At 49.8% G+C, this 137075-nt stretch overlaps 8 protein-coding genes across 21 annotated transcripts in view; 7 read left to right on the top strand and 1 right to left on the bottom strand.

The window, feature by feature from the left end:
• St3gal3 (ST3 beta-galactoside alpha-2,3-sialyltransferase 3) overlaps positions 1 to 37862 on the top strand; it is a 194013-nt gene extending 156151 nt beyond the window's left edge. For all 4 annotated transcript variants that reach the window (XM_076860600.1, XM_076860599.1, XM_076860598.1 and 1 more), the window contains 7 exons: positions 10239 to 10333; positions 13374 to 13437; positions 14433 to 14528; positions 14798 to 14984; positions 31864 to 32010; positions 32227 to 32373; positions 36855 to 37862. In XM_076860600.1, the coding sequence (XP_076716715.1) occupies positions 10239 to 10333; positions 13374 to 13437; positions 14433 to 14528; positions 14798 to 14984; positions 31864 to 32010; positions 32227 to 32373; positions 36855 to 36944 (826 nt within the window). In that variant the 3' untranslated portion in view covers positions 36945 to 37862. The remainder of the gene's footprint in view (positions 1 to 10238; positions 10334 to 13373; positions 13438 to 14432; positions 14529 to 14797; positions 14985 to 31863; positions 32011 to 32226; positions 32374 to 36854) is intronic.
• Positions 37863 to 42198: 4336 nt separating this feature from the next.
• Positions 42199 to 43315, top strand: Artn (artemin). Of its 2 annotated transcripts, none has more exons than XM_076862906.2 (3): positions 42199 to 42258; positions 42623 to 42761; positions 42834 to 43315. In XM_076862906.2, exons 1-3 carry the CDS (start codon positions 42199 to 42201, stop codon positions 43313 to 43315), a joined length of 681 nt encoding a protein of 226 aa, XP_076719021.1. The 2 variants fall into 2 exon arrangements, with proteins under 2 accessions (XP_076719021.1, XP_076719020.1); XM_076862905.2 differs by having other exon boundaries at positions 42199 to 42262; positions 42600 to 42761.
• A 10068-nt stretch (positions 43316 to 53383) lies between these two features.
• Positions 53384 to 75002, top strand: Ipo13 (importin 13). 3 transcript variants are annotated; one of them, XM_076860595.1, is made up of 20 exons: positions 53386 to 54221; positions 56003 to 56739; positions 63005 to 63145; positions 63256 to 63397; positions 63506 to 63672; positions 63880 to 64000; positions 64087 to 64234; positions 64728 to 64834; positions 64921 to 64947; positions 65145 to 65279; positions 65450 to 65593; positions 67298 to 67378; positions 67931 to 68068; positions 68232 to 68328; positions 71324 to 71376; positions 73843 to 73909; positions 73998 to 74056; positions 74192 to 74281; positions 74576 to 74757; positions 74834 to 75002. In XM_076860595.1, the coding sequence occupies exons 1-20, from the start codon at positions 54138 to 54140 to the stop codon at positions 74928 to 74930; spliced, it is 2817 nt and encodes a 938-aa protein (XP_076716710.1). In that variant the 5' UTR covers positions 53386 to 54137; the 3' UTR covers positions 74931 to 75002. The 3 variants fall into 3 exon arrangements, with proteins under 3 accessions (XP_076716711.1, XP_076716710.1, XP_076716709.1); XM_076860594.1 differs by having other exon boundaries at positions 53387 to 54221; positions 64653 to 64834; XM_076860596.1 differs by lacking the exon at positions 74834 to 75002 and having other exon boundaries at positions 53384 to 54221; positions 64653 to 64834; positions 74656 to 74751.
• Positions 75003 to 78600: 3598 nt separating this feature from the next.
• Positions 78601 to 82131, top strand: Dph2 (diphthamide biosynthesis 2). The gene is made up of 6 exons (XM_076862850.1): positions 78601 to 78917; positions 79168 to 79280; positions 79526 to 79749; positions 80183 to 80866; positions 80953 to 81129; positions 81209 to 82131. The coding sequence occupies exons 1-6, from the start codon at positions 78771 to 78773 to the stop codon at positions 81331 to 81333; spliced, it is 1470 nt and encodes a 489-aa protein (XP_076718965.1). The 5' UTR covers positions 78601 to 78770; the 3' UTR covers positions 81334 to 82131.
• A 1774-nt stretch (positions 82132 to 83905) lies between these two features.
• Atp6v0b (ATPase H+ transporting V0 subunit b) lies at positions 83906 to 87963 on the top strand. Of its 3 annotated transcripts, none has more exons than XM_076862847.1 (8): positions 83906 to 84092; positions 84788 to 84836; positions 85065 to 85148; positions 85276 to 85353; positions 85535 to 85604; positions 85720 to 85771; positions 85972 to 86162; positions 87655 to 87963. In XM_076862847.1, exons 1-8 carry the CDS (start codon positions 84026 to 84028, stop codon positions 87679 to 87681), a joined length of 618 nt encoding a protein of 205 aa, XP_076718962.1. In that variant the 5' UTR covers positions 83906 to 84025; the 3' UTR covers positions 87682 to 87963. The 3 variants fall into 3 exon arrangements, with proteins under 3 accessions (XP_076718962.1, XP_076718964.1, XP_076718963.1); XM_076862848.1 differs by lacking the exon at positions 83906 to 84092 and adding an exon at positions 84141 to 84696; XM_076862849.1 differs by lacking the exon at positions 84788 to 84836 and having other exon boundaries at positions 83907 to 84092.
• An 873-nt stretch (positions 87964 to 88836) lies between these two features.
• Positions 88837 to 98730, top strand: B4galt2 (beta-1,4-galactosyltransferase 2). 2 transcript variants are annotated; one of them, XM_076862844.1, is made up of 8 exons: positions 88837 to 89049; positions 89678 to 90113; positions 90697 to 91052; positions 91260 to 91495; positions 94582 to 94772; positions 94999 to 95121; positions 95238 to 95342; positions 97868 to 98730. In XM_076862844.1, exons 2-8 carry the CDS (start codon positions 89986 to 89988, stop codon positions 98016 to 98018), a joined length of 1290 nt encoding a protein of 429 aa, XP_076718959.1. In that variant the 5' UTR covers positions 88837 to 89049; positions 89678 to 89985; the 3' UTR covers positions 98019 to 98730. The 2 variants fall into 2 exon arrangements, with proteins under 2 accessions (XP_076718959.1, XP_076718960.1); XM_076862845.1 differs by lacking the exon at positions 89678 to 90113.
• A 425-nt stretch (positions 98731 to 99155) lies between these two features.
• Ccdc24 (coiled-coil domain containing 24) lies at positions 99156 to 102958 on the top strand. Of its 3 annotated transcripts, none has more exons than XM_076860591.1 (8): positions 99156 to 99544; positions 99743 to 99918; positions 100049 to 100165; positions 100888 to 100962; positions 101496 to 101550; positions 102017 to 102086; positions 102192 to 102270; positions 102356 to 102958. In XM_076860591.1, exons 1-8 carry the CDS (start codon positions 99419 to 99421, stop codon positions 102711 to 102713), a joined length of 1056 nt encoding a protein of 351 aa, XP_076716706.1. In that variant the 5' UTR covers positions 99156 to 99418; the 3' UTR covers positions 102714 to 102958. The 3 variants fall into 3 exon arrangements, with proteins under 3 accessions (XP_076716706.1, XP_076716707.1, XP_076716708.1); XM_076860592.1 differs by having other exon boundaries at positions 102352 to 102677; XM_076860593.1 differs by having other exon boundaries at positions 99743 to 99943; positions 100026 to 100165; positions 102352 to 102677.
• Slc6a9 (solute carrier family 6 member 9) lies at positions 102912 to 135622 on the bottom strand. 3 transcript variants are annotated; one of them, XM_076860590.1, is made up of 14 exons: positions 135480 to 135622; positions 129448 to 129560; positions 117156 to 117312; positions 116419 to 116550; positions 115749 to 116019; positions 108825 to 108957; positions 108487 to 108621; positions 108298 to 108401; positions 107672 to 107909; positions 107451 to 107585; positions 107256 to 107355; positions 107067 to 107167; positions 104284 to 104454; positions 102912 to 104170 (listed from the first exon to the last, which is right to left on the bottom strand). In XM_076860590.1, exons 2-14 carry the CDS (start codon positions 129475 to 129477, stop codon positions 103976 to 103978), a joined length of 1902 nt encoding a protein of 633 aa, XP_076716705.1. In that variant the 5' UTR covers positions 129478 to 129560; positions 135480 to 135622; the 3' UTR covers positions 102912 to 103975. The 3 variants fall into 3 exon arrangements, with proteins under 3 accessions (XP_076716705.1, XP_076716703.1, XP_076716704.1); XM_076860588.1 differs by having other exon boundaries at positions 107256 to 107373; positions 108912 to 108957; XM_076860589.1 differs by having other exon boundaries at positions 108912 to 108957.
• Positions 135623 to 137075: the final 1453 nt, after the last annotated feature.

Here is a 137075-nt window from a genome sequence, read left to right as displayed (position 1 = left end):
TCCCCACCACTGTGTTCTGCCTTCCCTTTGCCTGCTGGGCTGCTAGCATTCCTCAAACATACTGGGAGAAGTGGCTAGAAGGCTGGCCACCCTGCCAGACACACATGTAGAGCTGAAGCTGTATGCAGCCCTAATCCAGCACACCTACCCCTGGAGGCACATTTTTTATTTCGGGAGGGTAAGAATGAGGAACAAGGCCCTATACTGGATCTTCTGGTGCCCAAATATAACCATTCTCCACTCCTAAAAACTCAGCCAGCTTTGCCTGCAGGCTTGATATTCTGAGCCTTAGAAAACGGTTTAAGTTGGGGCTGGAGTGGTGGCTCAGTGGTAGAGCACTTGCCCAGCATGTGTGAGGCCCTGGGTTCGATTCTCAGCACCACATATAAATAAATGAATAAAATAAACATCCATCAATATCTAATAAATAAATAAATAAATAAATTTTAAAAAAGAAAATGGTTTAAGTTGATGAGCCAGGGTTGGGGACATTCTCCTTCTTCACTGCACCTCAGCCGCGCTGAGTGACTGGTCCATGCAGTGAGCTGAAGGAACCCTTAGGAGGGTCCCAGGTTCCCTTTCCTGGATGGTCACACTGCCCCCTATGCCTACTCATAATCCTGTCTTAGTCTCCAGGACTCGGGGCAGAGCAGCCTTGTAGATCCTGGAGTCACAGACTTGTTATGAGAGGTACAGGAATCCGATCATCCCCCAGCGTGTGCTCTCTTAAGGCCCCAAGACTTCAAACTATTAGGCTTGAAGATCTCAAGAGAAAAGACTAGCAGGTTCCTGTGTGACTTCCGCCTTCTCCTTCCCCTGTGCCTTCTCACGCACCCCCACACCCTGCTGAAACCCGATCCTGAGGCCACCTTGCGTGCAGCAACTCTGGCAGGGCTGGCGGGCTGGGGCCTGTCTGCTGGAGCCTGCCGCACCCTGCCCACCCTGCCCTGCTATCCCCTTGGCCAGGGCAAGCAGGTCAGGTGTCCTTCATACCCCACTAGCCTGACCCATCATTCTATACCTTAAAGACCACTGCCTTGACCAGGCCCCCGCAACTGACATATTGGTCAAGAGAGAAGCTCCTGGATTCTGTTCTAGATATAGTGTGAGGCTTAGCCCGAGCCACCTGCAGAAAACACACACACACACACACACACACACACACACACACACACATACACACTACCTTTACTATCACCCGCCCCCACATTTCCTGTTGTTTATGGCCCTGGGCAGGCACTGAGCCACCTCCCAGGATCTGAACAAAGTGCAGCGGGAACATTAGCAGAAGAGTACAAATCTACCTGGGAAGCCAGGGAAGGCTTTCCAGAGGAAGTAGCATTAGAACTTAAAGAATGAGAGTTGAGTTTTCCAGGCAAATAGAGAGGAAAGGAGGTTGAGGAGTAGAGCAGAGGCAGATGTGCCAGGCAGAGACCTGGTAAATGCATGAAGAGACCATGTTCAGGGATCTATAAATGGTGCATTCCCAAGAGAGTAGTAATCTCATGAGGAAAATCCAGATTGCTTAGATTGAGAAATGAGTAGGAAATGAGGAAAGGAGACAGACTATCCACTGTTCTTTCTAGAAGTTTGGCCATGAAGGAATAGAAAGAGAGATTTAGAGCTCAGGGGAGTACATGGTCATCAAAGTTTGCTGAGTTTGCTTTCATGTGGGAGAGAGTTTGTATGCTTAGGAAAAACAAGTAGGGATGAGGTCCAAGGCATGATGAAATGATGAGCTTTGGTGGTACAGATATAAGGAAGCCAAGTTTAAGGACAGAGAAAGGAGCTAACAGATTTGCATATAAGGAAGCAAGAAGCTGAAAGAGTTCCCCTTGGATGGTTGGTTTTCTCTGTGAAGTGGGTGGGAGAAGAGATGTCTGCTTAGAGAGGTTTGGAAGACGACAGAGAGTATAAGGAGTGAACAGTGTTTGGAATAGCTGCTGAGCAAATGTGAGGGCCCAGGTGGTATCTCCATGTATGTGTATGCACACATGTTCATTCATGTGTGTTTTCAAAAGCACCTCAACTATAAAAAGTACAAAAGTGTAGGATTAGAGAAAGCTCATTAACGTCTAGTTGGGTTTGCCTAACGAGTGGTCCAAAAAGTCAAGGAACCAGGGGATACTTGGTCCTGTGGGAGGAAGACAGAAGAGATGGATGGGCTCTAGGCAGGAGAGATAATAGACTAGAGGTATGGGTGGGAGCCAAGGGGCTTAGGAATGGCAAAAGCAAAGAAGAGAAAGAAAATGGAATGTTTGGAATTCTTATTCAGAGAGTAATTGGAAAAAAATATTTTTAAAGTGATGAAAAGTTCCAGAATGTGATGGTAGAACTGAGTAGCTGACATGGAGTAGAGATGAGAGTGATTGAAGTCAAGTAGGTTATCTGTGAGCCAGAACCTTATGATGTTGAAATTTCTGAGTGCGCAAGAAATGGGTTTGTATGGAAGATAAGACAGGTGCTGAAATCTTCAGTGAACATGGCAGAGTTGGCAGATGGCTTCTTAAAAACCTGATGAAGATAGATAAAAAGGTGATGGTGGGTGGTGATATGGAGGAAGGATGTGCTGGGGAGGCCATGGTACTGGACGAGACTGGTACACCTTTCAGGGTTCTCTACTGTTCGTGTTGGGAGTTGTAGGATAGCAAAGAATATAGCGTATTCCAGGTGCTTGCTCCCATCCTAAACCTGATCCCCATAGCCATGAAAACTTGTCTGTGGCCAGAGAAGGAGAAGGAAGAGGAGGACAGAGCTCAGCACAAGGTGAAACAAGGACACAGCAGAGAACTTCCTGAATCCTTCAGCTATAGTCAAGGGTACAAAGAAGGAAAACCTGGAAAAACATGAAAATTGCCTAAAAATGTGAAGAGCCACACACAGAATAGTCCTAAAACAGAGTCCTTCGCTAGTCATATGGAAATAGATGAAATTGGATCTAATCTTTATACAACCAAAATGGCTCACAGATTTAAATGTAATAAAATGAAGACATCCTGGAAAAAAAGTATGGATGAATTTCCCTGTGAGATGGGGATGAGGAAACCTTGCCTAAGACCCCAAATCCATAAGTAATAAGGGATATGATTGATTTATTTGACTACATTTTTTTTAAAAATCTATTGCTAAAGAGAAAAAAGAAAATACCACAAGTCAAGTAAATAAAACAAACAGGAAGAACTATAAATTATATCCCAAAGGGCTTATATATTTAATATATTAAAAGCTTCAAAAAAAGATAAGAAAAACAACTAATATTCTATAGAGAGTCGGCAAGAGATCTGAACAAAGTTCACTGAAAACTGCAAATGGCCCTTGCATATATGAAACAATTATTAATTTAATTTGTAGTAAAAAAAAGTGCCAGCCAGGTACAGTGGTGCATGCTTATACTCCCACCTACTCGGGAGGCTGAGGCAGGAAGATTGGTTCAGCCCATGAGTTTACAACCAGTCTGAGTAGCATAGCAAGACCCCTCTCAAAATCAACAACAGCTGGGCACAGTGGGACACACCTATAATCCCAGCAACTCAGGAAGGTGAGGCAGGAAGATGGCAAGTTCAAAGCCAGCCTCAGCAATTTAGTGAGGCCCTGTCTCAAAATTTTTTAAAAATTGGATTAGGGATGTGACTCAGTGGTTAAGCACCTCTGGGTTCAGTCCTCAATACCAACAAATAAATAAAACAATAGCTGGCACAGTAGTTCACACCTATAACCCCAATAGTTTGGGAGGATGAAGCAAAAAAATTGCAAGTTTGAAGCCACCCTCAGCAATTTAGCAAGACCCTCAGCAACTTAGCAAGGTCCTGTTTCGAAATAATAAAAGGACTGAGGATGTAGCTCAGTGGTAAAGCATTCTGGGTTCAGTCCCGAGTACCAAAAATAGCAACAATAACCAAAAATGCAAATTAACACTATGGTGAGGTGCTCCTTTTTTTTTTTTTTTTTTTTTTTTTTGGTACCCAGGATTGAATTTAGGGGCACTTCTACCACTGAGCCACATCCCCAGCCCTGTTTTGTATTTTATTCAGAAACAGGGTCTCACTATGTTGCTTAGTGCCTCACTAAATTGCTGAGGCTGGCTTTGAACTCGAAATCCTCCTGCCTCCGCTTCCTGAGCCACTGGGATTACAGTTGTGTGCCACCACACCTGGCTGAGATGCTATTTTTTTCCCATCAGATTAGTAGAATAGGAGTGTTAGACAGTGTGCTCTGACAATGAGACTGTTGAGGGAGCAGCACTTTTACACATGGCTGGTGGGTATTTGAAAATGGTACAATCTCTGTGGAGGGGACTTTGGCAATACAGAGAAAATTCCATATATGAATTTTCCTTTTGATCCAGCAAATACTTCTAGGAATCTCTTTTACAAATACATTGACAAGGGCTATGGTTGTGGCTCAGTGACAGAGCGTTCGCCTAGCACATGTGAAGCACTGGGTTTGATCCTCAACACCACATAAAAATAAATAAATAAAATAAAGGTATTGTGTCCAACTACAACTAAAAAATTAAAAATTTAAAAAAAAATGAAAAGGGATAGGGATGTAGCTCAATGGTAAAGCACCCCTGGGTTCAATCCCTAGTACCAAAAAGAAAAAAAAAGAAATAAGAATATCTACATATACACATATCTAGGTATTATTTATTTGCTTTTATCAAAAATCAAAAGAAGAATAAAATGAAAGCTAATAAAAATAAATACCATTAAGGGATAGCATTTTAACAAGAAGAGATAGACACAGAGATGAAAGCTAGATTTCTCTGAATATGTTTTGTTGTGTGAATTTAATTTAGGAACTATGTAAATCTTAAATGAGGAGAAAGCAGCCCTAAAAACCAAAGCAAAAGAAACAGATGAACCCAACTATATATTAATGATGAATTAAACTCAGCAAAATTATTTCAGATGGCAAAAGCAAAGTAATTTATCTATGCATATAGTGGGATACAGAGGACCGAAGGCAAAAACAACTACAAAGAAACCTTAATTGTTTTTTTTTTTAATTTTTTGTTTAAAGAGAGAGGGAGGGAGGGAGAGAGAGAGAATTTTTAATATTTATTTTTCAGTTTTCGGCAGACACAACATCTTTGTTTGTATGTGGTGCTGAGGATTGAACCCAGGCCGCACACTTGCCAGGCGAGCGAGCTACAGCTTGAGCCACATCCCCAGCCCCACCTTAATTGTTTTTAGTAAAGAAGTGTGAGTAATGATACTGGTATTCTGAAACTATCATATATTTTCTACAGGTATATGTTAGGATAAAGCAATTAAGTAATTATCATAATGTCACTAGAAACAGGGATATCAGCTTAAGAAAAAGATACAAATATAAAATCAAAAATGTTAAGTAAGCCAGGTGCAGTGGCACACACCTGTAATCCCTGGAGTGGCTCAGAGATTAAGGCAGGAGGATCTTGAGTTCAAAGCCAGCCTCAGCAAAAGCAAGGCACTGGGCAACTCAGTGAGACCCTGTCTCTTGAGTAAAATTCAAAATAGGGCTAGGATGTGGCTCAGTGGTCAAGTACCCCTGAGTTTAATCCTGGTACCAAAAAAAAAAAAAAAAGTTTAACTAAACTTGAATTTTATGCTGTGAATTATATCTTAATAAAGCTATTTAAAAGTACAAATCTTATTAACTTAAATTTGAATTGAGAATACCAATATAAGTGGTTTTGGTTTTTTCCCAGTTTGGTCCATCTAGAAAACAATGACTAACCCATAGCAATATGAGAATTCCTTAGCCACACAGGTGGTGGTCTCTCAATACCATTCCTAGCTCTTTGGGAAAATGACTGATTCCAGGTTGGGGCAAGAAATGTACCAGGTAAGCTTATAGCATCTTTTCAAGTATTAGAGCATGACCAAAGGATCAAGGAGACAAGGTGAAAAGGCTTCACTGGCCAAAGACCAAATACTCTGAACATCAAGAAGAATAACAAGACTAGAGTAGAGCTCAGTGGTAGAGTACTTGCACAAGGCTATGGATTTGATCCTCAGCACTATAAAAAATTAAATAAATAGTAATAATAATGATAATGATCACAATAGATTGGCATATACCAAATATGTTAAAATGTATACTTTTTTTTTTTTTTTTTTGTATTAGGGCTTGAACTCAGGGACACTCAACCCCTGAGCCACATCCCCAGCCCTTTTATGTATTTAATTTAGAAATAGGGTCTTACTGAGTTAGCACCTCACTTTTGCTGAGGCTGGCTTTGAATTTGTGATCCTCCTGTCTCAACCTCCTGAGCTGCTGGGATTATAGGCATGTGCCACCACCACGCCCAACCAAAATGTTCAATGATTAAAAGGGAAGAGACCATCATCATCTTTGGAGGATGCTAAGGAATCAGTTCATTGTCCTGAAAATTGGTAAATAAAAGGAAAAAATCAAGCATTTATCTCAAAATCTTTTTTGGATGACAGTTCTTTAGGATAACCAAGCAGCTGAGAGAAAGGTCATAGAAATTTATGAAAGTTTACACAAATATCCTAGCATCTCCTAAAGCAGGGTGCATGTAGGCAGCTTCAGTGGCTGCTAAAGGCTTTCCGTGCAAAGGGGCTGGAATTTTATGAGCTCCAGCCTGGAATGCTGCAATCCAGTGACAGTCTTAACACCACAGGGAAGCAACCATGTGTTTCACAAAAATTGTCTGTTATACGCCTTGCCAAAAGATTCCACCCGACTCTTACCAAACCTCCAGCTCTAACCACCAGTATGCAGAGTGCAGGAATGTGTTCAACATCTGAATGCAATTGGGAAAGTGTGGGTTAGAGTGGGGAACCCTATAGAACAACCTGTTTTCTTCACCAACAAGTTATAAGGAGAAAGAAGAGAGGAGGAAACCTATGGATTTAAGAGATGTAGAAATCAGCTAAATACTGTGTGTGGACTCTGCTTCCATTCTGATCTAATCAAACCAACTGTTAGAAAAGCAACAGCAATACCAACAAACACTAATGGTGCACTAGAAGAAATCTGAAAACTGGATATTTGTTGATATTAACAAATTATAGTTAATTTTTTTAGATGTGATAATCCTTTTAAGAGTAATTATGGGCTGGGGATGTGGCTCAAGCGGTAGCGCGCTCGCCTGGCATGCGTGTGGCCCGGGTTCGATCCTCAGCACCACATACAAAGAAAGATGTTGTGTCCGCCGATAACTGAAAAATAAATATTAAAAAAAAAAATTTAAAAAAAAAAAAAAGAGTAATTATTAGGTGTGATTGGTCTTTAAGGTATCTATCTTTTAAAAATTAATGCTAGAATATTTTATGAATGATATCACATAATAAACCACCAGTATACATAGTGCAGTGGGATTTTTAAACTAATACATAGAAAGTGGGTGGGATATAAGAGAAACAAAATAGACCATCATTAATAGTTGCTGAATCAGGGCAGTAGGTCCATGGGGAGTTCACTGTACTGTTTTTTTCTATTTTTTTTTTTAATATTTATTTTTCAGTTTTTGGCGGACACAACATCTTTGTTTGTATGTGGTGCTGAGGATCGAACCCGGGCAGCAAGCATGTCAGGCAAGCGCGCTACCGCTTGAGCCACATCCCCAGCCCCTGTTTTTTTCTATTTTTGATATGTGAAATTTTTCCTAATAGAAAGTTTTAAAAATAGGCCTGAGGGGCTGCGGTTGTAGATCAGTGGTAGAGCGCTCTCCTAGCATGTGTGAGGCACTGGGTTCAATCCTCAGCACCACACAAATAAATCAATAAAGGTATTATGTCCATCCACAACTAAAAAATATTTTTAAAAAAATGGTAGAGCACTTGCCCTTAACACTGAAGTTGGGGTTTAGGGAGAGATTTAAAATATATATACACAGGTAGGAAAAAGAGTGCCCTTTGCAGAGAAGTATACCCAAATAGCAGGAGGAAATGGCAGAGAAGGGCTGACCCAGTCTTTCAAGGGATATAAAAAGAGGCTACAAAATAAGCGCTTAAAACATGAAGGCCTGACAAAAGAATGAGGTGAAGTGGCCAGTGTCTCAAAACAGGTCATAAAAGGAATAGTTTACACACTAAGGGCAGAGGTTCTTGAGGCGTTATTAGGCCTATTTAATGCTTTTTCCATGATCAGTCCCTGAGCTTGTTTTGGCTATTACTAATGTGGCAATTCCTGCTCTGGGGCAACATTTTCATTTATCCATCCTTTACATGTCAATTTTTAGGGTTGATACATATCACATTTCCAGCAGCTTATAGTTTTTGTTGTTTGATACAGTCTGGAACAGAAAATCTGTGTGAATGTATACCAAGGTTGTTTTTGTGTTATAGGGTTATGGATGTCTGTGTGTGTGTGTGCATGTGTGTTTACCTGTGTTTTTAAAAAAATAACACACATTATAGGTTACCAAAAAAATAAGATTTTTTAATAAAATTTTTTTAGTTGTTGATGAACCTTTATTTTATTTATTTATATGTAGAGCCAGTGCCTCATACATTCTATTCTTACCACTGAGCTACAAGATTTTTTTTGCATAATATACTTGCCAATAGTCTTTGAAAAAAGGGGAGTGGATAAGAAAGGGGAAAAAATATGCTAAGATCATTTGGTTAGATCTTAGGAGATTCTGTTAGCATATGACATCCAGTACACATTGGGAAGCAGATAAAATCCTATCCAAGCTTGACTCAGAAACTTTACTACACAAAAGGAGCAATTCTTGATGCAGGGGTATCAAGGGACTTTGTTCCCTTTGATGTCACTCACAACCTGGCCAGGATCCTCAGTGCCTCTGGTGAAACCTCAAGCATATTAATTTACTTAGATCTTGTGTACTAGGCACAGGAAATAGGCATTGTCCTCATACACAAGGGAATTGCACTCACTCAGTTGCTGGCACCCAGGAGTCTAAAGGAAAGCCATTCTCAGCTTGAAGAGATATGGAGTGTTGACATCTTCTTAGCAATAAGCAGTGGGGGAGGGAGCAGGACTGAACATTTTCCTCCTCTTTCAAGTTCATGTCAAAGTTTCTAACAAATAAGACCTGAGTAATCACTGATCCTGTTCCTTCTGGGACATGGGATCATGGTGGTAGTGATGATAGGGATAAGAAATAGACGCTTATGTTAGGAGGGGCAGATTCTAGTTTTGAGGCTTCCTGTTATTCAGCGGGCTGATTCAGGTTGAGTTAGAGTAAGGGCAGAACCACTAAGACCTAAGCTACATTGATCATTCTTAGCCAGAAAGGCCCTAAGTAGCCCCTACAGCAAGACTGTCAGCACACAATAAGTCACTGGAATTGGCCATCATCTGGGCTGGAGGTGCCCTGAAAAGGATTTCAAGTTACAGTGCAGTTCTCCAAGCATCTTGAAAGAGGTTGACTTCTCCTGTGCCTTTACCTCTGTGCCTCATTTCCCTTTGCATCCCTGCAGACCTCATCCCATCTTCCCAAGATTGCAGCCTGCCCTGCCCAAGAACAGTGACATTTGATTTCTCTCTCCTCTCTTGCCCTACCCCTCCTATTTCTCCTCTAGGCCAAAATGAACCTCTCCCCTTAAACTTGGAGCTCTTTCCTTCTCTCCACCAAAAAATGTACTCCAGGGGTTGGGGGTTTAGCTCAGTGGCAGAGTACTTGCTTAGCATGAGCAAGGTCTTGGGTTTAATCCTTGACCCTTAAAAAAAAAAAAATGCATTTCTGTCCCTTCTAATCTGAAAATTCACCTATCAGCCCTGCATCCTAATCACAGGACTTTGCCTTTCCTGTTTCCTACTAAACTTCTATCTCTTATAACTTTTACCCTGCTTTGCCTTCTTCTCCACCCTGGGTGGTCTACCTCCCAGAATCTTCTCTAAAATTCTTGTCTCCTTGCGCTGGCTGTACTTTTGGATATTTTTCTGCTGACTGGACAGCATCTTATCCCCATGTTCCCAGTCTGCAGGAACAGAGTGGGCAGCAGTGACTGTAGATGGATGCGTGGATAACCTTCCAGGGAGCTTCCAGCTCTGAGACATTAAGCTCACTCAGCAAATCTGGTCCCTCCACTCCTACAGCTGGCCAAATAAAGACTGATCAGGCCTGCTCCCTCAGACTCAGGCTCCACTCAACAAGATCAGCAGCTACCTAGTGAATAGGCTGGGGTGGGGCAGATATGCTGGAATGTGGACAGTGGCTTCCCACAGGCCCATCGCCAAGACTGATGCACGGAAGAGCCAACCAGTGCTCCAACTTGTTGCATTTTTATGATCCTCAAAGCCCTGTTGTATTCCAGGTTCTCCAAGCCAGCACCCATGTTCCTGGATGACTCCTTTCGCAAGTGGGCTAGGATTCGGGAATTTGTGCCGCCTTTTGGGATCAAAGGTCAAGGTATGTTGGGAACCCTGATCTACACTAACATCTCATTCCCTAATTGTCTGCCTATACTTCAGGACAGCACTATAGCCTCAGAAATCCCACTCTCAGCGGCACCTTGCTTCCTCCTTCCTTTTCTCATACTTCTTTAATGGAATATTTACAGAACCTGCCGCTTTGCCAGGGGCTGGGTCTATAGCAGTGACATAGATGGATACCATTCCTCTCCTCAAATAATTCTAGTTTAATGGAGATACAGGTACTCAGAATGCAGGACAGAAGGGCTCTGCCAAGGGGAAACTCAAGATACGGTGAGATCACAGAAGAGAGATGCCAGACATTATGTAGAATACTAAATGTGATGGGCAAACCAGAGGCCACCCCCCAGAAACATCCATGCCTGATGTCCTCCACCCTGACCTAGATTCCCTTCCAACTGTTCTTGTTCTGTATGTGGCTAACCTTTCCCTTCATGCTCTCAGAAACTACCCCCTCCATCAACTTAGGGCCTCCCCACACCTTTTCCCTCCTAATGTAAGACTTCCCACCCTAATAGTTTAGCACTTCTGCTTCTGAGTTGAGTTCCTGTGCTGTTTTGTGTTCTGGTGGAAAAGTGCTGATCTCACATCAGATCTCCATACTACCTCTTTACAAGCTGTGACCTTGGACCACTACTTAGCCAGTCTATGCTTTAGTTTCTTCATCAGCTAAATGGAAAGTATCGTACTATTATATAGGTTGTGGTCAGAATTAAAACAGCTGTTAAAGGGGTGGTATCATTTGGCCAGGAAACTCAAGAATGTCTAAGTCCTCTATTCAGCCATCCCACCACTCCCCAAAAAGAAGACAGTGACCAGCAAAAATGCTGACAAACTGACACTTTGATTGTAAGCTTCCAAGGGCACATTTAGTGGGTCGTGTGGAGCCATATGAGGAACTCCTTCCTTCTGGATGCACATAGCCAAGCAGCCTGCTCTTTTCTCCTAAATCCACACTTCTAGACTGATCATACAGCTGTAAAGACCAGGGAAGACCAATACAGAACCACTGCCAGCAGCAAGAGAGCAGCTGTGCTTATGAGTACCCTTTCTATAAAGAATCCCTCCTAGAGGGGCTGAGATTGAGGCTCAGTGGTAGAGCACTCACCTAGCATGTGTGAAGCCCTAGGTTCAATCACTTAGCACCACATAAAAATGAATAAATAAAATAAGAAAGGTATTGTGTCCAACCATAATCTACATCTTAACCTTTCTTGGCCAGTTGGTGGTGTGCCATCACACTCAGATTGCAACATATTAGAAGACCATTCAAAATATGTTGATTTTGGTCAGATGTGGTTGCACACACCTATAAAATCAGAAGTTCAGGGGCACCCATAGCAATTTAGCAAGATGCTACCTCAAAATAAAGAACTAGAGATGTAGCTCAGTGGGTAACATACCCTGGGTTCAATCCCCAATACCAAAAGAAAAAATATACATGTGTATATATAGATAGCTAGATATTGCATGTTTTAAGCTTTACACATGCATATCATTATATATACATTTGTGTGTGTGTGTGTGTGTGTGTGTGTGTGTGTATTCTTCAAACCAGTTTCTTTGCTAATTTTTTTATACCTTTATTTTACTTATTTATTTTTATGTGGTGCTGAGGATTGAACCCAGGGCCTTGTACGTGCTAGGCGAGTGCTCTACTGCTGAGCCACAACCCCAGTCCCTCTTTGCTAATTTTTTTTTTTAATATTTATTTTTTAGTTTTCGGCAGACACAACATCTTTGTTTGTATGTGGTGCTGAGGATCGAACCCGGGCCACACGCATTCCAGGCGAGCACACTACCACTTGAGCCACATCCCCAGCCCATAATTTTTGTATCTTTATTTCCATGGATACCTGTTGCTCTAAGTCATTGATTTGTTTATTTATTTATTTATTCATTTATTTTGACTACTCTGTAATGTTTCGTGTACCACATGTGATATTTTCCTTTGGACATTAGATTGCTACCAATGTTTTGCTATTACAGTTTTGCAGTAAACATGCTTGCATAAATATATATTTTTCAGTTTTGTGCCACTTAGAGTAGAGTTGCAAGAACCTAGTCTATGCATACCTATATCCTTATTTGGTATTTTTAAGGTGATTTCCTTTGTGGCCAACACCCAATTTATCTTTAGATTTTTATGTACATTAGTTTCTATCTTTCTGACAACTCTATATGGTAGGAATTACCATCTTCATTTTAGAGATGAAGAAACAAAAGCTTAAAGAATTTTAAAAAAAAAGAGTCAATTATATCAGGTCACAGAGCTCTTATGTAGCAGAGTTCAGAAGGAGAGCAGAAACCATTGTCTGAAACAAAGAGGCCAAGAAGATGAGATCTGAGTAGTTGTCACAGGATCTAAGAGCACAGAGGTCCCGGGTGTCCTTGTGGAGAGCAGCCTGAGCAGAGTGCAGGTGGGCAGGTGCCAGACTGTAGAGAGTAAAGAGGTTAAGAAGGGAAGGCCACCTGACAAAGAGCAGGGTTGGAGATTGGCAGTGTGAGAGGGAGGAAGCGAGGAAAAGGCAGTACAGAAACAAGCACGTGCCTTCCTGGTTCCTCATCACTGCTTTTCTCATTTGTTCCTGGAGTCTACTTGGTGGGGCACACAGGTAAGCACATCATGGTCTCTGACTCTGGTAGGGGCTTCCAATTCTGGAGGAGACTGAGATGCTTCAGCTTCCAGGCAAGGCCCTGGCCTAGAAACACACGTCCTGGGCCTGACTACAGAGTCTCAAAGTCCAATGAGTCTCCAAGGAGGATGAAGAAGTCCTGGGAAGAACTTGCATACTAGGGTTAGAGGACTGGCTCCCGGTGGAGATATTTCTGCCTGTCTCTCTGCCTCTGTCTCCTTTTTCAGGGAGAAAGTTGCAGTGACCCGGCCCAACATAGCTTTCTTTCCCCACCCCTGCCTTCACTGTGACCCCAGGAACCTGTGCTTTCCAATAGGGTCATCAGCAAGCATTTTATGGGAACGTAAATGACCCTCTAATAACTCCTACCTTTGTCCACAGACAATCTGATCAAAGCCATCTTGTCAGTCACCAAAGAGTATCGCCTGACTCCTGCCTTGGACAGGTGAGCCCCTTGCTGTCCAGCCTGCTGGCTCCAACTGCCTGGAAAATGCCAGGTGTTGAAGTCCAGCCCACCTTCCTGGACATGGGCAGATTCTCCAGCATATCTGTACATATGACCTACAGTAATAAACATACTGGTGTGGGTGGAGCAGGTAAGTGGATGCACTGCACTGGACTTGAATCCCTGGGGACCATCAGCATCTCAGACAAGACATCTGAGTCCACAAGCATCAGGTTTGAGGTTTAGACCTGAACACACTGGGGTCATAATCAGCCTGGTCCGTGAGATTGAGGGGTAGTGGGATTGAAGGTTGGTAGGGGCAAGGCTCATGTCCAGGAGACAGTGACGGCTATGAAGCTAACAGACCCTGGAGCAGGGAAGCTCCAGGATCAGGGGTGGCAGAAACAGAATGAGTAGACTCCCTGGTGGCTACTGGGAGCCTGAGTGCTTCTGAGTTAAAAATAACCCAAGCCCTGAGTCCTGGGGCCCCGAATCCTAGACCCCTGTCCTTGTTTTTCATTACCCTGGACCCTTGGGATTCCTAAAACACCCCCAGCCCTTGGAAACCTTTACCCCAGAATGCTATCTTACTACCCACTCTTCATCTCTGTGTCAGGTCCCCACGCCGTCTATACCTGTTTCCCTCAGGATATTGGAGAGTCCCAGAGGCCAGCTTCCCACAGTATGATTTTTCAGAAATACTGCCAGGAGGCTAAGGCTGTAGCTCAGTGGTCGAGCACTTGCCTAGCACATGTGAGGCAATGGGTTCAATTCTCAGCACCACATAAAAGTAAATAAATAAAGGTACTATATTCATCTGTAACTAAAAAAATAAAATAATTTTTTAAAAAAAGAAAGAAATACTGCCAAGACCCCTTTTGTCTTCCTCTATCCCAACCTGGTTCTGGCAGATGGTGTAGGTCAAGGGCCAAAGGGACAGAAGGAAAGAGGTCTGGGAGACAGCTCTCCACAGGCCTCCACCTCTTTCTCCTCAGCCTCCGCTGCCGTCGCTGCATCATCGTGGGCAATGGAGGTGTCCTTGCCAACAAGTCTCTGGGATCACGAATTGATGACTATGACATTGTAGTCAGGTGAGCTCCCCACACCAGTGTCATGGGCACCTGAGTGACCTGACCCAAACCCCAGTCCCTGAGCCCACTGAGAGCTCTCTGTCCATCTGACCACTTGGGCTTGAGGTCAACAGAAGCCTCAAGAATGCTTGGTTGGAGAGTTTTGAAATAGACAACTAGGCGACACCAGATGTGAACTCCCTATTCTCTGCATCTGGGTTATAAGGGGGTCATAGCGCTTCCCCAAACATAGGCCCAAGGCAGGCTCTGATTGAGCCTATTCTCTGTAGACTGAACTCGGCACCAGTGAAGGGCTTCGAAAAGGACGTGGGCAGCAAAACAACATTGCGCATCACCTACCCCGAGGGCGCCATGCAGCGGCCTGAACAGTATGAGCGTGACTCTCTCTTTGTCCTCGCTGGCTTCAAGTGGCAGGACTTCAAGTGGTTGAAGTACATCGTCTACAAGGAGAGAGTGGTGAGCTCCCCAGCACCAGTTCCTTCCCCCTTACCCTAGGCCTGGCCCTGGATCCCTCAGTTTCCAAGTCAGTCCCTCCCCTGAACCCCATGAAAGATAAGCAGGAGTCTTCAAAATAAGCATCAATGACCCAAGGCTGAAAGATAATAAATGCAACCAAAGGGCAGAGGCCAGGAGGTGACAGGGTCCCAGACCAGGCTCCTGGCACTGAAATGCCTGTTGCTTGCTCCTTGCCTCCAGATTCCTAGGGCAAACCATTTCCCAGCCTTCTCTGGCAAGACCCCAACAGCCTCCAGGGGCCTTCCCTTGGCCTTAGATCCCCAATGAAGGAAAGCTGTCACCTCTAAGGCCACAGGCCCTGTATTAATCCCATCTTTACATTCTCCTGCCCTGACCCTGCAGCTGCCTCCCTTTTCTCCACTTTTCTCATGAGTTCTCTCTGACTCTGGTCTTCTGGGTCTTGCCCTCTTTCTCAAGGAAGGGAGGAAGGCCTGATGTGGGCCCTGGTACCATTCTTCAGGAACAGCAGGCCTCTCAACTTGAGGGTTCCATCTCCCAGAACCATTAGTCCAGGTCTGCTTCCCCTGACCTATAACTGGGTCCCCATCCTGCCATTGAGTCTGGTTCTAGTCTTTGGGTATGAACAGATTCTGTACTCACTATCCTAGGCAGGCAAGGTCTGCACCCATTTCTTTAAAGAGCTCATGTGGCAGAGTAGGGTCAGAGTAGACCACCCGCTGAGTTCTCTCCTGAGACCTCTGTTTCCCAGCTCTGGGCCTACAGGAACACCTGCCAATTTGTTCTGGGTCCATCCCCACTCTTCTCCCCTCCAGCTGTCACCAGCAACCCAAGGGGAGGGGTGCTACAGACCACAGGCCATTAATCTTCTGATACTTAAACCTCTTACCAGAGATTGATGACAAATGGTCCTCTGCCTACACTAAGACGCTAGTTGTTCTTTCTGGGGGTTAAGAGGAGAGTTGGGGGTGGGAATAGCTTAACCTGCCTGTGGGGGGTCTCAGTGCAATTTGGTTTAACTCCACAGCCCTTTCCCAAGCAAGGCCAAATGCAGGCAGTGTCAAGTAGGTAGCAAGCAAGAGAGAAGACAGAAGTCAGGTCCAGAAATTCAGGTAGGTGGGCCAGTGGGGAAGGGAGCCCATCTCAAAACCAGGCTGAATAAAGCTGCTGGGCTCTACTATGTCCAATCCAACTTCCCAAAGGGAAGGAAAGAGCCAGGCAACAGTGACCATTAGCCTTCAGCCATCCTGGCTTCAAGCAGGCCCATATCTGCACAGACCAAGCAGAGAATGGCGGCTGAGGGAGTAACCCCTTTGTTCTCAGAATCCTAAAGCCCACATTAGTGTCCCTAGAGCTTATAGGTAGATACTTTCAAGGGAAATATGGGTGAAAACTGGGTCTGCCTTGGTGAACCCTAGGAGTTCTAGGGGCTGCTTTCTCAGACCTCTTGCCCATCTCCCTTTCCCCTCCTACCATGTCCATTTTCTCCCCACAAACACATGTCAAAGCCCCAGGCCTCCCTCAAGGCTGGAGCTCCCAAACGACAGAGCCCCGACCCCACTGGTTTTTATCCCTCAGTGCCCAGGCACCATAAATTATATGGGCTCAATCTAGAATTGGCTTGAACACCAGTCCTGCTTCCTGGTGGGCATACTGGGAAAAGCCTGGCAGTCAAACAAGTCAGGGCCAGCCAGGTAGGTGTTGCTACTTGTTCCTTCCAAGAGCATCACGGCCAGTCGAGTCAAGGATCTTATAGTTCATCCAAGGAAGAAAGGAAAGAAGAAAACAAGGAAGCAGCTAGATTCGGAGGAAGCAGGTAGCGGGGCCTCACTGCTCCCTGAAGACTGAGGAGCTTTCCACCTGACTTGGCTTTGGCAGCAGGAGGTCAAGGTCCTAGAGAAGTGGGGTAAGCAGTAGAGTGCTGAGGCTCCTGCTCAGCCTGTCCTGGCCATGCATCAGGAGTCCTGGGCCAGCCTCATGTGGGTGAGAACTCCTTCCCAGAGTGGGTGGGCATAAGTGGGAAGGAGACAGAGGTGACATTAAGGAGTCCTCTGAAGTACCAGAGTCATAGGTGGTTTGGGCCTAGAGTGAGCCACCAGAGGAATGCCCATGGTCTCACCTCTCCCAGCACCTGGAATTGGCCTACCTGGGCCCAGTATTACTCAGAGGCCCAAGGGTCTTCTATGACCTCTCCATGCCCTACTCCCATTTCTCTGGCCTCTGAGACCCAGGTAATGTGAGCCAGGCTGCTTCTCCAGGCCACTCATGTCTGGTGCCTTGCCATAGGGCCCAGCCATAGGCTTGTTCTGCTATTGCAGCAATGGGTCCTGGCCATGCAGCTTCTAGCTACTGGTGAATTCTACAACTGTCAAGAGCCTTACCTGCAGAGTTCTGGCAAGAGGCAGCTCCACAATAGTGGGAGCCAGAGCCTGGCTGGGCAGGGCTGGAACAGGTATTAGACCTCAGTTACAGCTGTTGCCCACTGCTTGCTATATAAGCAGTCACTTAACAGCGGGTACCTTTCAAGTACTCAGGAGTCCTGATGTGGAATGGGAAGGGAGAAGATGTGGGAAAGGAAGGCCATACCGGGCTACCTTTGCACAAGATTGGCCAAACTTTCTTATCACATGGGAGCTTTCTTCTTCACCATATGTGGCCATTTGGTTCCCTGATTCACTGGGCAGTAGCACAAATAACTCCAACAAGTTACCAAAAGATCTCCTCAATCCTAGGAACCTTAGCCAAGCCAGCAAGCAGGTATAGAAGTTCCTAGTAAGCCTTGTGTACTCAGGACAGCTCAGGAAAGTACCGGTTGATGGTTGAGTAGGGAAGCTGAGGCTAAAAGGCGGGGGATGAGGAGGTGCTGCCCTATATGAACCCTAATGGGAAAGGGCAGCTTTTTGAGGAACACTTAGATATCTGCAGCCGTCCCCCTTGCACTCATGCATTTGCCAGGCATTAGTGAGGTGTGCTGGCATTGCACTAGCCCCAGGGGGATCCAGAGAGAATAAATTCAACACTGTTTTCAACTCAGAGTTGCTTACAATCTAGAGGAAGAGACAGTTTTAAAACTAGAGTCACCATGCAATGTGGTAGGTACTGTGAGGGGGACATTCCTAAAGCAACCCTTGGGGCAGGCAGGGAGAGACAGAAAGTCTCCTTGAGGAGGTACTACTGAGCTGGACCCTAAAGAAAAAGTTAGGAACAATTAAGTGAAAGGTGTTACAAGCAAGAGGAACAGCATGTGCGGAGGCCCACAGAGACGGCACTCCATTCAGGGCACAGCCCGGCCGTGTGTCAGAGTGCTGCTGAATGTCTCAGTTGCTGTGGCCTGTGCATTAGGAGGAGGCTCCTAGTGCTGGACAAAGGCTGGAGACACCCCATCTGCTGTCCAGATGAAAGGCCCCTGGGGCCTGGAGAAGACCAGACATGTAAGAATCAGGGCTTCCCATCCAGCACTGGGCCAGGTCAGTGTGCATGTGGTTCTAGCCCTGCAGGGAGAAGGGAGAGGACAAGGGCTGGGGATTGGCACCTGAACATACTGGACTAGGCTGGACCTTCTAGCCATAGTTTACTCCCTGGGATGGGAGGGAGGAAAGGAAAGATCTCAGAGGCCAGCTGTGGCCCCACATTCATGTCCTTTATTACCTGGATTACCTTATATTTCCTGCCCCCTTAGATTTAGTCTCAACTATACAACAGTAATGGTACTGCCCATCTTTTACAGTTGTTTTAAAAATTAAATAAGATGAACTTGAGAAGCACCTAGTACAGAGACTGTAGTAAGTTCTCAGACTAAGGCACATATTGATGTTATTTGCTATTTTTTGTTATTGGTAGTGGTGTTACTATTAGAAAAGCTTTGTTGCATGGGGACACAAAGCCTTTTTCTGTCCACACTGTAGGGCCTAAGCTGGGTGGTGACCTGAAAGCAGGGATCAGAGGCCAGACCTAGAGGAGGAGGAGACAGGAGCCTCCTTGGAGAATGGCAGCAGGTATGGGCTAGCAGTCTGAGAAATTCACAGGGCAAACAAAGTCACCAGATCCCTGAATGTGAGGTCTTACTGGACCAGGCCCAAGTTGGGGATTAGATGCCCAACTGCACCTGAGCCTTTCCTTTGTTCAGACCTAAATGAACTCTGCCCAGAAGGATCCCAGCCTGGGCACCACCTAACCTGAGGAGGATTGGGGCAGGGCCTACACTGTGGCCCCAAAGGCAGAGCCAGAAACCATAGGCTCCACTCCCTGCCTCCTGGTGTACCATTTCCTTTGCAGCCATCTCCAGTGGCTGTAGCCATTTCTTCCCTGCGAGGGCCCGGAGGACTTCATGCTTCCTCCTCATACTGCCTCCTGGCCATTGCTCCTCCACCTCAGGAATGGGGCTCGTGTCAACACCACCCACCATCTGCTCCTTTCATCACTGCCATCTGTGACCGTCTGGTTACTGTGTCGCATAATAATTATTATTGTCATTCTCTTCTTTTACTCCCTCACTTCCTTCTCCTGTCCCCTTTTTTGCTTTTTTTCCTCTCTTCCTCTGTCATTCTGTCATCAACATCAGAGCTGTCATTTATTAAGCTCTTCCATTTCCCAGCTTTCCTTACAGTAATAGGCATAATTATCCCCATCAGAGAGATGGAAGCACAGAGAGGTTGAGTTGCTTGCTTAAGGTCACACATCTAATTAAGTAGCAGAGCCAAATTTAAACTCAAATCTGACTGCTCCAGGGATCTTCCTAAGAAATAAATCTGACCTGACTACATACCTTGCTGCTTAGAGTCCTTCATGGCTCAGCTCCTATCTGCCATGGCCTGAGAGAACGCTGAGAGCTACTGTTTACTGTGCCTCCCTACTTGCCAGGCCCTGGGCTGTGTGTGTGTGTGTGTGTGTGTGTGTGTGTGTTATCTCAGCCCGCCATCTAACAACCCTGGGAGACAGGTACTGAGTCCTAGTAAGTGGCAGAGCCACATTTTGGACCACTTTCACCAACTGCACTGTAATCCTTTAGTCAGTGATTCTTTCTTTCAAATCCAAATCTAATACCAAAGTCATGTGAAATCCCATGTCCCACTCGACAGTTTCCTCACCCCCACCACCCACTCTCTGCATCCAGTCAGTCCAGTCACCAGGAGAGAGAAATAACTTAGAGCTGAGGTTGTAACCCATGATGGTACCTTGCTGGTACCTTGGGGCCACTTCTGCCCTGTGTCTTATGTCTGGTTGTTGGTCTTCTCACAGCTCTGCCTTCATCATCTTCAGCTCAGCCATGCCTCCTCTCTTCCTTCTGTCCAGCCCTACCCCAGGCAAACCTCACATCCAGCTGCAAAGGGAAAGTAAAGGTGCCATTAGTCAAAACCTGCGACTTCCCATCTCCTTTCTACACATCCTTGCATCTGGCCCTCCTTTCCCCTTCCACTGACCATCCAGGGTCCATTTTCTCCTAAGCCTTCACCTCTCCTCTCCCCACATCAGGAGCTATCTTTCTTCACTTGTTTCTTTCTCACCTCTTTATTGAGCCTCCTCTCACATCTATAAATTTGTTCAAGTCTCTCTCTCCTTGAAAATAAAAGCCCTCGAGCTTATGTTCACCTCTCTCCCTCTCTTCTTTCACCTCCTGACCTAGTATCCCCATGTTTTGGGGGGTTTTTTGTTTTGTTTTGTTTTTCCTCCTTCTGTTTCTCAGCCCCTCCAGCCTAGTTTCCAAACCCATCCCTGTACCAGCAGTGACTTTCTGATCCTAAATCCAGCGGATACAACCTCTGCCCTCTCATTAAGGAACCACTTTCTTGGCAGATATCCAAGGCATATTTACTATGTACCAGGCATAGTGCTAGGTTCTGGGGACAGTTCTTTGTTCTTACAAGCCTGTGGCCCCAACCCTGGATGCCTCCTTGATTCCCCCATCTTCTTTGCCCTCCGCAATCAGTCAGTCTCCAGATCCATGCCTCTTCTACACCCACTTGCTTAGACTAGTTCAGCAGCTTCCTATTTCCCTGACCCTTATCAGGTTTCCCTCCAATACATTCTCCACTTCTTTTTTCACTAGTCCTGCAAAGTAAACATTTGACTGGTTTATTCTCTCTCTTCATGATTGCCCCTTGTCTAGGTGTAGTGGTTCCCAGTGTTCCTTCTAATGCCAGCAGCATTAATATCACCTGGAAACTTTTTAGGGGAGGAGCCCACCCTAGAATTTCTGAATAAGAAACTGGGAATGAGCCCAGCAGTCTGTTTTAACAAACCCTCCCAGTGACTTGGATATAAGCTCAAGGGGAAGAACCATTGGCCTGCAGGATAAAAATTAAAAATCCATAGCACAGCACTCCAAGAGCTAGCTTCTTCCAGTGCCCCCTTGTCCTTGCCACTCTTTTTTTTTTTTTTTTTTTTTGGTACCAGGGATTGAACTCTGGGGCACTCGACCACTGAGCACATCCCCAGCCCTATTTTGAATTTTATTTAGAGACAGGGTCTCACTGAGTTGCTTAGCGCCATGCTTTTGCTGAGGCTAGTTTTGAACTCGCGATCCTCTTGTGTCAGCCTCCCGAGTCGCTGGGATTACAGATGAGTGCCCCTGAGCCCAGCTGTCCTCACCACTTTGCACCCAGCAATGCCCTCCACTCTGGCAGTACCACAGTGTGAATCCTATTTCAAGGCCTGACCCCTTCCCAGGGCTGCGTTAGATGCTTCTCTGGGGGGCCAAGAACAGTCTTGTTTTATCTCCTTAAGCCCAGCACCTCCAACAAAGTATTTCAAAGTGAATAAATAAACTTGGAAACTGAGGCCCAGAGCAGGGGAGAGTCAGAATTCTGACCCCAGACCTGCCGCTCCCAGTCAGGGAGGGCTCTTACCCCACAACTAGGCTCCCCTGCTCTCATTACCACTGGAGATGATTCTTTTGGATTCGGAAACTTGCATCCTCTAGCTCTCTTCTTGCCTCTTCTGGAAATATCTTTCCCCTTCACCATGTTTGATCTTCTCTCTGCAGTTCCAAGATCATTCTTCTTGATAAAGAAATGAAAACTAAACAGTCCCTGGCACTCTGCCTCTTTGTCTAACAGCATCACAAAGTCTGCCGAGGCTGATGCCTCTTTTTGTTCTTTGCTTTTTCCAAATATAGCTTTCAAAAGGTTTTTTGACCCTTTCCTCATAGCATACAACAAAATCCAATGGATTAAAATGTAAAATCGAAAAATACAACTAAAGATAATTTTGAGGAAAATAAAATAGAAATCAAATCTCAGGAGGGAAAGAAATCTTTTTAAAGCACAGAGTGCTAAAAAAAAATCCAGTTTGATAACATGCTGATTTAAACTAACAAACAAAAGGAAGGACTAATACATAACTTTGAAAAGTAGATTTAGAAAATATGACAAAGAGTTATTATTATGAGGTGGACAAGAAAACACTGGAACCCCAGCAGTTTACGGACAGGAGATGCATATTTCAAATAATGTGTTTAATTACACTACAGGATACTAGCAAGAGTACTCTCAAAGGCGCTATCAAAGGCTACTGGTCATAGTATCAACAGGGACAAGGTTTTTGGAAGGGAAACTATACTTGGGACCAAGAGCCATCTCCTAAAGGAAGGGGAAATGTGCAAACAGATTTTTATTATAGTATTATTTATATTAGCTATGTTGGCTTTTCATCATTGTGGCAAAGACCTGAGAAAATCAACTTAAAGACTTATTTTGGCTCATAGTTTCAGAGGTTTCAGTCTATGGTGGGCTGCCTCCATTGCTTTGGGCCTGAGGCAAGGCAGACCATCGTGGTAAAAGAGAATAGCAGAGGAAAACTGCTCACCTTATGGTGGCTGGAAGCAAAGAGAAGAAACAACCAGAGGAAAGATATACTCCCCAAGGACATGCCCCAAGGACCCACCCCCTTCAACCAGGTTCTACCACCTTCCAGGAGTTCATTCAGTTATTGGAATAATCTGCTGATGTGGTCAGAGCGGTCATGATACAATCACTTCCCGAAAACCCTACCTCTGGGGCTGGGGATGTGGCTCAAGCGGTAGGGCGCTCGCCTGACATGCGTGCGGCCCGGGTTCGATCTTCAGCACCACATACAAACAAAGATGTTGTGCCCACCGATAACTAAAAAATAAATATTAAAATTCTCTCTCTCTAAAAAAAACAACAACAAAAAAAACCCTACCTCTGAATGGTGCAGCATTAGAGTCCAAGCCCTCAACCTGTGAGCCTTTGGGTGATAATCCAGATCCAGACCATAACAGTAGCCAAAAACGAACATGATCTAAGGAGTTTGTTATATAAATAATGGTTCCACCACTGGATGGGTGAAGCAGAAGCAGAAGCACAGGGACCTGCAGAGGGTGTGGGCACCTGGACCAGCCATCATGGCTGCTCTCCCCTTTCTCTGTGGGAAAAGCAGTGGACACAACACCAGATTCAGCATTTGGTACTGAAATGAGGCTCTAACTCTGCCACAGCCACCTGTTATACTACTGTCAGAATTGGGTGGGACAGGCTAACATCTGACTCTCCATTCTTATCTGCAGTGCCAGTCATCTTCTAAGAAGTGAGATTGAACGCAATGAACATTGCCAGCCCACTGGGCAGAATGCCCAGTCACAGGGCCGGGAGTAACTGTCAGGGAGAGGTACAGGGCCTAAACAAGGGTACAGATGCCACCCTGGTCAAGAGGGTCTGGTCACCTCATTTCTTGACCTCTAGGATACTTATGTAAGCTCCAGGCCTTAAGGAGTCTACTTGCTTCAACCCCTTGTAGAAGTTGGCCATATGAATGTGAGTATTTCAGGCACAGAGAACACCATTGGCAAAGCATGTGATGTATTTAGTGAATTAAAAATAACAAGCTGGGCAAGGTGGCACATGCCTATAATCCCAGTGGCTCAGGAAGCAGAGGCAGGAGGATCACGAGTTCAAAGACAGCTTCAGCAACTTAGTGAGACCCTAATTAACTCAGACCCTGTCTCTAAATAAAATGCAAAAAAGTGTTGGAAATGTGTCTCAGTGTTTAAGTGCCCCTGGATTCACTCCCCAGTACCAAAAAATTAAAAATTTTGTTTATTATTTTGTTTATTTATTTTATTGTGGTGCTGGGAAGCAAGGGGGAGGAGATGATTTTAAAAGTCATTATTCTAATAATTCAGTATAATAGATGTGGCATGGGTAGTACTACCATTAGACCTGGGCGGGAGGCATCTGCCCCAACCGCACTCTGACCCTCCTCCATCACAGCCTTTGCTATAGAGAGAAGAGGCACATTCGAGGCCAAGAAGAAAATCCCCACCCCAGGCCCATGCACTGGTATAAGACCATTACCAGGTCCTAGAGACTCCCATATTCCTTTTTCTAATAGTATCAAGTCCAGTTCCATCTTCCTGAGGACAGAATCCAAATCCATGCTCACCCCTAAGTCCCAGGAGGGCTTTAACAGCTTTACAACTTTATTTATCACTTCCAAATTTTAGACATGTGACATGTCTAAGTTCATTTGTAATTTTGTCCCTGACCCCACAAATGTTAGGGGTGGACCTGCATAGACAGGGTGGCAGAGACTGAAATCAGACTGGAGGGTCTGGTAAACCACAGTCACATCAGGAAACTTGTACTTTATCTTGATGACAAATAATAGCAGAAGCTGAGAAGATCTGACTTCGAGCCAAACATGTATGCATGACTTTTTGTGTCATGACACAAAAACACTATAAGCAGGAACTCGGGGCTGGGATTGTAGCTCAGTGGTAGAGCGCATATGTGTGAGGCCCTGGGTTCGATCCTCAGCACCACAATAAAATAAATAAACAAAATAAAGCATTGTGTCCATCTACAACTAAAAAATATTCTTTTTAAAAAAAAAGCAGGAACTCATTATTATCTTTATTCTCTAGATGAGGATAATGAGACCTAAAAAGCTTAGAGAACCTATCCCTTGGCAGAGTGAGTAGTTTGGGTATCAGGGTTCAAACCCAAGACCTTCACTTTTAGCTGTCAACACAAGCTGTTTCAGAGGACAGCAGGAGCCGCTGAAGATTTTAAACCTGAAAGTATCAAGATCAGACTCAGGAAGGGAATGGATTGAAAATAGGCAAGGTGTAGCTGTTAGAGTGACTCTATGAGAGTTGGTGTCCTGTCCCCAGGCAGTAGCAGCAGGGAGCAAGAGGAGACACATCTGCCCTACTCTTGGCTGCAGAAAGGCAGCCCATGGAAATCTTAACCCCCAGACCTCTGCCTTCAGCGGGCAGGGAAACTGCATTCTCCTTCCTGGCAGGAAGGTGCTTTCTTCCCAGATCTCTTCCCCCTTGCTTCTGGCTGTTCTGACAAGAGCAGAACAGGTTGCATCAGCAGGAGCTCCACAGACAGGAGCTGGGCCCAGACTTGACTGTGGCAGGCACATTCCTGGAGGAGGAGGGATTCAGCAAGGAATGTAGCCCACAGCTGGCCTCAAGGAGAGGTACGGCATTGACTGGCCTGAGATGCCTTTCTGAATTGCGTCCCGTGAAGCAGAGAAATGTACTGTGAGAGGCCACAGCCAAATTTGAACCTTGCAGGTACAGGCTTAATGGCATAGGACTGTGTGCTGGTGGCAGACCTGGCAATGTCACCAGCAACAAGCAGGCCTCCAGCACCCAACATCTACCTGCAGAAGCCAGAGGAGAAATCTGGTTTCCCACTCAAGAACCAGGATGTGCACAGGTGTGGAGGAGTGCTGGCCTTTTTTGTGGTAGCTGACATTGCCAGCCACACCCTGCCCTTGAATCTCTTGGCTTCTGCAATACTCAGTCATAATAAGTAAGATTTATTAAGCTTTCACTGTATACCAGTCACTGTGCCAGATGCTGTAAAACACAGCATCTCATTTAATCCTCTCAGCTCTTTGGGAAGTAGGTTCTTGTCATCCCTGTTTTATGCAAGAGGAACTTGAGGCTTAAGGAGATGACATGATGTGCCCCAGGTCACAGAGATGTGGAATCGGGTGTGAGCCCCAGTTTTACACACTGAAGAGCCTGTGCAGTTGCCTGCAGAAAGCCATGTATCAGTGCTGGGGTACTTTTTGTTTGTTTGTTTGTTTGTTTGTTTGTTGTTTTGAGAAGATGAGTCATAGATTTTTTTGTTTTTAGGAGAGATGTATGAGGTTTGGTTGGTACCCAATATTTTTATGGCCAAGAGGAACAAATAAATGTACAAATCACATCTTGGTCTTACTATTCCTCCTTTCCCTGAGATTCCTGAGGAAGCTCTTCTACCTCAGGACCGTGACTGATGGGAAGGAAGAGAAGAAGCACTTAAGTGTGTCAGGTCCCTGTTCTCTAATGGGGGTCCCTGGGGCTCCAGCCCTAAGCACATGGCTCCTTCCTCCAGGATCCCAACACCATCCTCAGCCAGTGCTGACTTCCAGCCCCAGGGTGCTATGAACTACAAAGCATGGGCATGTAGCCGACAGGGGCAGAGAGAGGTCAGGCTTCCTGGAGACAAGCCTGGCCTCAGTTTACCCACTGTTGCAGAGAAGCAGTGAGTCAGAGGAGCTGTGTGTGTGTGTAAGAGACTTCTCACTTACTACCAGGAAATACAACACACTTGATATCCTCAAATCTAAGCAGTCAAATTAGTCATTTCTCCTCCTGGAAATATTAAAGGTGGGAAGAGAGGCTGTAGCTTGCCCTTCCCCACTGAAGCTTTTTTCAGATTCTTAAAGGGATTTGAGATAATAAGGTAATTTCTTACAGTTTTGCATAGTGATTAAATATGGGGCTTTAGCCCATGGGAAAGTCCAAGAGGACTGTGTCAGGGAGGGTGCCACGTCATGAAAAGAACTGGGTTCTAGAGTTGAATTCAGCTCAGATTCTTATCAGCTATGAATGTGTGTCCTGGCAAATCCCCTCCAGAAAATAGGTCACCAAGAAGCCCCTGACTCACTGTAGAGCTCTCATAAGGCAAAAGGAAGGTCTCATTTATCTTCAGTTTCAAACCCCAGACTTCCTGAAGTGGGAACAGTGGTGTGGCAGAAAGAACAGCCATTCTGGAGCCAGAACTCTCAGATTTGAATCTGGGCTCAGCTACTTGCAGGCTGTGTGACCTTGAACATGTTGCTTCATTTGTACCTGTGAAGCGGATGAAAGGTGAAGAGATTTCTGCTAAACCAGCCTCTAGTCTCACACCCCCAGTGTGCCCACTCCTAGGTCTCATGCCCTTCTGAATGACCCCTATGCTTTCTCCTTCCTCCTCTTTGGTGTGTGTTGTGGGTAGGGGATGGGGCAAGCACAGACAGGAGCTCCAGGTGGGAACTGTTGGGGCCTCCAGGGACAGGGATATGCTACACTTGACTCCGGCTGACACCTGTTGTTCCTGCCAGTACGGAGCTGTCCCACCCCTGGGGCGCCCAGAGTTCTACCTACAATCTTGTCATTTCTCCACCTCCCTATTCCTGCTGGGTCCTGCTATCCCTCGTTTTACCTCCCTTACACACCCTCTCCCAGAGACAGAAGGGACGTGGGAGCTACATGAACTGGCATCTGTTCATTCAGTCTGATGGACCGAGGCTGAGAAGTTTGCCCCACAGCCTCTCCTCTGAGCTGATCTGACTCATGGAGGACAGAGGAAACAAATGTGCCACAGAAGTGGGAGACAGGAGGAGGGAATGGCTGGAGCAGCTGTCCACTGAAGGGGCAGCCACAGAAGAGGCCAGCAGGGGCCGATGGCTGCTGTGACTACCCTATCTCATTTCACCACTCTCTGCTGCCCAGGTAGGCTGGATCCTGGGCTACAGAAATTAATCAGACTGGGAGCCCTGCCCTGTGGCGCAGGGTCGCGCACACCACTGATGTGTGCTCACCCTGAACTATATCACTTAATTCCCACAGCAGCTCACAAGGTAAACACTGATAGTGCCCCTGCTTACCCACAAGGAAACCATGTGTCACTTGCCTGGGATCCACACAGCAAGTGCCCAGAGCTGCAGCTGATCACCAGGACTGCAGGTCTATATTTTGTCACCTCTTGAAGGTTAGAGGTCAGTTCTACCATGTGATGCAGGGGGTCAGGAAAGAGTTGAGGGAGAGGATGGAAGAGGGTAGGGTGGGTCGTGTGGGAGAGGTGGGAAGGTGTAAGATGTAGGGAGCAGCAGAAGCCTTGGGGCAAGAATTAGCTAGGGATGGTTCAGAGAGGCTTAGACTGAAACCAGGGACTGACAGGGCTTCCTGTGGGCAGAAGTTATCTGATCCCATTTGTAATTAGAAAGATCACTTGGGCAGAGTGGAAGGAGTTCAGGAAGTAGTCCACTTGGGGACTCATTAGGTATGTGTTGAAAAGAGAATGGAATTCAACAGTTACTTATTGCGTGCCATTTATGTTCCCATCACTCTACTGGGGTATTTTTCTAGTCGGAAGACTGAGCAGTGATTACAACAGTGCAGATGGGAGAAAGATGAGACCTGAACCTGAGGTGGGAGCAGTGGCTTTGGGAACAGGGCAGGGAACAGTGAGATTCTAAGATGACAGAACTAGAGACCAGTAGACAGATGTGCCAGAGAGTTGGGGAGAATCTGAAGTTGGTTCCCAGGTTTCTGGTCTGGGAGGCAGATGGACAGTGGAGGAAAGGGGGATACAGGAGGAGGAATAGATTTGGGGACATGAGACAATTGAGATGTCCAACAACAGAAGACTGGTTATGTAAGTTGTGTACATCTGTGTAACAAAATAATTTTAATGTCTGTGACATTCCATGATATAGGTGTATCAACAAAACCTCTTAACTTTTGTTAAGAGTTTTTTCTTGATTTTTCACTTTTATAAATGACACTATAATAAACTGAGTTTTACAAAGGTCTTCACCATTCCCATCTTAGAAGGGCAATTTGGGGGTTATAAGGTATTGAACATCTTCAAAACCTTTGAAGCCTTTGATATGATACATGTTGCAGATTGCTTTTTATGGAAAGGCTGTGCCAAACTTTAGTCCTGTGGCAGCATAGGAGAGTTGGGCCTCAGTGTCCGACCACTCATGCTGTGAAAACTGTATAGATGCACATATATATGCATGCATAGACATTTAGTGGGTCAAAAATTATCCAGTTATTTTAATGTGCATTTCCTCATCACTACTGAGTTAATTTTTTTCATGTTTATTATCTTTTTTGTATCTTTTAATCCATTTTTGTGGGATCTTATTGAATTTTCATGAGTTTTTAAAATATAAATTTTTTATTATTTGTGACAAATCTTTTCCCACTTTTTGTCTTCCTCTTAATTTTTAACTTTGCTTGCTTATTTGTATGTTTGTTTTTGCAGTGCTGGGGATGGAACCCAGGGCTCAATCATGCTAGGCAAATGTTCTACCATTAAGCCACATCCCCAGACTGCTTATTATATTTTTGATGTACCAAAGCACATGAAATATATAAAGTTCAAATCTTTTCTTCTTTATTGCATTAATGTTTGGAAAGTTCAGTGCTAAAAAGTATACATCTGGTTTTCTTTGTTTTTTTCTAATTTTTATTTTGTTTATTTTTTTAACAGCCTTTTTTTTTAAAAAAAAACCTTTATTTTCTTTATTTATTTTAATGTGGTGCTGAGGATAGAACCCAGTGCCTCACATGTGGTAGGCAAGTGCTCTACCACTGAGCTAAAACCCCAGTCCACAACAGCCTTTTTTTGTTGTTGTAAATAGACACAATATCTTTATTTATTTTTATGTGGTCCTAAGGATCAAACCCAGTGCCTCATGCATGCAAGTTAAGCACTCTACCACTGAGCTACAACCCCCCTCTTTTGCTTTTTTTTTTTTAATATTTACTTCTTAGGTGGACACAATATCTTTATATTTATATGATATTGAGGATTGAACCCAGTACCTCATGTATACCAGGCGAGCACTCTACCAATGAGCCGCAACCCCAGCCCTTTTCTTTGCTTTTTTAACATTTAGTTATTTTGTGTATGATGTGAGAAAAGAGAAGGTAAATTAACCTTTTTCCCAAATGCAAATCTTTGCATATCACTTGTTCCACAGATGGTGGCACTTCCTTTATCAAAACCTATACATGGGCTGGGGTTGTGGCTCAGTGGTAACGCGCTTACCTAGCAGGCGTGAGGCCTGGGTTCGATTCTCAGTACTACATACAAATAAATAAAATAAAAAGGTTCATCAACAACTAAAAAATATTAAAAAGAAAACCTGTACATGTGTTGATGCTGTTCAGTAATCTGTGTTTTGATTCTTATACGTATGTTAGTGTTGTAACATGCACAAATCCTTAATATACCCTAATACCTCATTTATAAATGGTGAGAAGCATTATTTTTCCCTTCTAATTCTCTTGGATAGGTTTTTAGAATCCTTTGGGTAAATTTCCAAAACCCTTTTGAGATTGTTCTTAGAATTGTGTTCAGCCTGTGTCTGGGAGAAACTGGCCTCCATTGGTGGTGTTCAGCCTTCCCTCCAGGAATGCAGTTTGTCTCCCCTTCTTTCAAGTCAACCATTTATGTCTCAATAAAGGATGATAGTTTTCTTCCTATAATTCTCCCAGATTTCTGAGATTTAGCACTCAGTTTTTGATTTTTTTGTTATGATTGCAAATGAGGTCTCTTTTTGTTTTATACCTGGGGATTGTTTCCTCTTGGTGCATTAAATTATTCATTCTAAGTCTTGTTGATTTTTTTTTTTTTTTAAGGCAAGTAAACTGGCTGGTAATAAGTTACATTGGAGCCCACAGTATGCCCCTGGCTCTGGGGCTGGTTGTGTCTTCCTCCAGCAGTACTCACACACCCAGTTGTAAGGGTAGAAAAGGGAAGTTAGAGTGATGCCAAAGTCAGTGTTTCCCAATATGGGCAATAGAAGGACAAGGGACAGAGTACTGAGGGACCTCACAAAATGGGTTGAAGTGATTTACTTTGGGGTCTAGACCAAGAAAGGCTGTGGGAATCAGAGGTCTCCCTGTGTTTGGGTGAAAGGGAAAGGGTTAAAGAGAAGAGGTTGGGGGCTGGGGATATAGATCAGTTGGTAGAGTGCTTGCCTTGCATGAGCAAGGCCCTGGGTTCAATCCCTAGCACCACAAAAAAAAGGGGTGGGGGAGAGGTTGGGTTGGGGATGTGGTTCAGTGGTCGAGCACTTGCCTAGTATGTGTGAGCTCCTGGGTTCCATCCCAGCACTGCCAAAAAAAAAAAAAAAAAAACAGGTGGGAGGTTGTGGCCTTGAAATGGACACAGGTGTCAGGCTCAGAGGTGATGCCTTGCTGTTACGGGACCGTGGTCCATGAGGGAGGAATGAACTCTTGTTAATGAGGCTGAAGTCACCCAACTCTAGTCAGTGGCAGAACTGGGGTTTACGCACTGTTCTGCTGTTCTATGCCAGCTCACGCTCTGTCTTTATTTTTCAGGTTCACTTTAGCACAGGTGACTGAGGGAGCCAGGAGAGAGCAGAAGGGAAGGAGGCAAGCTCAGCAGAGCAGATAGGAGAGAGAGGGCAGGCTCCGGAGGGCCCCTCAGGTGCTCCCTCAGGCAGGCGGGACAGCTGGACCACAGCTCTTCCTATTGGCCCAAGGACCCCCTCAGGCCAGAGCATTGTCCTCTGAGAGTGTCCTGTACCCCATGCCCTGCCCCACAGCTCACTTCCTGTCCTTCATTACACACCCAGGCCCCACCACATGCTCACCCTTCCCCCTCACTTACCCATGTTTCTGTCACACATCTCATGTCCCTGCCACATGCCAAGGCCTTCCTAAATCAGCTGGTTTATACCGCAGGCCCCAAGTTGCCCTTCTACACCTCACTCCCATCTCATTTCTCATTTATCTACACACTTGGGTCCCTGCCACTCACCCAGACCCATCATTACCTGTACACCTAGCTCATGACCCCTTGCACTATGTCCACAGAGTGCATCGGATGGCTTCTGGAAATCGGTGGCCACTCGAGTGCCCAAGGAGCCGCCTGAGATCCGCATCCTCAACCCGTATTTCATCCAAGAGGCTGCCTTCACCCTCATCGGACTGCCCTTCAACAACGGCCTGATGGGCAGGGGGGTGAGGCTCCTGGGCCCCTGAGAGAAGGAGGGAGAACTGGGCCAGAGGGTCCTTGGGAAGAAAGGAGTGGATGATAGGGTGGGTGGCAGTGGCCCTGGGAGGTAGTCTTCAGGGAAGAGGGCTCTTTTGGCAGTGGAGCGCAGTTAGCTCCATAGAGCCTGTCTGTGGTCTTAGCCCCAAGGTTGAGCTCCATATGCCTCCTCTCCCATTCTCCAGAACATCCCAACCCTTGGCAGTGTGGCAGTGACCATGGCGCTACATGGCTGTGATGAGGTGGCAGTTGCAGGCTTTGGCTACGACATGAGCACACCCAACGCACCCCTGCACTACTATGAGACCGTGCGCATGGCAGCCATCAAAGAGGTTCGGGGCTGGGTGCGGGATAGAGCCGAGGGAGGGGGGCTTTCAGCACAGAGGACAGACTCTGATGCATGTAAATGAGTGGTAAAGTGACAAGCCAGCTGCCCAGAGCTCCCCAGGAAAGCCTGCCTTCCCTCAGTTAAGCAGAAGCACCAAGGTCCACTTCATGTAGGCCTCTGACCACCAACATCCTACTTGCTCCTCTCCCCTGAACCCAACCCCTTCCTCAGGCTTTTCCTTGAACTCTTTCCCTCCATGGGGCCCTCCCTCCCCTTGTCTTCTACCTTGCCGTTCCTTGCTGCACCCCCACCCATAGTACATTAGTTGGCACCAGGTCACATGGGCCTCCTCTGTGATCTCTGTCTTTTCCCAGAGGGCTCACTTGCCCCTTGTACAACCCACAAATAAACATTGCCCCTCAGTCTCAGGAAGAGCACCTGTACCTCTTCTACCTTTCCCTGTGACCAAGCATGGACACCCTTTAACACCCAGAATTTCCCCCAAGAAATCCACATGTACAGGTAGGTTCCAGCTCTCCTAGACTCTTGGCCTCTCCTGGCATCACAGTGAGGATCCCATGTGGAAAATCTGAACCCTTTCTCCACCTTAGCTTCTACAACCTGCCTTCCACTGACCCCAGCCTGAACCTGGAAATCTCAGGCCAGTGCCCTGAGCAGCTTCTCTGCCCTTACATTTAGTTGATGGAGGGTGGTTGGAAGAAATCTCTTATCTGTGCAGATTCATATCTCCATGACTCTGCCAACTCTCTTTCCTGCCCATCAGTGTCTTTACCTGCCCCTCTCCAACCCCCCAACACTGTGCTGGCACTCCACTCCACAGGTTCCTACAACCCTCCCTCCGGGGAGAAAGCCAGAGCTCCCACTGGAGCATCCCCGTTGCACTCCTCACTCCCATTCAGCCCTTTGCCCCCACCTAACACACATCTCCTGAAGGTGACCTATGTCAAGACTGCCAAATCATGATCTCTCAGGAACACTTTCCCCCATCCCAGCAGTACTAAATATTGAACCCAGGGGCACTCTGCCACTGAGCTACACCCCAGCACTTATTTTATTTTGAGAAAGGGTCTCACTAAGTTGCATTGACTGGCCTGAACTTGACAATCCTCCTGCCTCAGCCTTCCACATAGCTGGGATTACAGGCATGTACCACCACAAACAGCACAAAAACACTTATGATGATGATGATGTGTTGACCACTCCTTCCTGCTTAGGCTTCTGAGTCAGTAATTTTTAGTGTTCTTCCTATTTCATAACCCTTCTCTTATTCTCTTTCTCGCATCATAGGTTTGGTCTACCCAGCAAGAATCAACTTTAGCTAAGGCTCCATCTCAGACAATCTTCTCACTGTACATGTTGTCCAGATTTACATCCCCATCCATGGCTTCAGTTACCATCTGTTTTGTATTAGGTTTCTGGTTCTGTCTTGTCTATTCAGGCTGCTATTTCAGAATACCTTAGTCTATGTACCTTTTAGAAAGCAGAAATTTATTTCTTATAGTCCTGGAGGCTGGAGGTTCAAGATCGGGGTGCTGGCAGATTCGGTGTCTGGTGAGGACCCACTTCCCGACACAGATGACTGTCATCTCATTGTGCTCATGCATGGTGGAAAGTGTAGGAGTCCCCCTGAGTCTCTTATAAGGATACCATTCCTGTGGGAAGTGGCCTCTGGAAGTACCAATTAGGAGAGGATACTAGCTGCAGTGAGAACAGCACCAAAGGTAGTGAGGTAGTGAATGGCGGGTAGAGACTGCAGGAGTTGCACGTGGTAAGTGCTGTCAGGATGTAGAAGAGACAGGGTGGGAAGAGACTGAGCAGTAGCTGCAGGGTGAAGCAGTTCCTGTTGGAATCCTCAGCAAAGAATCTAGGCTGAAAAAAGACTGTGAGCAGTAAGAACAACTGCTTGCTTAGATATAAGGAGGGCAGAGCAGTGATTGCCCAGAGAGAGGGACAGCAAGGAAGCAGCACAGGTAGTTAGAATAGCCACCTAGACACCAGTGGCTCGGTAAGAGGAGCCAAAGACAAAGGTAGAGGGCTGGAGCCGTAGACTCAGTGATAGAGTGCTTGCCTGATACACACGAGGCCCTGGATCTCCAGCACCACAAAAAATAAAATGTTCCTCAGAATTTTTTTTTTAAAGGTAGGAAAAGCAGCTAGCTGCAGGAGACCCTACTGAGAAGGTGGGTTGTGCAGTAGTTGAGCATCTGTGTCCAGAATCCTTCCACGGCAGTGCAGAACTCCAGGGGCTTCCTAACTTCTCTACAAAGAAGAGGGAGTTAGCAAAAGAGCACCAGAGAGAAGGGCATCACCTGGTCTGAGAGCTACACCCAGGGCAGACTTTTGTGTTCACTTTTTCATTATGAAAAGAAATCGTCTAGAGAATGAAGTTAATCAAATCATGTGCATGTACAAATATGACATAATGAATCCCACCATTATGTATAGTTATAATCCATGGATAAAAATAAAATATTGGAAATGACTACTATATAAAAAAAAGAAAATTGTCAAACATAAACATAGAGAATAATATACTTAGCTCCCATGTACCAGTTACCCACGCATGGCCATTGTTTCATCTGTCCTTCCTTTCGTGCTCCCAACCCCAATGATGACTTGGACAGATCTCAGCAGATCTTTCTGGCCATAAATACTTCATTGGGTTACCCTGAAAGAGTAATTATTTTTAATTGTTATTATGTCTAAAATAGTTGACAATAATTTCTTAGTGTCATCAAATATTCAGTCCTCTGGTGACCTGTTACCCCTCAGTGACTCCTTGTGGGTGCTCTTGGTTATTTATCCCCAGGAGATGGAGGTGGAATAAGTAGTTTTGTAAGTTTCTACATGTGCTTGAATCCTGACCCTGCCATTCTTCTGAACCTGTTTTCTTGCCTATAAAATTTAAATTCCATTCAACCAATGTGTTTATTGAGCACTTATTCTGTGCCTAGCACTCCCTGCCCTCAAGTAGAAAGAAGTTCAGAGCCAAGGAATATAGGGAATTCTGCTGATAACTGCCCAAGTTTCAGATTTAGAAGATTTAGAAGGTTGGAGATGGTTGACTGGACCAGAATAAGGGCTGACAGAGCCCTAAATTCTTAGCATCAGTAAATACTATCTGTGAGTATAGGTGTGGTGAAGCTCAGTGTTGACAAAAGCTACAGTTGGGTAAAAGCCAGGATTGACATTCATTCCTTCATTTATTCAACCAGTTTTTTCATTCTTAGAGGGACTTGGTCATTCAAGCTTCCTGGTAAGAGTCCTGAGGATGGGGAAGAGCCCTATCCAGGAAACCCTGAAAGGCTGCATCTTCCTTGTCATTTCCACATTAATAACAACAACAAAAAAAAAATAGCCTCTTCTAGTGAGACACCATGATGCACACAGAGCGACTTGGAAAGCTGAGGCAGGAGGATCACAAGTTCAAGACCAACCTCAGCACCTTAGCAAGGCCCTAAGCTACTTGGTGAGACCCTGTCTCAAAGTAAAAAATAAAAGTGGCTCAATGGTCAAGCACCTGTAGGTTCAATCTCCAGTACTAAAAACAATGTCTGGGGGATGTGGCTCAGAGTTGATGTTCCTAGGTTCAGTCCCTCATACTGCAAAAATATAATTAGATAGATATAGAGCTACATATTAAAAAAATTTATTAATACTAGTCAATTGTTCTTATCATAAAGTATGAGGGGCTAGAGTTGTGGCTCAGTGGTAGAGTGCTTGCCTAGCATTTGTAAGGCACTGGGTTCAATCCTCAGCACCACATAAGAATAAATAAATAAATAAAGGTATTGTGTCTGCCTACAACTAAAAACTATTTTTTAAAGTATGAGGTGATAGGTGTATTAATTAGCTTGATTTAATCATTGTACAGTGTATATGTATAGCAGAACATCACATTTTACCCCATAAATAAATATATATGTAATTATTATTTATCAATTAAATTTTTTGTTTTTTAAAGTTAGGCTCTGCTCCTCAGGCTCCCTGGCTCCTGTGATCAGGGAGGCAGGATTTCATCAGCATCCCCAGGCCTGGAGAGTGAATTCCATCAGGCCAGAGTGACTCCACCCCCTTGTTCTTGGACTTCAGTGACTCACCTGCCTGCCCTCAGGGTGTCTAGAACCTAGGTGCTTCCAGACTAGCTGGGTGGGATGGAGTCTGAGGAAACAGGTCCTTCCTTCAGAACTGAGGAGGAGATGGGAAGCTAACACCACCCAGACTTGGGAGAAGTCAAGGGCGGGTTCTGAAGGAATGAAGAAGGTGGGATGCGAAGGTTGTTCTGAGTCTTGGGAAGAGGGACGAGTTAAGGCACACTGCAGCAGAGTCGTCATGGTCTTGTAGGCACCGTGGACGATAAGTCTCGCCTTAGATTTCTAGTCACAGAGCTTCAGAGGGTAGGGACCGTAGAGAGCAGCCCCTTGAGCAGCCTATTTCATCACTTCTCCATCTCTTTTCTTCTAGTCTTGGACACACAACATCCAGAGGGAGAAGGAGTTCCTGAAGAAATTGGTGAAAGCGCATGTCATCACTGACCTAAGCAGTGGCATCTGAGTAGGCCCAGCACTCGGCCACGTAGGCCTAGGTGCTATCAGAGCAAGTAGCAGCCACCTGTGCAGGAGTCCTCAGACCCAGAGAAGGACAGTGCCAAGAGGCCCCAGGGGCAGTGAGGCCTTGGTGAAGTAGCCAGAGCTGTGCCTGTTCGGAAGCCAGCCTCAGAGACCAGCACTCAGCCTCTCTCAGCCTGGGTCCGTGAAGCCAGAGGGCCAGGAGGCCACTGGCTGTGCCCAGCAGGCCCAGCATGCAGGAGGTGGGACATTAGGCAGCATGGCTGCTGCCAGAATTGTTTCTCCAATCAGTGTTTGGTGTATTATCATTTTGTGAATTTGGGCAGGGGGGAGGGGGGGATAATTTATTTTTAAATAAGGTTGGAGATTAAGTTTGGTCCACTTGCTGTGCAGGAAGAGGCCCACTAGAGGGCCCATCAAGCAGTGGTACCAGTTAGCTCCCTGGAGGGTGGGAATGCGGTGACCAGTCTGTGCTGCACTCCAGGACCATAGGGAGGTGGGCAGCATCTCATGCCAGTCCCCTCCAGCTCACCACACTGTTTGGCCTTTCTTGGGGAGAAGATGGGGTATTCCCACTCACCAGCCCCCAGCTGTCCTGCAGGGAAACCCTGGAGCCATCCCTTCGGAGCCAACAGGACAGCCCTGGGCTAAAGCCGAGAGAACTCGAAAGCTCAGGAGGCCCAGCCCAGCTTAATGGGAATGGCTGTCCTCCCCAGCCACACCTGATCCACAGGACACCACTCTGGCCTGCACTGACCCACTTGGCAGGTGTTCTGGGTTTCCACAATGAGACTGCTAAGTCCTTGGGTTCTGCCTTTAGCCTGGACCAGAGGGAAGTGAGGCCCAAGGACTTTACCTAGGCCGCGACAGCCATCCTAGGCAGCCCTCATGGAAGCAATAAAGATCTTCCCTGAACCTGGCCTCCTTTTTTGCTTTTTCCAACTTTCCTGAAAGAAACAGGAACCCAAGGCTCCAGCCACTCTGCTAAATCCAAGGGTCTTCTCTCCAGCCCACAGAGCATCAGATCTCTTCACTTCTCATGTCCTGTGCAGGACCTAGGTGGCTATCTAGGAACCTCTGGGGTCTTACCATATGAGAGAAAGATCAGTGGTAGCCCCTGGCCTGGAGAGGCCTACAGAATATCGCTTGACACCCTGGCTTGGCTCTTTCTTGGCTCTGGAAAGAATATGTCTTGACCCCAAAGTTAGCACTCAGGCATGATCTCCATCCAGCCCCCTTCTCACACAGAACAGGGGACACACAGCCCAGTTCTAAACATCCCTTGGGGAACTTCAGAAAGAATACCCTCCACCTCGAATATAGAGCCCTCAAATCAGATCCATCTCTCCCCAGCAGGCCTGGGAAGGACAAACATACCCACCCTAGAGGCCATGTGGAAGGAGCTTCCTTCACCTCTCCTGCCTACTCCAAGAGTCCAGGGAGCCCCAGGCCCTCCCACTGTGACCCCCTGAGGACAGAGTCTTGGCCACCCCAAGAAATATGACTTCCCACATGCCCTCCTTACTGCAGAAGTCTGTTCCCAGACATATCCCTCCTCAACTGAGGGGAAGCGAGGCCCTGACTGAGGGACAGTCAAACCCAGAAATGCCCTTCGTACTCTGCTGAAAACAGGGCTTCTGTGATGCCCAACTCCAATGCACAGTTCTAGCTTGGATGGCACCCACTCAAAACTGAGTTGTACAGGGACTAAGCTGCTTGCCCCAAAGTAGTGGTCCTGGCTGAAAAAGCCCCAGAAAAGCTGCCCCTGGCCAACAAGTTATGGGAGGCAACAGATCAAACTGCTCACCACTTGGCCTCCTTTCTACAGCTTCATGGGAATGGCTGTCCTCCCCAGCCACTTCCAACAGTGCCCAGCAGCAGACTTTCTCGGCAGTCTGTTGTCCCCAGCACCACACAAGACTCCCTCACAAAAGCTGTGGTTCTGAGCCCTGGATATGCATCGAATCACCTGTGCAGATCTGGAAAACTGCACCTGCCCACCCTGAGACCTGGTGACTGTCAGATCAGGGTGGGGCCCGGATGTGGTAGTTCTTAAAGATCCCCACTGATTCTGATGCATAACTGGATGCAGCTGGTTCATACACGTTCCCTGAGCACTCATCCGCACCCACAGCTTCCAGCTGTATATCAGTTGGTCAACAATTTTCATATTGTCCTTGCCAACCAAGCTCTCCTCACTTTGCTCTAGGCAACAAATTCTGCTGCTTTCTGAACATTTTACACTAGGAAACATCCACAGGCCTTTCCAACTCAACATGTACAACACTGAACTCATGAGCTCCTGCCCCTAACCAGCCCATTTCCCAGGGAGCCTCATTTCCCACAGTGTATGCTCTCCACTAAGTCACCCAGACCAAAGCTAAAGGCACACCTCTGTCCTTCCTAACTGTTCACCCCATCCAATCAAGTACCAACTGAATTTTCATGGAGGTGTGTGGAGGACTGTGACCAGGCAGCCCTAGACTCCCCGCTCAGGCCTCATCCTCTGCCCAGCAGTCTCCTGACTATCTCACCTCTCCTCCATTTTCCCTGTCTCCAGACTATCCACTACAACTCTAGAGACATGCATCAAAATGCATCTCTGACCACACCATTCTGCTCAGAACCCTTTGATGGTCTCCAGCATCTTGGGGCTAAAAGGCCAGATTCCTTAGTATTACCTTTCCAGCCATGTTACTTAATGGAATCCCCAGCCCACCTACCAAACTGCCATAATTAGGCATCTGAAATGCCACCCTCCAGCTCCTACTTCAAGCTCCAGCCCACATGCTCCTCTTCTGTGACCTTCCCCTTAAGCCCTCCTTCCCACTTCCACTGTCTCTGACAAGTGACTTCGATGTTACACGAGCTGCTCCCCTAAGCCCCAGGTAACTGAGGAGGTGAGCCGTGGGTGTAGTCGACTCAGACCTTGGAAGTTCAGCGCGGAGCCTTGTCATCTGAGGCTGTCGACCCTCAGAGACAAGAGAGAAACTATCTGAGGGTCCCAGGCGCGGCAGGACAACCTGCCGGGACCCCCACGTCTACACACTCAAAGGCCGCGGCAGGGACCAGCCTGTCGCTCCCTCCCCGCCCTAGCTCGCTCTCTCCCGCCCTCGGCCAGTCCTCCCAGCTCCCTACTTCTCGAGTCTACAAACTCTGAACTCGCAGTTTCCGCGCCTCCCCGGTGCCCGCGTTCTCTATTCTGCATCCGAGGGTCCTCTCCCAGCGTCTACCCCCCATCTCGGGGGACCCAGGGGAGCCAGTGGGGACCGGATCCGGCGGGTGGAGCGGCCAGGTGAGCCCTGAAAGGTGGGGCGGGGCGGGGGCGCTCTGGGCCCCACCCCGGGATCCGGTGACGCTGGGGCTGGAATTTGACACCGGACGGCGGCGGGCAGGAGGCTGCTGAGGGATGGAGTTGGGCTCGGCCCCCAGACACGGCCCGCGGGCTCCGCCAGCAGCAAGTCCCTCGGGTCCCAGCCCTGGCTGTGACTGGGGTTGGGAACCCGGCACCCGAGGTAAGCCAAACCGCTTGCCCGTACCCTGGTCCCAGTCCTGGATGGACGCTCCAGGGGCTGGGGGCAGAGGCAAGGCAGCCTTCACTTTTCTGGCATCCTCCCTCTCCTGGGCCCTCAGAGCAGCCCTCTGCTTCTCCCAGCCCCTCCAGTCCCTCTTGTCCCTTGTTAGACTGCGCTAGTCCTGCTGTAATGTGAGGCTCCCGCTGCCGCTACAGGGCACAGACTGGCTGCCAAGGCCGCACTTTTGGCTAAAAGAAGTGCTGCCAGGTGCACAGCTCTGGGTATGAGCCATTTGAGCTGCGGGGGCAAGTCCAGCACTGGACCCAAGAAAGGTGCCTAGAAGAAAACGGTGCAGGACGCCCACCCATGGTGAGTAGTGGGATGATGGAAGCGGGTGGCAAGGGCTCAGGATCAAGTGACCCAGGAGAGAGAGAGGGGACTTGAGCTGCCATCAAGCAAGGGTCCTGCTCCTGGGCTCCCCCTAGTGCAGAGGCCCCTAAGCTTTTTGCTCCATGGTGATAACAGTCAGTGGCCTGGTCTTGAGGACTCTGAATTCAGTTAGCCAATAAGCCAACGCCTGGCCCTGTAGGAAGGCCTGAGGAGACCTGTTCCACAGATGTGTAGGCATTCTGAGTCCTAGGGGGAGGTGACAGCCCGATCCAAGAGGAGGCTGGCTAATGAGGGCCCATGAAAGTTCTGGGTTCCCAGAGAGGCATTTGAGAGTGCTAGTCAGTGGGGGCTTAGGAAGGCTAGCTGGGACCAGGAAGGATGGCTCATGGGGGAAACTTCTAGGAGCAAGGCCAGGCTACCAGATCCACAAGAGGGGACAGACATGGGCAAGCTCTCAGGGTGGCTCAGGTCTGAGATCAGGCTGCTATGAAGGCCAGCCTAGCCTGGTCCTCCTGGGAGTGATTCAGACCTAAGTGCAGAAAGAATATATAAAAGCCCACCTCCCCTTCAAGTCTGCAGACTTGGCAGACTCTGCCCCCTGGTGGCCATAGGAAGCCATGGCCCAAGCCCTGTGTTTTCAGAGGGCCCATCCAGCCTCCACCTTCTGCTGGTAAGGGACGGACATCTGTGGACAGAAAAGAAAACGCATGTCTCTGGGTCCAGAACACATATTACAGAGGAACAAGGTGCAGTGGTGCTGGTCCTGGTGGGCAGCACAGGCCTCACTGGGCCTCACTGTCATCATATAACTCTTGAGTGAGTGACCAGCAGTCACTCTAATTCTTCTCCAGGTCTCAGATTCCTCCCCTGTGGCATGGGTGAAAGCTGTCTGTGGGACCAGGGATGGCCAGCTACTGCTATCTTCTCCAGTCAGTCTTGGCAGCTCCAGCCCCACAACACAGAACAGGAAAGTTGGGAAAACAGGACCCCTCTCCCCACGGTTGTCTGGGTCTACCCTTATGACCTTAGGTAATCTCTGAGTTTCTGTGAGCCTTGTTTGCTCATCTGGAAAAAGGGAATTAAATCATTTATTTACCTCATGGAGTTGTGAAAGAGGAAATAGTTGCAAAGCACCTAACACATAGTAAGGTTCTCAATGCAGCTACTTTTCCTGGATTGAGTCCAGCTACCCAAGTCCCCTGTAGCTTGGAGAAACTCAGGTGGAAGGATGACCTCCTTCAAAGATAACTCATCTCTCATTATGCAAGCTGCCTCACAAAAAGGGTGGGGGAACAGGTCATCAAAGGCTGATGGGAGCTCCTGGTGTTGATAGAGATGGAACTTGGACTTGGAGGCCCTACTGCACTGCCCCACTACTCCTGGCCTAAGTGGCAGGTGAGTGTCCCACAGGCACTCTCAGCTGGTTTTGAGGAAGGGTGGCTTGACTGGGGAGGAAGAGCAGGGTTTGGCGAGGGCTGAGACCAGATTTAGGAGGGAAAATGGTCAGGCAGGGAGGAACCAGGCATGTGAGTTAAGGAACAGGACTTCTCTGGATGCTCAATGCACTCAGGCGATTCCTCCCAAAAGCTTGGAACCCATTAGGTCTTGAGCCTAAGCCCTTCCAGACTTCCCGCCAACAACTAGGAACCCAGCCCCCTCTCCGATCTCAGCCTAAGGCAGCCCCTCCTTGGGCTTGCCCCACCGCAGCCCACCAGGGCGCCCTCTTCCTTCCTGAGGCTCCATTTCCACCTCTGCGCAGCCCGCCCTCTGGCCGACCTTGACCGCTCTGGTCTTGCTGAGTAGCGTCACGGAGGCCTCCCTGGACCCCAAGCCCCACAGTTCGACCACCCGCGAAGACCCCGCGCCAGTCCTGGCGCCGCCCACCCGCCACCTCCCGGGTAGGTGAGAGCGTAAAGGGGCGGGGCAGGGGCGAGGCTGGCCCGGGAGTGTGTGACTTTATCTCCTTCCAGGGCAACTCACGGCCCGTTTGTGCGGCGGAAGAGCCCGGCGGACACAGCCACAGCCTCCCCAACCGGTACCCCCGCCGCCCGCGCCCCCACCCGCGCCCGTGTCCCCGCCTGCTGCGCCCCGCGGTGTCCGCGCGGCGCGTGCTGGGATCCGGGGCAGCCGCACGGGGACCACGGGCACGCGGAGCTGCCGCCTGCGTTCGCAGCTGGTGCCGGTTCATGCTCTCGGTCTGGGCCACAGATCTGATGAACTGGTGCGTTTCCGTTTCTGCAGCGGCTCCTGTCGCCGCGCTCGCACCCCCCATGACCTTAGCCTGGCCAGCCTGCTGGACACTGGGGCCCTGAAGCCGCCCCCCGGCTCCCGGCCAGTTAGCCAGCCCTGCTGCCGGCCTACTCGCTATGAGGCAGTCTCGTTCATGGACGTCAACAGCACCTGGAGGACCGTGGACCACCTCTCAGCCACTGCCTGTGGCTGCCTAGGCTGAGGAATCTCTCCAAGGCTTTGCACATCCTTACTCGCGCATCTTGATGCCTCAGACCTCCCCGCTGGGCCCCAGTAGCCAGGGCCTCAGCCAGAGATGGAGACCTCAGAGCTGAGTTGCCAAGCCCCATCAGAGATAACAAACATTGGCTCTGGAGAGATGGAGGGAATATTCACCAGCAGCCTCAAGGGGTTTATATGATTACCAGAGACTTCAGCCATGGAGACATTAGGAACCACTTCTCACACACTGGCACTGGCCAGGCAGAAGTCCTGGGACCTCTTCCTCTAGAGACTCCAGAAATGGTCCAGGTGGGGCAGAATTTGGAGGAGTCACATTGCAGTTGCATGACTGAATGCACCTGTGTTGGAGTTGGCCTTGAACTCACTCCTGGGCACTGAACCCCTATTTATTATTTCTAACTTATTTATTTACTCTGGTAATTTGTCAGATCCTTTCCTGGGAAATGGGGGGATTAGTAGAAGAGGTAAGATGGAGGTGTATCCTGACCTTCCCACTCACACACTTCACTCAGCAATCACAGGCTTGGCCAGCAGCTTGCCCCCACCCAACAGCTCTGAGGTAGAAGACATGGACCCCTGGGCAGAGTGGGTGGCCAAGGTGCATTCACAGGCCAGCTCATACCCACTCCACAGTCTCTAGCATTTGGAGCCTGGGTTACCTGTAGGAAAAGAAACTACAGAGCCTTTTAAGGAGAAAGCCCCGTCCCATACTGATGGTACTCTTGAGGTCCTAGCTTAGTGGGTAAAAACAGAAAACCATACATTGCCCTGGCCCACTGTCACTAATCAGTATCTACCATCCAGGAAACGATCTTGAAGTTACCCTGACAGGTAATATAATCTACCTCTCCTTGCAGAAGGTCCAGTTTGGGGAGCTCACTGCCTTCATTCCATGAAACAGTCCAAGGCAAGAAAATATATGAAAAAAAAATGTCGAAGGTGGGAAGAGGGTGCACTGGGGTGCTGCTTTGGGAGATTGAAGCACAGAACTTCACAAACATGAATGTAGGAAAGACCTGAGGAGCCTCAGAGGGACCTGCATTTTATTTGTTGAATGAGGGGTATTCATTTATTCAGCCAACAAATATTTACTAAGCACCAATTATATGTCAGCTTCTGAGTAGACGCTAAGGATAGACAGACAATAAATACTCAATAACGTACATATTTATTTAAATTCAATTTGGCAACTGATATAAAAAAGATAAGGAAACTAAGAGGTATACACTTTTATCTGGAAGGAATATTAGTGCTGTCCCTGGCCTCTCACATTGTCCTCAAATCATCTCCAAAAGGTCAGTGTAATTCCTTTCTTGCATGTCCTTTAAAACTGATTCCTAGGTCCTAGGTATTTATTTGGGGGTGACCTATATGATTTGCCTTCTTTGGAAATAAGACAGGGATATGGAGTTGGAAAGGATGATACATCTAAGGGACTATGGGACAGCCAGAGGAGTTGTCAGGAAGCAGGGGGGATATGCTTGTTGATCTAGAGCTGAGGATGGAGGTCTGAATTGGTAGGTTTGAGAACCATCAGTGCAGATGTGGTGAGCAGGGGTCCATGAGAGCACCTTATGAGTGAGACAGGGTTGGGGTGGGATCCCAGGCATTTAACACTTGACAAATTTCTTCCCATGTGCCTGCCTCCTTTGGCAAGAAGCTACTTCACCCAGGCTAGTGAGGAGCCACAAGAGCTCTGAAAGCAGGGCCTATTCTGGGTCAAGGAGGTAAACTGTGCCTGTCTCTCCTTCTGCCCCAGTTCTATGCACCAAAACTTTGGTACTTTTTTGCTCTCAAATACCCATTTGGTCCCTATCTCTGCCTCTAAACTGATTCAGGATCCTCAGTTTCCACAAACACACCCCACAGAAAATGTATACGTATCGTACAGTATGTAGAAGGCTGGGTGGGAATGTTGAGAATATCCTGTCAATTCCATGGCTCTGGTATCTCCATTTTTTATTTTGATCTCTGTTTCACATTTGCAAAAACACATTGCCCAATGATTGTTTTTCCCAAAATTAGGGCATGGTCTCCAAAAAAGGAATATCAAGTTATCACCTCTTGCAAGACAACAAATAATAGGCAGCTTTGAAATGACAGTTTTTTTCAGCTCAGAGAATACCTAAAACTCCTGTCTATGTTCATTTCATCCAGAATACATAGTTCCAGGTTCTACTTACTCCCGCTGCCTGCAGTTGCCTGGTCTGGAAGATGCCCTTGCCAATGACTTTCCTCCTTTCCTATCCAGGGATTGCCATCTTATTCCTGGCTAAAGATCCCTGTGATGCAGTGTGTGTGGACTAGCTGACTGAAGTCTCATCTTGATAAGGAGAGGTTAGATTGAAAGTTGAGTGATCAGAAAAGATTTAAGAGAACCTGTGTGGGTCTCAACCTATTTTTGGAGTTGTGAAGTCCTTTGAAAATCTGATGAAACTTATGACCTTCTCCCCACCAAAATGCTAGAAATGTCACTGATATGTAAAACTGGTAAACAATTTTAGGGGAGTTGCACAGACTTTGTGTGTGTGTGTGTGTGTGTGTGTGTGTGTATACTGGGGAATGAACCCAGGGTTGCTTTACCACTGAGCTGCATCCCCAGTCCTTTTTATTTCCTATTTTGATATGTGGTCTCATTAAATTGCTTAGGGCTTTGCTAAGTTGCTGAGGCTGGCCTCAAACTTGTGAACCCCATGCCTCAGCTTCCCAAGTCTCTGGGATTAAAGGTATGCTCCACCTTGCCTGAAGTCCACATACTTTCCAAATCTCATTTAGCTGTCCATTTGGAGTGCATAGTCCCCATGTTGTGGCAGCATGCCCTGTTTTACATACTATGTTGGATATCCTCTTGTAGCTGGATTCCTCCAAGTGTATTCAGCTCCAATATCAGGGCTCTCTGACTCAACTATTTACAATGCCCCCCAAGCTTCAACCATTTTCTATCTCATCTCTCCTTTCCTTCTGTTTATACTGGCTCAAATATACTTCATTATTTTAAAGATGATGCTGTGACATCTACATAGGTAGATAGACATATCTGCTGCCACCTCTCCTTTACTAAAGAGCTTTTGCTGAAGTACCAGGGACCCTGTCCTTCTAAACCCAGTAGCCACTTCTCAGCCTTTAGAACTTTGAACACTCAGGAGCACTCAATTTTGTCAACCCTCCTTGAAAAACTGCTTTCCCCTGTGTCTGCATCTGTCTTTCTCTCTGTCTCTTTTTCCTGTGTACTGGGGGATTGAACTCAGGGGCACTCTACCACTGAGCTATATATCCATATATGCAGCCCTTTTATTTTTTATTTTCAGAAATGGTCTTCCTAAATCTCTCAGGTTGGCCTTATAGATTTTGATCCTTCTGCCTTCGCCTTCTGAGTCGCTGGGATTACAGGCATGTGCCACCACATCTAACTCCTTGACTCTCTTGATCTTATACTCATCTGGTTTCCTTCTATTCTTTCAGTTGCTCATTCTGACTACTTTTGGGTTCTTCCTCTCTCTGTCTCTTAGGTGTTTCTCAGGGCTCTGAAATCCACTCTCTCCTCTTCCCACTCTTCTCTCTCTTTCTCTCTGGGCAACATTATCTGCTTCCATGGTTTCAGTTACCACCTATCCATGCTAACCATGCTCACATTTTATCTCCATCCTAGACCTTTCTCCTGAGCCCCAAGTCTGTAATTTCAATGTCTACCTGCATAGCTTTGGAAACCTCAAGCTTCATACATCTGTCTTGATATCTTCTGTTTTCTCCTTTACATCTACCCTCCACTCTTCTCTACCCTGTTCTGCACCTCACATCAATGAGCTTCCCTGCTTTCCAGCTTCCACACCACCTCTAGTATTCTCCCCTTGGCGAATATACCAAACTCCATCCAATGACACAAGACAGAAACTTAAGCAACATGTTAGACTTCTAGAGCTCTGTAGCATCCCTCAACCACTGATCACCCTAGATCTTGCAGGTGTTTTCCCTTTTCTCTACCCCCAATAGCATTCTATTGAAGCTTTCATAATTTTTCAGATGGTTTATTGCTTAACTCTCTCCAATTAATATCAATCCTGCAGCCAGAAAAGTCTCTAATCTCTTAACTTTAATTGAGCACTGTCACATATTAGGCTATCTGTGAGGATTCAGAGATCAGTAGAAACATGTTCTGCCATCAAGGAAGCCATAGTTGGAAATAGATGTCAGGGTAATGTTGCCAGATTTAGCAAACAAAAATACAGGACATCTGGTTAAATTTGAATTATACATAAATGATAAATACTTTTCTTTTAGAATGTCTCATGTAATGACTGGGATATATTTATACAAAAATTTGTTGTGTATCTGAAATTTGAATTTAACTGAGGGTCCTGAATTTTTTCTGGCAATGCTGAGGGGAGGTAGATAAATAAGTAGAAAAGAAATCAACCATTGAAAGTTCCTCCAGTAGAAGTATGACTGGAGTTCAAGTATGCATGCCAATGAGCGGGGAAAGTCTACATTCAACAAAGGAAGAGAAATTGGTTCTACCTGGACAGAAAGGGAAAAGGGACTAGGAAAGTCTTCATGGAGGAAGTAATATTTGAACTGAATCTTAAAAATGAATATTTGATCCTTCAAAGGTGAACGAGGCACTGGGCCTGTACAGGTTATTGGTTGTTGCTTTTATTGCCTCTTAGCTCTAGATTCATCATGTCCTGTTCGTTCGGCATAGTATGGATCTTGGCCTTAGACAGGAGTGGAGGAATGAGGGCCTCTTCCTTGGGTTCTATCTCAGCCCCCCCAAGCTGAGAAGTGGCTACTGGGTTTAGAGTTCTCTTACTTCTTTTGCTAATCAACACCTTATTATTTCAATCTCCTATTATGATTCAAAGTCATTATATTAAGCTTTTCCTATGTGCTTACTGCATGGTTTCCCTCTCCTGATTGGACCCAGACTGACAGACATTCATTCATTCAGTGGTACTGAGGATTGAACCCAGGACTTCATGCATTACAGAGCTTTCTTGACTGAGGCAATAGTATAAACAAAAGCAAGGAAATGTGAAACAGGCTGGCATATTCTCAGGACTGTCAGAAAGTGCAAGTAGAATTGGGGGAAGGTGCTCATCAAGACAAAGGGCTGGAGAGATAATAAAGGACCTTGAATGTTATGCCAAGGAGCTTGGATGTGGTCCTCAGGGAGCTATCAAACAGTTTTATATGGGGTCAGTTGAAGTGTGTTTCAGCAGATCACGACTCCTGTAAAGCATGGATAGGGAGGAACAAAGCAGGGTCCACCTAAAGCTGTGGCAGTGGAGTTAGGGCAGAAGCAGTAAGAACAGAAGAGAAATGAGGCACAATAAGCAGGACTTGGTTATAAACTGGTTGTGAGGGCTGATGAAAGAGATACCAGGTATCTGTTTTGGATGACTGGTTAGGAACACAGGGGATATTCCTTTTAGCATGTGAGGTATGGGAGGGATCTTGAGTTTAGTTCTGTACAGGTTTAACTTAGAGTGTCTGTGACCTTCAGGAGACAAAGAGGTTGGAGGCAGCTAGATGTGTGGTTCTATAATTTAGGACAATTGGGCCAGAGAGATCTGGGAGTTACAGCTTAAAGCCAAGGGAGTAGGAAATAATGAAGGATAAGAGAAGGAGAGCTGGGCAGGGTGGGGATGCCTGTAATCCCAGTGGCTGAGGCAGGAGGATCACGGGTACAAAGCCAGCCTCAGCAACTTAGCAAGGCCATTATCAATTTAGTGAGACCCTGTCTGTAAATAAAATAAAAAAAGAGGCTGGGGATGTGGCTCAGTGGTAAAATGCCCCTGGATTCAATCCCTGGTACCAATTTAAAAAATACAAAACTAAAGCCCTGGAACAGGTTAAGGAACAGGGACAAGTTGGTGAAGGAGACCAGAAAGGATTGATCAGAGAGGCAGGGGAAAACAAAACAAAACAAAAAACAACAACAGGAGAATGGGAGCAAGTGCTCAACAAGGCCAAATGCAGCAGAAAAATCCAGTCACATAAGGACTGAAAATTTCCCATTGAGTTTTCTTGAAACATAGTGGCCTAGGGATTGGGTTACACTTTTTACTGAGAACAACTAAAAAATACAAGTCAAAATACATTTTAAAAAATTAAATGCATCCATAAGCTGGCAAAAGCATACATGTTGAGGCCAAAAAATAAACAAAAACAGGAAGCTACAAAGGTAAGCAAAAATCTGTAATTGCCTTTCACTCTGAGGGCATTTGCTGTAGCGATGTGTAGTGAACTTGCACAGGAGTTTTCAAGGGTTCCCTAAACTTATGAGAAAGAATACAAAATCCAAGTCCCATTCACCATGGGAAGTCTATTTGGAACCTTCTCAATAAATTGAGGACCCCAAAGAGTTATGTCCAGATTGTGAGGGGAATTAGAGAATTAGAAATGAATCTACCTCCAGGCTGGGGATGTGCCTCAGTGGAGAGCACTTTGGACTCAATCCCAAGTATAAGATAGGAGGGAATAAACCTGCTTCTTCTACCTAACCAGGGGGCTACAAAGAAAATTGCCTGTATCCAACCTTCGTGATAAGTGGAAGTTAGAGGTGATCTTCCCTGAGAATTCTTAGTTACAAGCAGAAAGACTCTCCTCTTGTTTTTTTAGTTGTTGACAGACATTTATTTTATTTTATTTTATTTTAAAGAGAGAGTGAGAGAGGAGAGAGAGAGAGAGAGAGAGAGAGAGAGAGAGAGAGAGAGAGAATTTTTCAATATTTATCTTTTTTTTAGCTATCGGCGGACACAACATCTTTGTTTGTAAGTGGTGCTGAGAATGAACCCGGGCCGCACGCACGCCAGGCGAGCGCGCTACCACTTGAGCCACATCCCCAGCCCCAGACATATTTTATTCACTTATTTATATGTGGTGCCGAGAATCAAACCCAGTTTCTCACACATGCAAGGCAAATGCTCTACCACTGAGCCACAACCCCAGGCCCTCTCCTCTTGTTTTGCAGACCCAATTCACACTATGTTGCTAGAATGAAAAGCTTCCAAGATAGATAGATAGATATGAAATGTTTCTGAGATAAGTAAATACATAGGTGATAAGTAGGTATCGGCCTATTTTTTTTTTTTTTTGGTGGTGGTACTGGAAATTGAACTCAGAAACACTCTACCACTAAGCCATATTCCCTGCCCTTTTTATTTTTTGAGACAGGAGTCTCCTGAGTTGCTGAGGCTGGCCTTAAACTTGCAATCCTCTTGCCTCAGCTTTTGGGATTACAGACATGTGCCAATGTACCTGGCTTACATGGATAATTTGCCATGAACCTGTATTGGTAGTGATTCCAGGTGGCCCCAAGAAGTTTCCTATCCCTTTTTCTTTGATTTTGGAAATCTTTCCAGACCCCTACCAAAGTTGTCACAGGTTCTGACCCTGTGTGTCCTAGTCTTGTTTCTAAGGTAAGAACCCTTCTGTAACTGGCTCCCACAGATTCATCCCCATTTGGCTCTAAGCTACCCTGCACTACCATCCACATCTCCTGGAGATACTCTTGGTCTGGCTCCCAGAAATGTCCCGAATTCTCCTCAGCGCCAACTTCAGTCCATCTGTCCTCTCAAGGGTTTGTGAAGCATATTCAGGAACTATTGTTGGTGAGTGGCTTCTTCCTCTGTCAGGGAAACCCCTGGGGTGAAGACAGGAGCTCTGGATTGGAAACAGGAAGAAAACTCACACCAATTAAGTTCCAGCCGCCAAGCCAAGTCCTACTCAAGTATTTTTTCAGTTTGTCCCTCACTGGAAAAAATCTACATCAAAAGAAGCCAAGTCTCATGACTAGAAAGAGACATAAACACTTTTGAACCCAGGTCTTACTCCAGAATTTGTGCTCCTAACTCCCTCTCATCCATCTTCCACTAGAGAAACTTCCAGCCCACTGTAACTGGCTCCCACAGATTCATCCCTACTTGACTCTAAACTACCCTGCACTAGAGTATTTCACACCCTAGGTCCAGGCCTAGAATCAGTCACTTTATTTTGGCTTCCAGTTTCCTCCCTCCAAATGTTTCCTCCCTCTACCCTTTTTTCCTTCAGTGCTACAGATTTTTTTTTATGTATTCTTTTTTTTTTGAGAGAGAGAGAGAGAGAATTTTTTAATATTTATTTTTTAGTTTTTGGCCTACACAGTATCTTTGTATGTGGTAAGGTGCTGAGGATAGAACCTGGGCCTATCGCTCCCAAGGGCGCTACCGCTTGAGCCACACCCCCAGCCCTACTGATTTTTTTCTAAAATGCAAATGCAACCATCATTGCCCACTTGAAACCTCATTATGGCTTTACATGGCATTTAGGATAATATACACACTCCTACAAGAGTATACAGTGTTCCCAACTTGTTTTTTCAAATCTCATCTGTTCCCTCCCTCTTTCTTATCCCATGTAGATCCCCTTAAACTGATCACAAATAACTAATGTTCTTCAAGCACTTTCTTGATAAAAATTTGCTGAGTGAGGAGAGTCCCACTTAAGCCAGATTTAAAATTAGGCAGTCAGTGTAGTTAGGTAAATCGGGTCTAACATCTAGTGAAATCTAAAATGGAGGCCATGTTAAGAATGAACTTCCGGAAAAGTTGAGCAACTCTCCGAATGTTAATTAAGTCCAGGAAACAGCCCCCAATAGATTTGAATATAGCCCATCCCAAAGAAATGTTAATGAACAGCAGACTTGAAGATGCAGACTTGGAAGTGCCCAGATTACTTCTTTGGCCCACCTGTGTCCCCACCCCTCTGGCCTTCCCACCTACATTCCATCACCGAAAACTATAAAATGGAGAGACACCCACGCTTCCACGGATTCCATCTCTGGGTCCCCTTCTTCCTCCTGGAGAAGTCTTTTCTGCTGTCCTTTAATAAACTTCTAATTTTCCACTCTGATCTTGCCTCGGTGTGCTTCTCTGGTGTTATTCTTCAACATTGGGGAAGCAAGGACTCGTCACCGGTCACCTGCGGTAACACCACTAGACTTTGCTTGCTAGCTAAGTGAGCCCCCTCTACCCCAGGCTCTCATTATTCATAAAGTTCAGATCAAATTTCTCCTCCTCAAAGAAGTGTTCATCCACTTTCTCAGGCCTCAACAGTTATTCCAATGCCAGCTTCCTCCATTTGAACATCCATATAGAAGTCCTTCGGTTTTTCTTTTTTTATACCTTTATTTTATTTATTTATTTTTATGTGGTGCTGAGGATTGAAACTGGGCCTCACATGCGCTAGGTGAGCGCTCTACCGCTGAGCCACAACCCCAGCCTAGTTTTTAATTAGTATTATTTCCTTCCCGGTTGGGATAGCTGGCAGGAGTTAATAAAAGGACAACTTAAGGGATGAAAGGCAGAGACTTCTGAGATCTATCTCTGAGTTGTTGAAAAAAACTGAACCAAAGATATGCAAAATACTGCCCCAGAACTCAAATGTGCGCTGCTCTTATTTGTCGTATACATAAAGGAAACTTATGAAATTCCTCCGAGCACTGTCCATGGTATGTGATTCCTGGTTGCTTATTGAGTGGTGCCGAAAACCACCCATCTTGTTATTCCTGAGGCTTACCAAGCCCCGCTCTTAACTTCTCAGGATGGTGTGGTTGGCCTCCTCAAAAACAACTCCTTCCCTGGTTCTGACGTTGTGCCAGCAGGAAAGCAGCCCCTTTCCCTCCCTTCTCCAGCCCCGCTCGCATCTTCACCCAAAGGCCCCCGAGTCGCGTCCTCCCAGGGAGTTGCCCCGCAGCGCCTACCATCGGTGTGCCTGGGAGTGCCTGTCAGCCGCGGTAGGCCAGGGACAGGCTGAATTCCGCCGGTCCCAAATCCACGTGTTCCCGCCCGCCACTCCGCCAGACGCCGCCTTCCGGCTAAGCTCAGGGCGGACTTCACTTCCCAGGGTGCGCAGCGGCGGGGCCTTGCTCCGACGGGGACCTCGGGTGGCGCACCGCTCCGTCGCCTGCTCGGGGGCGCGCGAGCTGGCGCGAGGACAGGGCCTAGGACCCGGAATGAGTTTCCTCGTAGTTCCGCTGGGCTGTGCCGGGCTGTGCCGGGCCGTGCCGGGCCAGGACAGGCGGGGGTGGGGGCCTGAGTTAGTGGAGTCAGTGACAGGCGCTCGGGGCAGCCCGCGCCTTACTGAGGTCCCCGCCCCGTCCCGGCCGGGCCGGCTCGTCTGTCAGTCACTGGGGCGGAGGCAGCGGCGGTAGCGGGGCCGGAGCCTGGCTGTGAGCAGAGCGCGGGCCAGGCCGAACGGAGAGAACCTGCCACAGCCCCTCAACTCCACGGACTCTTCGCCCCAGACTCACGAAGCTGCACCCCCCGCGCTTCTTTGGACGCCTCCGTAATCCGCGAAGGGCTTTCTCCCCCGTGACCCTTCAGCCCCGTGACCTCCTCATAGCACCCAAGCGCTCACCCAGACGAGGGTGTTGTTGGTACAGGCCGTCGACCCTGTGACTCCTCACGGGCCAGGGACTCGGTTCCCCGCATAGGCCTCCCTCCCCAATGACTTCCTCCTCATAGATTCTAGGGACAGAACCGTGACCTATCATTAGGACCAGCGTCTGGGAACACCTCATTGACGCGTCCCTCCTCAGAGTTCCCCTTAGTGGGTCTCCTCCTAAGAGCACCCCTTTTGGTCTCTGGCAAGCTCCCCACCCCCAAACGAGGTGGGGAGGCCTTGGCAGCCATGCCCTCCCTGGGCACCCCCTTACCCCACCAGTCCCTGGGCGCCCAAGCCGGGGTCTAGCAGGGGGCCAGCAGCCAAGGGGCTGGGGCAGGAGACAGATCAGGGTCCACCTCCCTGCCAGGGAGGGAGCAAAGATGGAGCGGCGGGAGGAGCAGCCGGGGGCTGCAGGGGCTGGAGCAGCACCAGCCTTGGACTTCACTGTGGAGAACGTGGAGAAGGTATGAGGGCTCTGGGGTGGGAACCCCAGTGACAGAGCAGAAGTTCTGGGGACTGACACTAATGCCAGAGCTCAGGCCTGGGCTGGGTGCCCGCTGGGATAGTGCCCCCAGAGCACCTGGCATTTGCTGTCTCTGGGCAGGCAGTACAGCAGTGTTGCAGTATCTAATGGGCTATTTTTGGCTTTCCTTAGACACAGATCCCCTGTGGACAGATACTCTTGGGTCTTGGGCTGTTGCCTTCAGGGTACTGATGACTTGGACTTCCAGCCAGACTGGCTGTTGTCCAGCTGAATGGGAAATGCATGAGGGTGCCATAGGAAATCAGCAACCCAGGAGACCTGCAGTTCAGTAACCCCTCCACCCCCCAGAAACCATACTAATGCCAAATCATCCTGGACCTGACTTTGTTCAGCCAATGGCTTAGAAAATATCTGGCACTAAAACAATCTGGGTAAGGTTTTCGCTTTTTTTTTTTTTTTTTTTTTTTTGAGAAGGGTCCTTCCTTGATTGGATGGAAGCCAACCAGTCCTGGGAAGGCAGGAATGGGGCTGGCTATCTTCTTTTGTGCTGTGTCCAAAGGGTCTGGCCCTGCTGGCAACCTTACAGGACCTTTCCTTGCTCACCTGCCCATATAGCTTCCTGCCATATCCCTCCCAGGCTATCCCATTGCTCAGCACATCTTTTCTGAACTGCTTCTTTGGTTCTATTCTGTGTTCTGCTCCCAGCAGCCTGGAATGGAGGAATTCATGCCCCTTGGGATGAATGGGGACACGGGGCTACCTTGCTGGAAAGCAGGGAATAAGTTGCAGGTGTTCACTTGTTATTCTTTAGCTCTGTGTGCCATAACAAATGCTGAAGGTGCATCCCTTCTGCTTCTGTTTTATGCCTATTGGCATCCCTGGGGGGGCCAAACAAGGGACAGTGGCCGTAACTGGCTGTCAAAAGTATAGATAGGGATAAGCCTAGTTGGATGAAGCCTGTTTAAGAGTCATGGTCCTGGCCTCACTCTCCCACCTCTTGGGGCTGGGCAGTGTTGGCATGGTGGTGCCCTGTTTCATGCACTACCCGGGAGACAAGCCAGTATTTTCTTATTGTGTGAAATCCCACTGCAATTGGGGCCTTGGGGATTCTGCTAGTTGACAGCTCCAGGCTAGGGCTGCAGTGATGCCCAAGGTTTCTCTGGATCCAGCTTGTTGAACCCTCACTTGAGCTCTCTGAGGGTGTTTTCACTCTCCCTTCCAGTATGTATCTGCCTTAGGGCTGCTTGGCATGAGTGTTAGTCCTGCTTAGATTTCAAGTTGGCTTTGGTGCCAGCATCTGGAGTAATCTAGGGATGATCCTAGGGGAGTGAATGGAGCTATCAGAGTTGATGGGAGCAGCTGTGCCTGGGAGGGTCAGGGCCCCTCAGGCTATTCCATGTTCATCTCAGACTTAGCTTTATCCCTATGGAGCCGTTCTTCTACCTGGTCCTTGCCCTTGAGTGCCTTCCCTTGGGGAGCCCAGCCTCCTCTTTCTGCTTTCCTGTGAAGATTCCCTCTCTGAACCCATAACATTTTGCTATAAGAAGAGGATATGGTAGAACATGGGCAAGATTCAGGCTCTCAAAATATTTGCAGGACCCCAGGTCCAGGAAACATTGCAAGGCCCTGAGCCACCCTTTCTGCTCAACACCCCAGTCAGGGAGAGGGAGCAGTCTTGCAGGAACAAGTCACACCCTCTGTTCTGGGCTCTGGCAGGATCCAGAGTGGCCAGCATCTGCTCAGTCCTGTGCTGTCCTGCAGGCGCTGCACCAGCTCTACTACGACCCCAACATTGAGAACAAGAACCTGGCTCAGAAGTGGCTGATGCAGGCCCAGGTCTCCCCACAGGCCTGGCACTTCAGCTGGCAGCTACTACAGCCCGACAAGGTGCCTGAGATCCAGTACTTTGGGGCCAGTGCCCTACACATCAAGATCTCTCGCTATTGGAGTGATATCCCCACTGATCAGTATGAAAGCCTAAAGGCACAGCTCTTCACCCAGATCACCCGCTTCGCCAGTGGCTCGAAGATTGTGCTGACTCGGTTGTGTGTGGCGCTGGCCTCACTGGCTCTCAGCATGATGCCTGATGCTTGGCCATGTGCTGTGGCAGATATGGTAAGACTCTTCCAGGCTGAGGACTCACCAGTGGATGGCCAGGGCCGCTGCCTGGCCCTTCTAGAGCTGCTGACAGTACTGCCTGAGGAGTTCCAGACCAGCCGCCTGCCCCAGTACCGCAAAGGCCTGGTGCGGGCCAGCCTGGCAGTGGAGTGTGGGGCTGTCTTCCCATTGCTGGAGCAGCTGCTACAGCAGCCCAGCTCACCCAGCTGTGTACGTCAGAAGGTGCTCAAGTGCTTCTCCAGCTGGGTACAGCTGGAAGTGCCACTGCAGGACTGTGAGGCACTTATTCAGGCTGCCTTTGCTGCTCTGCAGGACACGGAGCTCTTTGACAGCAGTGTGGAGGCAATCGTCAATGCCATCTCGCAGCCTGATGCCCAGAGGTGAGCTGGTCCCCGCCTGCCCAGAGAGGGAGTGCCTGTTTGGCCAGCCACATATTCATCCATCTGTTCAATAAACATCAGTGAAGTGCCTATTGCATGCTTGGTCCTATGCTAGAGGTACAACAAGGAACCAAATAAGACATGCCCCCTGTCTTCATGATTTAGAGAGCCAAGCAGACATTCACACAGTTAATCATCCAGGAAATTATTCAGTTAAAATATTTGTCCATTCTCTTTCAACCAGTCACTAAGTCCTGGCTGTTCTGCTCCTGACCATATTGCAAATCTATTCTTTTCAATTTCCGTTGCTACCACCCTAGTCCAAGCTGTCATCATCTCTCCCCAGATTTCAGTAGTTTTCTCACCAGTCCCCTGGTTTTTACTCTTGTACCCTTTATTGTACCAGCAGCCAGAGTTGTTCTTTTGAAAATGAGGCTCTAATCTTTTCTTTCTGATCTGAACACTTCTGTCACCTCTCTCTGCTCTTAGGATAAAATTCAGAATCTTAGTGAGGCTCACAGTCCTTGATATGTTGCACAGTGTGGCAGGACCAGCCTTATCTCATGCTATTTCTCCTTGCTTTCTACTATCCTCTTACCTGGTCTTTTCAGTTTTCTGAACGTCCTATGTTTCTTCTAGTCTCTGAACATGTACTTGACGTATCACCTCTGCCTCAGATTTCACTTCCAAAGGGAAGTCGCCCATGATTTTTAAGACTAAGCTTGGTCTTCTCTGTTGTATTATTTATGAACTCTTAGTATTTTTTCTTCTTATCCTATAACCTGATTTCATTATAAATCAATATATCTCCCCGATAGTCACTCAGCTCTGTGAAAACAAGGACTGTCATTTTGTCTTATTGTGCTTGGCACATGATAACATTCAAGTTTTGAATGGATGAAAAGAAGGAGTTATCTAATGGGGAGGGGTAGAGGAGAGGGAGATTGGGTGAGGAGAAGGAATGTTCCCAGCTTCAGGAACCACAGCAGGTGCCAAGACCTGTGGTGGACAGCACAGTAGTGCATTCAAGGACTTGGAAGAAGGTGAATGTAGTGAAGTGTTTGGCAAATGTGTGCTGAGTTGGGTCCTGCATCTGGGAGCACATAGGTGGAATGCTTGAACTTTTACATGTCAGGAGCTCACAATCTGGTAGGCACACAAATGAGCATGTGCCATTGGTATGATGAAAACTGAAGGATAAAGTAGGGGGGTCTAGGAGCCCAGAGGCAGCATTTAATGTAGTCTGAGGGTTGCGAAAGACTTCCAAGCTGTGTTTGGAAGGCTTGTAAGAGTTAGCCAGATAGAAGTAATGGATATGGGAAAGATAGTCCAGACAGATACAAGAGCCAACAGGATGAGAAAGGTGTGAGAGTACATTGAGTGGTAATTTGTAAATCATTGGTATGATTAGATAGCAAGGTTTAGGGGCCATTATTTGTAGGAGATCTAGGCCCAAATCATGCAGGACCTTGTCAGTGTGATCTTCATTCTGAGGATGATGTAAAGTTATTAAAGGATTTTTAAAAAATATTTATTTTTTAGTTGTAGTTAGGCACAATACCTTTATTTCATTTATTTGTTTTTATGTGGTGCTGAGGATTGAACCCAGGATCTCGCATGTGAGAGGCAAGCACTTTACCGCTAAGCCACAACCCCAGCCCCCTTATTAAAAGGATTTTAAGCAGAGAAAATGGTCTGTTAGAGTTTTGGAATAAAGTGGGTTGGAAAGTCTTCAAGACTGGAGACCTGATACTTGACATTTCAAAGATAGGGTTTTGGGAATCCTTAGCAAAGTTGGAGGGGGAAAACTATTGAAAGAAACTGCATGCAAGAATAGCCCAGGTTTCCATATCAGTAAAAAAATGGAGGTGATCATATCAAACTGACAGAGTTGTAAAGATTTAAATAGGGTAAGGTGCACAGGGTTGGCCCCTGATCAAGACTATTTTAACTCCCTGAGTAATGGGATTTCTTTCATGGCCCCTCTGTAAAGGGATAAAGGGGCATAGGGTTGGCCCCTGATCAAGACTATTTTAACTCCCTGAGAAATGGGAGTCCTTTCATGGCCCCTCTGTAAGGGGGTGGGGGAGTTAGTAGCCCCTATTTGTACATATAGGTCATTGGTATGTCACATATTTTAGACTGGGGACAGAATGAGTGGTTGTGTATATTTATGTTTGGTTCTTGTACCATATGTGATAAATTTAATGGGAACCTTATTATTTTTTTTTTTTTTAAGAGAGAAATCACATAGTGTTAAACACACATACTATTAAATTGATTGAAGTTGTTTATGGTACTGGGGATTCAACCCAGGGTTGCTGAACTGCCGAGTCACATCCACAGCCTTTTAAAATTTTTTTTATTTTGAGACAAGAGTTTACCAACAAGCTTAGGGTCTCGATAAGTTGCTGAGCCTGGCTTTGAACTTGCGATCTTTCTGCCTCAGGCTCCTGAGTCACTGGGATTACAGTGCACCATCACACCCAACTAAGCTGTTTACTTTTAGAATTGGGCATAAAAAGTAAAAACTGAATCTTGCAATAGATAATGGGCCTAGTTGATCAGTGGCTAAAGCACATGCACATAGATAATGCCTTTAACCACTGATTTTTAAGACTAAATTAAACAAAACATTGAGTTAGTGTTTTTGTTTTTTTGTACCCAGGATTGAACCCAGGGGAACTTAACCACTGAACCACATCCCCAGCTTTTTAATTTTTTATATGAGGCAGGGTCTCACTAAGTTGCATAGGACCTTATTAAAATACTAAGGCAGGATTTGAATCTGCAATTCTCCTGCATCAGCTTCCCAAGCTGCTAAGATTACAGGTATGTGCCACTGCACCTAGTTTGGGGTTGGTTTTAAGAAAAAAAGAAAACTGCTTTGGGCTGAGCATAGTGGTACATATTTGTAATCCCAACAATTTGAGAGACTAAGGCAAGAGGATTGCAAGTTTGAAACAAGCCTGGACAATTTAGCAAGATCTGTCTCAAAAAATGAAAAGGGTTGAGGATGTAGCTTAGCGGTAGAGTGCCCCTGGGTTCAATCCCTTGTACTGGGAATGGGGGGTAACTTTTGGTATGAAGATTAAATAAGGACATGCCTGCAGAATTTTAGCATGATTCCTCCTTATTCCATAAAAGACAGTTTTTTTGTTTGTTTGTTTGGTTTTTTTGCTAGTTATTGGTATTGTTGTTGCATTGATAGTCAGTATACTTATCTCCTGGCTTCTCAGTTTTCCCTCATAAGGTGGATACCAAGTCCCAGGTCAAGGCCTCTCTTGGCAGCCTAAAGCTCAAGTGCTTGGTGGCTAAAAGAAATTGATTAGGACAAGTACCTGGGTGATGTAGGGTGTCCTTGAATACACCCAAGTTTACCTACCCAGCCTGTCTCAAGGGCTTTGGCAGGTAATTGATGCCCCTTCTCTTTTGAACGAATGAGCGAGCAAGGAGCCAGTGAGGGAACCCACAGCCTCCTGAGCGCCCATTGGCTGCAGCCCCTTGGTTGCTTAGCAACTCTTCCCATTTTCTCAGCTCTTCTCCCAGAGCTCTAATTGCAGGTCTGGGCTGAGCTCAGTGTGAGCAGCAGCCAAGGAGTCCCCAGCAGCCTGGCCTCAGATGCTGGAGCTGACCAACAGCAGCCAGGTCCTTTGAATCCAGTCTTAGCTGTAGTTCTAAAGTCATCCTCCCAGTCATCCTTCAGCAAATCTAGAAACTTCTGGGGCTTTAGGCTTATTCTCTCCACTCACAGGTCTCTGGCATTTGTTCTCAGGTGGTAGGAAATCTTTGTAGGAGTTTTCCCCGAGTGGGCTGTACCCAGCCCAGAGTCAGCTTGGGGCTTGCTCTATACAGTCTAGTTTCCTATTTTTGGCTTAAGAAAGTCACCTTCAGTGACTTTGATTCCTGGGTCATCCAAGTGCTGCCTTCCCCAGGTGCTCTGACATCAACCTTTCCCCTGGCTGAGCTTGCACACAGTAGCCATTTTCCTGCTCCTCCAACAGCTGTTGCTGCTTCCTGGTCTTCTTTGAAATGTAATTTTTTCCTAAAATATATTTTTAATCCTGGAACTGCTTTTCATTGGGGCCTGGGAGAAGAGGAAAGGTGAATTAGACAGAATGTTGGGGGCTCCCCTCAGAACTGGAGATAAGGATTGAGATCTGCATGAATCCTTTGGGAAATTTTTGTTTGGACTCTGAAAGGGAAGCAGAACTAGAGCAGTTTCAGGGGTTGTCTCAACCTGCAATCTGTTTGACCTTGAATGATACTCTGAGCCCTTCTTGGCTACATTTCCTTGATTTAGCCTACTGTGAGGCTCAGGTGAGACAAATTAATAATCCTCACTGAGTACCTACTGTCTGTATGAACTTTGGCAGGTGGAGAGAGTCTTGGAATACAGTGGAGATGCTATGGGGTTAGGTACTTCCTCTTGTCCCCAGCTCAGCTTCTGGGGAGCCTGTGGGCCATAGCCCCGCCCCTGTTCTTTGTACCAGAGTCTGGCCTGAAGATGCCCATTGTCTGGTGGTGCAGCCTGTGTCAGGGGCATGAGACAAGCTATCCCAGCTGTCTCCAGGCGGCACCCTCTGGGGCTGTCTCTGAATCAGGGGTGTCCTGGTATGGATAGCCTTTCCTGCCAAATTGGGGATGTGGAGAAGGAAGCTAACATCCCTGGGCTGGTTGCCTCTTTTTGTTCTTCTCATCTTCCCATAAAGTTATGAGGCTACTGCCTAGCAATCTACCTGGAGCAAGTCCAGACAGAAATCCTTTGGGAACCTCTTTCCCTCCATAGATTGCTGTGGTGATACTGTGATTGACAGCAGAGAGTTCCAAGCATGTGATTTCCTCTAGGAGGATGGCTTATTCTGCTTAATCTGGTTCCCACATATTGGGACCAAGCTAGTCTTCTCTCAGTCTCCTTTGTATACTGAGCTTCCTCTGCTCCTCCTTCAGGGATCATTTTGCTTCAGGCCTCTGATCTGGATGGACCTTTTTCTCATTCAAAGCTTTCTCCCTGGGCAGTTCTTATCTACTCCCATACCTTCAATTACCAGCTGTTAGCTGATGACTCTGAAATCTCTCTCTTGCCCTAATGTCTCTGCTGGGCCTCAGGGTTTTATATCCTGTTCTTTCTAAATGTCTCTGCTTGTATATCATGCCTGATTCTGAACTTTGCACTTTTTTACCTCTCATTAATGGTGTAACTGTACCTCTCTACCCTCCCTTCCAGGTCTTAGTAAGTAGCTTCACCCTTTACTTATTTGGAGAGTTATCCTTGACTTCCCAATCTTTGTATCCAGTCTCTCCTCACTTCCTGTCCATTTTGCCTCTTAGCGCTCTCTCTGAATTTACCATCTGTACCTCTCTGTCCCTATGCCACCAGAGTACATAGGAATTAGGGTTTGCTAGGAGAGGGTGGGATTGATAATCTCATGAGTTTTGTTGCTTTCTGAAGTCTTCCTTAACAGGGGTCTTGACCCTCCCACCTTGTCCTTCTTTCCTAACAGTGACTGTATTAGTTTCATAGCGCTGCGATAACAAAGTACTTCAAACTGAGAAGCTTTAAACAACAGAAATTTATTATTTCATAATTGTGGAAACTAGAAGTCTGAAATCAAGGTGTCAGCAGGGCAATGCTTGCTCTGAAAAGTGCAGGGGACTCCTTCCCTACCTCTTCCTGACTCCTGGTAGCTTGACTTGTAGCTGCGTAACCCCAGGCTTACCTTCATCCTCACTAGGCATTCTCCCTGCATGTCTCTGTCTTCACCTGTCTTCTTATAAGGACATCAGTTGCATTAGATTTAGAGCCCACCCTGCTCCAGGATGACCTTGTTTGTAATGAGGCTTTTTCTAAATAAGGACACATTTTGAGATATTGGGAATTAGGATTTCAACATATAATTTTGGGGAACACACATTTACTGCTGATCCCCCCAAATTTATGTCACTCTGACATACAAGATATATTCACCTCATCTAACCTCAGAACTAATAAAAGTTTTAACCCATTCCAGCATCAACGTTTAGTCACTTGGAGGACATAATTCAACCTATAACACTGACCTTTTCATACTTCCTTCCCAGAGTTCTCCTTGGACCTAAAGTTTGCCCCAAGATGGACAGCATCAAAGCTACCATGACCTCTTTTTTGCTTAGGATTTGATAGGAAGGGGCTCTGATGGAAGATAGGGAGATTGTGTCTTTTTCTCAAAGCTTGGTGGGGGTTGAGCAGACAGCTCTGATGAGTCTCCTCATCTCATTACTCTAGGTACGTGAACACACTTCTGAAACTCATCCCACTGGTGCTGGGACTGCAGGAACAACTGCGACAGGCAGTGCAGAATGGGGACATGGAAACTTCCCATGGCATCTGTCGCATCGCTGTGGCCCTGGGCGAGAACCACTCCCGGTAGGGAGTCGGGGGCAGCTGGTGGTGGGATAGCAGAGCTCTCTAAGAAGTCGGATTGTGGAACCCCCTTGGGGAGGTGGAATGACCTTACTCTATCTCCTCCTCTGCAGGGCCTTGCTGGATCAAGTAGAGCACTGGCAGAGCTTCCTGGCACTTGTCAACATGATCATGTTCTGCACAGGCATCCCTGGCCATTATCCTGTCAATGAGACTACCAGCTCCCTAACTCTAACTTTCTGGTACACACTGCAGGTATGTCTATGTCAACACCAGTAGGTCTGGGACATCATGGAAGAAAGTGGATCCTTGGGCTTTCTATGGCTTCTGAAGTGGCTCATTGTTTTCCCCTGACCCTCTCAGGATGACATTCTATCCTTTGAGGCAGAGAAGCAGGCTGTATACCAGCAGGTATACCGACCAGTCTACTTCCAGCTGGTGGATGTGCTTCTGCACAAGGCCCAGTTCCCTTCTGATGAGGAATATGGATTCTGGTCCTCAGACGAGAAGGAGCAGTTCCGAATTTACAGGTGATGCTAGCAGGCTAACCCTAGCTAACTGGAATCCTGAAATAATGAAGGCAACCAGGGAAGGGGCCCAAGGCCAGACTTCCTGAATTCTAGGATTCCTTTCTCTATTCTTTAGGCATTTTTGCATAGGGTTTGGGGGTCCTGGGGTAGGCTCTTAGTCCTGGGTCAGGATCCAGGCAGTGTAAAAGACCTTCATCTGCTTCTCAGGGTGGACATCTCAGACACGCTCATGTATGTCTATGAGATGCTGGGGGCCGAGCTGCTCAGCAACCTCTATGACAAGCTGGGCCGTTTGCTCACCAGCTCAGAGGAGCCCTACTCCTGGCAGGTACCTCCCAAACCTGATTCCCTCAGCCCTCCCTGACCTGTCACACCCTCCTCCTCAGCCAAGCCAGTGGCATCCTCTTTTCCCAGCATACAGAGGCTCTGCTTTATGGCTTCCAATCCATCGCGGAGACCATCGACGTCAACTATTCTGATGTGGTGCCCGGGCTCATTGGTCTCATTCCACGGATCAGCATCAGCAACGTACAGCTGGCAGATACTGTCATGTTCACCATTGGTGAGACCTGGCAAATATCCATGACCACATTCCTAGAGCCACAGCAGCCATCCTTAGCCATGGCCAGCCTGCTCTTTCCTGTCCAAAGTGGGAGAGACACATGGCTCCATGCACAGTCAGCACTGCAGCCAACTGTCCCTGCAAGTGTACCAAGCTGCATTTCAGTGAGGCCAGTGCACTGTCAGTGGATCAGCGGTGTTGCGCCTCTGTTGAGTAGTAACCCCTTCCTGCTTCTCAGCTGTGAGACTCACATTTGAGCATGCATATGTGTATTTACTCATTCTGTCCTCTGAATGAGCACTCCTCTGTGCTGGTGTTATGATTGACCCTGCCAGGAGCTCAGCTTGCCTTGAGGGAAATGGTACAAAACCAAACCTGGCCTGTCTCAGAGATCCTTCCCTTTCTTTTTTTCTTTCAGGAGCTCTGTCTGAATGGCTGGCTGACCACCCTGTCATGATCAACAGCGTTCTGCCCCTTGTTCTGCATGCCCTAGGCAATCCTGAGCTGTCTGTCTCTTCTGTGTCCACCCTTAAGAAGATCTGCCGAGAATGCAAGTATGACTTGCCGCCCTATGCTGCCAATATCGTAGCTGTCTCCCAGGTATGAAGAGGCAGTGCCTGGGTGGTGCTGGGCCTTAGGGTGCACTGCACTGTGCTGATACCGTGTTCCTGTATTTTTATATCCAGGATGTACTGATGAAACAGATCCACAAGGTATGACTCAAAAGTTCCTAGGTGGTTTCCTTGGGGTCTTATGGAAACCTCTTATCCCCCCAAATCCTGGTTTCTACCTTATCCTACCCTTATCCCTTATTCTCTGTTGTTGGAAACCTTCCCCAAGAGGCTCATTCTCCTTTCCATTCACAACCAAATGTGGTCAAGATGGACAGTCCATGTTTTCTGCCCCACAGACAAGCCAGTGCATGTGGCTGATGCAGGCTCTGGGCTTCCTGCTATCAGCCCTGCAAGTGGAGGAAATCCTTAAGAACCTGCACTCGCTCATCTCACCCTATATCCAGCAGCTGGAAAAGCTGGCAGAGGAGATAGTAAGTGAGCTCTGGGGGCCAGGGCAGCACTGGGACTTTGGTGCTTCCCCTTGTGTGAGCTGTGACTGCTGAGGGGTTGGGTCAGAACTGACCCTTGAGGCTGGGCCTGAGCAATCTGGGGACCAAGCTGGAGCTGGGAGATCTGGAACTTGATTCACTTCTCCTCATAGCCCAATCCCTCCAACAAGCTGGCCATTGTCCACATCTTGGGGCTTCTCTCCAACCTCTTCACCACATTGGACGTCAGTCATCACGAGGATGATCATGAAGGTTCTGAGCTCCGGAAGCTGCCAGTGCCACAGGGACCCAACCCGGTGGGTGGCTTGTCTTTGCCATTGCCCCCTCCCCCATGGGAATGTCATTGTCACTCCCCACCTCTGTGAGTAATGTTGTCATTGTTTCCCTGACCTCTTTCAGGTAATGTGTTTGGTTCTCTCACCCCAGAATGATCTTATCAATGTCTCCCACCCTGTAGCAATGTCATTGTCATATTCAGTTCTGTGGATGTTTTCCTTGTTCTCACCCAAAGGGGTGATGTTATTGAGGTTCATTTGTCCCATGAGGGACACTGACCTTCAACCCCCTCAACTGTTTTTTTGAGCCCTCCTTCAGTCTCCGACTCTGTGGCATCTTCTGCTTAGCATTCATTGTCCCCTGTGGGTACTGAGGATGCTTACATACTTCATAAGTAATGGTTCTTGCCTTCAGTTTTCTGTCAGTCTAGAGGAAATCCTTAAAAACAGATTGCTGCAAAGCAGTGTGATAAGTACTGCCCCCCAGACAGTGTGGATAAGCTTGGTCATAGCGTGGTAGGGTGACCCTTACAACCTGTTTTTCCTGGGGCAAACCTTGACTTCCCACTCAAAACTCAGCATGACGGGCTGGGGTTGTGGCTCAGTGGTAGAGAAACTTGCCTAGCATGTGTGAGGCACTGGGTTCGATTCTCAGCACCACATATAAATATATGAATAAAATAAAGGTTCCTTGACGTCTAAAAAATTTTTTAAAAAACTCAGCATGAGTATCTGACTTGTTCATCTCTTGGGACTGTGTTGGGTAGCAGGTGTGGTTTTGAGTGAGTAGTTTGCATACTGTAAAGGTCAGTACAAATATGAGGGACTGCTTTGGTCATTGTTCCTGGAATTCCCTCAGGGTTTCTCCTGAAGAGAAGGAAGCCACATGCATCCTGATCCCTCCATTTAAATCCTGGCCCCAGTTTCAGTTGCTCTTGTGGCTCGAACCCAAGCCAGGCCCACCAGTGTCCCACAGAGCCCCTTCTGTGGCAGTCATCATCCTGCCTTCCCTCCCCTCTCAGGACCTTATCTGCTTTCTTCTTCTCCATAAGCTGCCCACACCTACACATCCCTTGGGACTCCCTATTCCATATCTCTAGTCCATTGCCTTGGTTTTATTGACCTGAGTGGATAGAGAGTAATTTTTTTTAATATTTATTTTTTAGTTATAGGTGGACACAATATCTTCATTTTTATGTGGTGCAGAGGATCAAACCCAGTGCCTCACACATACTAGGCGAGTGCTCTACCTCTAAGCCACAATCCCAGCCCTTAGAGAGTAAATAAAAAAAAAAAGTTTACAGATTTGTCATAATCCTTTTTTTTATATTTATTTTTTTGTTGTAGTTGGACACAATACCTTTATTTTACTCATTTATTTTTATGTGGTACTGAGGATCGAACCCAAGGCCTCGCATGAACTAGGCGAGCGCTCTACCACTGAGCCACAACCCCAGCCCTGTCATAATGTACTCATGATGTCCCTGCTTTGAAGTTTGAAGCTTCCTCTGAAATAACCTCTAGAATTCAGAATATTCTTCTTTCATTCCTGGGCTGAGGGGGCAGTCAGGAAACCACTTTTTTCCCCAGGGTTCCCATGAACCAAGTACTCAATGTGCAGTTGGAGATAATAGTTTGAACTCCTCTTCCACTGCCTACTCCCAGATCCCCCTCAGGTGGGTGGCAGGGATGGTGGGGGCACTTCACTTCTCCCTGTGTCTTCAGGTGGTGGTGGTGCTGCAGCAGGTCTTCCAGCTTATCCAGAAGGTGCTGAGCAAGTGGTTGAATGATGCCCAGGTGGTGGAGGTGAGCCCTGATTCTCACTCTCTGCTCCCATGGTGACTTTGCTCAGAGGTGGAGCCAGGACTGAAGAGTTGCTGCCCCACTTTGGTTGGCAGTGGTCTGGAGGAAATAAGGGGGTGGAAATCTTGTCCTGCAGAGACAAGGAATCTTCTGGGAAGATATTTAGAACTCTCCAGTATCATAAGAAGTACTCAACAAAAGGGCTATGACATTAGGGCTGAGGGATAATCAGGTATCTGTTATAGCATCAGAGACCTGCCTTTGGTCCCTTCTCAATTCAGGCTTTTGTTGCTGTTGCTGCTCCCTGAGAGGAAGTGGTGGAGATGTAAGTAGCAAGAGTTAAGTGGCAAAGCTTCAGCCTATGCCCCTGTGTGGAGGGCTTTTTTGCCCCCTGCCTTTCAGGGTGAAGGTCAGATTGTTTATCTTTCTTGGTTTGCAGGGCTTGGCCAGGCTTCTAGGTAAGGGTCCTTTCTTAGGCCCCCTCTGGGCAGAGCTACAGTTCTGTTCCAGCTAGTGGTGACCTGCTGACCAGGGCCCCTGTGTTTTCTTCCCAAGGCGGTGTGCGCCATCTTTGAGAAGTCTGTTAAGACCCTGCTGGATGACTTTGCCCCCATGGTGCCACAGCTGTGTGAGATGCTAGGCCGGATGTACAGCACTATCCCTCAGGCCTCTGCTCTTGACCTCACTCGACAGGTGGGCCTTCTGGTTTGGGCAGCTCTGGATATCATCTTAGGCAGAGATCTGATCTGGGTGGGATGGGTTAGCAGGCTGCATGGCTGGGGTCCCCCACCACAGTTAGGGATTTTGACTTGATAAGAAGTGCCCCAGCTGACCAGTGTTCTCTGCTTTGTTTCAGCTGGTCCACATATTTGCTCATGAGCCGGCCCACTTTCCCCCAATTGAGGCCCTCTTCCTGCTCGTCACCTCCGTCACACTCACTCTCTTCCAGCAAGGTAGGTCCTGAGCAGGGTCTCTGCTGCTGTCGCCACTGCCACTGCCTCTGCTTCCCTGACTGGGGAGCCAAAGCTGCCCACTGTGTTCTCTGTCCCCTGAGTTGCACATGGGACTTGGATACTTGTGGGATGAAGAACAGCACAAATTTCACCTTACAAATAGTTGACACTTCATGTTGAAGTAGATAAGAGGGTGAATGATGTCTTCTGCTGGCCTGCTGGGCGCAGGGCCAGCCTGGATATCGGGGAAGACAGGGGCAAGGCTCTGAGGGACTTGGGGCACTAGGCTGGCTCCTTTCCTTTGGGATGTAATGAGAAGTGGGAAGCGCATGGGTTTTGAAGTCAGATAGACCTAGATTCTAAGCTCATCACCACCAACTAGTTGTGTGACCTTGGGCAAGTCACTTACCTTTGCTGAGCCTCATTTCCATATCTGTGAAATGGAGAGATCACATATTTGATAGGATTATTATAGGTTTAGTCACTCCCTTTGGGGCCCTGGCTTGTGGGTTTTGCACATAAAGTACTCAGATTGGGGATCCTTTCCTCACATTAAGGTTTAGTCCTTTCTAGGCCCAAAGCCAAGTACCTTTGGCACTCGTCCCATCCCCAACACTTTGTGACCTCTGAGAGAGATGAGAGCAGCCTCCAACCTTCCCCAGCTATCTAATCCAGGCTTCCAGCCTAGGAAAGAAACAGCACTGCTCTGCCAGCTTTGTGAATCTTGCCTGGATTTGTAGTCCCAGATTTAAGACCCACCAGAGAGGGCTGGGGATATAGTTCAGTTGGTAGAGGGCTTGGGTTCAATCCCCAGCAACACCAAAAACAAAAACAAAAACAAACCCACCAGGAATCTCAGCTGGAGTCCAGAGTGTTCTTTGTTTATAGTCTCAGTGTCTGGTCCCTTGGTCCTGGCCTCTCTTTTCTCTGGGGTATGGGGTAGGTCCAAACTAAGGGGAAACCTGAGCCAGAAACCCAGTGCAGTTCTCCTCAACTCTACCTCTCCCCATTGTACCCTCTTTGGGACAAGTCCCAATGGTGCTAACTCTGTGCATCTTTCCTCCTCTCCCTCCATGGGCCCTGCCTCAGGTTAGGATTGTTGAATTACTTCAACAATTTTCCACTTTGACATGTGCACTTCTCTGGAATCCATTCTGCATACAGTAGTTTGTAAAGTTCTCTATAAAACACAGATCTGAGCATTTTCCCTTCCTTTCCTTGCTGCCTGTTGCCCTCAGGTTGTTGTCCTATTCCCACCTATATGGCAAAACTCTGGTGTACCTCTAATGTGTACCTCTAATGTGCCAGTGTCCTCATGACTGCTGTAGAATCCACACTGACTTTTTCCTTACCTCGTCCCATTTCCTTACAATTCCTGACTGGAATGCCCTGGGCCCTTTACTGGATAAACACTCACTCCTCAGGCCTTAGACAGGAGGAAGACCATCAATCCTCAGAAAAGTGCCTCTGAGGCAGAATTGGGTACTTCTAACTTTGTGCCGAAATTACATTGTGGACACACTGCTGATACAGCACTGACCACACACAACAACCAGATTTTGTGTCTGTCTTTCTTCTAGACTGTGTCCCTCAAGGGCAAGATTAAGCCTTTTCTCCCTGCATCCCCAGTGTCCAGAATGAGGCCAGCATAGAGTGGGCCTCAGACACTGTTAAATAAAGGAGGATGAGGGCTCCTTGCCCTTGGAACCTTTCTTCATCACTGTCAGGCTCACCTCCAGCAGAGCAACTGAGCTGAACATTGAACCCACTTTTCTACAGTGGCACCAGGCATGGGGCACATTGGGACTTACTTTTGAGAACTTGAGTAACTCAGGATTCAGAGAGGGACAGCCTTTATCGGTGGTTCCTAGAATCCTAGAGAAGGAAGTAGGGAAGAGATTATTATCTTTATTACAGATGGGGAAACTGAGTGTTTGTGGCTTGCACAAGATCACACAGCTACTTAATGGTGTCTCAGGCAGATGTTTTTGCACTGCATCCTCCTGAGAGTGGAGAAGCCCAGACAGGAGCTCCAGGTGCATGCCTGTTCTTGCCATGGGAATTATCAGAACTGGAGGCAGAAGTGTCCAACATAATATTTGTTGGGGTTGTTGTCTTGATGGGCAGGATGGTTCCTATACCTGTATGTCATCCCAGTTGTAGACTTCCTAGGGCTCTGCCTTCCCACTGGACCATGGGGTGATACGGTGACTGGTTTCCCTCTTCCTTGGCATGTCCAGATGGTGGGAGCTGGTCCTCAGCCCTGAGCTTGGCTCTTTGCTAAGTCTGTGTCCATATAGAGGGACCTTGCCAGGGCGGGGCTCTCATTTTTTGGACTTATGACACCATTTACTCCCGTAGGCCAGTGACTTGTCTGGCCAGCCCCAAAGCACATGGGGTACTGCCCTATCCAAACAGAAATCCTTTGGTTTAATGCGGATGGAATAGAATCTTCTCCTTGGCCAGACTAAGAGCCCTCTAGCCATGGAAGTAAGGGGCACTTTCTCAGGCCCTGATGCCTTTGACTCTCTAGGGTCATCAGTTGGGCTTTAAAGGAGGGGCCAAGGACTGACCTGCTGCCAGCCCTGCCCTCCTCTTCCATGGCTGTAATAGGTATATGCCAAGAAGCAGTGGGCTTACCCCAGCTTGGTGGAGGCCACAGTAAGAGTGTGGGGGCTATTTCTTCAGCTATATGGAGTCCAGAATTGCTTGAGCACCAAAGGAACACTGCGGGGACTGGCCTGAGGAAGAGTGGGAAGTAGGTGGAAGGCCCCTTCAGGGGAGCTGGGGCAGGCCCGTCCTTCACTTTGCCGTCTCTTTCTGTTGGGCTTCTCCCAGTTCATGGTTTTTGTATGTTTTGTTTCTTTATCTTGCTTCCTGCTGCTCATGTGCCCCCACGCTGTCTCCCTGCAGGCTCTCAGTCCCACATAACTATATGAGGTTGAGTTGCTGTTTGTATAATTTTTTCTTAAGTTCCATCTTTATTATATTTTAGGGCCCAGGGATCATCCTGATATTGTTGATTCATTTATGCAACTCCTGGCACAGGTGTGTTTTAGTTTTATTCATTCACGTTCTGTTCTCTCTCTTTCTCTTTCTCTTATGTTGATATTCAATTTAAGCCTATTTTTAGCTTTCTGTTGACAAATTTTTTTTTTCTGTTCAGTTGAATAGAGTTTCTTCATCTGTTTCCGTGGAAGTTGACAACCCAACATCCTCCTTTAGTGCCCCTTTGCCTCAACTAGCTCAGTCTCCTACAAAGACCAGGGAGAGGCTGATCCCGAAGGGAGGGAAGGGGGCCGGCCTGGAGGGAGTGGGGAAGGGAGTGGGTGGTGACTGTGCCCAGCAGTTCCTGTGTGGCTGGCTTGCCAGGACATTCAGGGATAGGGCTGGAGTTGAAGGGTCTGGGCTGCACTGTTCCCGTGCTCCTGCCGGGAACTGCCTGCCTCTACACTCCCAGCCTGCCCTAAGAGGTAGGCCTGGAGCAGCTCCAGAGGGAAGGGCTAAAGGTAAATGTGAACACTGGAGCCCGGAGTCTGGCTGGTGGAGAGGTTGTGCTGCTGCTGGGTGGTGGGGTGCAGGCTCCACTGTGAGACCACATTAGGATACGTTTGTGTCTGGTATGTGTTTAAGTGTGTTGCACCTTATTTTGTATGTTTTGTGTTTGATTTGTGAAGAGAGCAGAAATCTGTAAGTAGTATGTGTATTGTTTTGGGCATTGAGATAAATGTGAAGTTGAAGTGTGGGCATGTGCGTTGATGCATGTCGTACATTGATGTGTGTAGTACGTTTGTGTTGTGTTGTGTTGATGTTGTATTGAGGGATGTTGAGTGTGGAATGTGATAGAGGGTGTATATTAGGCTGTGGGAGTGTGTGTGTGTGTGTGTGTGTGTGTATGTGTGTATGTGTGTTTGTACTGGGGATTGAACCCATAGGTGCTTAACCACTGAGCCACATCCCCAGCCCTTTTTAATATTTTATTTAGAAACTGGGTTTTGCTGATTTGCTTGGGGCCTTGCTAAGTTGCTGAGGTTGGCTTTGAACTTGAGATCCTCCTGCCTCAGCCTCCTGAGCTGCTGGGATTATAGGCATACACCACTGCGCCCAGCAGGAGTGTGTTTTTAATGGAGGACAGGAATGTGTGTTGTGTCTTGGCAGTACAGAATTAGTATGATACAGAGTGCTGTGTGTTTAGGGACTCCCATGGGGTGGGGGAGTCCTGTCAGTTGAGGTAAATGGAGTGTGTCTCTGCTTAATTATTCCACAGATATTGACTGACTGTATAATACATGCTTAGTACTCTACTAGGTGCTAAGGATATAATAGTGAGCAAATGCAGACATGGTTCTTGATCTCCTGGAATTTACAGTCTAGTGGGGGAGTGCGAGGGGTGAGGATGGAGAATGTTCTGAGCCTGGATGAATATATGTATGGGTATCCACAAGGATATATCTTTGGTGGGGAGGGTGTTTGAAGATGTATTTGTGGGTGTGCTGGGAGAGTGTACATACGTGGGAGGCCTGGGTAGACTGAGAATATGGGTATGTGGATGGTTTGGGATGTGGGGTGTTTGGATGTGTGACTCTGTGGTGAGGGTGTGCTTCAGGTATGGGACAGTGTGTGCATGTAAGGGATTAGGATACCGCTGTGTGAGTAGGGCCTTTCAAGTGAGGGTGCATGTCAGGATATTTGCACATGAGTGAACATGGAGTAGCGGGTATGTGAGGGGTTGAAGGGTGGGGATTTATATGATATGCGCTGGGGGCATTGCTGGCAAAAAGCAGTGTTTGAGGACTGCTGGAGCTGTGCTGAGTGTATCTTGTGACCTGAGGATGTGCCAGTCATGTCCTGGTACCAACTGGGGCAAGTCATCTGCCCCCTCAATCCATCTGCTCCCCCCATGGCAGCACTGCTCCTAGGGTAGTTATGGCTGAGAAGGCCCTGGACACAGGGTATCCTAGGTAAAAGATGGGGCTGGGATTCCAAGGCTCCTGTCCTACTTTTTCTCATCTTGAACAGGAGCTGGAGGGGGCTGAGGAATGTAGGCAAGACATGGTGGGGGTCTGCTGGGCTGGGGGCTCCATGTCCAGCTGCCATCTCTTCTTCCTGCTGCTCTGATCATAAACCCAGGGGGGCTCGACTTCTTCTGTGAATGAAAGCAAAATAAGTGTTGGCTACCTGGCTGCAGGAGGTCTGGCCCCTGGTGGAGAGGGGAGGGAAGTGTTCGCTCTGAGAGTGACTGACTTATGACCCACATTTTTCTGCATTATGATCCCCACCTCCAACCTTTCTTGCACACACCTGTACATTTATGTACACATACATTTACACAGAACCCCTTGGGCTGTTCCTCGCCTGACCAACTGAACTGTGGAGTGGTCTGGGTTCCCCAGAGATGGCTGGGTTTCAGCCTTTATCTGTGATGCGTGAAATTAGGGACTGGGGTGGAAGGTGAGTGGGGGGATGGTCCTTGGAGTTGGCTGGGGCTGGGCTTACCAGCTCCACCTCCTGCAGGCTCTCAAGCGGAAGCCAGATTTGTTCCTGTGTGAACGATTGGATGTCAAAGCTGTGTTCCAGTGTGGTAAGTGGGGCCAGGTGGACAGGTGGGCCTGGGGCTCCCTTGGGAGGATTCTTAAGCCCCATCTGATCTGCCTTTGTCTCTCCCACAGCTGTGTTGGCCCTCAAGTTCCCTGAGGCACCTACTGTCAAGGCCTCCTGTGGCTTCTTTGTGAGTCCCATGCTGACTGATCCCCCAACCCTGCCCTGCCCAGGACTCTAGAGGATAGGGGTATAGTATGTAAGTGTCATCCTCAGGAAGAGGTGGGAAGGATCCAGGACTGACAGGCCTCTCCATCCTCTGCAGACAGAGCTGCTGCCTCGGTGTGGAGAAGTAGAATCTGTGGGAAAGGTGGTACAGGAGGACGGTCGTATGCTGCTTGTAGCAGTGCTAGAGGTGAGCTGGAGCAAGTGGGGATTTGGTGTTGGTGGGGAGACCCTCACTGCTGAGGCAACTGAATTTCTGGGAGGCTGAAGAATTTGGTTCTCTAAGCTCTTGGATTCTGATTCTTCCTTCATCAAGTGGCTGAAAAGTTGTTAGGATTGCTGCGAGGATTAGCTGTCTCTGAAAAAGCAGTATTCACTTGTGCAATGTGGCTGCAGAACTGTCCCAGAAACCCTGGGGCATGGTTTGGCCTCCTGGCTGCAGAAGAGGCAAGACCCTGGTGTACTGAGAAGCCCTTTCCTTCAGGCCATTGGGGGCCAGGCCTCCCGCAGCCTCATGGACTGCTTTGCCGATATCCTGTTCGCCCTGAACAAACACTGCTTCAGCCTCCTGAGCTTGTGGATCAAGGAGGCACTGCAACCACCTGGTTTTCCTTCTGCCCGCCTCAGTCCTGAACAGAAGGACACCTTCAGCCAACAGATCCTTCGGTGAGCAGAGCTGGGGCAGGGAGGAGGTGGCAGTATTGGTAGATAGTGCTAACCTGTTTTCCCTTCCCTCCTCCAGTGAGCGAGTGAACAAGAGGCGGGTGAAGGAGATGGTGAAGGAGTTCACACTGCTCTGCCGGGGGCTACATGGCACAGATTACACAGCTGACTACTGAGGGGCGCCCCCGCCCATGTACTCCTTTTCACCCCTTCCTATTCCCAAAGAGTAAACCTGAACCTTCACTGTTGTTTCTGCTCCCTTTTTTCTGCCACTGTCACCAACTGAAAGCCTGTGCCTAGAAGCGCAGGAAAGAATGGGAGGATGCTTGAACCTACGCCTTGGTCAAGAGTGGTGGGGACACCCTCTAGCTCCTGGATGGGAGAGGGGACTTCCGTAGCTAAGCTGCCTAGGTTGGAACCATTCAGAATATTGCTGTTGCCCTTGGGGTGGCAAGAGATAGAGTGGCTACAGTAGTGTTAGCAGCTCTCAGCTACCATTAAATTAGTTCCAGTTTGCACGCATGCATTACAGTCAATAATGCCAAGTACTAGGCACCTAGCTTTGCCCTAAACAAAGGCTGGTCAAGTCAGAGCTATCATGCTAAGCTGGAGGAATAGGGAAGAAAGGTCACATGGAGAGTTTCTTTTTTGATGGGAATAGGAGGCATCCTAGCAGAGGACTTGGGGCCTTGGGCTGGGTCCATTTGGAAGGAAAGAAAAGAGTTGGGCTTTGAATTCCAGGATGGGTGTGTGGTGGGGGTTGTTTTTTCTGTTTTTTTTTTGTTGTTGTTGTTGTTTTTGTTTTGGGTACTGGGGATTGAACCCAGGGTCACCTAACTACTGAGCCAAATTCCAAGCCTTTTTAAAAATTTTGAGACAGGGTCTCACTAAGTTGCTGAAGTTGGTCTTGAACTTGCAATCCTCCTGCCTCAGCCTCCTGAGTCACTGGGATTATGGGCTTGCAGCACTGCACTTGGCTGATGTGGTGTTTTTGTTTGGTTTGTTCTGTTGTGATTTTTTTGGGGGGGGGTTATGGGGGATTGAACTCAGGAGTACTTAACCACACTGTGCTACATCACTGACCCCTTTTTTTAAATTTTAATTTTGAGACAGGGCCTTGCTAAGTTGCTGAGGCTGTCCTCAAACTTGCAGACCTCCTAACTCAGCTTCCCGAGCTGCTAGGATTGCAAGAGTATACCACTGTACCCAGCTGGCATGGGTTTTTTTTTTTTTTTTTTGGTACCAGGGATTGAACTCAGGGGCATTTGGCCACTGAGCCACATCCCCAGGCTTGTTTCGTATTTTATTTCGAACAGGGCTCGCTGACTTGCTTAGCACCTTGTTTTTTGTTGAGACTGGCTTTTAACTCAAGATCCTCCTGTCTCAGCCTCCTGAGCCACTGGGATTCCAGGCGTGTGCCACCACACTGGCTTGTGGGTTTTTTTATTTTTGTTTGTTTGTTTTTTTATGGTGCTGGAGATTGAACTCAGGGCCTTATTCATGCAAGGCAAGCACTGTACCAATTGAGCTGTATACCCAGCCGACATGGGTATTTTTTTTTTTTAAATATTTATTTATTTATTTATTTTTAGTTCTCGGCAGACACAACATCTTTGTTGGTATGTGGTGCTGAGGATCGAACCCGGGCCGCACGCATGCCAGGCGAGCGCACTACTGCTTGAGCCACATCCCCAGCCCAATGGGTATTTTTTTAAAGCACCCAAATTTGCATATGGTTGAGGTGGGCTATAGAAAATGGAATGAGGGCTGAGAATGCTGCTCAGTGATAGAACACTTGCTTAACTTGCAAGATACTGGGTTCAATCCTCACATGTGCACACCCAGAAAGAAAAAATAATATGGGACTGAGTGGTTGTGAGGTGGGGTGGGCAGAAGGTGTTGTAGCTCCTATGCATGTCCACCTGTAACTTCTTTCTTCTAGGGATCTTAAGCATAAATGGTCAGGGCTCTGTCAGGACCAAGGACAGCACCTGGCCTGCTCTTGCTTTCTTCCCTTTGCAGTGTTGCTTCCCTTTTTGTCTTCTCAGCCATAATTCACCTGGGCTGACTCTCTAGCACTCGAGCCTTCTTAGTAAGATCTGCAGAGCATGGTGGTGCACACCTGTAATTCCAGCATCTCCGGGGGCTGAGATAGCAGGATCTTAAGTTCAAGGGCAGCCTTGTCAACTTAGTGAGGGGGAACCACTGAGGATACAGTTCAGTGGTAGAGTGTCCTGGGGTTCAATCCCCAATATCCCTCCCACACACACATAAAATCTGAAGAGCAGGACCCAGTTCTCACTCCCTTCCATGAGCTTTGAGTCCCCTTGACAGGGGAACTGGTTATGCCCACATTCATCCCCCCTCCATTTTTCCCTCCCAACCATTGCAGAAGTTCTGTGTCCTCCATTCTTTTTTATTCCACCTTTTTCCACACTAGTTGGCGTCAGTTCCCCTGTGTCATAATAAAGCTGCTCTTTCCACCTTCCTCTAACCCTCCTCAGTCCCATTTTCACTTTATTCTTGACTCTGTGTTTCTGGAGAAGATGGAGATGTTTCACATACTTTTAGGTTTTATTTATTTATTTATTTATTTATTTATTTTTAAAGAGAGAGAGAATTTTAATATTTATTTTTTAGTTATCGGTGGGCACAACATCTTTGTATGTGGTGCTGAGGATCGAACCCGGGCCGCACGCATGTCAGGCGAGCGCGCTACCGCTGAGCCACATCCCCAGCCCTACTTTTAGGTTTTATTTCCCCCCACCCACCTGGTGTCCAGGTGTCTTCTGCTCCCACCTCCACTCTTCCCCATGACAAATGCAGGCTATAGAAAGTAGGAGAATGAGGAATCTGAAGCTTGACTTCTGAAATCAGTACACTTGGTTTTTATGCTGATCATGCCACTGACCTACTGTCTTTTAATTTTTTATTTTGGTACGGGGGATTGAACTCAGGGGCACCTGGGCCACTGAGCTACATACCCAACCCTGTTTTATTTAGAGACAGGGTCTCACTGAGTTGCTTAGTGCCGCACTTTTTGCTGGGACTGGCTTTGATCCTCCTGCCTCAACCTTCTAAGTTGCTGGGATCACAGGCCTGTGCCACCTTGCTGGGCTACTGTGCCTTTTTAGTCTTCAAACCTGGGTCTGTTTTCTGTAAAATGGGATAATTCTTAATTCAGAGACTAGAAATGTAATGCGTCGTGGTCAATAAGTGCTCAAAAGTTTACCTAATTGACAGACTGCCATGAGTATAATAGCAAATGGGATATTCAAAGGACTAATTTGTAAAGTGTTACAATTGAATTAATTTGACCCTCAGGACAATCCTATCAGGAAGTATTATTGTTAAGCCCCTCACTGTGTCCTCCATTCTTTTTTATTCCACCTTTTTCCACACCAGTTGGCCAAGCGTTGATATTCAAACCCAGGCAGTTCGGCCCCTGAGTTAAAAATTGTGCTATGATGTCCACCCCCACCCCCAGGCGATATAGTGCACATGAGATCATTAGTAACCGCCGGATAGGATCTGGGCAGTGGTAGAGAGCCCCGGGATAGTGACTTTCAGGGAGTCGGTCGGTCGATGTTCCTGTAGGTGGTCGGTAGGCTGAACCCGACAGCGCGCCTCTGCGGGGATCCGCAGCTAGGGAGACTACAACGCCCAGGAGGCCTCGCGCCTTCTTCTGCGGCACTTCCGACTGGTCTCTGGCGCAGGCAGATCATTGGTTCTCTGTGGGACCTGGAAACGAGGATTGGACAGTAGGAGCGGTGCTGATTTAGGATTGGTAAGGTTGCCATCGGCCACGCCTCAAACCCGGAAGTAGTCTCCCCTGACAAACCCGTGTCCAGCGGAGCACGCGTTTGCACGTTTGTAGTTGAAATCCAGGAGTAGTGGGCAAGCTGTTTTCCCTTCTTCCCAAAAAGTGGCTTTTTGGAGGACTGCTTTTGAGGGTACGGGCCCCGAAGCTGACCGAGGTAGTCCCCTGCTGCATCCTGCCACCCAAGCTGTGCTTCATGGAGTCTACGTTTAGCAGCCCCGCGGAGGCGGCTCTGCAGCGGGAGGCGGGAGACCCGGGACTGCTCACTCCTCTCGCCGACCTCGACCGTGTATACGAGCTGGAGCGAGTCATTGGATTTGTCCGCGACGTGGGGTGTCAACGGGTGAGAGCAGACCTAGAGAGGGCTGGCTCGCTTCTCTTGCGATGGGTCACCAAGAGGATCAGGATCTAAGGATGAGGACTGGGGAGTATCAGTCTGCCCGCAGCACAGACCACCCGCCAGTCACTCCATGAGGCGGAGTGCTCTGAGACTCCAGGCTTTGAGGTCGAGTGGGGGCTCCCAGAAGATTTCCTTTGAAGAGGCTCTTGGCGGGGCAGAGGCTATTCCTGACTCCATGGTTTAACGCTTACAGGTGGCCTTGCAGTTCCCAGACCAGCTGTTGGGAGACGCTGGGGCCGTGGCTGCACGACTGGAGGAAGCCACAGGATCAAAGATGTTCATTTTAGGGGATACGGCCTATGGCAGGTATGAACTCAGGCATAAGTGGGCCAGGCCTAGAGATCCAGGCCTTATGGGGTTTCCCTTTGACATTGTGTGCCTCCAATGGCTGTGATTCCAAGAGGATGATGATTTTCCTCCTGATATTAGCTCCCCTCGTGACAGTGTCTTCCTTTCATCTCACCATTTTCTTCACTGGCCGTATTTCTTATTGATGACAGCAACTCACTTCCAGATGAGAACCTCTCTCACTGATGGTATCTCTCCTGTAGCTGCTGTGTAGATGTACTGGGTGCTGAGCAAGCTGGAGCTCAGGCCCTTGTACACTTTGGACCAGCCTGCTTAAGTCCCCCAGCCCGACCTCTTCCTGTTGCCTTCGTCTTTGGTCAACGTTCTGTGGCCTTGGAGCTCTGTGCCCAGGCCTTTGAAGCACAGAACCCAGATCCCACAGCGCCTGTAGTGCTACTGAGTGAGCCAGCCTGTGCCCACGCCCTGGGTGAGGAATTATGCCTATGCAGGAGGGAAGGGTGGACCCGCAGCTGTGTTCCTTAATTTCCCTATTTCAGTACATTCCCATATAGCTATTGATATGGGCTGGCCCCATCTTTCACTTTTTTGGGGGGTAGGGCGGAGTGGGAGGGACCAGGGATTGAACTCTGGGGCACTCGGCCACTGAGTCACATCCCTAATCCCATTTTGTATTTTATTCAGAGACAGGGTCTCACTGAGTTGCTTAGCACCTCACCGTTCCTGAGGCTGGCTTGGAATTCGTGATCCTCCTGTCTCAGCCTCCCAAGCCACTGGGATTACAGACGTGCACCACCACACCCTGCCCATCCTTCACTTTTGGGTCACATTTGGTTCCCTAGAGATGAGGGAACTCGCAATTTACCAAGCCCCAACCCTGACACCCCCTCCTTCTCTTCCAGAGGCCTTGGCCACTCTCCTGCGCCCAAGATACAAGGATCTGCTTATCTCTAGCCCAGCTCTTCCCTTGCCAGTGGGGTCCCCCAGACCAGTGCCTGAACCATTGGAACGTTTTGGACGCCACTTCCCCCTGGCCTTAGGAAGATGTCTGGAAGAATATGGTGCCTTCTATGTGGGGGGCTCTGAAGCTAGCTCTGACCCTGAACTTGATCCAGACCTCAGCCGTCTGCTCTTGGGATGGGCACCAGGGCGGCCTTTTTCCTCCTGCTGCCCAGATACAGGACAGACACAGGATGAGAGTGCCCGGGCTGGGCGGCTAAGGGCACGAAGACGGTATCTGGTGGAGAAGGCCAGAGATGCCCATGTGATAGGGCTATTGGCGGGCACACTGGGTGTGGCCCAACACCGTGAAGCACTAGCACACTTGCGGAACCTAACTAAGTCTGCTGGCAAACGTAGCTATGTGTTGGCCTTGGGGCGGCCCACCCCTGCCAAGCTTGCCAATTTTCCTGAGATGGATGTCTTTGTGCTCTTGGCCTGTCCTCTGGGTGCCCTAGCCCCCCAGCTTTCTAGTGGCTTCTTCCAGCCTATACTGGCACCTTGTGAACTGGAAGCTGCCTGCAACCCTGCATGGCCACCTCCAGGCCTGGCTCCTCATCTCACACATTATGCAGACTTGTTACCTGGTGAGTGGTGGAGCACTACCTGCACTGGAAACTTGGGGCATGGAGTTGGGGGGCCAACATGAATTTACTCTCCCCTTCCTTTCCAGGCTCTCCCTTCCATGTGCCCCTCCCACCCCCTGAGTCAGAGCTGTGGAACACCCCAGATGTGTCACTCATTTCTGGGGAGCTCCGACCTCCACCTGCCTGGCATTTATCAAATGATCCTGGATGCTCTGCTCTGACCCCACGGCCCCAACTGGAATTGGCTGAGAGTAGCCCAGCAGGTAAGTGTATAAATCTGTGCCCCCTGCTGTACTCTTTCTCCAGATCAGCCCACTCGGCCTGAGCCACCTCTCTCTACAGCCTCCTTCCTTAGTTCCCGAAGCTGGCAGGGACTAGAGCCCCGCCTGGGTCAGACTCCGGTGTCAGAAGCTGTGAGTGGAAGACGAGGGATTGCTGTCGCATACGAAGATGAGGGAAGCAGCTGATAGCACATGGGGGCCAGAGACACAGAGGAACTTAGGAGTTGCTGCTAGGAACTTCAGTGCTCTTTGCACCAACTTCTCATCATCTTCCCAGGATCTTTGAAGGAAACTGGATAGAGAGAAGGCAGGCAGCCCTCACTGAGGATGGGACCTGAGCCTGTCCTATTCTACCCTGCTTTGAGGCTCGGCACATATTGGCTTAGTAACTTCCTTTTGTTTGATGGGCAAAAGGCTTGGGGGCTTCCTTGAGTCCTGGGCCCATCTGTCCTTGTAGCAGTGGAGGACTGGGTAGCTAATCCCGTTTCTGGTCTGCAGTTGAGGGTCTACCCATGTTAAAAGGCAGGTGCTTGATGGTCCAGACCAGATTTTCTCAACCTCAGCACTGTTAACATTTGGGACCAGATAATTATTTGTTGAGGAAACTGTACAGTTTATGTTAGAATGTTTAGCAGAATGCCCACTAGGCATCAGAAGCACTGTCCCTCAATTTTGACAACCAAAAAATGTCTCCAGACATTGATATATCCCCCATGGGTTCTCAGATGCTCCTAGGTGAGAATCAACTAGTCTAGATCTGTACTGTTCAGGATCTTAGCTACTGGACACATATGGCTATTGGCTATATAAGTTGAAATTAAGTAGATTAAAACTCAGTTTTGTGATCATGCTAATCACATTTCAAGCACTCAATCAGCTGCATGAAGGGATGGCACATTCACATCACTGTAGAAAACTCATATTGGATTGTGTTGGTCTGTGTCAACTCAGTCTTATTTTCTCGGGGAGATCACAGAAACTTAAATAAACCAGATACTTTTTCTCCTTCTGTTTCTTTTTGTTCATCAAACACTTACGTTCTATGGAGAGAGATGTGAATTGTATTTAACCAGATTACTGTCTTCACTGTGTAGCTGGGAAGAGAAACAGTTAAATATTCAGTGACCACTATGAACAGTACTGTGAATAGTGTAAAGAGGAAAGCCCGTGGGGCCGCTGAATTCCGTAGCAGGCACCTGACAAGGCTTCCCAAAGGGAATACCTAAGCTGGATCTTGTGGAGGAAAAAAATAATTGTCAGGAGAAAAGGAGTGTAAAGTCCATTTGGGTTTACAGGCATAAACCAACATAGTGCTTCAAGCAAACTAGAATTGCTGGGCCCTAAAGATTTAGAGGAATAGGGCTGGGGTTATGGCTCGGTAGTAGAGTTCATGCCAAGCACATGTGATGCACTGGGTTCAATTCTCAGAACCACATAAAAAAATAAAGATACCGTGTACATCTACAACTAAATATATATTTTTTAAAAAAAGATTTAGAAGAATAACTTGAAAAGACTCACCTCTTCATTCTCCACGTTTGGCATTTTTCAGATCTTCTGGTTTCTTGTCCTTAGAGTGCCCAATCTAATGGTAGAGGCAGAAGCAGGGGAGTTACATGACCTTACTTATAAAATAAATAAATAAATATAATTTTTAAGATTTATTTTTAGTACAGGGGATTGAAGATTGAACCAAGGGGTACTTTACCAATGAGCTTTTTACTTTTTTAATTTTATTTTTTGAGAATCTCGATTAGTTGCTGAGGCTGGCCTTGAGCTTTCCACCCTCCTGCCTCAGCCTATGGAGTCCCTGGAATTACGGCATACCATCACACCTGGCCAATCATGTATTTTATTATAAACATGCATCGAAGACCCACTCTGCCAGGCACCGGTAATGCAGCAGTGAGAATAACAGAAAGACACTCTGATGGACAAACAGAATAAAACACTTGGTTTACAAAATGGTGCTAACTATGTACCATGGGGAAACAAAGCTGGGAAGGTTGCAACGTTACACAGACTAAGCAGGGAAGGACTTTGAAGGTGAGTAAAGACGTTATAAAGTAGGGTCACCTGAATAATTAGAGGCAGAGGGAATGAATTCAAGAGCAATGAAGTGGGGGCATGGCTGGAACAGTGTAGCCAGAAGAGAGAGTGGAGGAGTATTAGAAGATGTAGTCAAAAGAAACAAAAATTCAGGTAAGAGGTATGGGGAGCAGCATCGCTAGGCCCCTGTAAGAATTTTGGTTTTTTTTCTTTGAATGAAAATGGAAGCCATTGAGGCCTTTAAGCAGGGAGGTTACATGACCTTAGTTAAATTTTATACGTTATCTCCGGGGCCTCTAGGGAACCCACAGCAGGCAGGCCCACTCTGCCTGTGGGTTAGGGAAGGCGTCCTGGAAGAATGACTTATAAGAACCAATGGGTGTTGGCCAGGGGATAAGATGAAGAGGCATGCTTCAGCGGGAGAACAGCTCCGCACTCTCCGGGAATTGGTAGAAGGACAAAGGTCCGAAGGATCAGCAGTGGTTAGAGGTTAAACCAGAGAGGCCCCAGACTCGACTCAGGTATGAGACCGGGCAGGCGGAGAGACGCTAAAAGCCCGAGTATCTCCTGAGGAAGGCGCCGGAGCCTACCCGGAGGCGCGCGACTACAACCACCACAATGCTTAGCGCCAGTCGTCCGCCGTCGCCACGCTCGAGACGAGTGGCTCAGCAGCTCAGGGCCCGGCGTGGAGTCACGGGGTCCCGGGGCGTCACGTGGGCGCGTCAGGTGATGCTGCGGGGCGGGCGGACAGACTGCGGGGCGGACGGTGGACGCAGGGACGCGGTTTAGCTCTGGCCCCACCGTTCCGACCCCTGCTGTCGTTGCCGCCATGACGGGGCTAGCGCTGCTCTACTCCGGGGTCTTCGTGGCCTTCTGGGCCTGCACGCTCGTCGTGGGTGAGGCCGGGCCCAGGAGGGCGGGGGCAGCGTCCTGGCCGAGCTGGCGGGGCTGGAGTCCCGCGGGGAAAGGGGGTTGCCTGCCAGCAATACCAGGCCCCAGCGCGGCTTTCTGCCCCCGGCGCCAGGTCTTGCCTCTAGCCTGTTGGGGCCTCTGAACGCGACAGAGGAGGCCAGGGCTCCCGCTGCTTATGAGGGGCGCCGGCGGCGGTAGTTGGGGGCCGCGAGAGCAGTGCTAGCTCTATCCTGTCAGTCCTGCCATCACTCATGTTTCACTCCTGTCTTCATAATCTTGCTCCCTACCGACCAGTGTGGGTTGTGAGCCGGCTGCTCCGGTTCCTCTTTTCCCATCCTTTGCCCTCCCCCACCCACAGCTTGTTGGGTAAACAGCGGCTCGACTGGGCCGGCGGGATCCGGACGGGCCCGGACGGAGCACCTGCTCCTTCCCTTTCTCCAGGGCGTTCTGGCCTGCCCGGGCGTGTCTGGAGGGTCTTGGGGCTTGGTGTCATTGAGGGAGATGTTACGAGGGAGTGGCAGAAAATGGAGGCCTGAGCGGAGGTATCTGGTTCACTTGGCGGCTTGAGGACTCTCCCTTGACTCTGATGTAGGTTGCGGGTCAGCTGGGCAGTACTTCTGTAGGTTGGGGAGCTTCTCTCTAGAGAGCAGCCCCTAACCCTTTTTTCTCGCTACTGCAGGGATCTGCTACACCATTTTTGACTTGGGCTTCCGCTTTGATGTGGCATGGTAAGGGAGGGCAGGAAGAGAATTCCACTAGGAGCTGCTGCTTTCTTCTGTGATGGGAGCCCCTGCCCCACGTCACCCCAAGCTGCTGGGGGCATGGATCATGGGAGATATTTAGTCTGTTGTTGCAGTATCTAGGACTGGTGGAGTTGGAGGGGAGTGGGAGGCTAAGGGTTTTGTGCCCCCTTTCCTAACAGAGCTGAACTGCTTTCTTCCTTGTTTCTACACCAGGTTCCTGACTGAGACTTCCCCCTTCATGTGGTCGAACCTGGGCATTGGCCTAGCAATCTCCCTGTCTGTGGTTGGGGCAGCCTGGTGAATATTGGGATAGTGGGACTGTGGGGAGGCACTGAGTCATGGCAGGTGGTGTCATGGGGTTTTAGTCATCCTGGGGGCAGTGACAGCTTGGCCTGTGCTCACCAGTTTCTTATCCTTTCACCAGGGGCATCTATATTACAGGCTCCTCCATCATTGGGGGAGGGGTGAAGGCCCCCAGAATCAAGACCAAGAACCTGGTCAGGTAAGTGTAAAGACCAGTGGTTGTCAGATCCAGCTGTGGAAGGGCTGCCTGCCTCTTGATAGGGTGAGATATGAGATGAGGAAAGGCTGCTGGGGACTTTTGGGGGAGGAAAGTTGTTTTCTTTCTCATCTTCTTCTCTTGTTCACTTCCTGTCCCTACTTTTGCCATTTACCACTTCCAGCATCATCTTCTGTGAGGCTGTGGCTATCTACGGCATCATCATGGCAATTGTCATTAGCAACATGGCTGAGGTAAGGAAGATTGGGGTGGGGCAGGCATCCATTCCAGTGTGTTACCCACATTGCATAGAGATAGGGAATGGGATGCGTGATGGGTGGTTTCTGATTACTTTTTTGCCCTCTTCAGCCTTTCAGTGCCACTGACCCTCAGGCCATTGGTCATCGAAACTACCATGCAGGTAGGTGGGTGTGTAAATATGCAAAGCAGGGGCTTCACAGCTGCTCCCTGCTTCCTACCTCCCAGCTTGGATTTCTCCTTTTTATATTCTCTCAGTTACTTTGGCCTGCTCATCAGGGATAGGGTGGGAATTGGTCCCGTTAGCCCTTCATCTTCACCCATTTCTGGCTTGGTCTCATTGAGCCCTTTTCTGTTCCCCAGGCTATTCCATGTTTGGGGCTGGTCTCACAGTGGGTCTGTCTAACCTCTTCTGTGGAGTCTGCGTGGGCATCGTGGGCAGTGGGGCCGCCCTGGCTGACGCTCAGAACCCCAGTCTCTTTGTAAAGATTCTCATCGTGGAAATATTTGGAAGTGCCATCGGCCTCTTTGGGGTCATCGTCGCAATCCTTCAGGTGCTGAATCCCCTTAGGGAGCCTCTGTGTCCTTGTCTTCAACTCATCCTTACCCTCCTAAAGAGCTTCCTTTTCTACCCACGGGACTGTAGAATTCTTGGGTAGCTTCCACTCCACCATGCGGTCAGCGCAATGGTTTCATTAATGAGGTTCTTGGCATAAAAGTTAGCTAGCAAAGATCGAAATAAAACACACAGACTCAGTTACCTTTTTCTATGACCATGTCCGAGACGGCTCCCCTCTCTGGTTCTTTTTTTTTTTTTTTTAAAGAGAGTGGGAGAGAGAGAGAATTTTTTAATATTTATTTTTTAGTTCTCAGCGGACACAACATCTTTGTTTGTATGTGGTGCTGAGGATCGAACCCGGGCCGCACGCATGCCAGGCGAGCGCGCTACCGCTTGAGCCACATCCCCAGCTCCCCCTCTCTGGTTCTTACCTCTAACCGTCCGGTAGGGCAGCAAGGATTACTCAGGGCTAGCAGGAGAGAGAGAGAGGGAGCATGCCAGGGAGTAGCCTTTTATTGGGGAACAAGAAATTCAGGGGAGAATTCCATCCAATGAAGGTTGAAGGGGGGGGCCGCACTCCAAGGTCAGGGTCAGTGATTGGGCCCCGAGGTCAGTGGTCAGTCACACCCCCACACGGACGGGTTCTCTCATCAGGAGAGGGCCGGGAAAGTTCTGACACAGCCAGAACGCCTCAGACCCAAACCGGGAGTCACCCAGTCACGTGTGAGAATGGCTCCCCACATTCCACCACCTCATTCCTATCTCCTATCTCCTCTTTTAAGGCTTTAAAAATTTTTTTCCTACTTTTTTTGTTGCTTTATATGTGTATATCTCTCATTTATCTGTTACTTGGTTTATCTGTCATCCTCTTGCTGTCTACTGTCTCTAGAAATATAGATGATGTCTTTGTGGTCTGGACCATGCTGGGATCTTGTCAGTGTCTATCAGTCTGGCTTGATGTGTTTGTCTCTCTCAGGGCCTAAGTATGTCTCTGTCTGTGACAGCATGTCTAAAACATGTCTTTTTTGTTTCATACTGTGGGTTTATGACTAAGGATCAGCCTCAGTGTATAAATGTGACTGGAGGTGCTTGACTGGGTTGACTCTTGGTGACTGGCACTGTTCATATGCTTCTTCTCTCCAGCTGTTGTCCTATAGCCTAACTCTGTTTGTCTCCAATCATTTATTTGTCACAGTGCATCTATCCTGATCTGGTCATCCATCTTTTATTTATTTATTTATTTTAGTTGTGGATGGACACAGTACCTTTATTTTATTTGTGTATTTTTATGTGGTGCTGGGGATCGAACCCAGTGCCTCACACGTGCTAGGCAAGTGCTCAACCACTGAGCCATAACCCTGGCCCCCTGGTTATTCATCTTTTGTGATATGTCCACCCAGACATGGGTTTGCTGGGTCTGATCTTGTCATTAGTCATTCTCTTACCTATTCCTTTGTCCCTACCTAACTTCTGTTCTTCTTTTGCAGACCTCCAGAGTGAAGATGGGTGACTAGGTGATCTGTGTGGGTGGGACCGTGCCCTACTCTTATTTATTGCTGGTTTTCCTGGGACAGCTGGAGCTGTGCCCCGTAGCCTTTCAGGGGGCTTGGTGTTCAGGGCCCTCCCTGCACTCCTCTTGCTGTCTGTTGACTTGGAGGCACTGCAGTCCAGGCTGAATCCTCAGTATGGGCAGTGGGCTACTGATGGCGACTCTGCAGCTGTGCACCTGTACCCCCCATCTCCATCCCCAACCCATCTTCCCAATGTTTGTGAAATAAACGTGGTATATGTCTGGGTCAGTGCCTCCGTTGACCTCTTGCGCCACCATTCACAGAGGAAGGGTAAAGGGCTTATGTGCCTCAACCTCATGCCAACTTTCTAGCTCTGTACATGCCTCTGCCCTAAACAGTTGGCTCCTGGGTGGAGAGAGAGAATGCTGAGTTAAGGGCTCTTTAGCCCCTGAAAATATTTGTTGAAGGAATGACTGAATCTAGAACATGAGCCCCTTGGTGATTTTGTGCCTGGGATCTTCCCAGTCCCATGTCCTTGGGTCCCTGTCCACTAGGCCCAAGTTGTATGGCCTAACCTCAGGCATGTCACCCTCTGCACCTTTGCCTCTGATAGTTCTGCCCCTGCATCCATCTTCTCTCAATAACCTCTACTCTGTTCCACATTCTTAGGGTCTTGCCCAGCTCTGCTCACTCCTGTCTAATCTCTAAATTGCTCCTAACCTTACCCAACTGCTTGGTACCCTAAAAGCCCCAGCCATTTCCAATCCATACCTTTCAAGGTCCCGACAAACACAAACCCCCTGTACTTTAGCCGACTTTTAATGATGCTCTCCAGGAAGAGTTGACAAATTTCCTAGACCCCTGCGTGAGTTGGCCCACTCGCCAGACCAGGCTTAAAGGGCTTGGCCAGTCTGCACCCTTCCCTGTTCAACTTCTAAACCAAGCCCTTGGAGGAGCCTGACAGATTTCCCGGTGCCCCTCCCAGGTCCTAGGCCTCCACGTCGCCCAGCTGGGCCGCGCTCGGCCGCTGGCAGGCGCCGGAGCGGCGCGCGGCGCGTGCGGGCGCGCTGGAGGCAGGGGCCGCGGTGACGCGCGCGCGGACGCGCCGGCCGTGCTTGCCCCTCCGAGGCGCCGTAGCGCGGGAGGGAGGCGGAGGCTCTGTGGTCCGCCGGTCCGCCGGTCCGTGGGTCTTCCCGGCCGCCCGGCCCCGCCCTGCCCCCCGGGGCGGCTCGGCTCCATGGCCCGCGGCAGCGGTGGCGGCGGCGGGAGGCGGCGGGGCCGGGCAATGGGGGACGGAGCCGACCGCAGCTGCCGGAGCCGGGAGCCCTGCCCGAGCTGGAGCGGCGTCCCCTGCTGAGCCCCGAGCTCCGGGTGAGATGAGGGCGCGCGCGGCCCCCCACCCAGGGCCCCAAGATTTCAGACCCGGCCCCGTGAGGGGCTGCCCGAGCGCGGCCCCAGATCCCAACCCTAGAGTGGGTGAGCGCGAGGCGCTGGCGGGCAGCCCCCTGCCTGGCTTCACCCCACCCCACCCCCAACCCTGGGCTCCTCCGCCCGCCCCCAGCCAGCCTCCCTCATTGTCCTCGCTCGCCCTGGCCTCGTGGCTCGGGGAGGCGCTTCGTTCACGTCTCCTTTGCCTCGGCCTCCGCCTCACTTACAGTCCCCCCACTCCACGCGCCCCCCCAGGCTCCACACCCACCCGGTCTCTGCTGCCTCCCCCGACCCGGGGTGCCACGTGTTCAGCCTCCCAGCCCCGCCCAAACGTACCCCTCAGCTTGGCGGCCAGCTTGACCCAGAACCCTGCTCGGGAGGGAGGGGAGGGAATGCTTGCACGTGGGTCTGGGTGTGAGCTGCCCTGGAGTCTGGATGTATGGCTGTGTAAGTCCGGCAGCAGACGCTTTGTGGGTGAGTTTGGGGCTCTTGGGTTACCGCCACCGGGTGTGTCTGCCACTCTGTATGTAGTTCTCTGTGTGTCTGAGTGTGGGACTTCTGCTGGGTCCAGGCATGTTCCTGCGATTCTATGTATGTGAGTGAGACGCCCTGCTCCCTGAAGCACTACCCAGAGTGGTTGCTGCCTTGTTGGAACCACAGCTGGAGCCATGGCCCAGGAAAGCCCCTCCCCAGAACTGTGCCCATCTCCAGGGCCCAAACATGTCCTCTTCTGGAAATCAGAACCAGCGGTGCTAGGCAGACTCCAGAGCTGGCCTATCTTAAATGAAGGTTATCCCCTGCCCAACCCTGTACTTTGGCCCCTTGCTCTTGTGGGAAGGGATCCCATAAATATCCTGCCCATATTTGGGCCCCCTTGGAATGCTGAGGGCCACTTCCCAGCCTGGTCCCAGTTGGCCTGGCCTGCTTTCCTCTGAGACCTCACCATGGCTCCTGGAAGGACTAAATGAAGTCATGAGTATGAAGTGTTCCTGCATTGTAGCTACTCAGTAAGTGGTCCCCTTCCCCTTCCCCAAACCCTGAGCCCTGGGTTGAGGATGCTGCCCTGTGGGGCATCTGTTCCTTGGGGCACAGGTGCACATACAGGTCTGTAGCTAAATGCATTGTAGCTACTCAGTAAGTGGTCCCCTTCCCCTTCCCCAAACCCTGAGCCCTGGGTTGAGGATGCTACCCTGTGGGGCATCTGTTCCTTGGGGCACAGGTGCACATACAGGTCTGTAGCTAAATGTGTTTCCATGCTTAGGTACAAACTTGTGTAATCAGAGTTCACTGTGTCCACATTCCTGGGAGTACATATGTATAGAGTTGTGCAATAAGGGTGTGTACCTGGGTGTGTATATGTGACAGGACAAGGAGTATAAGTGCAGGTAATTTAGTACTGGGGTGAGCTCTTAGTTGACAGCAGTTGTTGGGGTGATGGCAGGTAGGGTGTGATTCTGTGAGTGACAAGGGTGTGAGCAGGTAAGTGAAGATGTGGATCTCTGAGTGTGAGAAGCTGGGCAGGAGGCCGGTAGGCAGCTTTGCCCATCCTGCCCTGACCTTCGGGGTCTGTTTCTCTCCCTTCCTGTTCAGGCCGGCAGCCGGATGCCCGGGCCCATTGGGCGGGCCGGCGGCCGCCTGCGGGATGAGCAGACTGCTGGGGGGGACGCTGGAGCGCGTCTGCAAGGCTGTGCTCCTTCTCTGCCTGCTGCACTTCCTTGTGGCCGTCATCCTGTACTTTGACGTCTACGCCCAGCATCTGGCCTTCTTCAGCCGCTTCAGTGCCCGTGGCCCCACCCGTGCCCTCCATCTGGCAGCCAGCAGCACCACCAACTGCTCTCGGCCCAACGCCACTGCCCCCAGCTCTGGGCTCCCTGAGGTCCCCAGTGCCCGGCCCGGCCCCACAGTTCCTGTCCTCCCACCCTGTCCTGACCTACCACCTGGTCTTGGTGAGCCTGTTGGGTAGGGCCTGTCTGTAGGGGTGGGATGAGGGTCTTACCAGTGTGACTGGAAGAATGTAGTCCTGACCCAAGGGGATGCCAAGGTCCAAGTCAATTGAAAAAGGGCTATTTCTGGAGTTCATTGCTCACCCCCAGGGGGCTGGTGTCCCTGGATTCTGGCAAAGGCCCTGATTCCTGACACCATCCTGCCTGCAGTGGGCCGACTACTGATTGAGTTCACCTCACCCATGCCCCTGGAGCGGGTGCAGAGGGAGAACCCAGGTGTGCTTCTGGGGGGCCGCTACACACCGCCTGACTGCACCCCAGCCCAGACAGTGGCAGTCATCATCCCCTTTAGACACCGGGAGCATCACCTGCGCTACTGGCTCCACTATCTGCACCCCATCTTGAGGCGGCAGCGGCTACGCTATGGCATCTATGTCATCAATCAGGTGTGCTCTCTGGGGTCCCTGACAAAGGGGCCTGGTCTAGTTTGGGAAGCAATTGTTTAGATGGGTCTTGAGGAATGAATGGGCACTAACCCTCAAGGAACCTACCCACACCTGTGAGTCTGCCTGCTCAGGAGTATGGGGACCCATGTGCCTCTTGGTGCATACATGGGGTTGGGAGTCATCTACAAGTCCTTGTGTGCCAATAATTGTGTGGGTATGTGAAGGGACTTGAGGGTACTTTTGTTAGGGTGCACAGGAAGGTTCATGTGCACGTGAAGGGATATATGCATTTGAATGTTAGTATGCACACTGGTGGATGTGTGGATAGCCTCAGAAGATAACCAGCCCTATTGTCTACCTGGGCAGGCCCTCCTTGCAATAGAGTACATTGACTAGGAGGTGGTTTTGAGGTCACCTAGGAGAGGAAGAGTTAGATACTGAAAGAGGGATAAAACCTAGAGCTGTTGGAGGCAGGTGCTTGCCACAGCTGAGGCCAGGGGGGCTTGGCATAGCATCTAAACCTGTCCTCTTCTGGAAATCAGAAGGGGCCTGTAGGGCTTGCTACTGGGTCTCCGAGAGGATCTGATATAGGCCCTCCCTGCTCTTAGAGAACTCTTAGACTTGGGCATGGATCCCTGTAGACTCCAGAAGGATGATATATGACTAGAGTTGGATCAAGGGGCCACAGTAGCATAGAGGGGCCTTATCTGGCCCTGGGTTTGGGAAGCAATTATTGAAATGAGTCTTTAGGAATGAATAGACTGATGGAGGCACAAGAGGAGGCAAGCAGAGAGACATGGAGGACTCTGTGCTCACCAAGAGAATTGGTCTCTTGTGTTCAAGAACTATTGGCTGAGGTGCAGTGTAATATGTAGACTGGTTAGCAAAGATTAGGTGGAGGAATTGGTGGAAGACAAATCAAGAAGAGTCTTAGGAGGCATATTTAGCAGTTGAATTGCATTCTGAAGGTGATGAGGCACCATTGTTTTAAGGGAAGAATAGTATGTATGTTTACTTCTTAGAAAGATTATTGTGGTTGTACATAGAGAGTGAATGGAAGAAGGAAGTTAGAGGTAGGGTGACCAGTTAGGTAGAGGTTTTGATTGTCAGGACAAAGATGGTGAATGTGTATTTGCGTGGGGCAGTTGCTGTAGGAATGAAGGAGAGATGTCACACAAGTAGTAGAGAGTAAGAAAAGAGAGATATCAAGAAAACACAAGGCTTTCTTCACTGGCTATTGGCCATGTGGATGGCTACACCTGTTAGTGAGATGGGGAACACAGAAGCTGGACCATGTGTTGGGGAGAGGATGACTCTGAATCCCATCTTACCTGTGATGAGTTTGAGAGCCTGGGGGAAGTACAAGAGGAACATTCTGTAGGCAGTTAGACAATGAGTCTGGACCTAGGAGGGAGGTCTGCAGTTGAGAGAGGAATTTGGAAACATGTATGTATGTAGATGGTCCCTAAAACCAACAACATCCAACACACCCACAGAGCATAGGATGTGGGAGGAGAAAGCCAGCACTGCACGGATGGGTGGAGAGAGAGGCTGGCGCAGAGGCTGAGAAGACTGGACAGAGGGTGGCAGGAGAACCAGGAGAGTGGGTATCCCGGAAGCCCAGCAGTCGGTGTCAGGAAGGAAACATGGCAGCTGTGTGAGCACCGTGGGGGAGTAAGGAGGGATGTAGACCAAGAAATGTCCAGTGGATTTAGCAACAAGGTGGGCCCAGCAAGAGCCATTTCAGGGGCATGTTGGGGGCGGAAGCAGATTGCAGTGGGCTGAGAAAGAATTAGATTTGACGAAATAACTGATTGGAGACAACTCTTTTTTTTTTTTTTTTAACTCTGCCAAGAAGGGAAAGGAAAAAGGTAGGGTGGCCTAAAGAGGTTTGATTTTTTTTTTTTTTTTTTCTCTCTCTCTCTCCAGGGAGAGAATTGGGCATATTTATGAGCCATGAGGGAGAAACCGAGGGCTCCTAGGTAGTGAGAGAGGCCAAAAGGAGTGCTTAAGATCCTGGAGAATCTGGACAGTCCTTCCAAGGGCTGGTAGAAGAGAAGGTGTAGGAGAGGGAGGGAAGGGAAAGGGTAGAACTGAGCAGGTTACTGCTTCAGAGGAAAGCAGCTACTGCCCATCAGACTCAGGCTTGGCCTGTATAAAGGAGCCATTGCTTATCTTGTTGGAGAGGAATCCACTCACAGACCCCCTCTCCTAGAGCCCCTAGCTTTGGCTTGAAAAGTCTAGATTGGGACAGGGGCTCATAAGCCAACTCTTCCAGTTGTATTCTCTCCACTTTGTCCAGAATTTGGTGCTTGGGGCTACATGGCCAGGATTCCTGTAACCCCATTTCTCAGGGACCCCCTGGCTCATTGGATGTGATTGCCTATAACCCTCTACTTGTCATTTTGTTTGGTTCTCTCCTGGTCTCAGAGGCTGACCAGGGAGTTGGATGTTGAACAAATGGACAAGAGTGGGCAGGTGCCTAAGGCTGAGTAACTTAGTCCCTGTGGCTTCTGTTTCTTAGACACTGGTCATTTTGAATGCTCATTGTCTCATGTTGTGACTACATGTTCAGAGATAGAGACCAGGGCTGCTCATCTTTGGAATCCCTGCCGGCACAAAGGAGGACACAGGGCATGTTGAAGGAGTGAATGAGATGAGAGCTCTATGTAAAGGTTTAATTGGATGTTAATATAAACAAAGCCCATAAGAAGGAGAATGCAGTGGTACCAGGACCAGGAGGTTTCGTTAGGAGACCCTTTCCAGACATGAGTTGGCAAGCAGAAAAGGGCATTCTAGGCAAGAGGAGCTATTAACCCCAAGGCCTGGAGATGAGACAGAGTCTAGCATGTTCTGTGGCTGCTGAGGGATGTAGTGTGGTTGAGCCTTAGAATCTGAGGGTGGTGGCCAGAGAGAGACTGGAACCAAATCATGAAGGACCTTTGAAGGCCAGATCTAGGGCTTGAAGTTAGATTTGATTCTTAGAGTCTGAGGGACCCATGCAGGGAGAGAAGGTCTGGGGGGCCCCTGGGATTGCTCTGGAAAGTGGTGAAGCAATAGGTATTGCTGTTCCCCCTCCACCCCAGCATGGTGAGGACACCTTCAACCGGGCCAAGCTGCTCAACGTGGGTTTCCTAGAGGCATTGAAGGAGGACGCGGCCTATGACTGCTTCATTTTCAGCGATGTGGACCTGGTCCCCATGGATGATCGCAATCTGTACCGCTGTGGCGACCAGCCCCGCCACTTTGCCATTGCCATGGACAAATTTGGCTTCCGGTGAGGCTCTTTTCTCACCTAGACCTGGACCTCCCCACCCCTACTTCAGTCAAGCCATCACTCCAGCTCCAGTGCCCTGCTAGCCCCTGGCCCAGACCTTTCTGGTTAGGGCAGATCCTCCCTGGGCCCCAGGTCACACATTGTCATTGTCCCTATACCCCAACTCTGGTCCTTTATCTTGAATCCCTTTGTGGCTTTTCCTGACACCTGCCCTCCCATACCATAGGCTGCCCTATGCTGGCTACTTTGGAGGTGTGTCAGGCTTGAGCAAGGCCCAGTTTCTGAGAATCAATGGCTTCCCCAACGAGTACTGGGGCTGGGGTGGCGAGGATGATGACATCTTCAACCGGTGAGTAGGATCGGATAGGGCTGGTAGTAGACTGGGTGGTGAGGGGGTAAGTGCAGATTGGGTGGGGCCCCTTGCCCTCCCAGTGCCTGTTCCAGTGTATCTGTCCCTATCCTCAGGATCTCCCTGACTGGGATGAAGATCTCACGCCCAGACATCCGAATAGGCCGCTACCGTATGATCAAGCACGACCGGGACAAGCATAACGAGCCCAACCCTCAGAGGTGACCCTCCAGCTTCCCTGACCCCAGGTTCCCCTAATCTCTTACTCTTAGAGGTGACCTCCCAATATCTTCAAGTCTTGACCCCAAGTGCCTTTAATCCTTGACCTCCTGGATGTGGCCTCTAAACATCCTTGACCCCAGAGGCTACCAGTCCCTATCCCCTACCCACTAGGTATCTAGCACCCCTAGTTTGATTTATTCAGATGACTAGAAATTAAGCTAGAATTATAACTGAGTCCTTTGCATTTCCATTGGTATATTTGGATACCTCATTTGTACATCATGGGTGACCCCTGCTTATAAGAGAGTGGTATTTGGGGCACAGCTCCTGGGAACCTGACAGTTGCCCCAAACAGGTGGGGTGGGGATTGGAAAGACAATATGAGGCACTGAGATGGGAGGAGGCAGCTCCATCTCATAGGGAGGTAGCCCTTTGTAATATCTGGGGTGGCTGGGAGAAGGGCCTAAAGAGCATGTGGGCTTCCTGATGCTTATCTTCAACTAGTGCCAGATCTTGTGGGGATGGGAATCATACCAAATCCCCATCCTTGTATCCTTCATGAAGCTCATTCTAGGCAAGCAGATAGGCAGTTGTGGCACAAGGTGATGAGGGCAGAAGAGAGAGTGATGGTGGGAGGCTTCTTGGAGGGAGGAGGTAAGGGTAAACTGAAATTTGAAAATAGTTGTTATTTGCTCTTAACGTCACACCTACCTTGGGCATAGTACAGTATTCTCCAGGCTAATGAAGGAAACCATTGTGATAGAAAGGAATTGTATTTGTAAGAGCCTGGAATGTGAACGTGCATGGCATATACCGAGACTAAGAATTTCAACATACCTGAAGGTCAGGAGTAATAGTAGGTAGTGGTTATGCTAGGTGTTTCCAGGTTGGGAGTCTAACTTTTGCCCCAGAGGGTCTGGGGAGCTATAGAAGGGCTTTGAGTGGGGCAGAGGATGGTCAGATTTGTGTTTGGAAGGCTGATTTTTCTGAGCTCAAGGAAGGTAAAGGCTGACCCAGCTGTTGGGTGGAGCTAAAGAGGATGTGGATCAGTCCTGAAGAAATTGACAGAGCCTGAGGGGGCATGCTGGAGCAAGGACCTGTGGGTGTGCTGTCCCCCAGCTTGGACAATAGGGTTTTCCCAGGGTATAGGAACAAGAGAGATGGTTTGCAGCACTGATTCAGGGTTGGAGTTTGGCAGAAGTATGAGGCCATAGAGTCCAATGACCTGATGAAAAAGAAGGTGGTTCAGGTACAAACCATGGTCAGCAGGAAAGGGATGACAGATGGGGAAGAGGAGCTTTAGGAAAGCTAAGGGAAAGGGCACCACCCTGAGAGGTCTAAGAGGGGTCTAAGCTGAGCTCAGAAGGACTGGGAGGATCGAAACAGGGTGAGTATGAGGGTAAGAGAAGAGCTCCAAAAGTCCAATAGGAGCCTTGGTCTTGTTGTGGGAGGAGCTTGTCTGGGTGTCTCATCTATTGCTGATATCTGCTGAGTGTGGAAATGGCTAATTGCAAGAAATTTCTGGGTTAAGGAACTCTAGATAATGGTTCTATCTACCTAGTTGACTTTGCCTCAAATTTAGGAGTTTTCCTGGATTCTTCTTTCCCTCACCCTATGTATTCAAACCCCACAAAACATATTGAACCTGTCTGTTTTCCCCTTTTCTAGCTTTACCCCAATCTCTGATACTGTCAGGATTACTGGACAAGTTTCTCTGCTTCCCCTTTGTTTTTCTGTAGTGTATACCCCCTCCTCCACCTGGCTTAAGAGTCTCTTGGTGACTTCTCACTCACCAAATAAAATATAACTGCTTCCTCTTACTTACAGAGAGACCTGCCCGTATATGCTCTGACCTACAAGGTAATCTATTTTTCCTCTTAGCACACAGGTCTAGCCACACAGCTGTCTAAAACCTTGTTCCCAATTTAGGGGCAGCAGCGCTCTATCTAACCTCTGCCTAGAATGCTCCTCCCCTTACCCTCAGCTCAATGTCACATACTCCTTCAAAGGCAGCCACCTTGTCCCCTTAGCACTCTGAGGTTTTTCTTGCTTGTTACCTGTCTCTGCTAGTGATACAGACTTGCCAGGAAAGGAAAGACCTCATCTGTTATGATCATTGGTGTATCCCTGGTGTTTAGAGCACAACCTAGTACATAGGGAGTGCTCAGCAAGTAGATGGGGGAAGTTGAGTGACTAAAGGATGAGGAATAGAGAGGATGGCATTGGTTTGGGGGTTAAAGATGATACATCTCACACTGGACACATTGCTTTTTGAGATGCTTGTGGGATGCCTCGTCTGTGTCTATAGCTTAGCTTAGAAGGAAGGTCTGGGCTGAGAGATCTGTGAGGCTATCATTTGTTTTCTGACAGAAGGAGTTAAGATCTGTGTTTCAAGAGTAAATGCAAGAGTAAAGGGCTCCAGTGAGTCACCACTGAATGGAGGATGACGACTTGAGCCTTGGCCCCAGAGATTCTATATTATATTGGCAGTTAGCCCTGATCTGGATTCATTTCCATCCTTTAGGTTTACCAAGATTCAAAATACAAAGCTGACCATGAAGCGGGACGGCATCGGGTCTGTGCGGTACCAGGTCTTAGAAGTGTCTCGGCAACCACTCTTCACCAACATTACAGTGGACATTGGGCGCCCTCCATCATGGCCCCCTCGGGGCTGACACTCATGGACAAAGGCTCTTGGTGCCAAGGAATGCCTGTCAGAGGACTGACGTACAGCCTGGCTGGCAGCTGCTGTGTGAGGGACCCCCAGGACTGAGATTGGGCTGTTTTATGAGGGTCTTCAGTAGACCTGCCAGCTGCACCTAGAAGTTTCAGAACCCACTTTGAGGGGCTTCTCGTCTGGGCAGGCCCCTCAAGTGTGGCCCTCTCTGGGGTCAACCCTTCCTACCCAACTTCCCTAGCCCAGCCCCCCTCTCTGTCAGGGTCGGGCCAGCCCCTGCACTGCCTCGCGGAGTGGCCTGGGCTAGGTCACTCCACCTCTCTGTGCCTCAGTTTCCCCCCCTTGAGTCCCCTAGGGCCTGAAAGGGTGGGAGATATGACTAGGGGGCATTGTCTCTTCCAGGGGGAATTCTCAGACTTGGGGATCCCCCATGCTCCCAGGGGAGGGGAAACCTTTTTCATTCAATATTGTAGAGGGCAAGCTTTGGTGCACCCTCTGCTGAGGAGCAGCCCCAGGAGGGGACCAGAGGGGATACTGTGTTGCTGCCTGGGATCTTGGGATTGGCCTTTGCATGGGGGAGTGGGAGGAGCTTGGATCAGTCAGTCTGGTTCCCGCCTCCCTGTCTCAGAGAGGAGGCAGACACCCCAGGGCTCGTGTTTGTACATTGCACAGAAACTTGTGTGGGTGCTTTAGTAAAAAACGTGAATGGAGCAGCACCTTTGTTTGGGGATGGGGATTTGGGTCCCACAATCTAGTTGCTCAGGGTTGTGTTAGGAGGGTACCTGGCCAAGGTAAACGGAGTTTCTTCAAGTGCAGGGACTAACCACATTGCCCTTGACAGAAAAAAGTTTACCTTGTCTCTGCCCCACTGCCCCTGAGTAACATACTCAGTGGGACCAGATTTCCCAGTTGTTTTAACTGCCTAGAGGCGGGAAAGTGCCCGACGAGCTCATAGAACTTGGGGGCGGGTTCTGGGGAGCTTTCTCCCCCAAGCGCCACGCCCGCTATCTCGCGGATCAACAGCTCGCGGGTGCGGGAAGCGCGAGGGCAGGGGCTGGGCGGGGCCTCTAGGGGCCTGGGTTTGCGCGCGGTTTCCCGGGTGACTGCTGTACGGAAGAGGCGGGGCTGGGGCTCCCGCTTCCCGCTGCCTGGCTCCCCCGGGCTGTGGCCCGGAACCGTGGCCCCAGAGGGTCTGCCAGAAGCGCGGCTTGAGAAACGGCGCCAGAGACCGGTTTGGCGGACTGGGTAATTCCAGGCGTAAGGATGGCAGAGCAAGGCGGGGCTTGGGAAGCCAGGGTGGGCGGGGCCCTGCCCCGGGCGACCGGCGGTCTCCGAGTAAATCCAGCGCTCTGACCTGTCATCCCAAAGGCCCGAGCTGGGGACAGCGGCGCGGGCGCCATGCCCCAGGGTTCCCTGTCGCTGTGGGAGCTGGTGGAGGAGCGTGTTCCACTCCCGGAGCGGCCTGAAGTGAAGAGGATTCTGGGGGAGGCGGTGGTAGATCTGAGCCTGGAGCTTCGAGCGGAGGTGGGGAGTGGGAAGGTGGGCCATGTCCCAGACCACTCGTGATTTGCCATCCCTTCCGGGTCTCTGGGCCTGCCCGCTGACTCCCTAGATCTTGTCAGGTGTCGCTATCCTCCTTGCCCTTTCCTGTTTGACTCCGCCCTACCCGACACTCGGGTGCCCTCAATGCCCAGTAGCAAGGTGCCCCAGCTCTCCTTGCAGGTGGCGATGCTAGAGGTACTGCTGCAAGAGGCTCGATCTTCCCAAGCCTCAGGCTGTCACCCCATCTCTGACCCTTGCTCCCTTCTGGCACCTCCGCCACTCCTGAGGGACCTCATGCGCCAGGAACTCCAGCAGCTTCTCCAAAGGCTCCAAGACAAGGCCATCTGCGAGGGCAGGTGGGAATCTCAGGCCTGGGCCTCTGCAGGCAACAAATAGGCTAGTCCTGCCCCTGATAAGGAGCCAGAGTGGCCTTTCCTGTGGTTTCCTGAAAGGAACCCCTCAGCTTCCTTCCTGTGCACCTTGTAGGGACCCGGCCCAGGCTTGGGCCGCATATAGCCCCAGGGTTATTCGCTTTGCCTTGGAGGAGCCCAGGCGTGACTTGCCAGAACAGGAGATATCCCAGATGAGAGCTGGTGAACACAGGTAAAGTGGTAAGGGAGGAGAGACCTGCTCTTGCTTGAGTAGGGCCCCAGCCAACTGGTGGATTTCACCTGGTTCCATGGAAGAGCTCCCAGTCTGGGTCTGAGCCCTTTTACAGCAGTGATAGGGATCAGCACCTGAGGATGTAGAAGCCTCAAGGAGATACCTGCCCAACCTGGAGGCAGCAAGGTTTTCTGGAGAGAGCAACTGGTTTAATCTGGGTCTTGGAGTAAGGAGCAGTTCTCCAGACAGATGGAGAGAATTTTGCAGGAAGAGAGAGGCCAGGAGGTGGGGTTCAGTGGGCAGTTCTTTCTCAAGCCTAGAGAACAGGAGTGAGGGCTGGGCTACAGAGGCAGGGAGAGCTGAGAGGACAGGGCAGCAAACAGTATTTACAGCAGGGGACTGAGTGAGATAAACAGGCATTTTCATAAGAAGTGGATATAGCAGCTTCTAATCCTCACACAACCCTGTAAGGTGAGTGATGTTCCTACTTTGCAGATGAGAAAGCTGAATTTCAGAAAGGATAAGCAATTAGCCGAGGTCACATTCAGTGAAGGGTGGCAGCCCATTTGCAAGCCTAGGCTCCAGAACTCCTACTATATTATGCTATATTATGTTGCCTTTGTAAGAAAAGACACACAGTTACCTAGGAGAAGCTACATTTGTGTCCCTAAGGCCTGGGGTGAGCAACATGGGAGAGTGACGTAGACTTCATCTGCCAGCAGCAGTCACAGGGACCTCAGTTTCATCAAGGATCAGCTGAATGTGTCCAACATTGACCAAGTTGCTGGATACCTGAGGTGAGGCCTAGGGGCACCTGAGTGGGTATGTGAGGCACAGGAAAGGAGACGGGGATGGATCTTAAGATGCTGGAACTGAGAGAGAAGGGAGATCCATGTGTGTAAGGCTGGGAGGTAGATAGAGCCGGCTATTGAAGAGCTAGTGGGCCTCCTTCCAGGAAGGACCAAGGCCTTAAGATTTTTATTCTGACATCGAGGGAGCTGCAAGAAGGTAAGCAGAGGAAGGGCTGTGATATGGGAAAGGATGGAGGCAGGAGAAGTTATAAGCTCAGAGAAATAGCATAGAAGAGGGGATGGGGCCTACAAGGGTGAATGTTATGAGGTGGACAAGAAGATATATCCTGCCCAGAGAGAGACTGACCTGGGCCAGAAGTCTATGCTAGGCAGCACCTAGGTAGCAGAGGGCAATGCAAATTGAGAAAGACGGGGCTAGAGGGGGTTCCTGGTAAGGCTGAAAGTGGGAACTGTGTGGTGGGCTCAGCTTACTTGGTCCTGTGGCACTGCTTGTGGCTGCCATGTTGCCTATGTCCCAGAGGCCTCCTGGAGGAGGAGTGTCGCACCTTGGAGAGGGAGATTTCCACCTTGCAGGTGAGCATAGCCCTGGACCTTTCCTTAGAGCTTCGCTGCTGAGCAGAGACATATTTCTCACCTGGGGGTCTGTGACCCATGCATGTGTGTGTGTGTGTGTGTGTGTGTGTGTGTGTGTACATATGTGCATATCAAGATTGTGTGAGTTCTATATCCATTCTTCATATGTGCACACCTGTGTGTGTGAAATCCTAGAAGCCCAGGATTCTGGTTGAGCTCCTGTCCAAAGTCAGCAGTTTTAGATTAATCTGCTGGATTTCCCAGGTCTTTCACCTCTTTCCCTTACCTAAGTCTGAATATAGGCCCAACCACCATCTCACTTGACTTTTGGTAGGGCTGATGTTCCCTCCAAGGGCTGCTCTTGCGGTGGTTGGTCTGAAAGCTGCTTGGCTTCATTCCCAGGCCCTACTCTGGGGATCTTGGTCTCTGCCTTCAGGATGTGCCACTGACTCACCTCTCCCTGCAGTGCTGCCTGGAAGCAGAGCATACGCAGGCTCACCAGCCCTCTGAAGCAACCCTGGAGCCCACCCTGGCAGGTGAGGACCCTGAGCTGGCCCCAGAACACCCAGCCTCCTGCCCATGCTCCATACTAGGCACACACTAGAGGAGCTGGGCACTGTCTCAGTAGTGTCCTTCCACAGAGCTAAAGGAGCAGAAAAAGGCCATGGAAAAGGAGCTTCAGGCCTCTCTGGGAAATTCCTGCATCTTTGCCAAATACAGGTATACCAAAATGGAGATGGCAGTCAGGGTGGGCTGAAGGGTCAGACCATGGCCCCCATACAGTTACTCCTTTCTGTCCAGGCAGCAGCCATTGGAGTCATCCATTCAGGACCTTAGATCCTTTCCTCCCCTCCATGGAGCTGATGGAATTTGGACTGGGCCTCTTCAAGGCCACCTACCTGTACCTCCTTTGGAGCGCTGCCCCCAGTCTCAAGGCTGGGTCTCCAGCTGCCGCTGGGGACGGCAGCTTCGGTGCGGCCCCAGGGAAAGACCAGCTTCCACACCAATGTCCACTGCAGCACCCCAGGCCCCAAGCTGAAGGGCCAACCACAAAGCAGACTTCTGCTTCTGTCAGAATTTGCCCCTTCTACAATGCCACCTCAGTTGCCATGGCCCTGCCAGCTTCAGGTCTCATCTTGGATGAGTTCTTGCCAAGACCCTAAGGCTGTTTGTCTGTCTAGCCCTTTTCCCACTCCCTTGCCAGGTCCCTGGTATCCAGGGTAAGTTGCCAGACATCTATCCTAGCTGTCAAATCCTTTGGCCTTTCTCCTCCCAGGCCTCCACAAAGGCTTGGCCAACAGAGGTCCCATCCCAGTTCTGACTCTTGTCCCCCAGGGGACCCAGACAAAGCACAGCAGCAGTTCAGAGACAGGAATAGAAATTTCATTAAAATCTATGAACTTTAAAATCCTAGTGGTGCACGATGGGCAGGGGCAGGCAGTGCACCATTATTGCTACAAAGGATTAGACACGGCTTGACTGGGGCTGTCACTGCACAGAGGGCACAGAGGACGGACAAATGGACACTGCAGGCCTTGAGAGGAGCTTTGGCTCCAGAGGAGGATGGAACATGTGGGCTGGGGCCATTTGGCACATGAATGAGGGCAACACGTCTGGGAAGACTGGGCTTTTAGCCTGGTGGAGGGAGGGCAAAGGGCTGTCGTGCAGGGTCTCCTTCCCAAGGGCTCTGAGCTCACACCTCTTGCTGAGCAGCCTCCACCCCTGCCCTCCTGAAACAAGTGCTTTGGGCAGGCTGCTGGGTCACAGCCTCTGCTGGGTGGGCCCCATATCCAGGGCTGGAATGAGGGGCACAGACCCTGGAGCAGCTGAGTGAGGTGCAAGCAGGCCTGGAAGACAGATTGGACCCGAGGCTGGGGGCAGGGGTAGCAACCACAGATACAATCTTTACAAAAATAATTACACAGATAAACAGGGCTGGGTGGTACAGTCTGACACGTAACACTGTGCAGCTCCCCAGCCCTTTAACCTGCCAGGTAGGAAGATCCAGATTTGCCTGGGCAGAGGCTGGGGTCTGTTCTGAGGGCAGAAACACTGGTCACAAGGCTAGAGGCCCAGGGAGGACAGGTCGGGGGGCCAGCCCAGAACCTCAGCTCAGGGCAGAGTGTGAGGGTATCACAGGCCATTATAAAGGCTGGTAGGCCTCTGGGGACCTGGCCCAAGATCCCTCCAAAGTGCTTTGGGCCCCCCTGCAGTCCCCCCCACAGCTTCTCTACCCCCTTGGCATCCGAAGGACATGTAAACACTGGGGACACAAGCACAAATGACTGCACTAGCAGTGGTGGCCAAGTGGACAGCAGCCATCCTGGCCAGGGCATGATGGGGCAGGTGGTGATACCTGTCCACTGCCTCCCCAGTCTGTGGTGGGAGCACGGGGTAGGGTGGGGCCACTCCCCTTCAGCTGTGCTCATATTCGGGAGTCCTGGAGGCGGCTAGAGCTGTTACTGCCCACAGTGGGGATCTGGGCCTTGTCTGGGTGCAGCGGCTGGACCTCAAACCCATCTTCAGGAGAGGGGGCTATGGTGGGGGCATAGCGCCCAGTCCGGTGCTCCAGAAGGGCAGGGCCCCAGTCTCTGCTTGGCTTTGTGGAATTTTTCAAACGCTGCACAAGAAGTAGGCAGGGGGTGCAGCAGGCTGGGTGTCAGAAGGAAGCCCTTAAACCTCATCCACCCACTTCCTCCCATTTCTCCAAGTTGCCCAGTCCCTACTCCTCACCTGGAGAAGGGTGTCCCCATCTGTACGGCAGAGCTGGAACAGGGCGTAGAGTGGGATGCAGATGACAGAGGACAGGGCCATGAGGAAGCCAATGGCCACAGCCCAGCCTGGGTACTGGTAGTGGTTATAGGTGATTGGCCGGTACTGGATCACCGTGAAGATGAGAATAAACTGCAGGATGTGGATGGGAGTGGGTGTGAGGCCAGTTCAGAGATCCTCCCAGACCCCAGACCCTCCCTCCTAGCAGTATCCCTTCCTCTACCTACTCCCAAGCTGGAAAGTGGCAACTGTTAACACCTGGGCAGTGGAAGAAGCTGGCAGGCCCAGGGGCATAGGATATGGTGGGCAGGTAGGCACCATGGAATGGGAAATCTGTCTTTGCCATAGTCTTGAACTAGCTGGAGAACAATCAAGCTGCATCTTCCTTTGGAAGTCAAGAAATTAAAAAGGTCTCTTTTAGGCAAAGCCAAATCCCTGGCCTGTAGGCCTTCACCTTGCAACGTGACCTCAGATCATCTTTCTGGCCATGTTACTTTACCTCAATGTTTCAGTTACACCCAGCACTTCTACCCTTTCTCCATTTGTTCTGGAGAATCATCCTCTACATCTTCCTTTGTCAAACCCTGTGTCAGGACTACCTCCTTCAGGAAGCTGTTCCAGATTTGTCTCCTTTTGAAGAGCCCCTCAGTGGCATTTCCCATCTGCCTTGCTCAGTTATGTTTCCTGTTTCCCATGCACCTGGGAGCACCTGGCTGTGCGTGAGCTCTGAGTCTGCAATGCACAGTGCCTGGTGCAGTCTTATGGATTTGAACTGATTAATGCTGAGAAATAGAGGGAGCTGGGGAAAGAGTAGGACAAAGCCCTGCCTGGCTATGACTGTGGAGATAGTGACATTTAGCTTGAGGAGGGCTCAAAGGGTAGAAATGGTGAGCATCAGGCTGTGGGTGTACCAGGGAGCCTCTTTGGAGAGAGATGAGTGAGATGGGGAGTGAAACCAGTGATTTAGCTAGTGGCCCCTGGTTCCACCAGAGGGCCTGGAGGGTTGGGGTGCCTTGACTTGCCAGCAGAGCTCAGCGTCTTCCCCCAGAACCTTCAGCTGCTTCCTGTAGCTCAAGCTCCTCTGACCTTCCTTGTGACCAAATTCTAGAAGGTAAGATCCACACCCAAACTGGGGACCTCTTCTGGGATGTACATAACGAGAGCGTGTAACAAGCCTCCTGAATGGAGCTAGAGCCTGATCTACCTGTGGACAAATCTCTTCATTAGCTGACAGTATGAGTTTGTCAGAAAGAGTTTTCCAGAAATAGAAGCCAAGCACCAAAGAGAAAATGACTTCCCAGAAACATGTTCACGGAGCCTGGAATCCACATCTTAAGGTGACTCCAGCCAGGCTTCCTAGGCACAGAGAAGGTACTGCCCATTCTGCTTCAGTCTTGAGAAGACACCAGACCTAGGCTGAGGCTGCCTGGGAGGCCCTTCTTGTGTTTGTCTCTTTCCCTTGGCAGGTGCCCCAGGTCTACCCCCAGGGTCAGCCCTTTCTGAGTATTGGGAGGCTGAGCTCCCTTCAGGTGGGCCCTAGGCAGTGGCGCTGGTCTCACTGGCCTCCCACTCCTGATAGCAGAAGACTTCCGCTCCTCCAGTTTCAAAGCTGGGCTGGTAGCCAGAACTGGTGCCTGTGCCAAACTGAGAAATATCCCATACCCCATGTGGTAGAGGCCTCAGCCCTCCAGGGGCCTATTTTTTAGAAACATGAGCCAAAGTGGAAGTCTGGTGCTGAGCTCCCTGTGGTCCTGAGGAATAGAGCATGGTAAGATGTCACTCCACACAGTGCCCTGACCACTCACTAGGTGACACCAATGTCACTCAGAGGTAGCCTTGCTGCTTCTTTGTGTATACTATTCGCTGCCCCACCCCCTCCTGCCCACTTTCTACCTCAAGCACAAGGAGATGGTTTTTAGCCCATAGCATGCTCCAGATTGGGCTACCTGTTCCACATCGTGGCTCTGCCCAGCCTTACTACTTATGTGACTATGGATATTACTTAACATCCATATGTCATAATTTCCTCATCTGTAAAATGTGGATAATGATACCCTGGAGAGTTGTGTTCACAAACTAACAAGTAAAGAGTGTTCAGAAAGGGCTTGAGTCCTTGCCCTGAGAGGATTTCTCCCACCAATTCAACTTTCTGTTGGGAGTCTGGCAACAGGGACTTCCCCTCCTAAGCCAGCCTACTTCCCTACCAGGAAGGATTAGGAATCTGCCCCCTCCCCATGCAAAGCTGATATCTCTTATGCCTGCATGGAAAGGTCCTGGGGCCACTTCTGGAATACTTCCACTTATGTTCATGCCACATAACCAACCTCCTTGGGCACCTCCTCTGTGAGGGGCTGCAGGTAACAGCATTGAGGTAGACAGGGATGACACTAATACCAATGGCTTATGAGACCCCTCAGGAGAAGCCAGGCAGGAATACCAGGGAGGGGGGCTGATTTACTGGGGTTGCTGCCAGCCACCATCCCCCTCCAAGCTTGGGCAATGCTGTCAGTCAAGTATAGTTAAGTACAGGTCTCCATATTCCCTTCCTGGCCCGAGGTCAGCGCTTGGGGCTCTAAGTATGCACACACTTATCTAACTGTTCAACCTCCCTCAGACACCTGGAGGCCAGGCTCATGGGTGTGGAGCTCTGGCCTAGTGACAGACTCCTGTTCTCCCTCCACTGACTTCCAAGAGGACACTTGGCTGATGAGCGGCAGGAAGAGGGAGGGCACCGAGGAACTTACAAAGATGATAGCTGGAGAGACAAAGCGCCAGCAGATCTGGAAGAAGAGGGGTGGTGGGAACCCCAGCATCATCTGGATGTCCTGGAAGTAGTTCCGGTGCCCTGGAGAGAGGGCGGTCAGTAGGCCCAACAGGACAGTGGGTTGGCTACAGGCAGGGACACGCAAGTCCATGGAAACACGGGCACTTACCATAGATGTACATGATGGACACACACATGATGCAGGAGATGATGACCAAGGAAAAGCTGGCCGCGTAGTTGTCCATCAGCAGCAGCCAGTAGATTCCCGCCTGTGGGCCAGCAAGCAGCTGAGCAGGGTGTCCATGGCCCAGGCTCCCCATGCACCTGCAACTGCAGCCCAGCCTTTCTCCCACTTGGTCCTTACCTGGCTGGTGAGGGGGATGCCCAGTAGGAATCCAGCCACAGCCACACCCAAGGTCACATAGGTCTTTTTCTGTAGGATCCACTCATTCCCCACCTCGTCCACAATGGCTGTAACCAGTGTCTCTAGGAGGCAGAACTGTAGGGCACAATCATCAGAGTAGGGGCCTGACCTCTGCCCTCTCCTCTCTCCCCAGGTCACCAGCCCCTTCCCGCACTTCGTACCTGAGTGCCCAGCCCCAGCAAGATGAGCATGAAGAAGAAGAGCAGGGACCACAGTGGGGAAATGGGCAGCAGTGTGAGGGCCTCAGGGTAAGCCACAAAGGCCAGGCCAGGGCCATGATCTGCCACACGGGACACATCCACACCCAGGTGATTGGCCATGAAGCCAAGAATGGAGAAAATGACGAAGCCAGCATAGACGCTGGTGGCACAGTTGGTGATGCTGATGATGATACTGTCCCTAAGGGGAAGGAGAACAGAGACCATTCAGGACAGCCAGCTTACTTCCCTTTCCCTGATTTGGGCCAAGAGAAGTCATGGAGACAGGGAATGTTCTAGAAACAAACATGCCCCCCAACTCCTTTTCTGGTCCACTCCGGGGCTTTTTAAGTAAATCTGAGACTTGTATCCTCACAGAGCTCCGAGACATCATTGTCCCATCTCTCCTCCTTCTCTGGCCAAAGAGCCACCCAGACCCAATACTCTCAGGACTTCAAGAACATGAGAGGAAGGGGAGGGCCCTGGTGGGCAGGAGGCAGCACTGGAGTGTGTTGGTCTGGGGCACCAGGTTGGGCTGTGGAGAGGGCAAGGCACAGCAGGCAGCCTCAGGGCTGGCCCCAGCTTCTCACCGGTAACAGTTGTTGTGGAACTTGTTGTAGGAAGCCATGGTGATGAGCCCGCCCCACGCACAGCCCAGTGAGTAGAAGATCTGGGAGGCAGCATCTCCCCATACCTGCAGGGAGGCCAGCGAGGCACCATGTCAGCAAGGTCCCAGCCCGGTCCCTCCCTCCCCGTCAGGGTCCCCCTCCACATCCCACCTTGGCCTCCAGGATCTTGTCCCACTGTGGGGTCAGGTAGTACATGATACCCGTGAAGGCTCCTTCCAGGGTCACTCCACGCACAAACAGGATGGTCAGCACCACATAGGGGAAAGTGGCCGTGAAGTACACCACCTGGGGACAAGATGGGCTCCATGGACTCCTCTGGGCTCTCTTCCTCCCTGGTACCACCTCGTTGTCCCCGAGGCACCACTGATCCTCTGGTCCCTCTTCCCCTCCTATGGCCCTTACCCATCCTCGACATCCCCCCACAACCCAGGCAGGGGAGGCAGGGTCTTTCAGGGTGGGAACAGACCCTGCCTGGGGAGGGTACTTGCTTTCCCTGAAGACTTGACCCCTCGGATGAGGCAGAGAAAGACGACCACCCAGGAGACACCAAGGCAGCCGAGGAGGGGCAGCCGCACCTCCCCAAAGTTCCCGATGTCGTCTGACAGCTTCAGTACATAGAGCCTGGGGAGGGGAAACTGTCATTGAGGGCCAGCTCTGCTGCCCAGCAACAAATGTCAAGGTCCCAGGGCCTTGCTGGCCACTCCCTTTTGGGTTGCGAGGTCCTAGCAGCCAGCTTGGTGGGAGATGGGAGCATTTCAGGGGCCCAGCTCCAGCCAGCCCCGCGCTTTCTCTCTGCTGTAGCTCCTGGGCCCTGAGACTCATGCACTGCCCTGCAGCCTCTCCTAGGACCCTCAAGGGCTCTGGAGGCCACCTGGAAGCCTGGGGCATGGGGGTCTGTCTCTTTGTCCCTGCTTGGACCCACCCTGCCCTTGCTTATGCATTTCTCCCTTTAGGAATGCCCTGTCTCCTCTCAGAAGTCACCTTCTCCGGGAGGCCTTCGTGAGCATGCCACCCACACTAGTCAGCGCCACCACTGGTAAGCTGAGGGAGGCAGCAGAGTGCAGGGTAAAGATGGCACCCAAACTCCTCTCAGGGGCCTTCTCTGCCCCCTGGGCTGCACCAGTTGGACTCTTTCAAACAGATATTTAGGTGCCAAGCCCTCCAGACCTGCAGAAGCCATGCTCCCAGCCCTCAGGAAAGAAGGTGGAGAAAAGGCAGCCACACAACTCTAGGCAGGAAGGGTGAGGCAGAGGTGGGACAAAGTGCTGCAATCCCAGAGGGACATCCCCATCCCATGGGAGAAGACAGGGGAGGTGAGGCTGGACCTGTGGTGTGAAGAGAGGGGAGGAGGTAGGGGGAGAGGACTGAAAGGACATGCCAGGCTGAGGGAACAGCATCAGCCAGGACAGAGGATCAGGAATTAGTGTGGCCCATCCTGGGCATGTCAGGAAGCTCAGTAAGGCTGGAACAGAGGGGGGACCATTAAGAGAGAAGGGTGAAGAATAGGAAAGGACTAGATGGTAACAGGTCAGAAAGTTGAGGCTGAGAGGTTTGAATTTGTTCTGAAGACAATGGAAGGCCTCTGAAGGGTTTTAGTAAGAGTATTCTGATGGCCTGTCCTTGGCTTTGCAGTAGTTCCTATCTCACAGGAAAAAACAAAGCCCTTACAATGGTTACAGGCCCTATAGGATCCATTGTCCCCCACCCTGCCATCTCTCTGATCTCTCTTCCTACCCTCCCCCCTGCTCACTGCTCTAGCTTCACTGGCTTCCTTGTTTCTTAAACATGACAATACCTCAGGACCTTTGCACATTCCATCGCCTCTGGAGTGCTCTTTCCTCAGATAGTCACATGCACATGTGGATATGTTACTGGAAAGACATACAGCCCTTAGGCCCTGCAGTCACATAGGGCCCTGCACTTAGAAGGACCTTGTGCTTGGTTTAATGCTCTACCATTGCCATCTTGAGATTCTTAAACTTGAACAAGATGCCCCATATTTTCATTTTCACTGGGTCCTACACTCCCTCCCTCTTCATTTCCTTCAGGTCTTTACTCAGGTGTCCTCTTCTCAAAGCCCCGCCCTGCCCAGCTCCCCTGGCCCCTCCCTCGCCCCTCCTCTGCGCACAATTGTCTATCATACCATATACTATTGTGTTTGCTCATTGTCTGAGAAGAGGAGTCTTTGTTCAGTTCCTTCAGTGCTGTTCACAGGAGAAGCTCAATGAATGGACATTGTGTTAAATAGCTTGGGAGGTGAAAGGAGGGAAACTGAAGGGAGACTAGTTTGGTTGTTGGAATTTTCCAGTTTAGAGGTAAGGAGTAGGAAAGAAGCTCTTGAGCCTCACTATTCTCACCTGTACAATGCAGGTAATAACGTCAGCCTGAGAATGATTTGCAGATAAATGTAGATTGAACACAGGCTTCCTTCTTCTCTTTTGGTAATGGGGATAGAACTCACTCCCCCAGTCCTATTTATTTATTTATTTATTTTTTGTACTTTATTTAGAGACAGGGTCTCACTGAGTTGTTTAGCATTTCCCTTTTGTTGAGGCTGGCTCTGAACTCACAATCCTCCTGCCTCAGCCTCCCAAGCTGCTGGGATTACAGGTGTGTCCTACCATGCCCAGCTATTTTATTTATTTGTGATGCTGGGGATTGAACCCGAGGCCTTGTGCATTCGAGGAAAGCACTTTACCAACCAAGCTATCTCCCTAGCCCCTCCCTTCTTCCTCTTTTACAGTAGGCTCTCTCAGCACAGCTCCACTCACATCGGCAGGCCTTTAGCATCCTAAGCTATTTTCCTCCCTCCCCCAGTTAATACTCAAACCTCATGACACCTGTCTTTTTTCCTTCATGATACACATAGAAAAAAATACTGGTTGGCTCATTAAGGTAAATAAACAAGATCACTCAGCTAAAGGCAGCTGTTGGGGGCTCCAGCTGCCCAGGCACTGCCTGCCTGGGTGCTAGGTGCTCCACCAGGGAAGACTGGCCCTTCAGAAAGCCCAGGGTCCTGGGCTGGGGATATGGCTCAAGCGGTAGCGCGCTCGCCTGGCATGCATGCGGCCCAGGTTCGATCCTCAGCACCACATACAAAGATGTTGTGTCCGCCAATAGCTAAAAAAAATAAATAAATATTAAAAAGTTCTCTCTCTCTCTCTCTCACTCTCTCTTTAAAAAAAAAAAAAAGAAAAGAAAGAAAGAAAGCCCAGGGTCCTTCCACTGCTACTGATAAGAGTCACTTTTCAGCCAGGCACAATGGCACACACCAGTAATTCCAGCAGCTCAGGAGGCTAAGGCAGGAGAATTGCAAGTTTCAGCCCAGCTTCAACAACTTAACAAGGCCCTAGGTAACTTAGGAAGACCCTGTCTCAAAATACAAAATAAAAAGGGCTGGGAATGTGGCTAAGTGGTTAAGTGCCTCTGGGTTCAATCCCTGGCACCAAAAAAAAAAAAAAAATTCTTTTTTTTTTTTTTTTTTTTTTTAAAGAGAGAGCGAGAGAGATAGAGCGGTAGAGAGAGAGAGAATTTTTAATATTTATTTTTTAGTTTTCGGCGGACACAACATCTTTCTTTGTATGTGGTGCTGAGGATCGAACACGGGTCACACACTTTTTAATTTTAAAAAGTCACTTTTTCTCAAGCACCAGCATCCAAGTAAAGAAGCCATTTCTTATTTAAAAGACTTTTAAAACTCTAATTATACATGCTAAACTGGTAGTATTTTATGTTATTTTTATTGCAAGAATACAGTATTAGGGATTAAAGAGTTTAGAAGGCTAGAGTGGGAACCAAGAATGAATTCTGGCCTTATTTTAGATGGTACCATATTTAGTTTTCTGTTTTATTTTGGACCATGTGCTTTTAAGATCAAAGAATTAACCTAAGAACTTTTGGAACACAACATATTTACAAGTTGGCTCTTGATACATGACCTCTCTGAAATTATTCTGTCTTATTTTTAAAAACAATTTTCCATGTATATAGGTTCATATAGATAGTCCATATAAAGGCATGTGTATTCCACACATTGACATTTGTATCTATATCTCTATCTTATTTCCTCAACCGGATGGTAAATGTCTTGAGATGGGCCACCGACTCCAGGCCTTTGCATGTCCTACAACTGCTTATTGAGCACCTGTTGCTGTTCTTGGTGACTTGAGCCGCCTCATCTCATTCTACCTTTGTAACAATGGGGGAGGTCTTGCAGCCACCCCAACTTAGGGGATGAACAACTAAAACAGAGAGATTTGGTGACCTCCCAAGGCCACACAGGGGTTAAGTGGCAGAGGCAAGATTTGACATTAGTGTGACTCCAGAGCTACCGTGAGACACTAGCGGGTGGGGGTGGGATCGAAATCCAATGGGCAGCAAGTGCTGGGTGCCACAGAGGCTGAGGAGCTGGGATAGCCTGGTCATGAGTTCAAGGACTGGTTTAGGTTAGACTAGGACTCAGACTGGCACAAAGGACTATAAAATGAGATTGTGGTGGGGTGGTGACACAGGGAGAGCTGGGAGTCAGAAGGATGAGCAAGAGGCAGATGTGGAGTAGAAATCTACCCTTTGGGTTTCTCTAGCTTTAGAGGCATCTCTTCATCTTTCTTTTGGACTGCTTTTCTCCTTCATCAAATGGTAACTTTATTTTTGTTGTTATTTTTGGTACAGAGGATTGAACTCAGGGGTACTCTACCACTGAACTATACCCCACCCTTTTTTCTCCCACTTTTAAAAATTGGTACATTACCCACCCTTTTATTTTATTTTATTTTTTATTTTGAGACAGTTGATAAGTTGCCAAGGCTGGCCTCGAACTTGCAATCCTCTTGCCTTAGCCTCTTGAGTCACTGGAATTACAGGTGTGCACCAGTTTGTTTAGACTAATGTAGTAACTTTAAAATAATACCTGCCTGAGCTACCTAATGGGATGGTTGTAGGGTTCAAATGACATCATGCTGCTTTTCAAAGGGGTATTTGAGAGTGTGGACTGAGAACACTCTCATGGCTTTGCTGGCCTAGGACCAGGCAACAGTGGAGTCAGACAGGCCCTGGACATGCAGACCCAGACCCAGCCATTGCTGCTCAGATCCTTAACCTTTGAATGTCTGCCTCTCTGTGTGAAAATAGAGATAATAATACCTACTGAGATAATATGTCAGCACATCGTAGGTGCTCAAGAAATGGAGTGGGGCACACTTGTAATCCCAGCGGCTCTGGAGGCTGAGGCAGGAGGATCACAAGTTCAAAGTCAGCTTCAGTAACTTAAGGAGGCCCTAAGCAACTTACCAGGACCCTGTCTCAAAATAAAAAGTAAGAAAACATTTAAAAAGGGCTGGGAATGTGTAGCTCAGTGGTTAAGCACCCCTGAATTCAATCCTTGGTACCAGAAAGGAAAAAAAAAAAAAAGGAGTTGCCTGTTCTCCCTCCTTGCTGAGTGAAGCCAGCCTGTGCAACTCTCTTAAAGGTCACTTCCAAGGGTCTCCAGAAGGGGGCAGCAGGGAGCTTTTCTCCAGGAAACAGTTGAGCCTGATATAATGCTCCCTAAGCAGGACTGGCACTGTGCCAGTGGGGAGCTGGCCATCCAGAGGTCCCCCGGCCAGATTTCTCTGAGAACTATTCCCCTCTGGTTTAATTGATAAAAATCTCCAGAGCTTTTCCCAGGGTGGCTCCTTCCGCCAGGCTGGGAGTCCCTGGTAAACAGCTCCTGAGAGGGGCACCACCGAAGCATCTGGTAGGGGGACAGCAGGGTGTGTGTGGCTTTGTGCTTCTGGGAGCTTCCAGGAAGGCTCACCATCCTCAGTCTAGATCAAGCTGCCCAGTCCACCCCATGCCTCAAATCTAGTAAAACGCCTAATTGGGCCATTATTTGCAGAGTTGGGCTTGAGCTCAGGAAGGCAGTGTCTGTGTGTGTCATTCCCTGCCTGTCTCCTCTCCAAAATGACCATCCAGAGACTGAGTCCTCCTGCCCCTCAGTGAGAGGCAGTAGCTCTGCTCTCTGCAGAGTGAATCCTGGGGGAGTGACCCTGTCTTATCTGCCTGTGAGGGGTCTCTTCCCAGCACAGAACCTGCCACAGGGAAGCTGCTCCTTTGGGGACTGAGCCCTCAGGACCTGCTATGAATTCAAGCATCCCTCGGCCTCCTACATCTCACCTGTGGCTCTCCATCACAAAACAGAGGAAGCTTCAAGCCATTAATCTGGCATCAAGTCTTGTACTATATAGTTGCCTACTGGCCTCATTACTCACCAACCCACCTGCCCCCAGCCCCAGATCCTGTTCACCTTCTCCTGGCCTCTGCTCATCTGCTTGTCTCTCCTGATCCTTCTTCCTTGCTCCCTTCATTTTCGGTGTAGCTCTAACTACCTCCTCTTGCCCTACCCCCCACTTTTTGTTTTAATGGTACTGGGGATTGAACTCAGGGGCTCTCTTCCTCTGAGCTACATCCCCAGCCCCTTTTTTATTCTGAAAGAAGGTCCTGCTAAATTGCCAAGGCTGAACTCAAAATTTAGGATCTTCCTGCCTCAGCCTCCTGAATTGCTGGGATTACAGGAGTTACACCACTGTGCCCTTCTCCCTTGTCCCTTTGAATGAACCACTATCCCCTTGGTGATTCTCCACATCCCTGTGCATACCTGTATCAAGGCACCTGCCCCTAAATGATCAGAAATCTGTCTTCCCATTGGATTGTGAAATCCTTAGGGCAGTGACTCTGGGCAGAGAAGAGGTCTGTGGAATGAATAAATGAGGTCTGCTTATTTGCTCCCAAAGCCCTCTGCCAGAGGCTCTCCAATTGGACATGAGGAATTCCCTCCAGAATGTCCTGCTGTGCCCTCCAGAACACCTCCAGCAGCAGCTTCCCGTCTCGTGGCTCTGAGACTCCAGTCTCTTGTCACCTCTGAACAGAGTGTGTCAGGCTGTCTTCATCATAGCACCTGGCTTAGCAAACTTCCAAAGCTCCTCTTGTTCTGCAGCATTAAGTCTAAACCCAGTTCTCATTAGTTCTCTATGAAGGCCACCTCAAGGCCCATGAGTCCCTCCCACACCTGTTAGTCTCATTAGAGTAGGCTCCTTCAGCCTTAGGACCAGTCTCTGCTTATCTGAGACCCAGGGCCTTTGCTTATGCTGTTCTCACCAGCCTGTCATCCCCCTTTGCCCCAATTCTCTAATTGCTTGCTGGATTTCTGGAGCCCTCTCTCACTGCTACTCTTTAAGTATTCCCCAAATCAATGTCCTGTTTTCTATGCTCTTCTCCCATGATTCTTCACCCTCCTCTGCCTCCCTCTTTACTTGTGGGAAGGCTGAACATGTAGCCAGCATCCAACCTAGTCTGCACATGATTGCCTGATGGGGAAAGGGAGGGCCGAGAGTTGCCACCAGGCTCCCCTGTTCCAGATCAAATGGTGCCCTCACCTCCAGTACTCCTCACTGGGGCTGGTCCTCTGCAGGGTGTGGTTGAGTGGGTGGGATAGGTTGCTGGGCAGGGCAGCAGGCCGGGAGCCATTGGTGAGGTTGGAGGTGTCCAGTACACCAGCACAGTCGGGTGTGTTCCAAGGGTTATTGCAGTAGGCCCAGGGCAGCACGTGTGTCATGGAGGAGAAGAAGTAGTAGAAGGCGATGCAGATGATCACATTGTAGTAGATGCCAATATACGTGGATACCACCATCATGCCATAGCCCACGCCTGGCGGGGAAGGGGCACTGGTCAGCACTGATCGGGGAGGAGCCTCACATGTCTAGTGGAAGGAGGTGAGGTTAACAATTTCTAAGGGCCCATGGGGCAGGCTTTGATGGAGGGTCACAGGAGGGACAGGTCAAGGCCTTTGTAGGGGCAAGTCAGGGAGGGAAGGAGTTTTGTGTATACACATGGCAGGAGAGGAGAGTGGAAGGCAAGTAAATATGGATCCCAGCATGAATCCATGGCCTTGGCCATTGATGTAGGGCTTCAGGTCAGCACCAAGGCTCCATGGGGGTTGGCAGTGTTTGTACAGATGGGTGAGTTGGCCTGGCCATCAGAGGCCTCTGTGAGTGTGCGCATGCACACGCCCCTGCATGCATGATTGAGTGCCCCACCCAGGCTCACCTTTGAACATAGGGCTGATCCTCCATACCCCCAGGCAGCCCTGGCTTGCAAACTGGCCAAAGGAGAGCTCCATGAAGAAGAGAGGAATCCCGCAGAATATCAGCATGATGAAGTAGGGGAACATGAAGGCGCCTGGCAGGCAGGGAGAGGTCTGGCTCAGGGTGGGCTCTGAGGATCCCACCCTGAGCTTCCTCCACGGAACCCAACAGCAAAACCTTTGTGATTGGGTAAGAATTAGTGTGCCAGGAATTAAGCAGGAGCCCAGGTCTGGCACCCTATCCCAAGTCTGTCTTTGAACTTGACAAAGCCTCCCAGGAAATCTGCTCTGAGCAGAATCCAGCTCCAGAGCTGCCATGTTTGGATGGGATTTGATGGTTTAACCAATTGATTTCACAAACATAAGCCACTTTGATCCTCAAATATCTCTGGATCATTTGGGAGGGCTGTTAAAACACAGAGGAAAAAGACAGGGAACCCTGGGAAATAGGGGTACTTTTCTCCACTTCTCCTCATCTCTAGGGAGCAGGCCAGTAGGGCCAAACAGCAGACTGCCAGGGTCTGAGGGTGGTCTGCGCCTTAGGCAAAGGGTGTCTAAGCCAGGGATGGGGGCGAAGAAGACCAGGGCTGGAGGCTAGCCTCTGTCTACAGTAGGGTCTGTGCCAGGACAAGGGTGGCCCAGGCCCTGATGGGTGGGCTCTATCCAAGTGGGTGGTCCTTGCCCTGTGCCCGCTGGGTACCTCCCCCGTTGCGATAGCAGAGGTATGGGAAGCGCCAGACATTGCCCAGGCCCACGGCATAGCCCACGCTCGTCAGTACAAACTCGATCTGGTTGCCCCAGTTTCCCCGTGTGAGGTTCGGGTCCCTCTTGGTGGCCTCGCTGGGCACAGCACCATTCTGTGGGGACAGGAGAGAAGCTACCATCAGCAAGCCATTTGTGCTCTGTGCCTGACCCTCTGAGCCTCCCCCAGTGGGGACACTATGGACCCTCCAAGTCCCCACTTCTGGGGTTTCCCCTCTGCTGGCAGGAGCCACAGGCAAGCCTGGCAGAGGAGGGGAGAAGGGAGGAGTAGCTTGGCTGCCAGCGGGTGCCAAGCAGAGCTTCCTTCTCTGGTCCTTAGCACCTGGGTCCAGGTGCACCGGGTCACCTGAGGAACTGCTGCCAACACCTGGAGGAGGGATACTGAGGAGGGAGGTAGAGCCAAGAGCCCACTAGCCCCTCTAAAACCTCCCCTCACTCCTCAGGGTAAGGATCTGGGAGCAGCTGAGCCTCATACCAAGCAGCCAAGTCAGGCTGGGCACAAAGGGGCCTGTGTCCAGACAGCACCCCCCACCCGCCGCCTACCACATCGCCAGGCTGAGCACGCTGCCCATGGGCAGGCGGCGGCTAGACCCCTCCCCCCGCTGGAGGCTTCTTCCTGGGGGCACGGGGTGGGCAGGGGTGTGGGAAGGAGAGGAGCAGCTAAGCTGGGCCAGGCCTGGGGAGGGCATTGTGATACTCAGGGTGAGCCTCTAAACTGCCCATGGCTGGGAAGGGGACCCTGGGGAAGCTGACCTGGGCCACGGCTGGGGGTGCTAGGCCATGAGTTGGGGAAGGAGACCAGACTTGTAGGCACCATGCCCGACTCTGAGGACAGACTCTGCTAGGGGAAACAGAGGGAGTGGTTCCAGAAAAGGATACAGGGAGAATGGTCTCTGAACTGACAGGGTTGCCTGCAGAGGATGGAGCCACAGGTCAAAGGTCAGGAGAGGCTGACAAGGGATTGTGTCCCAGGGAAGAATTCTAGGCCTGCTGGGAGCTCCTGGGCTAGGCTCCATGGCCCAGAGCCCCATGTGGAGCCCCAACTCCAGAGCTGGAGCTGGCTCTGCTTGTCCCTTAGTGTGAATGTGTCCCTTCCCTAGGCCACACCCTTCCATCCCCCTCCCACAGGTGGTAAGACAGGAATCAAGCTACCCTAAGCCTGAGCCTAAGAAGGGCCTGAAAGTTTCACTAAGGAGAATAGGGACCCTGAGAGTTACCAGCAAAGGATCATACACAGATTTCCATAAACAGCCTCACAGAGATGGGTTATGCCCCTGAGAGGAAGGGATAAGAGACCCTGGAGGATACCTGGAATCAGGGAAGAAGCAACATGGCCTCTGAGAAGCAGCAGTGTAACGCTGACCCTCAGCTTGAAAGAGACATCTTCAAGGACAGCAGTCACTCTGGCCTATAATAAGCAAGGTGGCTTGGTACTTTAGATGCTGTTGGACCCTGACACTGAAAGTCGAACACGAATGGCCTCACTGGGCCCCCAGTAAAGGTCCATTTGGGAATACAGACACAGCCGGCACCAATGCCTGGCAGATGGGCACCACAGCACAGATACTTTTGTGGGGGACCACCCTGAGCACCCAATCCAGCACTGCCCACCCCAGGCAAGCTGCCCCTCATACTCTTTGCTGATGTTGGCGTGTACAACACCCAAAACTGGAGGAGTCTCCTTCAAGGAGCACCTAGGGCAAATCAGCAGGCTGATCATTCCCTGATTCATTCATGCACAGCCAGAGATTCACAGACCCCTCACACGTGCCCGGAGGTAGCCATTCAGCCGGGAACAAAGCAGAGAGCCCCTGCCTATTCGGAATTAGAAGTTTATCGGGGAGCAAGCCGTCAATGAAGCACACACATGATTTTATATGTGATTTCAATGTAACCATAAAAGAGACTTTCTCAAAGTCACAAAAGTATGGAAGGACAGAGAGAGAGGACAGAAGGAGGTCAAGGAAGGTTTTCTTGGTGAATGGGCTTGGAGATACACTCCATTCTGGGAGAAGCTAAGATTCAGAGAATGGTCTCTGTGACCACAGTGACCTACAGAATCCTGCCTGCATAGGTCACCACCTCCTAGACCTCCTCTAGGGCAGGTATAGCAATACTGTGAGGTCAGCGGGCCTTTTTTGGAGGGTGTAAGTTCTGCTTGGGATGGTGTATTCATTCCCAAACAAATAGCAGCCAAATAGGGCTCCTATATGTTGGCTCAACAATAACACTTTTATTCTGTCTCAGCCTTGTTTACTTAGGGGCACAATGTGAGATTGTGGCAGCCTCAGAGTCTGTGGGTGGGGTCACAGGCAGCAAGAACATCTGTAAAAGGGACAACCAAGGGTCCAGGTTGGCCCCATGGGCACAGCAAGAGCAAGGGCCCTGCAAGAGACCCAACTCTGCAAGGCCCAATAGCTTGAGGGACAGACTCCTGGCCCCCCGACAAAGTTTAGCAGGACCATACTTGAATCTTTGCTCTTTCCCTGACATGGAGGGGGCCGAGGAGGGTGGTGATGCCCCCAGCCACGTGCCACAGACAGCCGCCAGCTCTAGCCCTCAAGAGCCAGCCACTGCTCCGCTAATGAGCTGCACACCACTGAGCCATGCGCTAACCAGTTCAGCCGTGCGCGCTCCAAGGCGGGAGGCCTGCACCCCCAGGACAGGGGCTGGAATGGGGTTGGCAACTGGGCTCTGGCAGGAAGTTCCTGACAACACTGGAGGTCTGCTGCGTGCAGAGGTTCTCTGAAGAAGAGGCGCACATCTTCTCCTGCCAGGCCCCTAATCTCTGCACAAAGGGTTCCTGACTTAGGGAACCTCGCCCAGCTGACTGCAGGAACCTCATCCACTGTGGGCTCCTGGCTTCAATTTCAGTGCAATCTAGATTCAGACTTGGTGCGGGGGGAGGGGAGGTCTTAGCTCTCAGCAGAGGACAGACCAAGTCCACTCTTCTCCCAGCACACCAGAGGGAAAGATCTCCAAAGCACTCCCGTTCTGCAGGGGCTTTTTGAGTGTTCAGTCCCCTTCCTGGTCCTCTGGGGACCTCCCCCATGTCCTTCCTCCCCAGGCAGCAAAGCCATTTCCAGTTCTGTTTGGCTTTTTCCCTCCTCTCATCATCTTTTCTAATATAAGATGCTCGTTTTTCTTGGCCAGTGACAAGCATCTCACTGATATTAAGGGTCCCTGCAGTGGGAGTTGGCTCTGAAATGCCCACGAAAGAACCCCTCATGCTCACAGTTTAGCTCAGACTGGTTGCCCACCTGCCTAAGCCAGCCGCCCCACAGATGGGCTGAGCTCCAGGCTTCCCCTGCCCACCATGGGTCACCTTGCCCCTTGCTGTCCTCCCTCCCTCACTTCCTCACACCTTAGTGGGGAATGGAACCAAAGTGGCAGATCCCGGACAGCCACAAACCACCCTGTGTGGCTCTGTCACCCCTTTGGGCAGCTCTGAGAGGCCATGCTAGGAAAAAGCAGGCCCACTCACGGGCTCAGGCCCTGGGGTACTACCCTGCCCTGTGCCCAGGCTCTCCCAGGCTAGGAGAATAAAGGCTTGGAGCATTCCTTCCACAGCTGAGTGGGAAAAGCTGGCACATGTACGTACACATGCATACACACACACACACACACACACACACACACACACACTCGCGCGTGCATACACACACATGCCCCTCTGATGATGATGTTCCCTTACCCTCAAGACAGGCTATGGTCTCAAGTGTCCATCTCTGCACCAGGACTGTGATCTTACTTGGGTTAACAAGCACCCCCACCCCCAGTCCCTGCCCAGCTGGCTGAGCCACACTGAGCAGAGTCACTTACATAAGTCCTTTACATAGCCCTCTGCCTGGTTTATTTGCTGCCCTGGATGAACTAGAATTAAGGCTGTTCAGTTCCTAGGGCAGAATCTGGATCTCCTGCTCTGCCCCGGGCTTGGCTGAGACAGTGCAGGGAGTTAGAACCCAGGTGCTGCCAGTGTTGCTGTTGCTCAGTGGCCCACGCCTGTAATCCCAGCACCTCAGGAGGCTGAGACAAGAGAATCACAAGTTCAAAGCCAGATTTAGCAATGAAAGACACTAAGCAACTCAGTGAGACCCTGTCTCTAAATAAAATACAAAATAGGGCTGGGGATGTGGCTCAGTAGTTGAGTGTCCCCAAGTTCAATACCCCCGCTGTGCCAAAAAAAGAACCCAGGTGTTCCAGAACCTGCTCCTCCAGTAGCCAGGAGCAAGTCACTTCTACTCTCAGTATCTCAGCATCCCTATCTAACCAGGGGATTGGTTAGGTGCCTGCTAGAGACCTGAGAGACGCAAGGCAGCCTCCATAGGCCTCCCAGGGTTCTGTGGCTCCACCTCACCTGCAATTTGGCTATTTCTGACTTTTCCCCTGCATTTTCTGTTAGTTTCTACTAGCTTTCTAGATTACTTAAAAAAAAATGTTGTGTCTTTTTTTTTTTTCTTTTTTCTTTCCCTGTTTATAAAAGAACAAGCTTCCCAGTGAATTGGGAGGATAAGACAGGAGGATCACAAGTTCAAGGCCAGCCTCAGCAATCAAGCGAGGCCCTAAACAACTCAGCAAGATCCTGTCTCTAAATAAAATACAAAATGGGCTGGGGATGTGGCTCAGTGGTAGAGCACTCCTGTACACACACACACACACACACACACACACACACACCCCTCTGGTACAAAAAAAAAAAAAAGTACAACAAGCTTATCACAAAGATTTGGAAAGTTCAAAAGCATAACGAGGAAAACAGTGGCCAGGCCCCCAGTGGTAACCATGACCAACATGAGGAAGGATGCCCTCCTTTTCCACATGCGACATGGAGGCCCAACCTTCTGTCCTGCATGATGATTACTCTGGCTGGGGACTCCCACCCTCCTCCATCCCGTGGATATTTCTGTGAATTGTGAACTCCCTCCTCCTGATTTGGGTGGACACAGAGGAATCCTGGAGCTGCCCTAGTGGGGCAGCCCCATGGGGACCCAGCAGGCTTCTTGTTTAGGACTCTCTAGCCCGGGTTGCTCATGGGATGAAACCCCATCCAAGACAAACTTTATGAAGGAGAACGGGCAAGACCTCACATCCCAGACTGACTCTGAGCCAAATCAGATCACTGGCAACTTTCTCTGAGCCCCAGTGGGGAATTTGAGCGGAACAGTCATTACAGTAAATTGTGCTCCTCAGAAGACCTCGTGACCGCCCCCTCGGCCCCGCTTGGGTCTTGTTCCCCCAAGTTCTCTCCCATCAGGCCAGGAGCCAAGATGGCCCTTAGGCAGTACCTGCCACGCAATGACAGAGAGTTCTGTCCTCCACCTGCATGACAGCGATTGGGACCAGAGAGAGATTCAGCCTGGCCTCAGTCACCTGGATGTGAGACAGTCAGGGGCTGGGGGTGGAGAAGCAGGACCAGAGGAACATCTACCCCAGGGTTCTGAGTGCTTCCTGCCTCAAGGAAAACTTAGAGCAACTCTGGGTCCCTCCAGGCTCCAGGTGCCTGCAGAGTCCTGTCTTCCTGTGGCAGGTAAGAGAGGCAAAGATATGCCTTTGGCTGTTTCGTCACAGAGCCCTGATTGGCAGAGAGTGACCTGCCAATTTTGCAAGCAGCAGACAGAAGATTGGCATCCAGGCATGCCAGGCTCCACTCCAGCCCTAGGGAGAGTGATGGAGGATACTGGGTGGGCCCTGGGCCCTGCCCACACCCTCACCTTTCTTCCTGAAGAAGCCCAGCAGCTTTGGGAGACTGGGAAGAACTGCCCTGCCCTGCACTGAGGTAGCTGTGGGCGGCCGATGCCCTCGTTGGTTGGCAGCAAGCTGGCACTCTGGGAAGTGGCTTTGGTTCTTGACCCTAGCGGTACTGAGGTTCGGGGGCAACTGTGCACATTGCTTCTCCCAAACCCAACCCACATTGCCTCAGAGGACATTCCTTCTCTTGCCTTCGGAAGGTCAAGTCGGGATGTCCCACAGAAGAGAAATATGGCTTTCCCAGTCCCCTCACCCTCACCGCCATCAGCTTCCTTGTGCTTGACATCCCTGCCCATCCCCAACTTCCAGGGACAAGAACACACCAGCTCCCACCCACTGTGGGCACTTGCTCTAGACACTGGCAAACGTTCCATGGGGTCCCTCTCCTCCTGGCTGAGACTCTTGCCCATCCCCTTCCCCCAGCCCTCACCACTGAGCCCATGTACCACATTCCCCTGCTCCCTCACCCACTCTCCCCATAGGAGTAACTGCCGTGGCACAGACAATGAGGCTGTATTGATTAGTACAATTCCTGGGCACCTCCGGCCCGTCTCCCCGGGAGCTAGGACAATGCAGCTTTGATACTCGGAGCAGATTCTCAGCAGGTCCTTGGGCTGGGGGAGCCCTCACACCCCCTCTTGCCTCCCCCTTGTCCCCACCACACAGCTAACTCTTCTTGCACTCCTTTGCACAGTTGCAACTTTCTGGGTCACTTTTGCTGGTGTCTGTCTCACTCACTGGCTGTGCCAGCCCCTCCCTGGCATAGACCACTCAGCCCCTCTCCCTACCACCAGCCCAGCCTCCAAGCCTGCCTGGCACCGGGGAGGGGACTCGACCTTCTGGAAGGTGATGACTGACCTGTTCTGGGGAAGAGGGGGCCACAGGTCCATGTGCCGCAGCCATCCCAGGGTGAGCGCTTGGAGCGCTCGTGTCTCCGCCGCTCATTCACACCTCTGCCAGCTCCAGCGCGACACTGACGCATCCCCTGCCTCTCCCACTGCCGGGCTGGGCAGCGGCAATTACTTTCACCTCATCTCCTCCCGAAGCTCTGCCTACCCCCTTCCCCGGTCCTCCCCCTCCGGCCAGTCCCCACGCCGCCTGGCGCGGGTGCTAGAGAAGGAGGCGTGGGGTTTGTTGTGTTTTTCCCTTGTTCCAAGCAAGTTACTAGAACAAAACACACAGACACACTCACTCTAACCACAGAGTGGGGCAGGGCAGGCGCAGGAGAGGATGACAGGATGGCTTATTCTCTTCTCAGAGCTGGCCTGGGGGCCCAGAGGTTCAGTGAGCCCACAGGCCTGGCACTGGTGGGCTCCTGGCAGGCTAGGTGGGTGCTGATGAGCAATAGGCATTGGAGATGGTGTCAGGGCAGGAAGATGCCGGGCATGGTCCACAGGACACCACCCGAGCACCTCAGACTCCTTAGAGTGGGACAGACTGGGAAATATTGGGTTCTATAGCTGTACTTATCCCCCGGGAGTTGGGGAACCCCCTTAACCAGCCTAGGCAACTCTGTGTCCTCAGAGGAAAATGTGACTGACCATGCAACAAAACGCTGACCTAGTGACCTATGCCATTTCCTGTCCAATGAAAGATGGCATGAGTCAAGACAGTGGTCACCAGAGTGTGACCTGTAGGGATTTGTACTGTATTGCCCAGAACCCGAGGGGCGTATTTGGGAGTTTGTGCTGCCTGTGCTAAATGATCCTGGCAGTGACTCCATGAGTATGGTGGATGTCACTCAGACCTATCCAATTCTTCTCTGAGGTCACACTCACTGGTCAGTCCCTAGCTGGTGCCCAGACACAAGCCAGAGGCTAGGAAGGTGGCCATCAGTGTTCTGAGAAAGTATAAGTCCCTCTGGAGATTGATGATGCCCGAAAGCCTGATATACAGCAGGATCCTTGCAGGATCTATCACACGGAGGCATGCATGAATCCTGGTATAAGGACAGCTTTTCTGTGAGTGTAAGTAAGACCCCGTGGGGAATATGGGAAATATTGTCTAGGGAGAAATGACATTTTGAAAAATGGCACAGGCTTTGTACTCAGACAAGCTTCAGCTCTGCCAGTCTCTCACTGTATATAACCACAGGCAAATTACTTAACATGTCTAGTCTCAGTTTCTGCATCTCTAAAATGGGGATAATGTCCGCCAATCATTGAATCTAGTGAGCAATAGTAATAATAGTAATAGATAATATATATTAAGGGCTTACTATGAGCCAGGCTCTGCCTTAAACACTTCATATATACTAATACACTTAGTCCTCCCAACAGCCTCAGGTGGGAGGCACGTTAGTCTCTCCATTGGAGGGAGAAAGGTGGGGAAGGCCCTAGCAAGTCTAAGCATGGCCTCAGACCGCATCGACGGAGCTGCTCACTAGGCCAGCCTCATGCAGTCAGGTCCTCAGACACACTCCCCTGACTTCCTGCAGGCACAGACTGAGGGCCAAGGCCCTTGGCTTCAGGAAGACCCAGTCACCCATGATGCCCAAATGCTCACTTCCACCCAGGGTGGGCTCTGGGCTCTGGCTGCCTTGGCCTGGGCTGGGTGCCCAGAACAGGCAGGCCTGGCTGGATGGCTTTCCCTGGCTCTGGCCATGGGGACAGGAGGCAGCGGCCCAGCTGGGCCCTGGCCGTAATGAGGCCTCATTAGTGGGATCCAGCTGCTCCAGCCCCACTTAGGGAGGCTGACTCCCCCAGCCCCTGCCTCTGACTTTTCTTAATAAGAGTGGGCATGCCTCCAGAGGGGCAAGGAGTCTAGGGGCTTTATTGTCCCCTGTGACTCTGGAGGGAAAGGCCTGCTGAGCTAGGACTAAGGAGTGCTCGGAATGGGGGGGCAGGCTGGGGAAGTGAGGCTGTGTGGCTGACTAGATGGGCCAGAAGGAAGGCGGGAGGGGAGGGAGGGTAAGGTCCTAGCGCCATGAAGCCTGAGGAAGGCAGGGCCTGTTCCTCTGAATCTAGATATTCCACTGCACTAGAAAGGTGTATCTGCTCATCTAGGTTCAGCAGAAGACCATTGCTCAGGCTGTCCTAGTCGGGACAGCAGCTCCTTATATAGACCTCATAAGGAGATATGAGAGTGCCCACTACATGCCAGTCCCTGAGCAAGAAGAGCACCTAATGCACGCTAGGACCTGCATGAGCAGAGAACCCACTGTGTGCCAAGTCCATTGCTGGAATAATACACATCATGTGGCATGTATGTGCCAGGACAGTGCCCGTGTGTGCCAGGTCTAATGCTGAGAGAGCTCTCACTATGTGTCTACTCCATGCCAAGTGAACCCCTGTGCTATGTCCTACGCTAGATGAGTACCCTGTGTATGCCAATTTCCATGCCAGGAGAGGACCCAATGTACGCCCATCCTGAGCTGGGGGAGCACCTGCTGTGCACCTGGCACTGTGCTAGATGAGTGTCCACTGGGTAGCAGACTCTATACTAAGGAAGTGCCCAAGGTGTGCCAAGTCGGTACTAATTGAACATGTGCCACATGCCAAGACTTGTGCTAAGTGAGTGCCCAGGGGTAACAGGCCCTCTACAAAGAGTGCCCAATGTGTGCCAAGCTCTGTGCTCAGTGACTTCACAATGTGTGCCAAGCCTATACTCGTTGAGCACTTGCTGCATGCCAAGACTGGACTGGGTGAGCACCCACTGTGTGCCAGGCCCTGTGATGGATGGTGCAGATAAGAGGTACAGAAACCCTCATGTGAAAGCATAAGAGAACAGGGCAGGGAGTGGCAGGCCCAATGGCCACAGAGCCTTCTGGGATTTATGTACTCTGGCACCCAGAGCCCTAGCGCCAGAGTGACTGTGCTCTTATTTATCATGAGGCTGCTGAGAGGCAAAGGTAACCAATGTCTTCAGAGATATGGGCAGAAGCTAAGGCCCTGGCTGAGCCACTGGCTTCAGGAAGACCCAGTCACCCATGATGCTCATGGGTGTGAGGCTCACCACAGGCAAGGGGACTGAAACAGCCAGCTTGGCTTCAGATAGTGGGTTAAAACTGAACCAGTGGGGGATTGTCTCCTGCCCTGGGCTCCCCTCCTCCAGCTCCTGTCCTTTGAGACCCAGGCAGCTCTGCTGCCCTACACTTATTCAGAGGCCTTAGGTCTCCATGGAAGGTCCACTCCACCCATCCCCGGTGCCCCCAAGCATCCCAGCTGCTCCCAGGCTTGGAGGCACCCTGGCCAGCTGGGTTCTTGCACGGCCCTGTCCTAGGAGCTGCTGAGGCGTGAGGGAGGCAGCTGAGCTGGCCTGGCAGAGACCATCTGGGCTAGGAGTGGGGGGAGAGACACGTGCAGCAAGCATGTGGGCCTGGGCACGTGCTGGGAAGTGACTTGCTCCTCCATGGGGCACCTGCTCCAGAGCCTGGCAGAAGCTCTAAGGAGTGTCTATTCACATTGAGGAGACCTTATTGGCTCAGGTCCTCATACCTGAAGTAAAAGGCAATAGAAGTGAGGTCCCCATGATAGGGGCTAGCTGCCCACTCCCTACATATCAAGGCACAAACAGGGTACTAGAAACCACAGAGAACTGGGAAGGTCCAAGTGCCATCAGTTTACATGCATACCCATCATTACCCTCTCTTCTGACCTACCATGGACCATGGCATCCAAAGAGGGAGCATGTCAGAATGGAACTTCCTCAGTCACTTAGCCTTAGAAAGACATAACACTTAATAAGTGCTGACTTAGCTCCTACATCAGTTAGCAGAGATGGGGCTTGGCAGGGGCCGACCTCAGAAGCTGTATCCTAGTGACAAGCACTGAATGGAGTGCTTCAGTTCTAAACTGGGACCCAAGAATAGCGTAGTCCAAGGTCATCAGCAGAACTGAAAAAAGAGGCAGGAATAGAATCTCCAAGCAACCACTGGGGGTGCCCATGGGACAGATGCTATGAGCCTCAAACACAGCAGTGGGCAGAAGCCAAAGGGCAGAGGGCATAGAGAAAAGCAAGCCTTGGCTATCTTTAGGCACATCCTGGTGCTGGGAACAGTGGTCCCAAGGCAGCATTCTCTTCACAGACAGCCTGGCCAGTCTGGCCAGAGAATACGGTCCAGGAAGCCCAGCCAAGGCAGGGATTGTGGGACCTCGTAATTCATGTTCTCCATGCTGCCCATATGGGTCCCCCATCTCTCCTGCCTGTCCACTCTAGTCCTTCCAGGATCACTCCAGAGAAGAGCACTCATGGAGTGCTCAGAAGGTTTCCTGGGTTGCACAGGGCTCAGAACCTCCATAGCAGGAAGGGGCAGAGCCACGACCCACTTTCTTCTTAGGCCCATTGCAATTCTAAACCTTGGGGGAAACCAGGGACCTTGTTTGCATTCTAACACAGCATCCACTCCTAGCAAATTTTCAGGTCATAAGCCCTTCATCTGTGCCCATTTCCGAGGATCCAGGGTGGCTCAGGAATACCTTCAGATGCTCCAATCAGGAGCAGCTGCTCAAAGCAACTTTGAGGGGCTGGATGAGAGGGTGCATCCTGGAAGTTCAGGCCAGGGCTGGAGCAAACTGCCCAGTCTCCTCCTTCAAATCATTCCCTAGACCAGGTAAGTACTTGAATCTCAGAAACGTTGGGTGAGAGACAGGGTTAGTCTGGGGAAGGCTCAGCAGAGACCTTGGACCAATCAGTTTTCAGATGAATGAGAGAAGCAATGGAAGGCACCAGTGGGGACAGAATTTCATGAGGGAGGGACTGTCCTCAATCACAGGCTTCCTCCCCTGACAGCTGCCCAGTCTGGCTTGTCCCTGGGGCAAGATCCCAAGAGAAAAATATAACCATGGCCTTCTGGATAGGAAGTGGCATCTTTTTCCTTGTTCCTCTTCTGGTGCCAACCTGCTCCATCCATCAATAAGTGTTGCTCCCTCTAAAACCTCACTGAGCCCTTGTTTCTCAAAGGTCTCATCACCACCTCTCATGTGCTCTGAGACAGAGGGCAAAGGAAAGGCCATGGCTTGAGGAAGAGGAATAGGGAGATTTTCTTGGAGGCCACAGGAGAGGAATCAAGGGAAACGTTCTTTTTTTAACATTTTGGAGTAAGAAGGAACCAGAGAAGTAAAGAAAAAACAGACAGGTGTGAGGACCCCTTGGTCAACACGTACTGAACATGTCCTGTGGCACAGCACTGGGTGGGTGTGTAAGCGGCCTCCTGTCCTCCCAGCAGGCTGAGCTGTGTCCTCTTAAGAGCACCTCTTGTGACGTGGACAGGGGATGTGCCTCCTGCCTCTTAGCAGGCCTCTGCAGGGTCTGGGTCTGCGGTGGAATCTGTCCTGCTGTGGGCCTGGAGCCTGCTTCTGTCTAACATGCTGGGTGAGGGGCTGCCTGGCTGGGCCTGGGGCAGCCTGCACATGTGGGAACCTGCACATGCTGCCCCATGGAGGCTCCTGGGCCCTCTGGTCATGGCAAACAGCTGGTGGGAGGTTACGGGGCAGTGCATGTCACAGCCCTCCCACCCCCCAGAGTCCGACCCTTGTACTCACCAACATCCCTTTGGCACCTTTTCCTACCATGGTGGCAGTGGTTTGGGGTCTCTGAAGACCAGATCACTTACAAGTTCTGCTTCCAGCACCTTTTAGACCACGGACCTCAAGAGCTGTGGAGAAAGTAGGGAGTGAGGTGAGGCCCCGGCCGCGGTAGGCCACACAGGGACCTTGGAACTCTCCAGGAACAGGTAGCAGAGAACCCCTCACCATCAGCTGAGGCCCTATGTCGCTCCCACCCTGGCCCACCCCTCCGCCAGGTCACTCCTCATCCTGCTGTCTTCTGGATGACTCTCAGGTCCAGCCCCTTCCCAGCTCTCTCTCCAACCCTTCCCCTGGATCTCTTATTCTCCAGGCTTCCTGTCCCAATGGGCAAAGGTCTATTTTTGACTCTCCAGATGCCCAATCCTATAAAAGATAAAAAACGAACACAAAACTGGGATGGGGTCCAAGTCCTTCATCATCTGTGTGAATGGCCACAACCTTTCCCAGGAGGGGAGTCAGCTCCGGCCAGCACTTGCTCCCCAACCTCAGTCCAGCTAGGCAGTCCTTCCCCACCCTGATGCCACTTGGCTTGGGCTCCAGGGTGACTGAGCTTGTTGCTGCGTAACTCATTTACGCTAGCCACGCCAGACATACCAGGTGTAGTCATGAGCCTTTCTTTTGCTCTGGCTGTGCCCAATTTTACAACACCTTCCCTCAGGTGTAATTCTGCAAGTCCTTTAGGTCTGGGCTTAAATATCACCTCCTCTCCATAGCCCTTCTGGACACTTCCCCCACCAGCATGAACAAACTGCTTCCTCCTTTCTGTTTTGTGCAGGTTTCTACTAGTGCTCTTATCATCTCATATTACACTTATTTGCTTCTAAGTCAATCAAGCACAAGTAGGGGAGTCTCTGAGGCCTTGTAACTGGGCTTCCTTCACCCCACTGTTCCCAGCACCTAGCACAGTGCTAAGCTAGTAAGAAGTGTTGGTTGAGCTGAAATGAAGGGTAATGGACAGGGCCAAGGCATGTGAATGTGGCCCAGGTCAGCCTGGGAACTTATAGGAACACCTACAAGGCCATGCAGGAAGGTGAGCTGGCGAGGGTGGCAGACATGCGGAAGGAGCCAATCACATGGCAGTGATCGTGCAATTTATGTTGAATGTGAGATGTGGAGAGGAAAGAATCAATCTTCAGAAAGACTTAAAGAACTCCCGTGGGTCAGATGGGTGAGGAGACACCCTCCATAGGGCCAAGGAGGATTTGGCTCTGTCTCTGAGCCCTTCCCTTCCTTCTCAAGGGGCAGACTCCACTCGAACGGCTATTCCAGGTCACTCTGTCTCACCTGTCAAGGGCCACCTCTCACCCACAGGAAGTCATTAAAAGGCTGTGGGAGAGGTAGGAGCTCCTTGCCTATGCAAATCTGGTCTTGACTTCCTTATGCCATCTGCCCTGGCCATTTGGTCTCATGCAGGGCCTTCTCCTTAGGGCAGTCTCTCTAGTCACTGACCCAGGCTGGCCTCTGCCTCTCAAAATGTCACCTAAAGAGGCCCAGCTCATGGCTTTTGTATTCTGGAGGCAGTTGGGAATAGAGAGGGCTGTGTCCTTCATAAGGGGGATACACTCATGTCTTCCTCAACCACTGTACCCCTGAACCCACTTTCTTGCTGTAAACTCTGGCTAGATTTGACTTCCCTAAAGCTATTTCCCCTCAGGCAAGGAGTAATAATGACAATGGTGATGGTAATAATAATGATAGCAGATGGCATTACTAAAGGCCCTCATGAGTCAGGTGGTAGCCCAAGAACACTCTGTTGTGGGATTTCAACCACAGTGTTCTCAGTCAGGTTACCCCAGAGACTGACTTGGAGAGATTACAGGCCTGGCCTACAGTGGGGGGCAGAGTGAGCTTTTCAGACCTGACATCTGGAGTTAAGGGTGTTGCTCGGTGGCAGAACACTTGCCTAGCATGTGTAAGAGTCTGGGTTCTATTCCCAGTAATGCAAAAGCAATTAAAGAACATCTCTGACTGGGGGACCAGCCACACCCAAAATCTAGGACCTGGTAGGTCTGGGCTGGATTCTGGCTCTGCCAGTCACTAGGTACATGATTCTAAGTGTTGCTTAATCTCGTTTTTTTGTTTTTGTATTGGGGATTGAACCCAGGAGTGCTCTATCACTGAGCTACATTCCCAGCCAATAGTTGTAGTTGGATTCAATACCTTTATTTTATTTATATATTTTTATGTGGTGCTAAGGATTGAACCCAGCACCTTGCACGTACTAGGAGAGCTCTACACCACTGAGCCACAATCCCAGCACCCCCATCCCTTTTTATCTTTGATTTTGAGACAGGGTCTTGCTAAATTGCTGAGACTGATCTTAAACTTGTGCTCCTCCTGCCTCACTCTCCTGAATTGCCAGGATTACAGGTGTGCACTGCTCCCAGCCTGTTTAACTTCTTCGAGCCTTAGTTTTCTCAGTCTTGGAAGTGGGGCTAATCATTCCACAAATTCTGAAGTTTCTGCCTCACTTTTGTTTCTACTACAAGGCCTCCACATTTTCTTCCCCTCCAATCTGCTAATCTCTCCAAGTCCCAAAGTTCTGGTTCCCTGTGATAGTTCTCCATAGCCCACAGGATATGGCCTACATTGCTTAGCAGGCATTTAAGGCTGGTCACAACTAGATTCATTTATTCAACAAATACTAATTGCAGGTCTGCTCTGGGCCAGACCTTTGTTAAGTCAAGAATTCAAAGGTCTCTGCTCTCCTGCAGCTTACACTGGGTGAAAAGCTGATAGAGTGCAACTGATGATTCAAACTAAATAATTACAGATTAAGATAAAGGGTGTGATAGAGAAAGATCCTTTTATGGATCTCTATAGCAGGTCTGAGAGTCAGAAAGGCTTCCCTGAGGAAGTGATGTTTAAGGGCCAGAAGGAGTTAATTAGGCAAAGGGGAGATAGAAAGGAAAATAAAAGAGGCAAATGGAGAAAATGAAAGTATATGGGAAGGCTCACTACCCCTGGGAGGGGCTCAGGTAGCCAGGGAAAGAGGTGAAGGTGGACAAAGAAACACGGGGAGGCCTTTAGGGTCTGGAGTTTGGTCTTCATTATAATAGCAATGGTGGCTATTGAAGGCTTTTAAGTAGAGGATCAACTGGAGGGGAAAGGATTGCTGGAATGTGCTCGTTGAAAGAATCACCCTAAATATGGTGTGAAGAAAAGATTGGAAAGAGGCTAGAGTAGAACTCATTAGGAATGGGTCAGACCAGAGAGGAAGGGGCTAGAATCAGGCCAGTGATGACAGGAAAGGTACATATATCTGAGAGAAATTTAGGGGATAACATGATGGGACTTGGTGATGAATTACACTTCCAGGGGTAGTGAGAGACAAAGAGGGGTCTCTGGTCTCTGCTAGTGCAATAAGAGGAAGCTGGTGCCAGTCCCAAGCACAAGGATACTGGTGGTGCTGCAGATCTGGAGGGCAAGAGGATCAGCTGGGTTGGACAAGCTGGCTTTGAGCCGTTTGTGAGCCACCCAAGGTAGATGCTGAGAGGGCAGTCACAGTCCCCTCATTGCTGATGTCTTTCCTCTCTTCCAAAAGGGAATGGAGCATTGACCAATTTGAAAGATCCCTCTAGACCAAGCCTTGGAGTCCTTGCTGGGAATGAAAGGTCTTTCCTGGCTTCAAGAACCTCGCAGTTTAGTAGGAAGATACAGGAAGAAGCATAATCTTCATTCACTGGGATGAGGGGCAGTGGGAAGTAGGGAGTCTTAGTTCAGCCTGGGAGTCCAGGCCAGCTACCTGTGGCCATGTTTGCCATGAGGCATTCCCAGAAGGCTCCTGTCTCCATGCCCTTTTCAGGCAATGGCAGTGTCTCTGTCTCTCTGATACTGGGGATTTAATTTAGGGGTGCTCTACTACTGAACTACTCCCCTGACCCTTTTAATTTTTTATTTAGAGACAGGATCTTGTAAGTTGCTTAGGACCTCACTAAGTTGCTAAGGCTGGCTTTGAATTTGCAACCCTCCTGCCTCAGCCTCCTGGAATTACAGGCGACTGCCACCACAAACGGGTGGTGAGAAATTTAGAGGATAACATGGTGGGACTTGGTGATGAATTACACTTCCAGGCCCCCTTTTAATTTTTTTTTCCTTAATTTTATGAAGGTGTCTCACTAAGTTGCTGAGGCTGGCCTGGAATTTTCAATCCTCCTACTTCAGCCTTCTGAGTAGCTGGGATTGCAGGTGTGCATCACCATGCGCTCTTCTCACCATTTCACCTATATATATCTACCTATCTTCAAAACTGGATCCAATGCCATTGTCTTCATGAAGCCTTCCTCAGTCCTCCTAGTTACTGTCAACCTTTCTACCATACCCCCCAAACACTCCATGCACTCTGACTAGTATGCTGGTCACATGTAGCGTTGTAGCATGCTTCTCTGAGTCCAAGTCTGGCTACCCCACTAATTGGAGAGCTCTTCCAGGGCAGAGGTGTGATTCTTCTGTGTCCTCAGAGCGGGTAGAGCTGCAGTCTCCGCGTAGACAACTAAGGGGGCGTTTTTCTCTGCGGTCCTTGGAAACACTTGGGCATGCTCAGTGTTCCCCATTAGTTTCTAGAACCAGTCCCCTCACCCACTACTCTTCAACCTTCTGTTGCCTCACTTTGAGGGTTTTTTAACCTCTCAAGTTCTCTCTTTTCCCACTCTTTCCTCAACAGCCTTTATTTCCGAAGCGGCAGCAGACTGAAGCTTGCTTCAGCTAAGAAACAGACCAGGCTTTGTAAGGGAGCTGTCAGAAAGCGAGAGAGACGCGGCTCCTTTAAGAGTGATCAGAAGGGGGCGTGGCCTGCGGAAAGCAGGCCCGAAATGGGGGTGCGGCTCCTTTAGGTAGCGGCCGCCAACTACGCCAAGGCCCAGGGCCCGCGGGCAGGGGCGCGGTCATTTTCTGAGCTGCGGCCCCGCCCGGGTCGCCCCAGTTCCGTTTTAATCGGGGTGCAAGGTGTGGAGGGGCGGGCGTTACATCAGCCACCACGTGTGGGCCTCTCAGCTGGCGCGGAGGAGGCGGCCCCGCCCCCGGCCCCTGCCGTGGAAAAGTACCGGGGTGCCGAGGTCCCCGCCCCCTGCCCCGCCCCCGGGCCGGCTCCGGCCCCTCCCGGCCCTCCGGGCAAGCCCCCTCCCGTCCGGCCCCGGCCTCGTCGCCTGCTCCCGCCCGGCAGTGGCCGCCGGGTGCTGGACGCCTGCTGGGGGTGGGCATCCCGGGCTGCTAGGCCCGTGACCTCACCTGTGGCCGCCCGGGCTCGCCCTAGGCGCGCTCGGAATGAGGGCTGCGGTGGGGAGGGCGCAGATTTTTTTTCCAAGATAGCAGCCCCCGAAGAACTCCCCGCCCGCAGTCCCTTCCCGAAGCCGCGGCCACAAAAAGAGCCCGGGGACAAAAAGAGCCCGAGGGCGCTGGGACCGTCCCTCACAGCTTTCCAAGCCACGGGCGCGCGGGAACCCGCACCCGCCTGGCGAGTGGGCTGGCAGATAGGGAGGCCGGCCGGCTGAAGGGGCCAGATAGGCAGCCAGGCCGGCTGGCGGCGAAAAGAGATAAAGCAAGAGCCCGAATGCGGGGCGCAGATCTTGCCCGTGGGCTCCCGGCCGCGGGCGCAGACCCACTGGCGCCCCAGACGGACCGTGACACGCTCTGGTTCGGCGCTACCCGCACAGCCCGGAGCCAGCCGCCCCCGACCAAGCCGGCGTCTGCACACAGCGCCCCCTTTCCGAGAGTGCCCCCCCCCGTTCCCGCCTGCTTCAGCGCCTAGGTGACAGCGGTGACACCCAGACGCGCGCACCTACCCCGACCTTTGCGGCGAGACAGACATCCTGGTGCGTGCACCACACTCTTACCCACAGATGCCCGCATGCATGCGCGATCACACACAACACATACCACACGCACACGCTGGTCCCGGGGCTCAGCCCCGCAGAGCCACCAACCGCACAGACCACCGGCAGGACCGGCCGAGGTGCGGGCCGCAGCACCCCTTCCCTCAGCCCCCTTACCATGCTGCAGCCCCCGGCCCAGGCGTGCTGGGTCCGCACCGCGGTGCGCCCAGGTGGCTTTCTTAAAGGGAAAGTTGCATCAGCCTCCCGAGGCTCTGTGCCGGCGCGAGTCCGCCCGCCCCGCCGCGCCGTTCGCAGCTCCTCCAGAGCTTGTTGTGTTTTGGTTTCGGGGAGGCGGGGGCTAAGAGTTTGGTGAAAGTTTGGAGAGTGGAGAAGGCTTGGGAGACCTAGCCAAGTCCCTCCCCTCCCTGAACAGCTCCCCTGGCCGCTCTCCCCCCTCCCCCGGCCCATCCCCTCCCATTTGCCGACTTCTCAGGCTCCTCCTCCCAGGGAATAAAATTACAAGTCACTCCAGCTTTCAGATGATTGATCCCCACGAACCCCTGGGAGTGGGGCTCCGCAATGGAGACCCCCTTCTCCGCCCCTACCTCACTGCCCTCCAGCTGAGGCCCTTGGAGAAAGCAGATGTCGTCCCCTTCGGGTTAGGCTGGAATGAAGCCAAAAGGCCTGGGGCACTTTGGGGGACTGGGGCTGCAGTTAGCCCGCCAGGCCCCTCTGGCCTTCTGCGCCTGCGTTTCCCCTAGAGAGAAGTCTGAGCAAACTCTGTTCCCTTAGGAGCAACGCCGATAGAGACTATGGGCACAGCTGGTTAAGGCCTGGGTCCTACTTAGAACCAGAGGGCTGTTTCTCCACAAACTTTCTTTGGACACTGGTTTGGTCAGCCCTGCGCTGGCGGTGGTGCTACAAGGACTACCCATCAACTGTGCTTCTGCCTCCCTCCTTGGAGAAGCAAACCTGGGTTCCAGTCCCTGTTAAAGGAGCCTCCGCCAAAAGGTGCTTTGCTGAGCCTCATAAACTAAGGAAATGCGTACATGTGTACATGAAGTGCATCGCTCTAAGCAGGGCAGGGGTGCTCAGGTGTTTGGACTGGGGCCCCTATATTTGCTTACCTTGAGAGAGCCAGAAACTATCAGGGAAAGGGGCCAGTTAGTCAAAAATCTAAAGCATAGGGCTGGGGATGTGGCTTGGTGGTTCAATGCCCCCAGATTCAATCCCCAGTTAAAAAAAACAAAACAAAACAACAATCTGATGCATACATAACAAACTCACATAAGAACAATTGATGAGTAAGATTCCAATTTATTAAATTATAACGTGAGGTGCTGAACAAAATAACAAGTGTCTAGCCCAGAAGCTTCCTTCAGCTTCTCAGGCATCCACAGTTCCCCCTCCTCCTCCCAGGGTCAGGGCTAGGGCCATATAAAAATTGTTCTGTACCCTATGAGACTTACAACCTATTCACATTGGAAATTTGATCAAATCTGAGAAGACACTTATGTTCCTTTTACTTTGTCCCCAAACCTAGCAGATCTACCAGGTTTCCTATGTGCCAATTGCAGGTGTTCTGTGTGTTCATGCATGCTCGTATGTGCACATATACCTTTCTTTACCTGAGCAGTCTTCCAATCTGTGGCACCTCCCTCTGTGTGCTTGTCACTCTGGAAGAGTGACTTCGAGCGCTGCAACAGGTGTGTGTAGTTATGTGTGTCCAACTCCTAGGACTGGGCAGATCAGACCCAAGCCATTCTCATCTCC

The sequence above is a fragment of the Callospermophilus lateralis genome, chromosome 7, assembly GCF_048772815.1.
Source record: "Callospermophilus lateralis isolate mCalLat2 chromosome 7, mCalLat2.hap1, whole genome shotgun sequence".
In the NCBI taxonomy this organism is placed as follows: Eukaryota; Metazoa; Chordata; class Mammalia; order Rodentia; family Sciuridae; genus Callospermophilus; species Callospermophilus lateralis.
The sequence above is the reverse complement of the archived record's forward strand: the minus strand, read 5'-3'. Positions and strand labels throughout refer to the sequence as shown.

What these genes read in the sequence shown, in the direction of transcription:
- Ccdc24 (XM_076860591.1), top strand. Translation starts at nt 99,419, where the DNA reads ATGCCCCAGGGTTCCCTGTCGCTGTGGGAGCTGGTGGAGGAGCGTGTT. An exon ending in CAAGTTGCTGGATACCTGAG is followed by an intron (nt 100,963 to 101,495) that starts GTGAGGCCTAGG and finishes CCTATGTCCCAG; the next exon opens with AGGCCTCCTGGAGGAGGAGT. An exon ending in CCTGGAGCCCACCCTGGCAG is followed by an intron (nt 102,087 to 102,191) that starts GTGAGGACCCTG and finishes GTCCTTCCACAG; the next exon opens with AGCTAAAGGAGCAGAAAAAG.
- Atp6v0b (XM_076862847.1), top strand. Translation starts at nt 84,026, where the DNA reads ATGACGGGGCTAGCGCTGCTCTACTCCGGGGTCTTCGTGGCCTTCTGG. An exon ending in GGCCTGCACGCTCGTCGTGG is followed by an intron (nt 84,093 to 84,787) that starts GTGAGGCCGGGC and finishes TCGCTACTGCAG; the next exon opens with GGATCTGCTACACCATTTTT. An exon ending in TCTGTGGTTGGGGCAGCCTG is followed by an intron (nt 85,149 to 85,275) that starts GTGAATATTGGG and finishes TCCTTTCACCAG; the next exon opens with GGGCATCTATATTACAGGCT.
- Slc6a9 (XM_076860590.1), bottom strand. Translation starts at nt 129,477, where the DNA reads ATGGTAGGAAAAGGTGCCAAAGGGATGTTG. An exon ending in AAGGTGCCAAAGGGATGTTG is followed by an intron (nt 117,313 to 129,447) that starts GTGAGTACAAGG and finishes CTGTCCCCACAG; the next exon opens with AATGGTGCTGTGCCCAGCGA. An exon ending in ATGGGGACACCCTTCTCCAG is followed by an intron (nt 104,171 to 104,283) that starts GTGAGGAGTAGG and finishes CTTCTTGTGCAG; the next exon opens with CGTTTGAAAAATTCCACAAA.
- Ipo13 (XM_076860594.1), top strand. Translation starts at nt 54,138, where the DNA reads ATGGAGCGGCGGGAGGAGCAGCCGGGGGCTGCAGGGGCTGGAGCAGCA. An exon ending in CAAAGCTGTGTTCCAGTGTG is followed by an intron (nt 73,910 to 73,997) that starts GTAAGTGGGGCC and finishes TCTCTCCCACAG; the next exon opens with CTGTGTTGGCCCTCAAGTTC. An exon ending in AGGCCTCCTGTGGCTTCTTT is followed by an intron (nt 74,057 to 74,191) that starts GTGAGTCCCATG and finishes CATCCTCTGCAG; the next exon opens with ACAGAGCTGCTGCCTCGGTG.
- B4galt2 (XM_076862844.1), top strand. Translation starts at nt 89,986, where the DNA reads ATGCTGAGGGCCACTTCCCAGCCTGGTCCCAGTTGGCCTGGCCTGCTT. An exon ending in TCCTGCATTGTAGCTACTCA is followed by an intron (nt 90,114 to 90,696) that starts GTAAGTGGTCCC and finishes CTTCCTGTTCAG; the next exon opens with GCCGGCAGCCGGATGCCCGG. An exon ending in ATGGACAAATTTGGCTTCCG is followed by an intron (nt 94,773 to 94,998) that starts GTGAGGCTCTTT and finishes CCCATACCATAG; the next exon opens with GCTGCCCTATGCTGGCTACT.
- Artn (XM_076862905.2), top strand. Translation starts at nt 42,199, where the DNA reads ATGGAACTTGGACTTGGAGGCCCTACTGCACTGCCCCACTACTCCTGG. An exon ending in CTGGCCTAAGTGGCAGGTGA is followed by an intron (nt 42,263 to 42,599) that starts GTGTCCCACAGG and finishes TTCCTTCCTGAG; the next exon opens with GCTCCATTTCCACCTCTGCG. An exon ending in GCCCACCCGCCACCTCCCGG is followed by an intron (nt 42,762 to 42,833) that starts GTAGGTGAGAGC and finishes ATCTCCTTCCAG; the next exon opens with GGCAACTCACGGCCCGTTTG.
- Dph2 (XM_076862850.1), top strand. Translation starts at nt 78,771, where the DNA reads ATGGAGTCTACGTTTAGCAGCCCCGCGGAGGCGGCTCTGCAGCGGGAG. An exon ending in GCGACGTGGGGTGTCAACGG is followed by an intron (nt 78,918 to 79,167) that starts GTGAGAGCAGAC and finishes TAACGCTTACAG; the next exon opens with GTGGCCTTGCAGTTCCCAGA. An exon ending in GGGGATACGGCCTATGGCAG is followed by an intron (nt 79,281 to 79,525) that starts GTATGAACTCAG and finishes TCTCTCCTGTAG; the next exon opens with CTGCTGTGTAGATGTACTGG.